This window comes from Jaculus jaculus, chromosome 11 (genome assembly GCF_020740685.1).
Source record: "Jaculus jaculus isolate mJacJac1 chromosome 11, mJacJac1.mat.Y.cur, whole genome shotgun sequence".
Classification (NCBI taxonomy): Eukaryota; Metazoa; Chordata; class Mammalia; order Rodentia; family Dipodidae; genus Jaculus; species Jaculus jaculus.
Window position 1 is genome coordinate 122,849 of NC_059112.1, and position 144,179 is coordinate 267,027.

A 144,179-nucleotide genomic window follows, 5' to 3' on the forward strand; every position below is an offset into this window, starting at 1 on the left:
GCATCTCTGAGTTTTGGCCACTAGATGGTGCTACCTGCTTCCAGGAAAAGAAGCATTTTAACTTCAGGGATAAATAGAAATGTTTGCGCTAGCTGCTGTAATGAGCAAATGAATTGATCTAGCTACTTAGCCTGATACATCTGTATGTTTTTTTTAATTAAAATCTCATACTTCTTTATTTAAAGCTCCCAAATCTCATGTACTTCATACATTTTCCATTAAAGGAATCATAAGCCAGTATGTCACATTCTCCAATTTGCTCTTTCCTCTGAACATTTTTTACTAACATTTTCCATGATCATAAAAAATATCCCATGGTAATACCCTCCCCCCCACATCTGTATGTTTTGTGGTTACTTTTTTTTCCCCTGAGGTAGAGTCTCCTCGAGCCCAGGCTGAGCTGGAGTTTACTGTAGTCAGATTGGTCTTGAACTCACTGTTATCCTCCTACCTCTGCCTCTGGAGTGCTGGCATTAAAGGTGTGGGCCATGGGCTGGAGAGATGGTTTAGCCCTCAAGGAGCTGGCTCATGTTTCATTTTCCAGAGGTGCAGTGATGCAAGTTCGCACATGCCCACAAGGGGGTGCATGAACGCACTTGCTGGAGACCCAGGTATACAATTCTCTTGCGCATTAAAATATTTTTTTTTTTTTAAAGGCAGGCTTTTGGGCTTGCCTCAAAAAAAAAAAAAAAAAAAAGTGTGCGCCATTATGCCTGACAACACTTAGGTGTAGTATGGGCATGTGTCTGAGGAAAACAACCATATCAGTCGTGGAAAAGGGGAGATGATGGCTGAATATGAAGTCTCAAGCAAATGAACAAACAAAAACCTACTCAAACCAGTTTTAAACATTAAGCACCCTAATTAATTAGTGCTGTCAGAAAGAATGAGACAGGAGGATGGCCATGAGTTTGAGGCCAGCCTGGGCTAGAGTGAGACCTTACTTTTTTTTTTGGTTATTTGAGGTAGGGTCTCACTCTAGCCCAGGCTGACCTGGAATTCACTATGGAATTTGCACATTATACAGAATAAAGTATTTGGAAAGGGGGAAGGTGGGTAGATATATAAAAAAAGCCATGAGCGCTATAACCAACTCTTCAAACTTGCAAAAGCTTTGTAGAGAAGAATGCATATATTAAGCTTGGCCTTTTATATAATATTATTCTGTTTTTTTTTTTTTTTTGTTCTTCAAGGTAGGGTTTCACTCTAGTCCAGGCTGACCTGGAATTCACTATGTAGTCTCAGGGTGGCCTTGAACTCAATGGTGATCCTCCTACCTCTGCCTCCCAAGTACTGGGATTAAAGGCGTGCACCACCAAGCCCAGCCTGTTCCTTTTATACACACTCATTTGTTCTTATGTGAACAGCCTTGTTGTGCTTGTTGTGTTGTGTTGGCCTTCTCTCACTAGATACCACAATCTTAAATGTTTTCACAGTGGATTGAAAGGATATTTCTCAGCTCATGACACTACAAGTGATGAGGCAGATGTGGAAATCTCTTGTATCTCACATATTATGCCACATCATAAGAATAACAAGATTGGAGAGGGAATAAATTGGAGAGGCTCATAAGTAGCCTTCTCAAATTAACATTCAGCCCCTTAACTATGGCAATGCCAGTTGCTTGCTGATCTGAAAGCCAGATGGCATCAGACATTATAAGCATTCATGCACAAGGATCTTCATCTGTAAAGCAAAGGTTCTGCATAGGAAAGACATCTAAATACAGTTAAAATTATGTACTTCTTAGACACCCAGAAATATTTATAGTCTGTGCCAATGGTAGACAAAAAGCTTAACTTAAATAAGAAGGAAGTTTAGGGGCTTAGAGGTTAAAGCACTTGCCTGCAAAGCCAAAAGACCCAGGTTCGATTCCTCAGGATCCACATAAGCCAGATGCACAAGGTGGCATGTGTGTCTGGAGTTTGTTTGCAGTGGCTAGAGGCCCTGGCATACCCATTCTCTCTCAAATAAATAAATAAAATATTTAAAAATATCTTTTTAAAACAAAAAGAAGGAAGTTTGGTATGGGATGATGATCCATTTTCATTAGCCCCAGCTCAGCAGACACTAATTCAGGAGGTCAGTGCTACTCAAGAACAGCAGTAAAATTTGTATTTAAAACTCCTTTTTTGCGGGGGGGAGGTTCAAGGTAGGGATTCACTCTAGCCCAGGCTGGCCTGGAATTCACTACAGAGTCTCAGGGTGGCCTTGAACTCACGGCAATACTCCTACCTCTACCTCCCGAGTGCTGGGATTAAAGGCGTGTACCACCACACACGACTACATATCATTTTTTAAGATTAAATAAAAAATAAAAAGGGGGATTGGAGAGACTACTCAGTGGCTAAGGTGTTTACAGCAGCTGGTGGCTCTAGCATGACCATTCTTTCCTGTATCCCTGTGACTGGTCACAGTTCTAGATTTCTGTGCTTACTATGATATGAAGGGATGACACTTGACCCATGTTTGGTTACTTAGCTCAGATAAATCTGACTTTACATATACTTAGTAATGCTTTCTAAGTAAAGAAAAGCAGCTTGCCACATTTTCACCCAATTGCTCTAAGTAACCTTTTTCAGGAATTAAAGCAGTAGCTATCGTGGCTTCATCATTTCACTAGCCAATGGAAGCATTGTTACCTTTCTTATGGAGAGGACCTCTCCAAAGGATCTTGATTCAAACACAACTCATTTCACCAACAGTATATTTATGATATAATTATTATAGGGCTGAAAAATGAAGATGCAAATAGCAAAGCTACAGACAAACAGTAAACTTGGTAACTTAAAATGCATGGCCATGCTCTACAATAGATATGACTTTGAGAGGTGATCACCATTTCTGAGTCTGGCCCTGAATCTGACTCAGGCTCACTCAGCTGGCATAAGTGTATGTTTGGATGGAAGTATTTAAATGATTTTGTCCAAATTCTTTGATTCCTAACAGGTTTTCTGCAGAGACTGTGGAGAAAGCTACATAGGCCACTTGAGACCATGTGAATGATGCTGTTGTTAGTAATGAGCCATTATTAATGATGCAATTATAGGGGCAGGGATATGTACTTGTTTGAGGTTTGTTTCCTATGGTCTGGAACTTGTGGGTTATGATTTAAAACAAGTAGACACAAAAGAGAGCAGTGTATCAACAAATAATAAGACAAGGATGGGCTAGGAAGTTATCTTAAGATATCTTTAAATATAAATTGAGCCCCAGAGGCAGAAAGTCATTGATCCAACACTGGCACATTTTAAACATGAATGAGACTTGTAGATCAAAACCCTAGTAACAAAGAAGGGGATTTTAAGATTGCATCTAAGATAAGGAGAACATATTAAACAGTTTTTAACTTATTTATAAAATTAACTTATATTTCCCCTTGAGGTAAGCTGGCATAATTTTGAAACCAAAAGTAAACTTGGATAACAAATAGAAAAAGCAGAACTCATTAGCTGGACTCCACCTCTCCTTAAAAATAAACCAGAATCCCAATCCCAAAATAACTTATAAAAGGGATGCAGATAACAGAAAAAGAGTCTAACAAAACAATAATGGTTCCCGAATTTAAAAGAAGGATCCCACTTCTTTCTCTCAAGAGGCGGATGATCAGCTGAAAAATAAAAACATTGTATCAATAGGACACATGAATGGGAAAAAATTCAGCCACCTATATTCATGCAATATCAAATGAAAAAATAAAATCCAAACACCAAGCACCCCACACTGCCCACAAAGCTAACCGAAGGAAGGAAAGTGTTGTCCAGCTCTCATGATGGTGGTAGAGGATCCTTGTGGGGCTAAGAGTGTTGCTCATGGGATAGATGTCAGGAGGTACCATGAATCAAGTTTATCCCAGAGATGATGGCCACCTCAGGTGGTACACATGCTCTCTTTATCCACAAGTTCTTGGATCAGAAGCTTCAAGAACATGGCAGCTAAGCAAGAGGATTCCAGCATGAGACCTTAGGTTTAGGCCCAAGTTCTCTGCTTCACTCAATTTCTTTTTAATTAATATTAGTATTAGTATGTTTGATAATGAAGTCACTTCAGCAGCAAGAAGGCAGTGGTTTGTAAACAGACATTGACAAATACAAATAGCAATGCAATATTTGACCCAGACTTATAAAGAACAGGAGGCGATGGTGGAAATGAGGTAACTCTTCCCCAACACGTGTGAACAGACAGCTCCTGCTCTTCTAATGCTCTATGTCCATTAGGAGAGAGTAGGGCTTGTCAACAGGATGGTTACATAAAGAAGAAGCTACAGAAGAGAGAAAAAAAGGTTTCAGATTCAAATTTGGTTCTTAATGCCTTAAACAAAGCAAAACAAATAAAAAAGGGCTATTTTCTAGAACTAGCTGTGAAACAATGGCAGTGTGAGGTTTAAAGGCTGATGTCACCAATCACAGCTAGAGACATTCAGCAACAGTGTGGGTACCAGGACAAGGAGAGAGGAGGATGTTTCTATTGGGCACTGGAGGGGACAGGAATGAGAGGAGGGTGGTGGGAAAAGTGTGTGAGATACAGAACACCACAAGGCAAGTATCTCAGAGAAACTAGAGCCATCCAAACAGCTGGACTGAAGTCCACTACACAAGGCAAGAAAGCAAGAAACAACAGTCACCCCATTTCTTTGATCTGATATAAAAAGCATGTATGTGTATATAGGCATATCAAGCATTGACTATAAAGAACTCACAAAAGGGCACACAGAACAATGTTTGGGTAAAAATATATTTCCCCTGCTTTATGTCTTGGCACTAGTGATATATGCATAGATAACCTGTTACCACTCTACATTAACAGACACCAAATTACTCAGCAAATTTCTGAGTATATATTTTTCATACTTGAATAAATGATATACTTCATATCAATACAATTATTAAAAAACAAGTGTCTAACATGCAACTTACATACATGATGATTTTGCATTAACACTGAAAGATTATACAAGTTTTAGAAAACACTGGTTATTTTCAAACAGCAAAATGACAAAGATCTACAACTACAGTTTAAGGCATATCAGCAAGTTTTAAAATCAAGAAATAGCTAAAGTTCTAATGCTGTTCACAGCTTTCAATTAATTTTTTTTAATTCCCTTCATACCTATTTATAAACTAGGTCATAATCCCCACTGTCCTATGAATGGAATGAGGAATTTTGAAAACTGAATTTGACAGGAGACAATGGCAAAGTCAAGGGATCTAAATGAAGAGTTCTGATAGGACCACACAGAGACAGTCTGATGAGGGTTAGAGATGACTTAACACCCAACTCAATAGTTTATAGAACACTTGTGGAAATGTAAGAAAGTGAGGCAGCCAAAACTATTCATTTGAGGTACACAGATGAAGAGAAAATGTTATTGCTGGTGAGATGCAAAGCAGAGAAGCAAGGTAACAAGATGCCTGTGCCCAGAATTACATGAGACAATTACCCTGGATGATAACAGTCCTTTTGGACAAAACCTTGACCAATTATACAGTCTAAATTGGGAAAACAGTGTTTGAACTGTCAAAATACTCTCATGTAAGTTTTCCCATCATACCCTGTAGCACATATGAATGTTTAAAAAATCTATAGGAGAACCAAAACGAAAAGGATACTCATGTTTGAGCAAAAGATGTAGAAAGAAGTCAGACCATGCTATCTGGCAAAAAGAAAAAAAAAGAAAAAAAAAAAAGACAGAAAGAAAGAACCACTGTGCAATTAGCACCAGGGAGAGACCATTGACCAAGATCCAAATATATGGGATCAGAAAGGCAGTCTGGCCAGGCATGGTGGTGCACACCTTTAATCCCAGCATTTAGGAGATGGAGGTAGGAGGATTACCATTGAGTTTGAGGCCACTTAGTGACTTCCGGCTCAGCCTAGGCTGAAACCCTACCTCAAAAAAGAAAATAAATAAATAAATAAATAAAGGCAGCCTAGCATAAATGTTTTTTCTTGACATTCTCTAGTGAAAGGTGAGTTTCTTACTCCCATGATACTATATATGTAGAACATGACTGACTTTGACAATGGGATCAAGAAGTATAAATTATAGCCAGGCATAGTGGCGCACGCTTTGATCCCAGCACTCGGGAGGCAGAGGTAGGAGGATTGCCATGAGTTCGAGGCCACCCTGAGACACCATAGTGAATTTCAGGTCGGCCTGGACTAGAGTGAGACCCTACCTCGAAAAACCAAGCAAAAAAAAAAAAAAAAAGTATAAATTGTGAGAAAAATATAAATGTGGCCACTTTATAGATATATTTAACTTTTTAAAAAAAGACTACTCAAATCATTGTCTCCATAACCCCTCCAAAAGAAATAAAAATTCAGCCAGGCATGATGACACATGCCTTTAATCCCAGCACTTGGGAGGCTGAGGTAGGAGGATCACTGTGAGTTCAAGGCCACCCTGAGACAACATAGTGAATTCCAGGTCAGCCTGGGCTAGAGCAAGACCCTACCTCAAAAAATTAAAAAAATAAAAAAATCTATCCCATGTGTTTTTTCTAATTTGAAACAGAAAAAAATCTCAAAGACGTTTTACTTCTATACTTACATGCAAAGGTGAAAGTACATCCAATTAGATTTGAGGGTATCATTTATTCCGTGCAGAGCCAAGGACTACTGTGAAAAAAGGCATAGATACAGAAAGAAAAGAGAGCAGCAATAACAAACTAAACAAGGCTGGGGAGCAGTGGGAGAAAAAAATTTCAGAAGCAACACATTTTTTATAAAGCTTCTATAATTCTTTTGGCTTCTTATTCCCTGACTCTCCATACAATTTACTTTGCTGTGAAAAAATTTAATGCAAAAAAAATCAATCAAGTCAGCTGGATGATTTTTGTTGTTAGATTCACTTAAAAAAAAGCTTTTAGGTATGCAAGAAATAGGATTTAAAGAGGTACCTTCTATTATTATAAGACACAAAAATGCACACTTAAGCAGTGGTTGGAACAAGCACACAACACAAATATTTAAGCTCTTGTGTGGTGCCCAGCAAAAGAGCAAATGCCATGGTTAGTCAGCATGCCATTTAGCACCCAGCTGCTCCATAGCCAGCTAGAAAAAGCAAAAGCAAAGCAAAAGTGTCAGTCTCGTAGTTCCTCCTTCAACCTGTGAAGGCAGCTACTGTCGTTCCCAGTTTGCAGCTTCTAAACCAGCTTGGTTTGCACCTCAGTGAAGCTGATTTCTTTACTTTGCCCAATGAAGCCTAAATAAATTAATGAAATTGCTTCCTTTTCGGTATAACTGGGGCCAAAGGGGGATGGGGCAGAACTTTGCTGAGATCTTATTAACTTAAAAAAAAAAAAAAAAAGTATGTGTTGGGGAAGGAGGACTGCAGAGTATTCCACTGTTTGTATATAACTAAGTAGTGGTTAGAGGGGAAATGCAGAGGGAAAGGTCTGAGTGAAGTCAGCAACAGTTACTTACAAGAGTTAGAGAGAAAGCTAGGGCAATCTTGTTAGCAGGCAGAAGCCAGAAGATAAAGGATAAGTGTCAAAAAAAAAAAAAAGGGTGGAAGACAGAAAACATGCCCTTCTCTACAAATCAGGCAGGTGGGATGGGTCATGGCATATGGGTTAATTCTAGTCCTGGATGAGGCAGTGGGACTAGGTAACAAAGAACATGTGTAGCTAGTAATCATGTTGAGAGCACAAGAGAGGAAAATCCTTCAATGCAACTATATTGGAAACACCAGCAAGCAAGATAGAACTGAAGCTGAATTTCTACAGTTTAAATATATTTTTTTTCAATTTCTACTTACTTGAATCATGTTCTTTCCCATTTTACCTTAAATTGATTCTAACTTATGCTGCAGATAATAGAATTTTATAGCAATTTTCTATTTGAACTATCTAGGGCAAGTTCATCCTTGTAATTTATGAAAACTTTTATTAGAAGTACCCATATCCTGGGATCTAGTCATAGGTATTCTTCTTGGCCCACTCAGAACAAATACAAGTGTGTTTGTGTATGATCCCTTACTATAAATGGTATATCATAGCTTGTGTGAATCCTATCATTCTTACTGGAAGATTCTTCTACTTAAGTAGTATTATATAACCTGATCTTTAGATCTAGACCTGTGAGTCAAGAACAAACTGATAGACATAAATGTAATTGTTGTTTTCTTACACCTATCCATCCTAGCTTGGCCAGGCTTTGAAGTGATCATTCAGATATACACTCAACACCTAAGACAGTCTGAACAGACCACAAGCTTGGCCAAATAATACAAGTGATTAAAATGACAAACTGATGCAAGTGTAAAGTCATCTCTGATGGTCACCCACCATTGTGCCTACTTACAAATCTACCTTGGTCTACAGCAGTTGTATATTCATGAGATGAATCATCAAGAAAATGCAAATTGTCATGGCTATTCAGGGTTTTAGTTCAGTTGCTGAGGTGGTGAGAAGTTTTCACATCAGATGTACAGGTAGCATTTTACCCCATTTTCCTTGGTCCAAAGCAATGTACAAGTAACAGGCATGCTTCCTGCTGCCATTTGGGATAAGCATACAAGGCAAATCATTTACTTTCCAAAATCAAAGTCCAGCTGCACAGAGCATTTGCAGTTATCCCCTTGTTCTATCATATTCTACCACCAGACAACATTTAGCAAAATGAATTAAGAGTTACTGGTGTTTGGGGAAGGGTAAAACAATAAAATAAAACAAAAGGACACAGATGGCAGACATATACTATTACTGCAAAAGCAGGTAAATGCGGGAACATCCTTGGCTTGCCAGGCTTTATGTGAAGCTTGCACTGCAAGTTAAAAAACAAAACAAAAAAGTTAGAAATAATAATAAAATAAAAAGAAAGGAAAATTAGGAGTGCCAGCACCAGCATTCAGTGATGGTGAATGCTCATGCAATAATTATGAAACCAAAAGAAATTAAAAACAAAACTCCGAGTATTCTACATGACAAGCAAAGGCAAAAATTTGACACTGAATTAAAGAACACATGGTTAGTTTCCACTTGCATGTAATTTAGAATTTGTGAGTGACTTCTTCAAACCACTGCATGGTCCAGTGGAAGGACTTACTGTTTTGGTTGCTTTCTCAAACAACTCAAACCATGGTCTATTAGGAATGATTATCACATTAGTAAAAATAGAAACTTCATTTTCATTTCTGAGTTGGTGCAGGAGTCAGAGAATAAACATACAATGAATGCCTTTATACAAATGACTTGAAGAAGAGATCTAAATTGCAAAGGAAAATACAGTGAATAGAAGATATGCTGCTAATCTAATTGGGAAGGGTTGAAAAAGAACATGGTTAGAGCAATAGCAATGCCAGGAGCTTTCCCCATCTCTTAGGTCCAAAGCAATGCCAAACTCAAGATCTACTGGCTACTTCTAGGTAAGTTAAAAAACATGCAGTTTTATTCCTTAGCAAAAACAAAGAATTTTATTTTTAAAAAGTGAGTAGATAGTTGCATAAAGTACAGTATTACATACAAGTTTAAAATGATAAAGTCAAAAAACCTTCTTTTAGGAGAGATTTATCTTAATCAGCAAATGATTGCTGGCAACAGTGCTTTTGAGGAGTGATGGACACTGTCCACTGGACAACTTACCCTCAGGCAGTCCCACCACTGTGGTGTAGCCACAAACGAGGAAAGTGATTTGATGGCCAGAGATGGCAGAAGGTGGGGTCCAGCTAATGGCAGTGCCAGGGTTAGTTCTATTTGTAATCTTAGGAAATATATACTCTCTCTCATGCCACTTAGGTCAATAAGTATAAAGCCTTACCTATGTTTTAAAAAAGGAGTGTCATTAGAATAGGAAAAAAAAAAAGAGAGAGAAAGAGAGAGGGAGAATTTAAAACTATTTTAAAAAATTAAGATTGGCAGTAGAAGCATATAGCAGGTAAATAGCATTCCTTTGGAATATTTCTTCTCCAACAAAGCTAGCTCCTAAGAGACATGTGCATCTCACACCTGCTCCACCTATGATGAGGATGAAGGATATCTCAAGCTGTTCAAAGTGCTTCTCTGGTTTCCCTGGGGACTGTCTTTCTGTGGTCCTCTCTAGCCAGACATTCCACTGGCAAAAAGAAGAATTTTACTTTATTTTATTTTTTCTATTTTTAAAAACCTTTTACAGTTCAGGTCTTGAACTAGTTTTTGATTTCAATATACACAAGTGGGTATGGAAATAAGAACCTAGAAGTGGCAAAATACCTGCCACTGTCAGGCATAGAACCTGATGAATACTGTGAGTCAAATGTAATGCCATTAATAATGAATGAGAATATCTAAATAAAGCTAAAGTAGAATTCAACACAGATATCATGTAAACTTTAAAAGCATTGTACAGTGGTAAAGGCATAACCTAACATGTTGAAAAGGATAAGGAAGATCTCTATACTAGGAAAACAGAATTTTTCATGGAGGCACAATAATGAACAGCTCTTGGAAGATTTATTACTAAAAGGCACATCCAGTATACATTATATATTCTTTTAACATTGCTGGACTTTTATAAGCAGCTTTAATTTAAAACTTGTACCTTTTCCTACTTCAGTGCTTCAAGGTAAGAAAACCTAGACTTTGGTTTTCCTAAGCTGTGAGTCAGCAGCTTTTTTCTCTTCTATTCATGCGTATGGGTGTATGTATACACATAAATATGTATGTGTACCCCCCCATGTTTATCCTAAAAGAGTCTGGATCAGGGATCAATGCCAAATGGCTTTCACTTGTTTGCACTGAAGACTCACTGTAGTCTCTGGTTCTCTGTGTGGGAATGCTACTGACAATGTCAGATGCTTTTCCCATATACCAAGCTGCAAAGAGTTTAATTGAACTGGTTGTAATCTTGAGCGTTTCTTTATGAATTTTTCCAGTTTAACCAAAGTTTGGGTCACTGGACCCCTTTGGTCACTTTGGTCTATACTGACTCTAATTAAAATTGCACCTCTGGACTCTTCTGTTTAGAAAAGCTGCCTGCTCCTTTGTTCACTGGACACATTTTCTCCTGTTTCAATTATTTGGAAAATCTAAGTATATGAAGCATGCTATAACATTCTCTTTGCAGCAGGGAATGATGATCTCTGCTATAAGCAATATTATGCAACTGCTTAGGGGCTACACATTAACCAGGACTAAGCAGGCAACAGCACCAGACTGGCTTTTTCCCCCTGTGACAGTCTCAATAAGTATTATGCAGAGAATCAATACTATGTGCTCTATTTTTAAGAAATATAATTCTTTCCCTGCTTGAAGACCAACATTTTTAATGTGTACTTACCTGTTTACTTTTCTCTAGCACCTTGGTTATAATAATCCTGATAAAAGCTCTAGGCTGCTATACAACTGGCCTAAGTGCTGAGCAGGATCGGAGGAGGAAGACATCTGAGGGCTTGCTATGGGGCAACTCTAAGTTTCCTCCAACTGCTTTCTGGGGACCATACTTGTCAAAGTGACAGCTACTATAATAAAACTGGCCCCTTTAGTCTTCAAAGTGATTTGAAGGCAAGCTCTGAACCCCAGGAATTTGAAGAAGCTCAAATCCCCCACTGGCAATCTGACCCTTTGGCACATGTAATCAAGGCTGTTTAAAATGCTCTGTGTGTAGGTATAGTTTTGACTTGAGAGTTGGCAGGGGTGTGCTAACTGGATGGTCATTTTCACCATACTTCACAATAAGATAATTCTCAAGCTTGATGAATTTAGAGGAAAACTAGTGCTCATTCACTAGTTTGGGAACAAAAATGGCTTGTCATACTTCATAACTCAGAGTAGAAAAGCCATCTTAACAATTGTGATTTTGGAATGCTCTTTTACCAAGAGTCATGAGAATTATCTTAACTGAAAAGAAATATATTTATCGTTTCTGAGAGTCCTAGTATTAGTACACAAGATACTATGGGAGATGACAGGCTATTCCATTACTGTTTGTCAGCATGGTCAAGTTTTATAAGTTAAACCTTATGTACCCTTAGAAAATGCTTATAAGACCTCTGTCATCTTCTCTGCACTGTAGAGAAAATACTTGCTTTTATTTTCTGGTAAAAGACTTGCTTTTTGTCTGTAAATAGGAAAAGTAGACATGAAAGGAATAAACTGTTAGAGGTCCCCAGTAGATGGTGTAACACCTGCTTACTTTTTCTTATCCTTGTCTTTCTTAGTTTGCTGGGCCCCAGACTGCTGGGCCTGGGATTGTAGTAGCTGAGCTGCTGCCTTCTTCTTCTGGAAGTTATTCACCTCTTCCTCAAGCTCCTTCTTCTTGTCTTCCACCTTCTTCTTCTCTTCTTGGTGTGTCCTCTTGAGGAGGTCAAACTTCTCATGAAGCTGAAAAAGAAGATGGACTTGATGAAAGTAATAAAAATCTTACTGATGTAGGGCTGTGTGGATCCATGCAAAATAAAAATATAGCTGTACTGGCTCTTACGAAAGGTGTGAAGTACCATTTGAGTGGCTTACTGAGAAGTGGGGGTTACTGAGAAGCATCCTTCAGAGTGCTAAGCAATTCTGTCACCTGAGCACCTTGGGGCTAAACATCCTTTGAACACTCTTTTTGATAATAAGGTACATATTCATTTTTTAAAAGCATAAAGAAGGTAAAATCTTAGGCTGGAGAGATAGCTTAGCAGTTAAGGTGCTTGATTGTGAAGCCTAAGGTTCGGGTTTTCCAGAACCCATATAAGTCAGATGCACAAGATGGCACATGTGTCTGGAGTTCATTTGCACTGGCTGGAGGACCTGGTGCTCTCATTCTCTCTATCTGCCCCTCTCTCCAATAAACAAATTAATTAATTAAAAAAAGAAGGTAAGGGCTGGAGAGATGGCTTAGCAGTTAAGTGCTTGCCTGTGAAGACTAAGGACCCCAGTTCGAGGCTTGATTCCCCAGGACCCACATAAGCCATATGCACAAAATGGCACATGCATCTGGAGTTCATTTGCAGTGGCTGGAGGTCCTGGCGAACCTATTCTTTCTTTCTGCCTCTTTCTCTCTTTGTCTGTTGCTCTCAAAATAAGTAAATAAAAATGAAAGAAGGTAAAAACTAACCATGGTCCTAATAAATTCCTCCTAGTGGTAAAAGTATGTATGTACTTCTGGTCCTTTATCAATATGTAAAATTATGGTAACATAATGCTCTTCACCTCTCCATATGTATGTATGCACACATATATGTATATGGATTATCCATTTAAATAATAAGACTTATTGAGCAATTTTTCGGCTCTTGACAGGTTGAATTCAAAACCAAAAACAGAGCCAGGCGTGGTGGCACACGCCTTTAATCCCAGCACTTGGGAGGCAGAGGTAGGGGGATCACCAAGAGTTCGAGGCCACCCTGAGACTCCATAGTGAATTCCAGGTCAGCCTGGGCTAGAGTGAAACCTTACCTCGAAAAACCAAAAAAACAAAACAAAACAAAAAAAACAAAAAAACCCAAAACAAAACAAAAAACCAGCCAGGCATAGTGACGCATGCCTTTAATCCCAGCACTTGCTAGGCAAAGGCAAGAGGATCACCAGGAGTTCAAGGCCACCCTGACTACACAGTGAATGGTCAGTCTGGACGAGAGTGGAATCCTACCTCCAAAATAAATTAAAAATAAAATAAAAATGGGCTGGGGAAATGGCTCAGTGGTTAAAGACACTTGCTTGCAAGGCTTACCAGCCCAGGTTCAATGGCAGTGCCCATGTAAAGACAAGTGATGCATGCATCTGGAGTTTGTTAGCAGCAGCAAAAGGCCCTGGAATGCTCATAAACTCTATCTGCCTGTTTCCTTCCTCACAAATAATTTTAGAAAAAATCATAATCATGGGCTGGGCAGTATAGTTTAGTGGCAGAAGGCCTGCCTGTTATGTATGAGGCCCTGGGTTGACCTTCATACTGAAACAACAACAATCAGAAACCACAGGAAAAAAAAAAAAGAGGGAGGACACAAAATGCTAATTGCCCCCTCCCCCAGGTAGGACTGACCTAGAATTGACTAGGTAGTCTCAGGCTAGCCTTACACTCAGAGATTAGAGGCATGCACCACCATGCCCGGCTAAATTCTTAACCATCATCCCTTTGGCTAAGACCAAGGATAAATAAGGCTCAATTTTCCTTTCTTTATAACAAAATCATTTTAAGTATTTAGCAATGCAAATAACCTCTATGTTTTAGCAGTCTCTTTTCTTTTTCACTGATGTATGTGGTGTACATGTGCATATAGAGGCCACTGCAAACAAACTCTAGACACGTGCCACCTTGTGCATCTGGCTTATGTGGATACTGGAGAATGGAACCTGGGTCCTTAGGCTTCACAGGCAAGTGCCTTAAGCACTAATCAGTCTTTTTTAAAAAAATTTTTAATTTTTCAAAATTTTTATTAGCATTTTCCATGATTATTAAAAAATCCCGTGTTAATTCCCTCCCTCCCTCCCCCACACTTTCTTCTTTGACTAATCAGTCTTTTAAAGATGAAATAATATAAAAAGTTGTCAAGTACTATTAGCAGACACACATGTCTATGTGTTCCTCTCTCCCTCTTTCTTGCCCCTTCATTTGTCCTTTCCCTCTTTCTCTTCTATCACATTCTGTGGAATATTCTGGTAAAATAAATAAATAAATAAAAACCCATGTAAACTTCTAGGAAGCAGTGATTTTGGCCTTGCAGGGAACCCTGGTGGAGTCAAAGGGTTCAGAAAGTGCCACAGTAGAATGGAACAAATTTAGTCATAGACATGGAACATGTATCTCACTTTCAATATCATCAACAAGACAATGCCAAAGGGCCCACCTTTGTTTAGTATGATACATCAACTAATAAGACTAAAAACCCAAGGCTGGAGGCATGACTCAGTGAGAGCGTTTGCTTAGCCTAAAGGTGGTCCTGAGTTTAATTCCCAGTACTGCAAAAACAGAACAGAACAAAACAACAGTTGCAGAATGCCAGTCTCATAATAAAAGCTTTGTAAATTAAGGGAATACAAAACAGCAAAACCCATATATATGATCAGGCTGAGCATGGTGGCACACGCCTTTACTCCCAGCACTCGGGAAGCAGAGGTGGAAGGATTGCCATGAGTTCGAGGCCACCCTGAGATTACATAGTGAATTCCAGAATTCCAGGTCAGCCTGGGCTAGAGTAAGACCTTACCTAAAAAAAAAAAAAAGATGATATGATCAAGGCTAGAAACCTAAGACCTAGTTTTAAATTATTCATTTATTGTGTATGTGTTACTTAAGTATCCATGTGGAGGTCGGGACAAATATCCAATCGATCCCTGCCTTCCGTCTGCTTTTCTTTGGGAGGTTGGTCCTAACTCCTCCAGGAAACTCTTCTGCCCCACCTTCCTTCTTGCTATAGGTGCACTGAGATTGCAAACGCTAACCCGAAGTCATGTACCCAGTTGTATGGCAAGGCTTTATGGCTTCACTTCCAGTTAGGTATGTAACTACAAAAATCATTTGAACTTTATGCCTCTCACTTTATCATCTGTTAAATGGGACAAAAAAAATCTAGCCCACATTTTTTGCTTGTTAGGATGCCATTCTTGTGATAAGATGGATGTAGAAAGTCACACCTGAATCAGTGTGAAATTCTATGAATGTCAATTATTAATAAAAAAACTCTCTTAGGTTTCTGCCTCTTGGAGGACAGACATCTTACCTCTTTCTCTGCCTCTTTCAATTCAGCCTCTTTCTCCTTCACTCTCATAACAAACATTTGTCTCATTTCTTCTTCTTTCTTCTGCAATTCTCCCAAGAATTCATTCCTTTTTGCTTCATATGTCTCCTGAAGACTATTCAAAATCCACAAACCAAGGATGACATCATGAAATTGCATAATGTTTCTGTTCATATCATTTCTATCCTTCTTGTTCCAAAGATAGATAAAACTGCTGTTTACCACACTAAAGCTCAAATAAAATGACAATTTTGTTTTTATCTATGTAGCACAAAGACAAGTATGTCAAAAGTACAACACAGCACCAAAGACACATTAATAGTCAGCCAAAAATTTCTCATGTATGTCACAGATGGGAAAGCTGGGCAAAAGAAAAGACAAAATTTCAAATTCTACAAGATGGTCCAGATGCAGATAGTTTAAGGATGTGAGCAGTAGTAGGACTAGGATTCTGGACTCTTAGCACAGCACTCTTCAACGCTGTATGAACTTGAATGGATCCAATGGCCAAGTTATTTGCTTATTTGAGGGGGAGAGAATGGGCATGACAGAGCCGTCTGCCTCTATAAATGGAACTCCTAATGCATGTGCCATTTTGTACACAGGCCTTTTCAAGCAAGTGCCTTTAACCATTGAGCCATCCCTTCAGCCCCTAAATTCAGTTTTATAACATTCCTTTTCTCTATTTCTGTGCATGAGAATGAATGCTTTTGGGATAGGATCTTGCCTTAGCCCAGGCTGACCTGGAATTCACTATGTAGTCTCAGAGTGGCCACAAATGCTGGCTATCCTCCTACTTCTGTCTCCTAGGTGCTGGGATTAAAGGCATGATCCACCATGGAGTCCACCTGGAGGCAGAGGTAGGTGGGCTGCCATTAGTTCAAAGCCACCCTGAGATTACATAGTGAATTCCAAGTCAGCCTAGTCTTGAGTGAAACTCTACCTCATAAAACAAACAAACAAAAACAAAAATAACCATAGAGAAGGCTTGATTTTATAGGATTATTTTCTGGGAGATGCACTTCAAGATTCAACTAACTAAACTTGTGTGTGCAAAAATGCTTGTACCCTCAGAGTGACATTATAACCCTTCAGAACCAAATTAAATAACATTCTAATTATGTAATAATAATCTAAATTAATGCAAACAGAATGGTTATCCTAAATAAAAAACAGAGTGACATTACAAGCCTGAAGGACCAGATTAAATGATGCTAATTTGGCTAGAAGTTAAGTTTGTAATTAGAAGCCTTTTCTGCGGTCTGTATTTGGTCTTATCACATATACAAATACATGTGGGACTCCATAGTAGGCAGCAGCTCAGACAGTACTGAACCATCTCCAAAACAATTCCAAGAAAATAAGTCCCTCCTATACAAAGACTCAGGAGGCAAATTTGCAAAAGGTCTCTTGGGTTCTTTGGTTAGCCACCTGTTCTGTGGTTATAAACATCCAAGATAGAAAATGTTTTTTTGAAGGCACTTTAGCACAGCATCCAGACAAACCTCATGTTGTCTCAATTGAAAATCCCAATAAATCACTTGGGCTCAGTCTGGACAACCCTCTCCTCTACAGGAGGAGACAACCAGGCCTCACAACATCACCTTCCATTGACCCAGGGCAGTTGCACAATTCACTAAGTATGATATGGGCACAAGTATCCCAATCCCAACAACTTATTCACCACTAATGGGCTGTGATAGGAACTAGGCAATTGCTGAGGTACTAGTTTTATATTATTTTCTCTTGTTCACATTTTGCATCTCCATCTAACTACCAGTGATGCAGGAAGATTATATATAAAATTTCTAAAAGTCATTCATATTCCCAACCCATGAGTACATCACTGAAAGATAACATTGTCTGAAGTTGGGGAGATGGCTTAGCAGTTACAGGTACTTGCTTAAAAAGTGTTTGTTTGCAAAGCCTGTCAGCTGAGGGTTTGATAACCAAGTACACATATGAAATCAAATGCATGGTGGTCTGGAGATCAACTGTTGCAAGAGGCCCTGGTGTGCCCATATTCATTTATTTTCTCTCTCCCTCTCCCCCACCCTCTCTCTCTCTCTCTCTCTCTCACACACACACACACACACACACACACAAATAAGGGGCTGGCTTAACAGTTAAGGCATTTACCTGCAAAGCCAAAGGACCTCGGTTCAATTCCCCAGGACCCACATAAGTCAAGGGAGCACATGCACATGCATCTGGAGTTTGTTTGCAGTGGCTGGAGGCCCTGGTGTGCCCATTCTCTCTTCCCTCTCTCTGCCTCTTTCTCTCTCTCTCTCAAATAAATAAATAAAGTTTTTTTTCTTAAAAATAAAAAAATAAACACTAGGCATGGTGGCACATGGTTTTAGTCCTAGTACTTGAAAGTCTGAGGTAGGAGAATCACTGTGAGTTTGAGGACAGCTTGGGCTATAGAGAGACTGCCTCAAGAAAACCAAAGAGTGCTTGAAACCTAAGAGCCTCAGGAAGTTAAAATTACTTGGCAAAAATAAATGAGGCAAAATGTAACCAGTAGCTCCACCTTGGTAAAGTCTATGGGCCATATAATGTATTCTGCAAATACACAGTCAGGAGCCTGGGCTCGGGAGACACAAGGCAAGGATTCAAAACGTACCCCTATTACTTATTACTTATAGGACCTTATGCAGATAGCTTTATATTCTTGGTGGCTAAAGTTTCATCTCTTGTAAAATATGGGTGGTAATAATAATAACCACAACATTAATTAGCTATGGTAATGCCAACAAAAATAATCCCTAGAAATCTGTGCATTAATTGTCCCTCCCCAAGCTACTCGATCACCAATGCCTCAATTCAGCAAGCATGTCTTTGGTACAACAATACACCACCCCAGCCACCACCTGAGACCCTGTCTGCTTGTACCCTCATACCTGAAGGGCTTGCTGTCAGGGTCAGTGTCCTTGAATCCCATCTCCTCAAGCTTACAGCGCCGATATAGCTCATAATGGCGAGTATGTGTCTGTTCTCTCAAGTCCTCCATGTTCACACGGATCAGCATCTCCCTAAGCTTCACAAAATCACAGTGGTTTTCATTCTCAACTGCCAAGAAATAAGAAAAGGAAACAACCATCAGCAATGAAGTTACTGAAAATCTGAAGTGATGTTTTCCAAGAGGGTATAACTATCCTTTCTGAAATTTGTGGTCTCAAATCCATCAAAGATGCTTTGCTGGCTACACCTTCCATTCCTAAGGAAGATACACTCTGACAATGGTGACCTTCAAGCTGATGGCAACAATGCTAACTACTGGGAGCCTATCAAGTGAAGTACCAGGAAGAAGCTTCAACATCTTGCTGCACCTTTGTGATGATTCTACCAAGAAGACAGTGAGTTTCTTGCTCTGCAGATGCAGAGGTCTGGCTTTGGTAAGCAAGCCAGCCAAAAACAAATACAGTAGCAGAGCTTAAGTTCAAATGTCTTTTCATTTGGCTCCAATGCCAGTCCAATTTCTACCTTTCCATGCTGTCAAAAACCAGCAGGAGAGGCCAGTAAGTTAAAAAGTAGATATAAAGGGAAGAGAAAGGAAGGGAGGAGGGTACTTAATAGGTTGGTACTGTATATATGTAAGTACAATGATTGAGATGGGGAGGTAATATGATGGAGAATGGAATTTCAAAGGGGAAAGTGCGGGGCGGGGGGGAGGTATTACCATGGGATATTTTTTATAATTATGGAAAATGTTTATAAAAATTGTGAAAATTAAAAAAAAAATAAAAAATAGCAGGGAAGTTTTCAAATACCACCATTATTCTCAATTATCAATATTTATTAAAATAGAATTTCCATGAAAGACAACTTTCCCAGAGATGATTAAGAAACAAGTACATACCCTCTTGTTTGTAAGCATTTTTTTTTTCAACTTTATACTTTGCTGATGCAATTAGTTCAAATTCCTAAGGAAGAAACTTTTCTTCTTTTCTAGGAACTTTTATATATCCCAACATATTGAGGGGCTGTCTCAGGGCTTTCTAGCTACTTCTATAACACATTTACCTGCTTGATGACCACTTCTTTCAACTTCAGCCCCACAATGACTAAAAGTGATACTACCCCACTCATTTCTGCCTGCTCTCTGCTGAACAACCCCCTACGCATGAAGAAGATAAGAAACATGGCCATTTACCATAGGAACTAAATATAAGAGTCCCATGACAGACATACCTTGAACCACACCCCAGGGGTACTGCCGGGCCTTGGCCATCTTGTTGCCGATCTTCACCTCTTCAGTACTGCCAACCACTGCAAATGGAAGATGAACCTGCCAAGCAACAGAAGAGAGCATTATTTTTCACATCTCTAATGAAGTTAATTTCTTCCAAGCCTCGACATTTTTCCCTTTTATAAAAAGACCTCCTTCCTTAAAAAAAAGAGAAAAGGTGGGAACATGCAGAACAGGTAGGAAATGACTCTGTATTTTGGTGGATACATTTCATATAATATACCTCCTGAAGCCAAATAACAGCCAGATTTAAGGGGAAACAAGTTTGAGGTTGGTTGAGCTGTGTGCTGTCATAGCAGCCACTCAATACCTGCGACCATGGAACATACAAAATGTGGCGTGTAGGGACTGGGGAGATGGGTTATTGGGTAAGGTGCTTGCCTGCAAAGCCCAAGGACCCAGGTTCAATTCCCCAGTACCCATGTAAGTCAGATGCACAAGGTGGTGCATGCATCTGGAGTTGGTTTCCAGTGGCTAGACTGGAGTGCCCATTCTCTCTCTCTCTCTCTCTCTCTCTGTCCCTTTCTTTATCTTAAATAAATAAAGGTATTTTTAAAAATACATGGGGCTAGAGAGATGGCATAACGGTTAAGGCACTTTCCTGTGAAGCCAAAGAATCCAAATTTGATTCCCCAGGACTCACGTAAGCCAGATATACAACGTGGCACATGTGTCTGGAGTTCGTCTGCAGTGGCTAGAGGCCCTGGCACACCCCATCTCTCTATCTGTCTCTTTCTCTCTCTCTGGCAGGTGTGGTAGCACATGCCTTTAATCCCAGCACTTGGGAGGCAGAGGTAGGAGGATAACTCGAAAACAAAAAAAAGAAAAAGAAATATACATATATATGTATGTCTTATAGGACCAAGATAGTAGATAGTTTTTTTGTTTTTGAAATAGGGTCTCACTCTAGCCCAGGCTGACCTGGAATTCACTATATAGTCTCAGGGTGGCCTAGAACTCACAGCAATCCTCCTACCTCTGCTTCCCGAGTGCTGAGATTAAATGGGTGCACCACCACATCTGGCTTTTTTTTTTTCTTTTTTATTCATTTATTTATTTATTTGAGAGTGAAAGAAAGAGAGAATGGGCATGCCAGGGCCTTCAGCCACTGCAAACAAACTCCAGACACATGCACCATCTTGTATATCTGGCTTATATGGGTCCTGGGGAATCAAACTGAGGTCTCTTGACTTTGCAGGCAAATGCCTTAACCACTAAGCCATATCTCAAGCCCATGTTTTTTGTTTTTTTCAAGACAGGCTCTGACTCTAGCCCAGGCTGACCTGGAATTCACTAGATGAGTTTGCATCTTACTCCAAATTTCACGTAATATAAATGTAAATCAGGTATTTCTGATAAGCTTGAAATCTGAATTAAGGTGTACTATCAGGGCTGGGGAAATTGCTCAGTGGTTAAGGCATTTACTGGTAAAACCTGATGGTTTTGGTTTGTTTCCCCAGTATCCATATGAAGCCAGATGCACAAAGTGGCACATGCATCTGGAATTTGGTTATAGCGCCAAGTGGTTCTGATGCACCTATTCTCTCTCTCTCTCTCTGCATAAAAATAAATGAGTAAACAGATTTAAAAAAATTTTAAGTCGGGCGTGGTGGCAAATGCCCTTAATCCAAGCACTCAGGAGGCAGAGGTAAAAGCCACTGTGAGACTACATAGTGAATTTCAGGTTAGCCTAGGTGAGAGTAAGACCCTAACTCAAAAAAAACCAAATTAAAAAAAAATTAAAGGGCACTGCAAGATGGCTCAGTGGTTAAGGTGTTGGCTACAAAGCCTAATGATCCAGGGTTAATTCCCCAGTGCCCCCATAATGCCAGATGCATGAAGTAGAACATGCATATGAAGTCTGTTTGTAGTGGCTAGAGGCCCTAGCAAACCCATTCTCTCTGTCTGTCTCTCTACTATCTCTCTCTGCTTGCAAATAACTAAGTAAAAAAATTTTTTAGGGCTGGGCATGGTGCTGCATGCCTTCAATCCCAGCACTTGGAAAACAGAGGTAGGAAGATTGCCGTGAGTTTGAGGCCACCCTGAGACTACATAGTGAATTCCAGGTCAGCCTGGGCAAGAGTGAGACCCTGCCTCAAAAAAGAAAACAAAAGAAAAGAAAAGGAAGGAAGGAAGGGAGGGAGAGAGGGAAGAAGGGAAGGAGAAAGAAATTATGTAATCACCAAAGGAAAAAGATATAGTTACTGTGACTCAGTGTTGACACACAAAGGAGCAGCAGGATCAGCTAGATATCAATAGGCAGGATGCAGATTCAGCAACAGGAATTACACAGAACTGTCATGCTTTGGTCATTTAGCTCCTAACCAATACCGCTGTTCTATGGACATCATGCCCACAGCTCTTGGATTACCTAGTGATTCAGAAAAGCATAGGAAAACAGGAAGGAGAGCAGCATAGGAGGAAAGTACTAAAGCAAAATGGAGACAAGCCACCATGCTTCTGCCAACCGAAGCAAACAAGAAGTCTCTTCTTTTAAGCTATTTTGTGTGAAGTGATGCTGAACAGGCATTTCCTTCCTAAAAGACTTGGCACAGAAATCATAGCAGAGAGGAAGGAAATCTGAGATCATCCTATCTAACTTTCTTACTTGACAGCTGGAGAAAGTGAGGCATGGGCTGGTCATATATTTGACTTGCAATGGTAAAAGAACTGGAGGCCAAATGTAGAACTCACTTCTCAGTTCAGGGCTTTTCAACACCTTGACTGAAAGAAAATGAAGAAAAAAAAATTTTTTTTTCCTTAAACTTACACTCATCGTTGCATTAATTTCTGCCACGGTTTCTTCATCTGTGGGGAACTGATATATCTGGACTCCATTGCTCACTAGTTCACTCATGATCTTACTCTTAAATTTGTGCAATTCATTCTTGGCAATGGTGTCAGCTTTTGCAATTATTGGAATGATGTTCACCTGTATAATAAAATATGCCCATTTTTACATAATTCCAATGTAAGAAAAACAGTTAGACAAGTAAAAAAGCACAGCAAACAAACACTGCAAAATACTAATGACATTGACAATCAGACTTTCTACTATGTGTAAAATTCAGAAGACATGGAAGAATAACCTTAAGTCTCTGAGATCTGGCTTTCCCCATCCTACCCTGAAAACTTACTTGTAATGCTCTTTACAGAGTAAAAGGAATTATTTTATGACAAATAGTGGTATCAAAGAAGCCCATTCTTTGAATAACCAACCATTCCTTTTATGGGCTTGATTTTTTGTAAGTCTGAACACAGCTAGTTAAAGCAGTGAAGTGTCTGCTCTATATAAAATCACATATTTTTCTTTCTTCTTATGACTTGAGAATTACTAGAAGAGATCTAAGTATTAACCAATGCTTTTACCTATATAAAATTTTTTTCAAACTACTTCTTTTTGAAAATTGTCTTTTATTAAAATTTCTTTTTCATGCTATAACAAGACCAAGTATCAAAAGCAAGGCTAAGCAAGTGTTAAGGCTCATACCTATAGTCCCAGTACTCAGGAGGTATAAGCAAGAGGATCTACAGTTCAAAGTTGGAGCTAGAGAGATGGCTCAGTAGTTAAAGGCACTTGCTTGCAAAATTCCCCAGTACCTATGTAAAGGCAGATGCACAAAGTGGCCATCCTCAGCTATATAACAGTTTTAAGTCCAGCTACATGACACTCTGGCTCTAACATCTGATATCCTATAAAAAGCAAGGCTCACTTTCAGAGCCTCAGTTACCAAAAAACAGGAGGAAAACTCAGATTTTGATATTAATGATCGATAGCATTCTTTTCACTTCCCACCAACACTGTCAACAAAATATGTTTTTTTGTTTTTGTTTTATTTTTGTGAGGTTTTTTGGGAGAGAAGATGGCCTTGAACTCACTATGTAGTCAAGACTGGTCTTGAACTCCTTATCCTCCTGCCCCTACCACCCAGGTGCTGTGACTACAGATGTATACCACCATGCACAAAAACCCATGTATTAAGATGATCTTTCATTTTCTCTGTGGTAGGAAGAGACTTTATAATAAGATGCTACAGATAATCTGAGATCAAGGCCCACAGTCACCATCAAGCCCATGAGCACCAAATTTTTAAAGGAGTTTCATCTGCATTCTTTTGTTTCTCCTCTTATCCCAAGGGCAACACCAGAAATCCCTGATAAACCAGAATGGCAGAGCATGACAAAAGCCTTTTTCTTCAGTGTATTCCTTATACAATCCTAAACCACTCAGGGTCCAGTCAGCTGTTAAGAAAAGCATAGTGTCGCCAGATGTGGTGGTGCATGCCTTTAATCCCAGCACTCAGGAGGGAGAGGTAGGAGGATTGTTGTGAGTTCGAGGCCACCCTGAGACTCCATAGTGAATTCCAGGTCAGCCTGGGCTAGAGTGAGACCCTACCTCGGAAAAAAAAAAGAAAGAAAGAAAGAAAGAAAGAAAGAAAGAAAGAAAGAAAGAAAGAAAGAAAGAAAGAAAGAAAGAAAGAGAGAAAGAAAAGCATAGCGGGGATAGAAAAATGACTTAGCAGTTAAGGTGCTTGCCTGTGATGCCTCAGCACCCATGTTTGATTCCCCAGATGCCACATAAACCAGACACACAAAGTGATGCAGGCACGAGGTCGCACATGCACACAAGGTGGCGCATGTGTCTATAGTTCAATTACAGTGGCTGGAGACCATGGCATGCCAAAATTGTTGTTTATAAAGCCTGCCAGCACAAGTTTGATTGGCCAGCACCCAAATAATGCCAGATGCACAAAGTGACACATGCATTTGAAGTTCGTTTACAGTGACAAGAGGCCATGGGGTGCACATATTCATGCTCCTCCTTCTCCTTCTCCTCCTCCTCCATTGATCCCGCCTCTCAAATAATTTTAAAAACTATTTTTAAAAAGAAGCTGGATGTGGTGGTACATGCCTTTAATCCCAGCACTTGGGAGGCTGAGGTAGGAGGGTCCATGTGAGATTGAGGCCAGCCTGAGACTACATAGTGAATTTTAAGTCAGCCTAGGCTAGAGCCACACCCTACCTGGGAAAACAAAAATAAAACAAAAGAAAAACAGAAAATCAAACTAATTGTAAAATTGGACATCAAATTTTATCAAACTTATCAGTCTCTTCTTTCAAATACTGTAAATAGAAAGTCCACAAACATGGCAAGTTCAGGGGACAAACTGAAATGAAAACATCACTTCTTTATGTGTGATATATGTGTGCACATGTGGTGGTGGGGGCCTCATGCACAGGAAGTCAGTGATTGACACTGGGTTCTTCCTCAGGCACTCTCCATTCTTTTTTTTTTTTTGAGATAGGATCTCAAATCTGGAGCTCAACTGCTTCAGCTAGACTAACTAGCTAGTCAGTGAACCCCACAGTTTCTCCTGTTTACACATCCTCAGTGTTGCAATCACAGGCACATGCCACCACATGTAGCTTCATGTGGATGTTGGGATTCAAACTCACATCTTTATGCTTATATGGCAAGCACTTTACCCATTAAGCTGTCTTCACAGCCCAAGATTTTACTTCTTTGTTCTTCTTGTGAAGACATATGTACAGTTTTAAAATCTAAAAAGCTGGCCTATCATCAACCAATGTACATAACCTTATTCCATTCTAAACTTTAAAGCCAAACCTTGAGGGGGAAAAAATACTTTTAAAGAGCAATTCAAGGAGAGCTTTTACAAGAAAATAAATCTTGAATCTCCTATTTAAGAACTAAATATACTTTACGTGCTAGTTTTTTTTTCTAATTTTTGTCTAATATCTAAAAGAGGATTTTCGGTATTCATCTTAGAAAGCCAAATCCTATGGTTCTATAATAGTGAAAAAACAAATTATACTCATAGCAGAAAATAAACTGGGGCCTTAGGGTAGTGGTAATCTAAAAGGATCAGGGATGGTAACTATGGCATTTAGTACCTTGCTGTCCAGCTTTTTCATGGTGACCAGGTCGAGGGACTTCAGAGAATGTCCAGTAGGGGCGATGAAATAGAGGCAGGCATGAATCCTTGTGTCATGATAATTGAAGAGAGACCGTTTAATCTTCAATTCCTCTTGTAAGTAAGCCTCAAATTGGGCATCGATATATTCCACTATTGGCTTATAGCTAGAATGTAGAATGTTTTAAAAAACATTTTCAAATCCACATATTTCTTGTCTCAAAATTCTTCTGGTTGGGTATAAACAAACCCCCACTAAACACTATCACTGGTTCCCTCAGTCCTAAGAGTTGCCCAAAATGTTTACCTTCCTTGTCCCTGAATCCCTTCTTTTGTTAAAGCTATACACAACCACTTCTACTGGCCCCATACTTGGGTCCTCATTTGCCTCTGCCTATGCTTTCAGTTTGAGGCCACCCTGAAACTACATAGTGAATTCTAGGTCAGCCTGGGGTCTAGAGCAAAACTCTACCTCAAGCCTCCCCCCCCAAAAAAGGAAAGAAATATAACTCAAGGTAGTGTGCCTAACACCAAAATGAAAGTTAGAGCCGGGCGTGGTGGCTCACGCCTTTAATCCCAGCACTCGGGAGGCAGAGGTAGGAGGATTGCTGTGAGTTCAAGGCCACTCTGAGACTACAGAGTTAATTCCAGGTCAGCCTGGACCAGAGTGAGACCCTACCTCGAAAAAACCAAACCAAACCAAAACAAACAAACAAACAAAATGAAAGTTAGTCACTAGCTCCATGGACCTGGACAAATCACTGAACTTCTCTGCATCTCACTTTCCCCATAAATAAATCAACAAAAATAATACTTCCTAAGACCTATTGCTGAAGGCTTCACATGCTTGGGCTGCAGGTAACTGAGAAATCAAGGTGGAGCTGAGCTGCAAACTTCCTCCCTGTTAACTAGCTATCAGAATGCTAGAAAGAGATATGCAGCAAGTGGCCTTTTGGAAGAGAGGAATCACCAAAGGTGGTAGCCAGCAGTGGACCCTGCAAGCCTTACAGTTGGACTGCCAGGCCAAATGTGCCAACTGGTGCTATTATGGCATCTAGTATGTCAGAAACTAATTGCTCTTGATTGGACTTGAGGCCCACTCCATAGGGGGAAGATAGGTCCGGTACTGAAACCTCATCAAAAGTCTATGGCTGGGAAGGTCATAAGCCCTAGGGGAGGAATGACTACTGTTGTATGGCTAAATGGATATATTATGCCCACCAAACTGCTCCCTAAACACTAATGCTTATTTTTATATATTAATGCTACTCACACTTTTGGTTAGAGAAACTTCTCTTTTTAGATAGTGGTGACAAATGGGGTGATACAAAACTCATTGTGCTGAGAGGAAGTGACAGGACAGTGTTCACCGCTGAGACATTTCTATCATACCCGCCAAGGCTCAGGGTCCATTGTGGAAGGGTAGGAATACTTACAATGCTGTTTTTCAGACAGGAAATGGCCTTGATACTCATGACCTCACAGAGCCTGACACTACCTACACAAGACCTTAATAATAGGAGGCAAAAAATGATATCAACTGCTGAATGTGGATGTGGTAGTGCATACCTTTAATCCCAGCACTCAGTAGGCAGAGGTAGGAGGACTGCTGTGAGTTCAAGGCCATCCTGGGACTACACAAGACTTCAAGGCCAGCCTCATTTACATAACAAATCTAGGCTAGCCTAGGATACAAGAAATCTGATCTCAAGAAAATTTAAATAAATTAAAAAACTACCAATAAGAGCTGGGGAGATGACTCAACAGGTTCAGAGCACTTGCAACACAAAGCATGGGGGACTGAGACAGTTTAAGCTCAATTCCCCAGCACCCACATAAACAGCTAGGCATGGACATGCATTTCTGCAAACCCAGTTCTGTGTCACACATCTTTAATACCAGCATTTAGAAGGCTGAGGTAGGAGGATCACTGTGAGTGAGGCAGTCTGAGACTACATAGTGAATTCCAGGTCAGCCTGAGACCCTAACTCAAAAGGGGATGGTGGGAGAGGGAGGGGAAATAAACTGAGAGATGCTGGCACTCTAAACATACTAGACTAAAAGTATTATGTTATACAATGTTTTCTATCTATCCAACAGAGCCAGTTATAATTCTAGCAAATGATCAATGTTACCATTCAGAGATTAACTCTCCATTTTTACCTATGAATAAACATACTTTCTTTGGTCTTATTATCTGTTAGCCAAAGACAATTTTTCTTACATCTGGACTACCTCTGAAGGGACTTGATTTCCCCTGCTTTTCAGGCTGCTAATTGTTACAGTTCATTATTTGCCAAGGACAGCCCACCTCCATCTCCCAAAGGTAGAGTAAACCCAGGTTTGATTCCCCAGTTCCCACATAAAGCCAGATGCACAAAGTGACATAGGTGTCTAGAGTTCGTCTGCAGCAACAAGAGGCCCTGGCATGCCCATATTCTTTCCCTTCCTCCATCCCTCCTTCCTTTCTTCCCTCAGTAAATAAATAAATAAACATATTTTGAAAAGACTTTTGAGAATAATAAAAGTTAAACAGTCCACTTCATTACTGTTTCATAATTCTGATAAAAGTTTGAAGATTCTCTCAGAGGACTTAATTACCCCTGCTTTTTAGGCTGATAATTGTTACAGTTCATTGTGAGCCATGGACAGTCCATCTCTATGTACCGAAGTGGAGTAAATTATTCTATTTCTCATTAGGCAGCAAAACTTGGTCCCTTTTTCTCCAGAACCCTTTCCTCTTCTATCCATGACTAAAGATAGCCAAGGAATCCCTTGGTAACAAATAGTTTAACATAACAGGAAATCTCACCAGATCTCTCTTCCTGCCTCCTTCTAGCTACTACCCTGGTCAGAGGCAGATAGCGGTAAAAGAATGCTGACATGTCTGAAGCCTATATAAACAAACTGTGACATTCTTTTGGTCTCACATCTATGGCTTAATCCCTAAAGTAGGCAAAAATAATCATGAGTTAAAGAAAAAGCACATTCTCATAGGGTTACATATCATTGCAAAAATGCATATCCCACTTCCAATTTTTTTTAATGGAAGCAAAAACTATCCCAAAACTATTTTTAAACAACTCATTTGGGTTTATAGTCAACAGTGTCAAAAATGCCTTCTGAGGCACAGAGTAACAGAGTTCCAAATGCCATTCAAAAAGGTTATACAATAGCTGTCAAGAAATTTCAGAGGAAAAAAAAATATTTGGTATCTAGGTTAGGTTAATAATATACTTTCTTGTTCCTAAATCTCCTCGGAAACTATTACTTGACCCTAATGAGTCAGATCATTTCTTTTTTCAAAATTTGTTTACTTATTTGCATGTGTATACATGTGTGTATATAGGTGCCAAGGTCTGCTGCTGCTACAAATGCCAGCATAATACCTGTCACCTTTTTTGTGCAGCTTTCCATGCATGGCTAGGGAAATGGACCTGGGCCAACAGGCTTTGAAGCTGGAGAAGCACATGGAATTTTAGCAGCAAGATCCTAGATAGAAAGCAGTACTCATTCCTGTGGGAAATCCTGACAAGAATCCAATCATAAAGTACATAAACTTGGCATTCCCTAACATAAGGGAGAAAACTGTTCAGCTAAAAGCTGGAAAATAGGCTGTTCTCTGAGTGTGTTCTACAACAGTGCAATCACCAGAAGCCCTTGGCTCAGTCTCCAGCTCCCACAATTTACCTGTGCCCTTTTTGAGTCATTAAGGCTTTTTTCACTTGTTTCACTTGGTGTTACAAGGAGCCTTCAGGTATAACCTATCCACTATTCCCTAGCATTGAGGTCACAGAAAGTAACTACTTGGCCAATGGCCAGAACTTAGCTTTCCTCATCCCAACACAATGTATACAGTTAGTCCATTTTGACCACATGCAAAATAAACCCTTCTTACTAATTTGACAATTGCTCCTGTTATCACAGGACAATGACTATTGCAGAGTAAAGTAATCCTTAGAAAAAACAGAACTTGGTGCTCAGCAACAGAATATATTACATATTTCTGTGATTACTTGGGTGCTCTTATTTATATTGGGAATTGTTATAATATATTCAGACAATACACATTTCTATTTTTTTCACATTTCTGAATAAAAAGTATTTCAAGTGGGCTGGACAGATAGCTCAGCCTTTAAAAATGCTTGTTTGAACAACCTAATGCCCCAGATTCAATTCCCCAGTGCTGAGCTCAAGCCAGGTACACATATTTGGAATTCATGTACAGCAGCAAGAGGCCCTGGAATGTTCATATTCTCTCAAATAAATAAATAAATAAATAAATAAATAAATACATTTCAAGTTACTCTTTATAAAATATACACATCTATTTTAAAAAACAACACATGTATACTATTTTGAGTTTAAAATGCTGGCACTAATGTAATTTGGGGGGCCTTAAACATCCCCTGACTTATTTCTACATATTGATCACTCTAAGGCATGACAATTCCAAAACTGTTACTACTCAAAAATGTCCCTAGAGGGCTAGAGAGAAGGCTTAGTGGTTAAGATGTTTGCCTGTAAAGCCTAATGACAGGGCTTCAATTCCCTAATACCCATGTAAAGCTGGATGCACAAAGTGGCACATGGACCTGGAGTTCATTTACAATGACTAGAGGCCCTGGTGTGCCCATTCTCTCTCTCTCTCAGCATGCAAATAAATAAATTTTTTTAAAGTCTCTAAAGGGATGACATGGTGGCTCATGTCTTTAATTGCAGCACTCTGAAGGCAGAGTAGGAAGATGGTCATGAGTTCAAAGCCAGCCTGAAGCTACATAGTGTCAGCCCAGGCTAGAGTGAAACCTTCGTCTCAAAAAAAAAAAATAAAAAACCAACAACAAAAACGTCTCTAGAGTCATGTTTGAGTCTGGGACAGTTTTGACCATCTTTTTCTGTAAAAGTGTAACTTGTAAAACTATAACTAACACACCCTCCACACTGGAGGAGATGAGGGAAGCAACCTGGGGCTAAGTCACTGCCACCCAGGAAAGTTTAATGGAAAGGACCATTAAACTGTTTCACAGAAAATCTATACATCTGGCCTTTGTCTCTTGGTTTTCTATAAATTCTAAGACTCATTTGGGTACAGTGTGGAGAGAAATCCAATTTGACCTAACTAAATTAATGCATTTTTATTTACCAGTTTGTTCCTAATTTCTTTTAGAATACAGAGAAACACAACAGCAGGTTATGGATCAGAGGCTTAGATAACATTTTGAGAATAAATGTATTGTAATAGTCAAGACATCTGAAGTCAACATTGAAGAGGAAGATTGTGACACTGAGAAATTATGGGAATACAATCCTGGGGATGGGGTTAATATGTGGATTGCATACTACCCAGTTTTAAGAATTAACAGTCCCCTCAAGTAAAAACAAATAGCAACTCACAATTAAGACCCAAACTTACATGACTTTATAAATGGATTATGTGTTTTATAAAAGTAAAAATGATATATTATTTTATAATGATATATTCAAGTTTATGTAATGAAGTATAACCAGTTTTAATGAATTAATACACAAGAATTGGTTGGTAGCTGAAGACCCCTTATATATACAAATTACTGGGATAAAGACCTTTTTTCTTTTTAGATTTTTTTTTTTTGGTTTTTTTTGAGGTAGGGTCTCACTCTGGTCCAGGCTGACCTGGAATTAACTCTGTCATCTCAGGGTGGCCTTGAACTCATGGCAATCCTCCTACCTCTGCCTCCCAAGTGCTGGGATTAAAGGCATGCGCCACCACGCCCGGCTTCTTTTTAGATTTTTTTAAGGTAGGGTCTTGCTCTAGGCTCAGGCTAATGTGGAATTAGTCTTAGGGTGTCCTTGAACTTGTGGCGATCCTCCTACCTCTGCCTCCTAAGTGCTGGGCTTAAAGGTGTGTGACACCATGCCTGGCTTTATTTTTATTTATTTATTTGACAGAGAAAGAGGAAGAGAGAGAATGGGCATACCAGGGCCTCTCCAGATGTATGGGGCCCCTTGTGCACTGACTAATGTGGGTCCTGGACAATTGAACCTGGGTCCTTTAGCTTTACAGGAAAGTGCCATAACTGCTAAGCCATCCCTCCAGCTTCTGTTTTATCTTTTACATGAGAATAGCTCCACAACCAGAGAACACCAGAAACATTCAGCCTTTGAACTTATCTGGGATGGATCCTCCTATCTATTTATAGTCTTACAAAATCCAAAGGTGTACCTGTCATCTTTATTTATCTGGTCTCCAAATCCCACGGTGTCAACAATGGTTAGCTTCAGTCGTACGTTGCTTTCCTGAAGCTCATAACTTCTGGCTTTTAAGCGGACGCCTGGTTCATTGTGAGTAGCTGGATCACTTTCAAATTTGGTATTGAATAAAGTGTCCATTAATGTGGATTTGCCAATACCTGTCTCACCTATATAATCACAAAAGAAAAGTCAAATAATGGGTTAATGTTTTGCAGGCTTCAGTTCATCAGTCAATGTTTATCAATAATGTTTGTAAAGGTTTTTGGGTTTGTTTGTTTTGGTTTTTCGAGATAGGGTCTCACTCTAGCCCAGGCTGACCTGGAATTCACTATGTAGTCTCAGGGTGGCCTTGAACTCATGGTGATCCTGCCACCTCTGCCTCCCAAGTGCTGAGATAAAAGGCTTATAATACCACCATGTCCAGGTTTAAAGTTTTTGTAAAAATATCTATTTGAGAGAGAGAGGCAGATGGAGAGAGAGAGAGAGAATGAGTGCACCAGGGCCTCTAGCCACTGCAAACGAACTCCAGACACATGTGCCACCTTGTGCATCTGGCTTATGTGGGTACTTGGGGAATCAAACCTGGGTCCTTACGCTTCTCAAGCAAGCACCTTCTGCTAAGCCATCTTCTCTAGCCCTGTAAAGACTTTTAAGGCAGTATGGTGTGGTGGTGCATGCCTTTAATTCCAGCACTCAGGAGGCAGAGGTAGGAGGATTACTGTGAGTTCAAGGCCAGCCTGGAACTACAAAGAAAGTTCCAGGTCAGCCTGGGCTCGAGTAAGACCCTACTTACTCTAGGGAAGGAAGAAGGAAGGAAAGGGAAGAGAAGGGGAGGGGAGGGGAGGGGAAGGGAGAGGAAGAGGGAAAAAATGGGGTGGTGGTGGATGGAGAGATAACTCAGCAGTTAAGGAACTTGCCTGCAAAGCCTAACAACCCAGGTTTGACTCTCCAGTACCCACGTAAATCCAGAAGCACAAAGTGGCACATGCATCTGGAGTTTGTTTTCAATGGTAGGAAGCTCTGGTGTACCCATTCTCTCTATATATCTACCTCTTTCTCTCTCAAATGATGCTAATGTGTTATGGTTTAGGGGATATAAAAACTGACTTTAGGGCTGGAGAGGTAGCTTAGTGGTTAAGTGCTTGCCTGTGAAGCCTAAGGACCTCAGTTGGAGGCTCAGTTCCCCAGGACACACATTAGCCAAATGCACAAGGGGGCGCATACATCTGAAGTTCGTTTACAGTGGCTGGAGGCCCTAGTGTGCCCAGTCTTTCTCTCTCTCTCGGCCTCTTTTTATCTCTGTCACTCTCAAATAAGTAAATAAAAATTTAAAAAATTTCAAAAACTGACTTTCAGGCTATCAGTTAACTTAACTTTGTTTCTATGTTCTCCAAGACATTAACTATAAGGGAAACTGAATCTTAAGATAAGGTTCATGTATAAGTCTTTAATTTCCCAAAATAAGGTTCTCATTCCAAAAACATTAAAAACATTGTAACCTTAAAGATAACCCTTGTTTTATTTATGCTAATTCTATCAACTAATCATCACTAGGTTTAATCACTTAGGTTAAAGTGATTTAATTGCAGTAACCTTTATCCTCCCATTAGTTAAAATATGTTGAGACAGCTCGCTTAAGCTTTATCAATTTAAGTCATGGGTAAGACATAAAATTGCTTTATATTAATAAAAACTTCTGTACATCAGATTAATTGCTATCCAAGATTAAGCTAACAGCTGGGCGTGATGGCACATGCCTTTAATCCTAGCACCTGGGAAGCAGAGTTAAGAGGATCACTGTGAGTTCAAGGCTACCCTAAGACTACATAGTGAATTCCAGGTCAGCCTGGGCTAAAGTGAGACCGTACCTCAAAAAAAGAAAAAAAAAAGATTAAAAATATTAGTTATCAAATTATGTTTTTTCTTTCAAAACAGATTTGTCAAGGGTTGTATTAAAGCTCAGTTGTTTTAGCTCACCAATAACCAGCTTCTACTCTATTATTCTACTCTATTATGTGTAATCAAATATTTTAAATCAAGACTTTATTAAAATAACTATTTCATTTTTAATATCCCAAGTCAATTGCATATGGACATTAACTTTTTTTTTCCAAGGTAGGTCTTGCTCTAGTCCAGGCTGACCTAGAATTCACTAGTCTAGGGTAGTCTCAGGGTGGCCTTGAACTCATGGCAATCCTCCTACCTCTGCCTCCTAAGTGTTGGGATTAAAGGTGTGCCATCATACCCTGCAGGAAATTCACTCTTAAGACATATTCCCTACTTCAGGGTACAGCCTCGGGCTCAAACAATGGTCCTCATCTGAGAAAATAATTTCAAACTCTGTGGTTCTGTTTCTAACATCCCCTGCATAATTAATACCCACACAGGTAAACTAATCAAAGATGTTTTCAAACACAGGTGTCAAGACTTTATACTGTCTTGTCTTTTGTTGACAATTTCTAGGTTAAATTAAATGGTTTAGATTTATATTGTTTTCAGGAGTGATAAAATGTCTGCCTGGATTTATAGCTATTAGATATGTATAAGTATTGCAGTCAGGTTTGCATTGCAGGCAGAAAACACCCAACCCAAGAACAGATTGTGGAAGAAAAGTTTTATTTTGGTTTACAGACTTGAAGGGAAGCTCTATGATGGCAAGGGGAAATGATGAGCATGAGCACAGGGTAGACATCACCTCCTGACCAACATCAGATGGACAATAGCAATAGGAGAGTGTGCCAAAAACTGGTAAGAGGAAGCTGGCTATAGCACCCATAAGCCCACCCCCAACGATATGTTGCCCTCCAGGAGGCTTAAATTCCCAAATTGCCATTAGCTGGGAACCTAGCATTAAAAACACCTAAGTTTATGGAGAACACCTGAATCAAGCCACCACAAAAGGGTATGGCATGCCTTCTTTCTATGCTTCAGATATGGTCTGTGCCATCACAAGATAACTAAACTTAGAGATTGGAAAAAATAAATTAAAACATTTGTGTTATTCTTTAACTGGGTATGTTTTACTAATCAAATATGCTACGTATGTACACCCTTCAAGATTGGTATGACTTCCTTTTTCTAAGTGTTCTAATAACCTATGCAAAAGCCAAAGCCAGTTGGATTCACGAGAGCTAAGAAGATCACTATTTTGGCCCCTGCTGCCAGGTCATAAGGCCACTGGAAATAATGGGACACTTCTACACTGGCCCTCTGATAAGTCACCTGTCTTCCTGATCAGGAAGTATACAGAGACCCAGAAACAAACAAAATTGGTGTGCAGTCTATAAAAGTAAAAAGTCACAACTGAGGGAGAAAAAAATTCAGTCTTCCTGGCTTCTCCCCACCGCCCCCCCCACAAAAAAAAGGTGGGGAAGAATTTGGCTGGCATAGCCCTGACTCATCCTAACAGAAAACACCAGCATTGGAGAAGCCAGAGTGAAACTCCCAGGTCTTTACAGTCTCCTTTGGAGAGCCATTAACATAATGACCTTCAAAATTAATCCTTGATTAAATTTTGGCTACCTGCTTGGTCTTAAACAGAGAGAAATGTATAACCAAAGATGAAGGGATACCTCAAATATTATATAAATGGCTTATTAAGTAACACAACAAAAGGTTTCCAAAAGGGGAAACAAACAAGGGACTTAGGAATGCTGGTCTCCTCTGTTAATAATTCTAATTCTATAATAAGGAAAAACAATCAAAGATGTCAAAATGGTTATTTTCAAATCTAATATATACCAACTCTGACCAAGGGTCCTATGTTGGCCAGGGGGTGATGTCTACCTTCTGCTCATGCCATCATTTTCCCTGCCATCATGGAGCTTCCCTCTCAAGCCTGTAAGCATAAATAAACCTCTTTTTCCCACAAGCTCCTCTTGGTTGGGTGATTTCTACCAGCAATGCAAACCTGACTGCAACAGGTCCCTTAGTTCAAAAGACTTCCTTATTCTAGGAACAATGGTGAGCCCCTTCTACCTTGTGCCAGGACATCATTAAATAAGTCCTGAGGCCAAAAATATTGTACAAACCCTAATGGCAATGGCTCTATGGTACCAACCTTTGACCCTGGCTGCCTCCAGGACATATTTAAAAAGGTACACTCTGGAAGGTTATTATACAAAATATGGCATATTCACCATTATCAGGATCAAATGTATGTGTATTCCTGATAACTCTGCTAATCTCAACTGTTTTATTAGCCATACAGGAACAGATTCAGACTATGTCAGACACTACTGTGCCATTCGGTGAACAGTTCTGGGAGAAAATCTCAATCAGTTCATGCTCAGATGATCCTGAAACAACCCACCTCCATCTACCTGGATTCCCTTGAATGCTTCCCAAGGCCTAGAAGTCCACAAGAAGGGAAACCCTGAAGACAATGAGTTTGCTGTGTGCACTCTTATTAACTCTTTGCTTTTATTCTTTCTCCCCAACATTTTCTTCTAAGACTGTTTCTGCACTCTATCAATACCCTTTTGGAGGGTCCTTTAAACTGCGTATGTCAGCCGGGCGTGGTGGCGGGCGCACGCCTTTAATCCCAGCACCAGGGAGGCAGAGGTAGGAGGATCGCCATGAGTTCGAGGCCACCGTGAAACTCCATAGTGAATTCCAGGTCAGCCTGGGCTAGAGTGAGACCCTACCTCGAAAAAACAAAACAAAAGAAAAAAAAATTGTAAACTGCGTATGTCTACACCCCTGTTCAGCTGGAAGCAGTTAAAAACTGACCGGTCATCATCCTCTTTGCTCTAACAGCAGTTAGCAGTGGGTTTTTAAAGATTTTTTTAAAAAATTTTATTTATTTATTTGAGAGCGACAGACACAGAGAGAAAGACAGATAGAGGGAGAGAAAGGGAATGGGCGCGCCAGGGCTTCCAGCCTCTGCAAACGAACTCCAGACGCGTGCGCCCCCTTGTGCATCTGGCTAACGTGGGACCTGGGGAACCGAGCCTCGAACTGGGGTCCTTAGGCTTCACAGGCAAGTGTTTAACTGCTAAGCCATCTCTCCAGCCCAGAGGTGGGTTTTTTTGTTTTGTTTTGGTTTTTGGTTTTTTGAGGTAGGGTATCACTCTAGCCCAGGCTGACCTGAAATTCACTATGTAGTCTCAGGGTGGCCTCAAATTCACAGCGATCCTCCTACCTCCCGAGTGCTGGGATTAAAGGCCTGTGCCACTATATGGCTGGCATTAGAGTATCTTCTTGAGAGTGGAGAATAAGAGGAAGTAGACAGGATAACTGGTCCCCTGAGGAAGCAAAGAAAAAAAAAAAAAGACAGGAAAGTTTGTACTTGCTAGAAATCATGGATGATCTGACTTCTTATCTCTTGTCTTGTTCCCTATACCTATTTTTCCACAAACAACCTGAACCCCTCCTGGGAAGGAGGTATTTCCTAGAAAACATTGTGGTTGGTCAAGTTAAACCCCCAGAAGTTGGTGTCAAGGCTAGCCTTTTCCTGAGACAGAATCTAGCCCTAACAAACCAGCTATCCCTCTCTTTCACCTGAGCCAGAAGGCAGGGCTTACTATCATAAGGTTATAAATATGTTGGGGAAGGGGCAGCACACTCTCTGAGCTGCCTGATCACTTGGGAACTTTCAGCTATTGGTGAGTTTTCCCTTGGCTGGGCTCAAGGCCTTACTTTCTTTTTTAATTTTTAAATATCATAATATAAATACACTTGGGCTTAAGCCCTTACTCTCTTCATGGGCTCTTTATTCCCTCCATCTTCCTTCAGAGGGCAAGAGCTCTTTAACTTTCTTTTCTCTTTTCTTTTCGATGTTTTCCTAGGCCTTCCACGTAGGATCTCTAGCCACATGGGTCTGTACTTTCCCTAAATAAATATAGCAGTTTACTAATTAAAAAGAAAATAGCCAGGTGTGGTGGCACATACTTTTAATCCCAGCTTAGGAGGCTGAGGTAGGAGGATAGCTGTGAGTTAGAGACCACCCTAAGACTATACAGTAAATATAATTCCAGGTGAGCCTGGGCTAGAGTGAAACCCTACCTCGAAAAACCAACAACAACAACAAAACAACAACAACAACAACAATAACAAAAAAGTTACTTTCTTTTTTGGGGGAAGGGAGAGCTTGAGGTAGGGTCTTGCTTTCACCCAGGCTCACCTGGAATTCACTTTGTAGTCTCAGGATAGTCTTGAACTCACTGCAATCCTCCTACTTTGGCCTCTAGAGTGCTGGGATTAAAGGTGTGTGCCAAGTGTGGTGGCCTATACCTTTAATCCCAGTACTTAGGAGGCCAAGAAGGAGGATCATTTGAGTTTGAGGCCAGCCTGAGATGATATAGTGAACGATCAGGAGGAGTAAAAACCAACAAACAGTAAAGTAAAAATAAAAATGCTAGATTTCCAATTCAATTTATGCCAACATATATCATCCCTTTCAATAAACCCTAATCTTGATAGTATTTCTAGGAATGGTGTCTCTTCTAAAAGTATGTTATATAATGGCTTTTAGGGAGGTGATATTCCATGGAAAAAGGAAAAGCTCTACAATTTGTAGCCTTACGGCAACTCTTTCACTACAGGGACAAATTAAGTAATTAGAATTTCTATATTCGTGTACCCATTGTTTCTCAAAAGTGGAATGGAAGCCAGGCGAGGTGGCACAAGCCTTTAATACCACCACTTAGGAGGCAGAGGTAGGAGAATCTCTGTGAGTTTCAGGCCAGCTTCAAACTACACAGTAAGTTCTAGGTCAGCTTGGGCTAGAGTGAAACCCTACTTTGAACAAAACAACAACAAAAAGCAGAATGGAATCTTTTGGAATATGGCCTTTCTCTAATTAGAAGACTTATGGGATTTATTACATACTACACTGACATATATATTGCTAAACACTGTTCAAATGCTTTACCTCTTTTTGTTGTTGTTGTTGTTAGATTTTTCAAGGTAGGATTTTTAGTTTATGGTAACTTCCCACTTTAATTACATGTATGGTTTTTCCACTGGTCTCTGAATCTACCATGTATGTATTTCCCTTATACTCTAGCCCTGCACTTTCTCTAACTCTAGGCCTGTTACCTGTGTAACTTCACTAAGCTCAGGATGACCATGGGTATAGCTCTTTACTACTCATTTAGCATCTGAATTTCTTGGTCTCTTGTGATATTTTCCCTCTGCTATTTTTCCTTAAGTCCCTACCATTTGCCTTCTTAGCTTCTTTTCATGAGGAAGCATAAGGCAGATGCTATGTGTGTTCCTTCTAAATCTCCTGGCACAAGCTCCTAGGTTCTATCTCCCATGTGCTTCTGGTTCTACTCCAGTCTTTCCCTAAAAACCTCAATTTCTCTTAAATGAACTTTATGAACTATTTTCCATGTGCTTGTAGCTCTTACTCTAGTCTTTCCTTAAAACTTTCAATTTCAGCTGGGTGTGGTGGCACATGCCTTTAATCCCAGCACTTGGGAGATAGGTGAGAGGATTGCCATGAGTTCAAGACCACCCTGAGACTACACAGTGAATTCCAGATCAGCCTGGGCTAGAGAGCAAGACCCTATCTTGAACAACCCCCCGAAAAAGCCTCAATTTCTCTTAAATGAGCCTTGTGAACTATGTAGTGTTTTCCATGAGTGTGTATTTCCTACTTCCCACCTGTTTATGACTCTGCTCTAGCCTAGATACCAATTTCCCTTAAATAAACCACACGATTTCTGATTTCTCCCTAAATAAACTTAATAATTCATAATATCCTTCTTGAGTCCATATTTACAAATTATTAAAGAAAAACTTGGGGGAACCCTCCTGAATCCCAAATTCCTACATTATATTGACAAGTATAGGTGTGGGAATGATAAGGTACATTAAAACAAACAATTGACAGTGTTTGAACTCAGTAAGACCCTGAATGTCATTCCTTCTGAGGTCTGGCGGTGTGGCAGTTGAGACTATTTTATCTTCCTTACTTTCATGAATATCCTGATAACAGACCCCATCCATAAAAGTAACCTCTGCTCCCTAGCATTGTGGGGCTTACTAAGTAAGTTAACAGCCATGGTCAAGCTCACAAACATGATTCATGCCCCAACAAATAAACTGGGAACAAAGTTACTGAGTTATGGATAGACATAAAAGAAGGTTAGAATTTGCTATGCAGCTCACTCAGTACTAGAAATATCCAGATCACTGTAAGTACGTGCTACATGGATGATGTAATCTAGTGCAGCCAACTTCTTTCCAGGATTTGTCTATTTTCAGGACTCTGGTAAAGCAACAGAAGTAGAACTAATCTATCCATTATATTTGTGGAAGAATGAACTGCTTCACTTTCATCCATAAATGGAAAGAATTCGAGGTTACCTGGACAAGACTTCAATTGCCATTTCCTTTTACTATGCTGAGAATTATTTAAGCACATGTAAATCAGAAGTACCACACTTTAATGATCATTTACATTAAGATTAAAACTATGAATAATTAGCATTCCTGACCCTACTTATGGCACAGGGTTAATCAATGGCTGGGAAGGGGGAACACTGTTCCTCTAAATCTCAGAGTATTTTGCTTTCCATTTCTATACCATGTACTTTAGAGGTATAATTAGACACTGAAATGCTAGCAGCAGTGTGATTCACCAACAGCTCAATAGGAAATACAGGAGAAAGAAAGGAACTATAAAACTAAGGGGATTTCTTTCCTCTTTCTTTCTTTCTTTCTTTCTTTCTTTCTTTCTTTCTTTCTTTCTTTCTTTCTTTCTTTCTTTCTTTCTTTTTTTTTTCCCCCCGAGGTAAGGTCTCACTCTGGCCTAGGCTGACCTAGAACTCACTAAATAGTCTCAGGGTGGCCTCAAACTCATGATGAGCCTCCTACCTCTGCCTCCCGAGTGCTGGGATTAAAGGCGTGTGCCATGCCCGGCGAATTTCTTTCCTTTTTGAAGTGCTGGAGATTACACCTAAGACCTTGTACATACTATGCTACCACTCTATCATCTTAGCCCTTGGTTTCTAAAACAGGGCTGGTCCAAAATTCACTGTGTAGCCCAAACTAATCTTTTTAATTTTTTGTTCATTTTTATTTATTTGAGAGCGACAGACAGAGAGAGAAAGAGGCAGATAGAGACAGAATAGGCACGCCAGGGCCTCCAGCCACTGTAAATGAACTCCAGACATGTGTGCCCCCTTGTGCATCTGGCTAACATGGGTCCTGGGGAATCGAGCCTCGAACCGGGGTCCTCAAGCTTCACAGGCAAGCACTTAACCGCTAAGCCATCTCTCCAGCCCCCAAACTAATCTTAAACCTGCATTCCTTCTGCCTCTGTCTCCCAAGGGTTAGGATTATAGACATGTGCTACTATGTCTGGCATACGGGTTATTTTTCAATGGACTGATTCTTGAGAATTCTGTCTATAGTTGTTGACACGTTTGAGGTCCCAAAAGAATGAAAAAAAAAAAAAAAGTCTAACTGAGCAGAAAGCCTACTAGGTCTAGGTTCCAGTTCAAATCAAACAACCATAATGATATCAACAACTAATACCAATTTTAAAGTATTTCAGAACTCCTAGTAGAGTGCCAAGCCAGAGGAGGCATTTATTAAAAGCTAACTGAAACTAAAAATGATTATGGTGGGCTGGAGGGATGGCTTAGTGGTTAAGGTGTTTACCTGCAAAGCCAAAGGTTTGATTCCCTAGGACCCAGGTAAGCCATATGCAAAAAAGGGCACATGTGTCTGGAGTTCATTTGCATTGGCTGTAGGCCCTGGCACACCCATTTTTTCTCTCTCTCTCTCTTTCTCCCTCTCACCGTTGTCAAGGCTCTTGATTTCCCACCAGAAATAGATGGTTAGACCCTATTGCTGAAGACTCCACATACTTGGGCTACAAGGTCACTGAGAAACCCTGCTGGAGCTGAGCTGAAAACCTCCTCTATGTAGACCAGCTGACAGAAAGCTGGAAAAAGGCACGCTGCATGAAGTTCAATGGGAGAGAGAGAAATCACCAGTGAAAATACCCAACAGTGGACACTGCAAGCCTTATATTTGGCCAGCCAAGCCAAATGAGCCAACTGGTGCAATAGTGGCATGTCTGTTGTGGGGGAAACCAGCCACCCTATAATTTGACTGGAGGCCCACTTCATGGGAGGGAATATATCCCTAATACTGAAAACCTACAACAGGGGTAGTCATGAGCCCTAGGAATGTAACATCTGCTGCTGGCTGGCTAAAAGTATATACTATGCTCACCAAACTGCCCAGTAAGCACTTCTCTTAATGTTCATACCCATACATTAATGCTACTCTCACTTTTGGTTAAGAAAACCTTTTCTTTTCAGATGGCAGTGACCTTGGGATGACACAGAAGGCACCATGGTGTTGAGAAGATATGACAGAGGAGTGCTCAGCACTGAAATATCTCTATCACACCTTCCAAGGTTCAGGGTCCATTGCGGAAGAGGTGGCAGAAAGAATGTAAGAGCCAAAAGGGAAGGACTCCTTATAACGTGCTCCTCCAGGCACAAAATGGCCTGGATGTCCATGACCTCACATGCCTGATACTACCTACACAAGACCATCATAATAGGAAGCAAAGATCATGACATCAAAATAAAAGAGAGACTGATTGAGATGGGGAGGGGACATAATGGAGAGTGGAGTTTCAAAGGGGAAAGTAGGAGGTGGGAGGGAATTACCATGGGATATTGTTTACAATTATGTAAGTTGTCAATAAATATACATACATACATACATACATTATATATATATATATATATATACATATATATATATATATATGAAAAATGATTATGGCAATCATTTATACTGAGATTGCCACTGTAATGGATTTTTTTGGCATGCTGTTGATTGTATTGTCAATTCAACTGCCTCATACAGTTTTGGGTCATTAGTGAGCCACTTGTGAAATACTATCTGTGGCTTCTGTCTCTGCAGCTCCTGCCAGTGCTAGTGGGCATGAGATCTACATCTCATGGAAGCAGTCCCACACTTCCATATACTCTGATTGATTTCATCCATGAGCTCTAAGGAGGACATGAAAATCATCCAGGATTATGTTATGTAACAGAAGACACTTGCAGATTAATCAAATTGTTGATTTATCTTTGGTCAAGAAGCTTCTTTTCGCAGATAGCAGTAACTACTATGGAAACTCAAAAGTTGTCACAGTACTGACAATAAGTGACTGCTGAGTGCTCAAATGAGAGATCTCTATCAGGAAACACTGAGAAAGGAAGGAGAAAGAATGTAAGAGCCAGGGGATGGGGAGAAGTATTTTGGAATCTATATTTAGGACACTCGCTAAATGGCTGTTGTTTTCATGACTTGACAGCGGCTGTATTTCCTACACAAAATCTTCATGATATTGGGTCCATCAACAACAACTTAAAAGACTTCAAAATACAAGAGGAACCAGTTGGATAGAAGACAAGGTTTAATAGGAGGAGGAGAGTGGAAAAGAAAAGATAGTGGGAGAGGATTGTGATTGAAATATATTATGAAAAATGCTAATAAAAAACATTTTAAATAAATCATTGATCTATTAGGTGACATCTTATTGGTGACCCTCGCTACTTAGGTAAGAGACTATACATTGGGGGGGGGGGGGCCTGCCAGTATATTCGTAGACATAGCCAGGTAATCACATCACTATAATCTATGCTTTTAGCCCTCATACATCTGCCTTTGATGAAATGGGCTTTTACATAATAGGACCAGCATACAGGAGGGACTTAATGGAACTTGAAACCACACTGCTTCTACTGACTGCACTTAGGGGATACCCCAGACCCTGACCACTACCATTTTTCTGAAAATCTAGGAGAAATATTTCTAGCTGAGTTTTGTCTGAAGCATATATGTTTTTATTTTATTTTATTTTACTTATTTTATTTATTTATTTGGTTTTTCAAGGTAGGGTTTTTCACTCTAGTCTAGGCTGACCTGGAATTAACTATGTAGTCTCAGGGTGGCCTCAAACTCACGGTGATCCTCCTACCTCTGCCTCCCAAGTTTCATTGTCTATAAGCTATCAATAAGAAAAATAGTTAAATTTTTAAAAAGAAAGATAAAGAAGGTCACTTAATGCTGATTAAAGGAATAGTGTCACAGGAGGACATTATAATTCTAAACATAAATCTACCTAATATGGATGCTCCCAATTTCATTAAACAAACACTACTAAACCTAAGGTCATAAATAATACCAGACACAATTGTTGTTGGTGACTTCAATAGCCCACTCTCATCAACTGACAGGTCATCCTAGCAAAAAATAAATAAACAGAGAAGCATCTGGCTTAAATGACATCATAGAACAAATGAAATTAACAGATATGTACAGAACATTCTATCCAAATGCTGCAGAATACATTCTTTTCAGCAGCACAAGAAACATTCTGTAAAATAGACCACATAGAGTATACAAACTCGTGGATACTGAATAGTACACTACTGAATGATGAAGCTATTGAATGATGATAGTCATTGAAGAAAATTTAAAAAATTCATAGAATCAAATGATAACATCAAAACCTCTGGGACACAATGAAGGCAGACCTAGGAGGGAAATTTATAGCTTTAAGTGCCTACATTAATAAATTAGAAAGATCACCAGTAAAAACTTAATGTATCATCTTAAGGCCTTGGGAAAAGCAGAACAAGGCAAACCAAAATCAGTAGATGAGAAAAAAATAACAAATACTACTGCATAAATTTATGAAATGAAAAACCAAAAGACACAATACAAAAAAAAAAAAAAAAAAACTCAACGAAACAAAGAGCTGGTTCTTTAAAAGGATAAACAAGATTGATAAACCCGTAACAAATCCAACCAGAAGAAAGAAGAGACACAAACTAAAATTAGACATGAGAAATGCACCATTACAACAGATACCAAAGAAATTCAGAAAATCATAAGTTCACACTTTAAGAACATATACTCCACTACAACTGAAATTGAGAGAAATGGATTATTTCTAAATTTGTATGAGCTACCGATGTTAAAGGTGAGATAAGCCATTTAAAAAGACCTGTAACAAGCACTGCTATCAAAGCAGTTATAAACCCCAAAATATCTCTCAACTAAAAAATGTCCAGGCCCAGATAGATTCACTGGTGAAAATATCAGATCTTCACCTAAGAACTAACAATAATGCTTCTTAAACTTTTCTATAAAACAGGGAAGAAAGGAATACTACCAAAACTCCTTCTGTAAAGCCAGCATTACCCTGATACCAAAACCAAAGACAGAACAGAAAAAGAAAATTACAGACCAATCTACCTCATGAACATAGATGCAAAAATTCAGAAAATAAAAAAAAAAGCAAATAGAATTATGCAGGAGTGCATCAGAAAGATCATTCATGGGTTGGAGAAATGGCTTAGTGGTTAAGGCATTTGCCTGCAAAGCCAAAAGATCCCAGTTTGATTCTCCAGGACCCACATAAACCAGATGAACAAGGGGGAAAAACTTGAAGTTCTTCCACAAAAATCAGAAACAAGACAAGGATGTCTACAGTCCCCACTTTTAATATAGTAGTGGAGTCTTAGTTATAGATATAAGTCAAGAGAAGCACATAAAAGGGATACAAAGTGGAGAGGAAAAGATCAAATTATCATTATTTTCATATGATATGTCTGTATATATAAGGGACCCTAAAGACTCTACCAGCAAACTAGTAGAACTAATAAACACTTATAGCAATGTAACAGGATACAAAATTAACACACAAAAATCAGTAGCCTTCCTGTATACTAACAACAAACATGCTAAGGATGAAATCAGGGAATCATTTTCATTCACAATTGCCTCAAAATGAATGAATGAATGAATGAATGAATAAGTAAAGTACCTTGGAGTAAACCGAACCAAGGAAGTGAAGAATCTCTACAATGAAAACTTTAAAATACTGAAGAAAGAAATTGCAGAAGACACTAGGAAATGAAAAAAAAAAAAAAAACTTATGTTCTTGGATTGAAAAGCAATCTACATATTTAATGCAATTTCCACCAAAATTACAATGGCATGCTTTACTGAAATAGAAAAAAAAATCCTAAAATTAATTTGGAAGCACAAAAAACAAAACAAAACCTTGAATAGACAAAACAGCACTCTGGAGGCAAGGGTAGGAGGATCAATGAGAGTTCGAGGACACCCTGAGACAGAGTGAATTCCAGGTCAGCCTGACCTAGAGTGAGACCCTACCTTGAAAAACCAAAAGGAAAAAGAAAAAGAAAAAAGGACAAAGTTGGGATGGAGAGATGGCCTAACAGGTAAGGTGCTTGCCTGTGAAGCCTAAGAACCTATGTTCGACTCTCCAGGTCCCACGTTAGCCGTCTAGACGCACAGTGATGCAAGCACTCAATGTCGCAAATGCACACAAGGGGCACACACACAGTCTGGAGTTTGACTTCAGTGGCTGAGGCCCTGACATGCAATTGTCTCTCTCTCTCCCACTCACTCTTGCATAAAAAAAGGCCAATCTGTTGGGCAAGCATCAAAAAAAAAAAAAAAAGGAGAAAGTTGCTGGGCATGTTGGCACATGCCTTTAATCCTAGAACATGGAGAGCAGAGGTAGGAGAATTGTTGTGAGTTTGAGGCTAGCCTGAGACTACATACTGAATTCCAGGTCAGCATGTGATAGAGATAGACCCTACCTCAATAACCACCCTCCACAAAAACAAGGAGAAAATGAGTATGAGCATCCATCTCTGTTTCTTGATTTTTTTTTAATTTTTATTTATTTATTTGAGAGAGAGATAGTAAGAGTGAGTACAGGCATGCCAGAGCCTCCTGATGCTTTAAACTCCAGACACATCCACCACTTTGTGCATCTGGCTTTACACAGGTACTAGGGAATCAAACTCAGACTGTCAGGCTTTGTAAAGCAACCACCTTTAACCATTAAGCCATCTCTCCAGCCCCTGTTTCCTGACTTTTAACACAATGTAGCCAGCTGCCTCACAATCCTGCTGACATACCTTCCCCACCATGATGGACTCTATCCTCAAAACAAACCCTTTCTTCCTTAAGTTACTTGTCAAGTATCTTGTCACAACAAGAAGAAAAGTAACTACTACAAGATCCAAGAGCCAAAGGACTGCAGGAATCCTCTGAAATTGATAAAGTAAGGAATGCATTCTCCCTGAAGTTCCTGAAAGGGATGCTGCTTACAGATCCATGCAGAGTCTACCTACAAAAACAGAACGTAATATATTGGTAGTATAAAAAGCCACCAAACATAATGTCTTGTTACAGAAATATGTAGGAAACTTCTAGAAATGCTGGAAAAATTGCTGAGGGTAAAGGCTCTTGTTTGAAAGCTTCTAGAAGCATCCTAGGGTTATCTGTGGATAACCTTAGTCTGAGGGTGGGAGGTTTATAACCTTTAAACGATAAGCATACATTATACTAATCAATTTGAAAAATTAACCTTAACTTCACTTAAAAATGGAAGCATGAGAGCTGGAGAGATGGCTTAGTGGTTAAGCACTTGCCTGTGAAGCCTAAGGACCCCGGTTCGAGGCTCGACTCCGCAGGACCCACGTTAGCCAGATGCATAAGGGTGTGCAAACGTCTGGAGTTTGTTTGCAGTGGCTAGAGGCCCTGGCATGCCCATTCTCTCCCTCTCCCTCTCCCTCTCTCTGCCTCTTTCTCTGTCTGTCACTCTCAAATAAATAAATATATTTAAACAAAAAAATTAAAAAAAAATGGAAGCATGAGCTGGGTGTGGTGGTGCACATTTTTAATCCCAGCATGAGGGAGGCAGAGATAGGAGGATTGTCATTAGTTTGAGGCCACCCTGAGACTACATAGTAAATTCCAGGTTACTCTGAGCTGGAGCAAGATTCTACCTCGAAAAATCAAAAAACAACAACAACCAAAAATAGGGAAGCATGGGGGCTAGAGAGATGGCTTAGTGGTTAAGGCACTTACCTGTGATGCCTAAGGACCCATATATAAGTCCCCAGGTCTAAGTAAGCCAGACACACAGGGTGATGCATGCACATGGTCACAGATGCACAAAACGTGGTGCACGTGTCTGGAGTTCAAGGTCAGTCTGTTGGGCTTGTCTCAAAAAAAATAAAAGTAAAAAAACAACATGGAATGGGAGGTCACTCAGTGGTTAAAAGTGCTTGCTATCAAAGCCCATTCTTTTAGAATCAATTCCCCAGTGCCCACATAAAGCCAGATGCACCAAGTGGTGTATACATCTGGAGTTTGTTTGCAGTGGCAAGAGGCCCTGCCTTTCATACCCATTTTTCCTTCCCTCTCTCTCTCTCCCTCTCTCAAATAAATAAATAAAAATGGGCTGGAGAGAGAGATGGCTTGTTAAGGCACTTATTTGTGAAGCTTAAGGACCCAGGTTCAATGCCCCGGTACCCATGTAAGCCAGATGCACTTGGTAGCGCATGTGTCTGGAATTTGCAATGGCTGGAGACCCTGGTGCACCCATTGTGTGTGTGTTTGTCATAAATAAATAAGTAAAATATCTTAAAAAATAATAATAACCACCTCCCAAAATAAAATAAAGACCACCTACTTAAAAAAAAAAAAGGAAGCATAATACACATCTAAGAATTACAGGTACTACCACTCATCCAGGACAATCAGAATCGAAGCTGAGTTATAAATCTAACAGGCTGAGTTATAAATCTAAAATCCTTTATGAGGAAATCCAGGGCTGGAGAGATGGCTTAGCAATTAAGGTGCTTGCCTGCAAAGACTAACAAACTGAGTTCAATTCCCCCAATACCCATGTAAAGCTAGATGCACAAAGTGGTACATGTATCTGGAGCTCATTTGTAGCAGCTGGAGGCTGCTGCTGTTCCTATTCGGTCTGTAATGTCTCTACCTCTCTCTGCTTGCAAATAATAAATAAATAAATAAATATTTTTAAAGGGGGGAGGAGAGCCGGAGAGATGGCGTAGCAGTTAAGGCACTTGCCTGCAAAGCTAAGGACCCAGGTTTGATTCTCCAGGTCCCACATAAGCCAGATACACAAGGTGGCACATGCATCTGGAATTTGCTTGCAGTGGCTAGAGGCCCTAGCATGCCCATTCTCTCCCTCACTCTGTCTTTAATAAATAAATTAGGGGAAGGAAGGAAGGAAGGAAGGAAGGAAGGAAGGAAGGAAGGAAGGAAGGAAGGAAGGAAGGAAGGAAGGAAGGAAGGAAGGAAGGAAGGAAGGAAAAGAAAATCCAACCAGCATGAAACCTGTGCTACTAGCCAGGCATGGTGGCACACGCCTTTAATCCCAGCACTTGGGCGGCAGAGGTAGAAGGATCACTGTGAGTTCAAGGCCGCCCTGAGTCTACATAGTAAATTCCAGGTCAGCATGAGCTGCAGCAAAACCATACCTCGAAAAACAAAAAATAAACAAACAAAAACTAAATACAGTTGGTCATTAAGCCATGGCCTACCATTTACCCAGTTAAAACCAGCCCTTTCAGCAAGCCCAAACCCAGTGGAAGGTTCTATACTATAGTACAAGTCAGATAGCACTGCACTCAGAAAAATTCATTAATTTTGGAAAGACTTGGAAGAGAAACCAGAATTAATAAGTGGCCTGGGATTGCAAGTCAACATACTTTTCAATAGAAAACCAATAGAATGCCAACAAATTGCTATGCTGATAATGAATTGCCCAGATCTACAAAGAATGTATACCAAACATTTCATTTGTGCCACTCTACAGAACTAGCTGTAGCCCAGAAGGGCCCTGCTGAATTTTAAGAGGCCTTCATACAGAAGAGGAAAGCATGAGAGTTGGCTGCTCTGGATGTTTCTTTCAGTCATTTTCTTATCCATGGCTTACACCATGGTGCCAGAAGGCAAATGGCCAAATGCCAGCCAATTGTCACTTTATACATTATAGGCTTTCATATACCCAGAACATAGGCTACAGTGCATTAGATTATAGGAAAAGGTTTTGAAGAAGGTAAATTATCTGTTCTCCTGCTACCATTTCTACCAGGTAAGCCAACATGCTTCTCATATCACAGATGCACCCTTCTAATTTCACTCTAACTTGAACAAGAGTAAGTAAATGTAGCACCTTCTATCAAGTGTAGAAATAAAGATGGCCCATTTGGCCACAGAGAGGATTGCTTCTGTCTGTCTAAAGTAATATCTGGAAGAATATGCAACAAAAAGAACTGCAGCAGCAAAATAATGCAGCCCAAACTATCTGTTGTAGTTAACTTCGCATTGATGGGACAAACCACCCAATCAAAAGCAGCTGATGGGAAGAATGCTTTTATCTTGGCTTATAGTCTCGAGGGAAGCTCCATGACAGTAGGGTAGAGGTGGCACGAGCAGAGGCTGGACATCGCCTCCTTGCTACTATCAGGTGGACAAGAAGTGGCAAGAGTGTGAGGTAAACTAACATTGGCAAGCTAGGGTTAATAAACCATCAAGGTCCACCCCCAACAACATACCTCTTCCAGCAAACTTTCATCAGCTGGGGATCAAGCATTCAGAACACATGAGTTTATGGGGGGTACTTAACTCACACCACCACACTATCTCACTTTGGTTTGCCTGCTCACTGTGTAGTGTGACAGAAAGAGTGAAGGAATAGTTTTTATCTGTTTCAGGGACATTCCTTGAAACTAACATGAGATTTATGATTTTCTTTCTTTTTTTTTTTTTCCTTTTTTACTTTCCTCTTTTTTTTTTTTTTTTTTTTTTTTTTTTTTGTTTAAAAAGGTTATATAGCCAGAGAGACAAAGAGAAATATCCAAGCCACAGGCTGCCTAGACTAGATACAACATTTAAGTTATAGAAATAAGATATGTTGGGGACACAAACCAGATCTCTCTGGACTTCTCTATTTGTCTACCAAGAATAAACTAAAATCAATTTTAGATCTCAATTTAAGGATAGAATGTTAATTTATGTCAGATGTAAAATAGTGTTTTAGGCTGTCTTCTTCTCTGAGTGCACAAGTTTTTAAACACTAAGTTTATTAAAGTAGAGTTTGCCTATAGGTACTATACATTTAAAAGACTTCAGTGGAGATTATGCTTGTAATACAGTCAGAGACCTGAGAAACATATTATTAAAAGGTTTTGGAATGCTTTTACTGTAAGTATTGCAGCTCCTTTTGTCAACTTCCTATAGTTCAGTTAAGGTCCAAATCCTTCTCCCTACCAAAAATTAAAATAAATGTTCGGACCACAATAAAAAAAAAATATGTTCAGTTGTATGACCATGTAACAGAAATACAAAATAATGATCTGAGTAACACCACAAAACTTACCAAGCACTCACCCACCTGCAATTCTGAATCTTTACAATGAGATGATATATGTAGAGCAATTACATGGGAGAGGAAAAGATAGTAAAACTATGACAGCCCCTCCTTCTTAGAAACATGCCTCCATGTACAGGTTGGATGCCTTGTTATGCAGCAGGTACGCATCACTTACCCACACACAGGATGTTGAAACAGAATCCTTGAGAAGTGGACTTGTTGACAAGCTGATCAGGGAGACTGTCAAATCCAACATGGCCAGAAAGGGACAAGTTTCGAAGCTCTTCATTCTGCAATTTTAGAGGAGGAAATAAATATTTGAGAAACCACCTACTATGTCTGCCACCAGAAATAGCCTTCTCCCTTACTCTCTTTGTGACATGCATGGAGAAAAGAACCATGGTCTCCACACCTTCCTCCATTTCTTCATAACAGAAAGCCCACTTTTTCCACAGCCTACTACCCATAACATTACCTCCCAGGGTGTTTCATTCTTATTTTAAGTGTACTGCTTTCAGAAAATGAGTTGTTTATTTTCAAATTGTTTTATTTATTTATTTATTTATTTATTTATTTATTTATTTGATACAGAGGGACAGAGGGAGAGATAATGGGCATGCCGGGGCCTCGAGCCACTGCAAATAACTCAAAGCATGTGCCACCATGTGCATCTGGCTAATGTGGGACGTGGAGAATCGAACCTGTGTCCCTAGGCTCCCGCCCCAAAATGAGCCTTTTAAAAGTGGCTAGCTAGTTCAGATATGCATTAAGTAACATTAAAAAAAAAATACTTGGGGGGGATGGAGAGATGGCTTAGGGATTAAGGCACTTGTCTGCAAAGCCAAAGGACTAAGGTTCAATTCCCTAGGACCCATGTAAGCCAGATGCACAAGGTAGTGCATGAGTGTGGAGTTCATTTCAGCAGCTGGAGGCCCTGGAGTACCCATTCTCATTTTACCTCAGTAGGTAAAATGTTTCCTTTGCAAACATTAGGAACTGAGTTTGAGCTCCTTTACCCAAGTAAAAAGATTCCAGGTAATCCCAGCACTACAAAAGTAGACAGGAGGCTCTCTGGAGCTCATTGGCTAACCATTCTTTAAGTGATACGTTCCAGGTCAATGAAAGAACCTGTTTCAAAAAAGGTGGACAGCATTCCTGAGGATGACGCTTGAAATTATCCTCTGGCCTCAACATGCATGCATATAGGTATGTACATGCAACCATCAGACACACGCATGCATGCGTGCATAAAAAACTAGCTTAGAGGTTAAGGTACTTGCCTGCAAAGCTTAAGGACCCAGGTCCACTTCCCCAGGACACCCACATAAGCAAGATGTACACATAGTAGTGCATTTGTCTGGAATTCACTTGCAGTGGCTAGAGGCCCTGGCATGCCCATTCTTATTCTTTTGGAATATTTTTTATATTTTTAAATATTTTTTTAAAATATTAGAATTTTAGCCGGGCGTGGTGGTGCACACCTTTAATCCCAGCACTTGGGAGGCAGAGGTAGGAGGTTTGCCATGAGTTCAAGGCCACCCTGAGACTACAGAGTTAATTCCAGGTCAGCCTGGACCAGAGTGAGACCCTACCTTGAAAAACCAAAAAAAAAAAAAAAATTAGAATTTTGGTTAAAGAAGGAAAACCTCACAGTTTTTTGTTTCTATATTTTCTCAGAGCAAGGTCTCATTTTGACATGGAATTCACTATGTAGTTTCCAGCTGTTGTCAAACTCATATCAATCCTCCTACCTCAGCCTCCTGAGAGCTAGAATTAAAGGTGTGCACTAGCACATTGGCTTACAGTTCTATTTTTTTAAGTGAAAAAGAAAAGGCTTCATACAGGACCACTTAATAATTTTTTGTTTTTTGTTTTGTTTTCTGAGGTAGGGTCTCACTCTATCTCAGGCTGACCTGGAATTTACTATGTAGTCTCAGGGTGGCCTTGAACTCACAATGATCCTCCTACCTCTGCCTCACAAGTGCTGGGATTAAAGGTGTGCGCCACCACACCAGGCTCACTTAATAATTTTAAAAGATGAGTTTTCACTTCAGTACATACTTGTCAGTCAACCCTATTGATTGTACTAAATGGCTGTCTTGTTTTCCATCATCTGGATATGCCATAATAAATTAGCCCAGATCTTTGTTATTGGTAGGAACCGGACTTTCTCATGGTTTTACAATACCAACTACTCTGCACTGACCTTATATACAGTATATGTTGCTAAACATGTATACCTGTTGAGTAAATTTCTACTAGTTAGATTGCTGGACTTTTGTACATTTAATTTTGATAAATACAACTAAATTGGTTCAATAAAGTTGAAATTACTTTTGAAAAAAAAGAGATGAGTTTTCAGGTTAGAGAAACAGCTCAGCAGTTGAAGCTCTTGTGTCTAACAAACCAGGTTCAATTCCCAGTACACATATAAAGCCAGATGCACAAAATGGCACATGTTTCTAGAGTTCATTTGCAGTGGCTAGAAGCCCTGGGGCAACCATTCTCATTTTCTCTCTCTCTCTCCTTGCAAATAGATTTTTAAATTTTTTTTTAAAAGCCGGGCGTGGTGGCGCACACCTTTAATCCCAGCACTCGGGAGGCAGAGGTAGGAGGATTGCCATGAGTTCGAGGCCACCCTGAGACTCCATAGTGAATTCCAGGTCAGCCTGGGCTAGAGTGAGACCCTACTTCAAAAAACCCCCCAAAAAATTTTTAAATATATAAAATATTTTTTTTATTATTGACAACATATTTTATATGGATACATCATGTGTTGGTACCCTATTCTCCCTCACCCTTTCCACAGGGGGCCCTCCTCAGTGGGGTTGCAGGTATTCCCTATGGGGTTGTGGGTTATGTGTTGCAGGAGCAGCAGACAGTTATTTTTGGGGGAACGGAACGCCTCTGGCATGATGTCTCAACCTGTGCCCTTACAATCTTTTCATCTCCTCTTCCGCAAAATTCTCTGAGCCGTGATAGGTAAATTTTAAGTCTAATTCAGTGATGAGCCCTTCGGCGCCTCTGGATCTCCACTTTGGGGGGTGCTGAGTACCCTCACGGTCTGTCTCCTTCACCCTGGCACTGATCAGGTTCAGCATGGAAACAGCACTCTTGCTCGTCTCTCCATTCCTCTGTGGAGAACATAATCTTTGTCTCCATAGGATTCTGATCTGGTTCCCAATTCCAGATATGGGTTCCTTGACACTGAGTGGATCTCTAAGGCAATCAGAAAGCTATTGGTTACCCACTGAGGCTGTGTGCCACTATTGTACTGGCAAGTACATGATTTTTTAAAAAATTTAAAAGATGCTTTTTTGTTACCCTCCTATTTTTATATCATGAAGTTATGGATGACTTAGTCACCAAAGGCTAATGATCCATTTTCAAATCTCTATGGTAGCTACAGAATTACAGGAATGTGCCAGGCATGGTGGCACACACCTTTAATCCCAGCACTTGGGAGGCAAAGAAAGAACTGCTGAGAGTTCAAGGCCACCCCAGGCTACAGCAACACCCTACCTCAAGACCAAATAGGAAAAAAAAGTATAGAAATGTGACTCCACAAATATGATCATTTTAATGACTGTTAATTGGTTTAGGAATCCTAGATTATCTGATGTCCATAACAACTCTAAAATTCTAATTCCATAAAATACAACTAAAGCCCAACCTAGTACTTGAAGACTATGAAGGCAGCTGTAGGTTTGAGGTCAATGGGATAGACAACAGATGCCTATTCCATGAACAATTTCCTTGAAATCTGCCAACAGTAAATCTGAGAGGGGAGAGCAAGCATTTTGTGCTTAAGCAGAAAGTTATGTTTGACAGCTCACTGCACAGCTGGCTCAGTGGGCAGCAGTCCTGGAGCATAAAGAAGCCTTCCAACAACCTTGTACTTCTAGCCCCAAGTGTTAATGCCTGCCCTTTCCACTCAGCTACCTCGAGCCATAGGTATTTTTAGGGTGTTTACCACATCCGTCAAGATTTGCGGAGGAGTTAAGATTTGAAGCGAGTACTGGATTATATTTAGAAATGTTTCTACTGCAGCTTCTCTGAGGCTGATGAGCACTAGGCAAGAAGCCATTATATCATCCTTCATCAGCCTTCTGCTACATTTCAGATGTGAATGGTCAGAGAGCATACTAAAAGGAAAAAGGGTGGGTAAGACTAGGTCCTGTGTTCCTGCTACTGTCCATCATTATCACTCTTTTAAGTTCCCAGGGGAGAGAAAATGTTACTGCAGTGCATTATGGCTTGTTGGGTTTCTAGATACCAGATACCCATTTATGAACCAATCTTAAGAAAGGAATCATTTAGTAATTATAGCTCTCATTCTAGAAACCAAAGCTGAGCATCTCATATTCTCAACATTTTCTAAAACATCAGAAACCACCACATACCTACCAAGTATTTTTATACCCATTGAAAACCATATACAAAATGGACTATAAAACATGTGGGTCTTGAACTTTTTGAAAAAAAAATCTAAATTTTAAAATGTATCTTTTTAAAAAATAATTTTATTTATTTATTTTGCAAGCAGCAAGAGAGAGAAAGAACAGGCACACCTGGGCCTCCAGAGACTGCAAACAAACTCCAGATGCATGTGCCACTTTGAGAATCTGGCTTTACATAGGCATTGGGGAATAGAACTCAGGTCCTTAAGCCTTGACAAACAAGTACCTTAACCATGTCTTAACTATTAAGCCATCTCTTCAGCCCCATTTAAATTTTGTAATTTGAACCCAATTCTGACAGTATTAAAGGAAAGTCACTACTCATTATGTTTAATAATAAGTTCTTCCTCTGGTGCATAAACAACTAAAGTACTGGATAGCAGCTGCACATGGTGATACACACCTTTAATTCCAGCACTTGGGAGGCAGAGGTAAGAGGATCACAATTGAGTTCAAGGCCACCCTGAGACCAAATAGTGAATTCCAGGTCAGTCTGGGCTAGAGTGAGACCCTACCTCAAAATACCAATAATAATAATAATAATAATAATAATAATAATAATAAGAAGGAAGGAAGGAAGGAAGGAAGGAAGGAAGGAAGGAAGGAAGGAAGAAGGAACTGGATACTAGGCTGGAGAGAAGGCTCAGGCAGTAAAATGCTTGCAGCAAGAGCATGAGGATCTGAGTTTGGATCCCCAGCAGCAATCAAAAAGTTGAGTGCATGCCAGGTATGGTGGCACACATCTTTAATCCCAGCACTCAGGAGGCAGAGGTAGGAGGATCACCATGAGCTTGAGGCCAGCTTAAAACTACATAGTGAATTCCAGGTCAACCTATGCTAGAGCTAAACCCTACCTGAAAAAAATAAGAGGTAGGAGGATTGCCAAGAGTTCGAGGCCACCCTGAGACTACAGAGTAAATTCCAGGACAGCCTAAGCTAGAGTGAGAGAGACACTACTTTGAAAAACAAAAACAAAACAAACAAACAAAAAAAAAAAGCCAGGTGTGGTGGTGCATGCCTTTAATCCCATCACTGGAGAGGCAGAGGTAGGAGAATGGCCACTGTGAGTTTGAGACCATCCTGAGACTACATAGTGAATTCAAAGCCAGTCTGGGCTAGAGCAAGACCCGACCTCGAAAAAACAAAAATAAGTTGAGTGCAGTAGTATGCAGCTACAATCCCAGTGCTGGGGAGATAAGAGACAGGATGATCCCTGAGGCTTTCAGGCTACTGAGACACTGTCTCAAAAAATAAGGTAGAAGCAACTGAGGAAGAGACTGATGTAGACCTCTGGTTTCCACACACATGGACACATACATGTACACATACCTACATGTGAACATGTTCTTACACATACATAACACATATACACAGTTTTTTAAGGAAATGGAAAGTGCCAGGCATGGTGGCACATGCCTTTAATCCCAGCACTTGGGAGGCAGAGGTAGGAGGATTGCTGTGAGTTCAAGGGTACCCTGAGACACCATAGTGAATTGCAGGTCAGCCTGGAGTACAGTGAGACCCTACCTTGAAAAACCAAAAACAAAAATAAAAATAAAAAAACAGATTGGAAAGCATTAGAGGAAATGAAGGAACAGCTCTGAGTAACTTACAGCAACTGAAATGATTTCTTACATCTATCGTTTTATGACCCTTGCCTTAGAAGTCTAAAGAATGTGGTGATTTTTACATGCACTTGTCCTGTGGTTTGGGGCTCTAGTTTAGCAGCACACAGGAATACTACTGGGCCAGGTACAGATGTGTTGAAGTTAACACGATAGAAAAATTTGAAAACTATGAAAAGATGCAGTGCTGTTCTATCAATGCACAGTTGGTGGTTAACTGCCAGGGTAGATGGATTTGGTCAGTGAGCATTAGTGGGTGTCTAAGCAGCTGCCCATCCATACATAGATGCAGTATTCTTAAATAAACTTGGGTTAGTGGTGTCAGCCTCGTGTTGGCTGGTAGATTTTAAAGGACCAACAGTTTATCAGTAGTTGATAATGTAGCAGTGCTAGTTGCCTGTCTATAATAGAGAAATGGGATCAACCACAGAGGTTAAATGACCTGCTTATCCCACCTATCAACCCAAGCTGGGTCTTGGATGCAATTAGTTGTATTTAATGTTTTATGGTCTAGCCTTTCCAATCCAGGCACTTTGGGGGGGGGGGGGGACTTTGAGCTCATTTAAGGGGTTCTGTGGACAGATTTTTGTGTTTGTTTTTGTGGATATCTGCCTCATTCCACCCCTGAGCTTTGTAGGTAGACAGACAGACAAATTCAAATCTATGTTCTAAGGTGTTTCTTGTAGTGGCATAATTGGTTTACAGTTATAACCCTTTCCACTAAAGGGGGAGATGTAGAGGTAACCCACAAGATAAGCTGAAGTTGTTAGAATTCTCTGATGGGAAATTTCACTGTTGCATTTTATTGCTGTGTCCTAAAAATAACTTGGGAAATGCTCCCAATTGTCCATCTGCCTCGAGTCCTCAGAAACCACCCATTCTTCCACGTTGAGAAAACAAGGAATTGTTGCAGAGGTCTCTGTATTTTACAGCTGCCCTTTTGTAAGAAGCACTTTTCCCAAATAAAACTATAAAGAAAAATAATGAGATGATTCTTTTTTTTATGGGCAATGGGGAGGGGGCTCAAGGTGGAGCCTCACTCTAGCCCAGGCTGACCTGGAATTCAATACATAGCCTCAGGGTGGCTGCAAACTCATGGTGATTCTTCTACCTCAACCTTCTGAGTGCTGGTTTTCCTTTCTGCATTGCAAGCTGATGCTAACAAAACTTGAATCCTACCCTTTCCATCACAAACTCACCCTTCTACAAATTTCTTATTTCTATTAGTGGTGTTTACTTATGTGTGAGACCTCCTTCACCCCAACCCTCAATTCTAAAGTCTTATCAGTACTATCCCCCTTTTTTAAAAAAATATTTATTTATTTATTTGCAAACACAGAGAGAGGGTCTTTAGTCACTGCAAATGAACCCCACATACATGCACCGCAACTGACTTTACTTGGATACTGGGGAATCAAACCCAGGTCATTAGGTTTTGCAGGCAAGCACCTAAACTACTGAGCCACCTCTCCAATTGGTCTCCCTGCCTTGATCCCACCCCTCTCTAACATTTCCTTCTTCTACTTGCTGCCAAAGAGGCAGGTTCTCTCTCCAAATACCTTAGCCTCCTATCTTAAGGTCCCCAGAATCTCCATTCCTACCACTTCTTCCCATGGAGCACCTAATACAGCAGTGAGTCACTTCCTGTGCCTGGGACAAATCCAGGTATCTTGCCACCAGAGAAAGGTGACTCATACTATTTCCTCTTTCCTGGAATGGAAGGGTCTCATATCCAATATTGACATAGCCATACTAGATCCCACTGAAATTTTACCCTCAAAATTATTTATTTTCCTGAGGTAGGTTCTTGCTCTAGCTCAGGCTGACCTGGAATTCACTATGGAGTCTCAGTGGCCTCAAGCTCATGGTGATCCTCCTACCTTCAAAATTATTACCTCTATCTTCCTTTCTTTCTCTCTCAAATAAATAAATTAAATTAACTGTCTTTTAAAAAATCAATAAAAGCCGGGCGTGGTGGCACACGCCTTTAATCCCAGCACTCGGGAGGCAGAGGTAGGTGGATTACCGTGAGTTCGAGGCCACCCTGAGACTCCATAGTGAATTCCAGGTCAGCCTGGGCTAGAGTGAGACCCTACCTTGAGAAACAAAAAAAAACAAACAAAAATAAATAAAATAAAAAAATCAATAAACATTATTCCCCTTGCCAATAAAAGGAAATCCCTGGGCTGGAGGGATGGCTTCGCAGTTAAGGCATTTGCCTGCAAAGCCAAAGGACCTAGGTTCAATTCCCCCGTTCCACGTTAGCCAAATGCACAAGGAAGCACACATGTCTGGAGTTCATTTGCAATGGCTGGAGGCCCTGGCACGCCCAATTTCTTTCTCTCTCTCCCTCTCTCTTCCTCTTTGTCAGATAAGGAAAGAAAGAGAGGGGCTGGAGAGATGGCTTAACGTTTAAGCGCTTGCCTGTGAAGCCTAAGGACCCCGGTTCGAGGCTCGGTTCCCCAGGTCCCACGTTAGCCAGATGCACAAGGGGGCGCATGCATCTGGAGTTCGTTTGCAGAGGCTGGAAGCCCTGGCACGCCTATTCCCTCTCTCTCCCTCTACCTGTCTTTCTCTCTGTGTCTGTCGCTCTCAAATAAATAAAAAAAAAAATTAAAAACTAAAAAATATATTAAAAAAAAGAAAGAGAGAGAGAAAGGGAGGGAGGGAGGAAGAATATTTTTTTAAAAAAGGAAATCACTGATTGAAGCTAACCCTATTTGATATTCTTGGATCATTTTAACAACTAATAACATACTGACCATTTCTAATGTTCCACAAATACCCTAATTAATGTATTAATTTATTATCTAACAACTGCAAGAGACAGTTACTAACACTCAAACTCAACTTACAAATGAGAAAACAGAGGCACAGAAGTTTGGTACAGCTAATGAAACTGAGGATCTGAAATCTGGATGCAAGAAGTCACAAGGACTCCACTGAGCCTCAGCTAGCACAGGAGGATCATTGCAGGCAGTCTTGTAGAAGACAAAATGTTTTCTAAAGTCAATGATTTGGCAATCAAATGGTAGAAATCAAGATTAGAATTGGCAAAGTAGACCCTTGTATATTTTCACGGGTCTTGTAAGAGCCAACACTAAACTTTGATACATGAATACATGACACACTAGACCATGGTACAATAAGGCTGAGCTTTAACCATATTTGAAACAAAAAGACCAATATAAAGCCATGAACTAAGTACCGATAAGACCTAATTGAGTAAATGTTTCACTCTATTCGGTGAGGATTTGTCATTAGATTATTTTTACAGCCAATTCCATTTTGAAAGGAGTGAGGACTAAAGTCAATAGCTGATCTTTAACTTGACTATTTTATGTGTCTCTTTATCAAACATTTCTTCTTGCATATAATTTGTTCACCTAAAAAATGTTACCACAGGCTGGAGAGATGGCTTAGCGGGTTAAGGCGCTTGCCTGCAAAACCAAGGTGGCACATGCATCTGGAGTTCATTTGCAGTGGCTGAAGGACCTGGTGCACCCATTTTCTCTCTCTAAATAAATAAATTAATTTAATTTAATTTTTTAAAAAAGAACTACAGTTCTAAAATCAGAACTTGGGCTGGAGAGATGGCTTAGTGGTTAAGGCATTTGCCTGCAAAGCCAAAGGACCTTGGTTTAGTTCTCCAGAACCCACGTAAGCCAGAAGCACAAGGGGGCACATGTACCTGGAGTTCATTTGCAGTGGCTGGAGGCCCTGGCCGCACCCGTTCTCTCTCTACCCCTCTCTACCTCTTTCTTTCTCTCTCAAATAAATAAATATATAAAAAGTTTTAAAATCAGAACTTGTTTTTAAAAAATGTGCATTTCCAAACAAAAGCTACCTATTTCCAACTTACTATGAATGCATACCCTAAAGTTTATAATCACACCAACAAGTTTTCACTCTCAAATAAATAAATATTAAAAATGAATTTTAAAAATTGAAGAATATTAATGATAAAAATACTTAAAATCTAGCCAGGCATGGTGGCGCACACCTTAAATCCCAGCACTCAGCAGGCAAAGTAGGGGGATCACCGTGAGTTTGAGGCCACCATGAGACTACATAGTGAATTCCAGGTCAGCCTTGACTAGTGTAAGACTCTACCTCAAAAAAACAAAACGAAAGAAAAAAGAGCTGGGTTTGGTTGGTGGCAAAGCCTTATAAAAAGGGCCTGAAAACACCACACCAATTTAACCTCCAGCTTCTTTCTGTCTTTTGCATGCCCTAACTTCAGATAAAACAAGGACTGCTCACATTTCCTAAGATATAGCTGGTTTGTCTGGGCCAGGATCTTACCTTCGTTTCATCAAAAATTAAACTTGTCAGGGCTGGAGAGATGGCTTAACCATTAAGGCACTTGCCTGCAGAGCCTAAGGACCCAGGTTTGATTCTCCAGGTCCCATGTAAACCAGTTGCACATGGTGGCACATGCATGTGGAGTTCATTTGCAGTGGCTGGAGGTCCTGGAATGTCCATTCTCTCTCTGTTCCTCTATCTCTCTGTCTCAAAAAAACATATTTTTAAAAATGAGACTTCTCAAATACCAATTAGGAAAAACATTATTGAAAAGTAGACCCAAGTGATGATGAATATCTGAAGTGTACTAATCCCCAATTGCTACTTGTAACTCTAGATCCAGGCAAATAACTGCCAAGTGTGACGACACAAAAGTAGAACAAAGTGGAAATATATTTTTCCTTACAGACAAAATGTGTTTCAAAAAATCTATTTAAACTCAAGACGTCCACTCTAAATGTAAATCAAGAATTAACAACAAAAAGGGACATTTTCTTGAGTTTCCAAAGACCACAGTCTTTCTATAGGAGACTGAGTCATTCATGCCTGTTAACAGCCTCAAAAATCTGTAAAGTGCTGACCAGCAGAAGTCCCATGCTTGGAAACAGCAGGGTCCATGTGTGCATTCCAGGGATGCTTGCACATTTTAAAGTACTTGAAGAAAGTCTGAGTGGGAGGAAAGCAATATGACAAATCAGCAAGAAGAATTTACAAGATGTAATCTATTAGAGGCAGATGCTGAAGCTATTCCCACCCCCCTCCATGCTGAGATGATGAGAAGCACTGCACACACAGTCACTAGGAAAGCTGATCAGCAAAACATAGGGTACAAATCATTTCAAAATCCTCAGGCTTTCCAATAAGATCCCAAATCACCCATCTCAATTAATGATATATTAGGTCTTGCTTCACAATTCTTCATGACTTTTGTCCTTCCTTCCCTACCTTGCCATAGGCTATGTCTTTTAGACAAGCTTTCCCAAAACATGGGTGAATATGAAGACAAAAAGAATTAAAAGGCCTAAGTCAAATGTAAGTTTTTCTCTCAACTTCTTATGTATCATTCTTCTCCTCACATTTACATATCCATTTCCTCAGTTCTTCCTATTTCAGAAATATCATGGCTTAGTTCCTATTTCTATTTACCAAGTGTATTAATTAGCAAATAATGAAATACAGAGGAGACACTTCCTTCCCTGTGCCATCATTTCTATCACCGGACATAAATTAGCCACTTCCTTGTTAAAAGGTGCCATTTATGGGCTGGAGGGATGGCTTAGTGGTTAATCCTGCAAAGCCAAAGGACCCAGGTTCTATTCCCCAGGACTCACATTAGCTAGATGCACAAGGGGGTACACACGGCTAGAGTTCGTTTGCAGTGGTTGGAAGCTCTGGCATGTCCATAACACACACACACAACACTCTCTCTCTCTCAAATAAATAAATAAATATAAAAATACCATTTATTCCTATCACTTTCTGAAAAGGCAGGGGATTTTCAGTTACAGTAACGATCATGTAAGAATGTTCATATAAAGAAAAACAAGCTTAAGACAGCTCTAAAGCAGTCTTAAGCAAAAGCACCAGTGCTGTATCCTCAGTAACAACTTAGCCACTTTCTTCTCCCAATGCATGTTCAATTCCTAAGCCAGATTGATCTACTCTTCTCTCTGATGCACTGCTACACTTCTAACCCCTGAAATCGAGAAGGTATACCCAAAATGTCTAAAGGTATAATAAATATATACTCAGAAAATAAAACTCACTAATGAACATCTGACCTTGTTCTACATATAGCACTACTGATTGTGGCCCAAATTCTCAAGCCTTTCTAAGAACTTCACAATATTTTAATCTCAGCTCTGAATGAAACATAAAATAGGCTATTCACATAAATTTGGGGTGTGTCTTAATTTCCTAATGCCACATAACATATTACCAGAAATTCTGTGGCTTGAAATATACTCACTATTAACTCTTAGGTAGCTAGGTGGTGAGTGCAGGGTTGCTGAGCTGGGTTCTCTGATCAAAAGGCTACAAGGCTGAGACAGGGGCTAGCCGGGGTGAGCTCTCACCCACAGGCTCTACACACAAACTCATCAGGTTCTTGGTGGATTCAAGGCGTTGAAGCTATGGAATTAAGGGCCTCCTATCCTTGCTGGCTATCAGAGTCTATGCTCAGGTCCAAAATATCATGAAGTCTCCCAGTCATGTATGTGGTCATCTTCCACTTCAAAACCAGCAATGGAAAGCTTCCTTAAGAGGTTCTCACACTTGGAATCTCCTTCATCAGGAAGAGTATAGTCACTTTTGAGGTACCCTCTGATCAACTCAAGTCTCCCCACGATAATCTCCAATTCTAACAATGAGCTGTGCTAGAAGTGATGCAACTCACTCTTAGAAGTGGCTGTTCCATAATATTTGTAAGTCCTAGAGGAAATATGGAACCTACAGAAATCAGACAGCTGACACTGTGGGGCTATCTCAGGATTTGTCAAACTAAGTATGCATAATTATATCCTGCCAATTTCTTATCTGTAACTTCATGATAATATATAATTGTGAATATTATCATTTTCTCAACTCAGAACAAAACACAATGATGTTTCAAGGGATGGGGGATAGAAATGAGTAAAGAACAGTAAGGTAGATTTTTTTTTCCAGGTTACCACTATGTTTCCTAAGTTTGGTAAGGGCCCACAACCAATGCCTGGCTGGAGTCCCTCTGAGTTTGAAGGAAATCTTCTAGTATAGAAAGAACTTTGTAAATAGCTAAGTGTTGTGTAAGTGACAAAAATGCTAGGAATGTATGTCTTACTGGGAAGACAAGTCAGATAAAACAAAGGATAACTTCAAACTGTTTCATGATGGGATGATGGAATAGAGTATAAAGGTCATGGGACTACATGTAGAAGTTCACATGGACCAGGGTAAAAAACAAGAATTCCTTTAAAGGAGGTCAGATGTGACCTAAGTCATAGGGAAATGAAATACATCTGTTGCAGAAATGGAATGGAGACTGGAAGACCAAAAGAAGTTGAATCTATCAAAGAAGTTACCAAGAAAAAGCTGAGAAGGTAGCTCAGTGTTTAAAAGGCCCTTGATTACAAAGCTTGAGTTGGCCTGGTTCAGTTCCCTAGTACCCACGTAAAGCCAGAAGCACAAAGTAGCACATGTCTGGAGTTTGTTTGCAGTACCAAGAGGCCCTGGCATACCGATTCTCTGTCTCTGACCGCCTCTCTCTCTCTTTCTCTCCCTCCCTCCCCTCTCCTTTCCCACACACATAAATAAATTTTTAAAAATTATTTTGATGTTTTGAGGTAGGGTCTCACTCTAGGCCAGGCTGACATGGAATTCACCATGTAGTCTCAGGGTGGCCTTGAACTCACCCTACCTCCTCTTCTGCTGGGCCACCACACCCAGTTAAAAATATTGAAAGGAAGACAAAGAAAGAGAGAAAGAAAAGAAAGTTAAAGAAAGGAAAAGAAAAGAGCTAAGTACACACCTTAAATCCCAGCACTTGGGAGGCAGAGGTAGGGGGATCATCGTGACTACGAGGCCACCCTGAGACTACAGAGTGAATTCCAGGTCAGCATGATAGTGAGACCCTACCTTGAGAGAAAAAGAAAAAAAGAAAAGAAAGAACCAAGAAAACAAAGAGGACTTCTGGTTAACATGGTGGCGTAGGTACCACGCCAAAGCAGCCTAGGGGGTAAAAAGCCAAAAAAAAATTTCAGCAAAATACACGCTTTTACTAAAAAGTGAGGTGTATAGGAAATTGAAATGGCAGCGGAGAAGTAGGAGAGATCCAGAGCATCCAGGACCCACATAGGCTGGCAGAAGCAGCCCGGCAGGTCTGCCTACCATGGCGGCAGAAGAAAGCAGCCAGGCTCATCTTGAGCCGCAGGAAAAGCCAGGTAAGGGGAGCTTCCACTCACATTGGAGCTCTCTGCAAACTCAAGAAATGTAAAGGGAGAGTGGCAGTAAACAACAAAGGAGGAGATTCCAAGGAAGAAGAACATGTGGAACAGTGAGAGAACTAAAGCAGCTTCGGCAGCCTCCCCTCCCCCACTACCAGTGCCCACCTCCAGCGAACAGAGCAGCGGTCCAGGGACCCGGCCACGCCAACTTGAACCAACAGCAGGACCCAAGCAGGAGAAGAGGATTACACAAGGGAAGGGTCTCACCTGGTCACAAGCTGATTTGGAACCCTCAACAGATCAGAAATCTTAACTTCCTTGTTGTTAAGATTAAGGGTGTGGGTGGGTGGCTCACCACACACCCTAAGGGACAGTTAGAGGATCTGCTTGTCATAATACCTACTCTTGGATAAATACTCTGAGGTGTTTTTCATTGAAAGTGTACATTGTTTTAGTTAAACTTTAGAATCTGCCTGTATTTTGTTCCACTCAGCCTACTTGAATGCTCTCATAGCAGGCAAACCCAACATCTAGGGTCACTTTTGTAGATATTCTGAGAGTCTTGAGAGCCACACCTAACACCTTAAGCTCCTACCCTGATGTTATATAACATCAAATTGTCTGATACATCTAATAATACCCAGCTGACTAGAAAATCAGATCATCAAATAATATAGGATGCAAAATATATATACATTATAACACAAACACCAAAAATCAAGACAATATAAATCCATCAAAAAATATCAATACATCAGAAATGACCTCCAGTGAGAATAAGTTAGAGGAAATGCCTGAGAAAGATTTCAAAAGAATGATTATAAATATGTTCAAAAAAGTCAAAGAAGAAGTCAAAGGAATGAAAGAGGAAATCAAAGGAATCAAAGAAAACATAGGACACCAATTTAATGAAATAGAGGTCAATACTAGACATAAATAAGGAAATTGAAATAATAAAGAAAAATCAGTCAGAATTACTAGCAATGAAGAACACAGTTGATGAAATAAAAAACTCCGTAGAAAATCTCACCAGTAGAATGGATGAAGGAGAGGATAGAATATCGAAGCTGGAAGACCAGGTGGCAGATCTAATACAGGCCAACAAAGAGAAGACAAACTAATAAAAAAATATGAGTGGGAATTTCAAGATATTCGGGACACTATGAAAAGATCAAACAAGTCAGGGCATAGTAGGAGGAGAAGAATTTCACTCCAAAGGCATCGTAGGTGTGTTCAACAAAATCACAGAAGAAAACTTCCATCAAATTGGGAAAGATATGCCAATGCAGATACAGGAATCCTTTAAAACACCAGCCAGACAAAACCTGGAAAGAACCTCTCCTCACCATATTATAGTCAAACTACCAAACACACAAACCAAAGAAAAAAATTGAAAGCAGTCAGAGAGAAAAATCAAGTTATCTACAAAGGCAGGCCTATCAGGATTACAGCAGATTACTCAACACAAACTTTAAAAACCAGAAGGGCGTGGAGTGATGTATTCCAAGTCCTGTAAGATAACAACTGTCAACCAAGGTTACTTTATCCTGCAAAACTACCCATTCAAATAGACCAAGAAATAAGGACATTCCACGACAAAAGCAAGCTAAAGGAGTATTTGAAGACAAAATAAACAAACATACAGAGGGATGAAATCAGAGAATCACTCCCATTCACTATTGCATCAAAGAAAATAAAGTACCTTGGAATAAACCTAACCAAGCAAGTAAAGGATCTCTACAATGAAAACTATAAAACACTCAAGCAAGAAATTGCAGAAGACACTAGGAAATGGAAAAAATCCCTTGTTCCTGGATTGGAAGAATCAATATTGTAAAAATGACAATCTTACTAAAAGCAATCTACACATTTAATGCAATCTTCATCAAAATTTCAAAGGCATTCTTCATGGAAATAGAAAAAACACTCCAAAATTTCATTTGGAATCACAAAAAAACCTCAAATGTCTAAAATAATACTGAGCAACAAAAATAAAGCGGGAGGTAGCACATACTTGATTTTAACCTATACTACAGAGCCATAGTAACAAAAACAGCATGGTACTAGCACAAAAGCACATATGTAGATTAATAGAACAGAATAGAGGACCCAGATGCAAGTCCAGGTAGCTTGAGCCAACCGATATTCGATAAAAATGCCTAAACTACTCATTGGAGAAAAGAGAGCCTCTTCAGCAAATGGTGTTGGGAAAACTGGATATGCACCTGTAGAAGGATGAAAATAGATTCTTCTCTCTCTCTCCATGCACAACAATTAAGTCCAAAAACGGGGTGTGGTGGCGCACGCCTTTAACCCCAGCACTCTGGAGGCAGAGGTAGGAGGATCACTGTGAGTTCAAGGCCACCCTGAGACTCCATAGTGAATTACAGGTCAGCCTGAGCTAGAGTGAGACCCTACCTCAAAAAAACAAAAACTAATAATAATAATAATTAAGTCCAAATGGACTAAAGACCTTAACATCAGACCTGAAACTCTGAAACTGCTAGAGGAAAAAGTAGGGGAAACCCTTCAAAATATTGGTCTTGGCAAAGACTTTCTGAATATAACCCCAATTGCTCAGGCAATAAAACCACAGATTAACCACTGGGACCTCATGAAATTACAAAGATTTTTTACTGCAAAGGACACTGTGAATAAAGCAAAGAGGCAACCTACAGAATGGGAAAAAAATCTTTGCTAGCTATATATCTGATAGAGGATTAATATCTAGGATATACAAAGAACTCAAAAAGTTAAATAATAAGAAGTCAAACAAGCCAATTAAAAACTGGGCTATGGAGCTAAATAGAGAGTTCTCAAAAGAAATATGGATGGCATATAAGCATCTAAAAAAATGTTCTACATACCTAGTCATCAGGGAAATGCAGATTAAAACTATATTGAGATTCCATCTCACTCCTGTCATGGCTATCATCATGAAAACAAATGATCATAAATGCTGGTGGGGATGTGGAAAAAGAAGAAACCTTCTACACTGTTGGTGGGAATACAATCTGGTCCAGCCATTGAGGAAATCAGTGTGGAGGTTCCAGAGACAGCTAAAAATAGATCTACCATATGACCTAGCTATAGCACTCCTAGGCATAAATCCTAAGGACTCATCTCATTACCTTAGAGATACTTGCCCAACCATGTTTTTTGCTGCTCTATTCACAATAGCTAGTAAATGGAACCAGCTTAGATGTCCCTCAACTGATGACTGGATAATGAAGATGTGTCACATTTATACAATGGAGTTCTACTCAGCAGTAAAGAAAAATTAACTTATGAAATATGCAGGAAAATGGATGGATCTGGAAAGGATTATACTAAATGAGATAACCCAGGCCCAGGAAACCAAACATCGCATGTTCTTTCCCATATGTGGATCCTAGCTACAAATGACAGGACTTCTGTGTGAGTAGGAAGAAAACTCAGTAGCAGAGGCCAGTAAGTTAAAAAGGAGATATAAAGGGAAGATAAAGGAAGGGAGGAGGGTACTTAATAGGTTGGTATTGTATATATGTAAGTAGAAGAATAGATTAACAGGGGTGAAAAGGCCCAAAGTGAGATCAGGGGAAGAGATTGAATAAAGGAAAGGTGGAGGGAGGACTAATCAAAATCTAAGAGGATGCAAATAAATCATATGGAATCCTCTAGTTTCGGACAATGGAACATTCAGGAGCCATAGATCGTTGTTAGAAAATTTTCAGTGCCAGGGATGGGATACCTCCAGAGAGTTGTTGGCTAGAGAGGTCCCTGATGCCCCTAAAACATTATAGGCCATTGCCGAGGCCCTTGGTTTCCCACCAGGAATAGATGGTAAGCTCCTATTGCTGAAGATTCCACATACTTGGGCTGCAAGGCCACTGAGAAATCCTGCTGGAACTGAGATGATAATCTCCTCCATGTAGACCAGTTGACAGAAAGCTAGAAGAAGCCATTCTACATGTAGTTCAATGGGAGAAAGAGATACCACCAGGGAAGATACTCAACAGTGGACACTGCAAGCCTTATAATTGGCCAGCCAAGCCAAATGAGCCAATGGGAGCAATAGTGGCACTTCTGTCATTGTGGAAACCAACTGCCCTCCAATTGGACTGGAGGCCCACTCCATGGGGGGAACACATCCCTGATATTGAAAACTTAAAACAGGGGTAGCCATGAGCCCTAGGGGTGTAACATCTGCTGATGTCTGGATAAATGTATATATTATGCTTATCAAACTGCCCAGTAAGCACTTCTCTTAATATTTATACCCTTATATTAACGCTACTCTCACTTTGGGTAAAGAATCTTCTCTTTTCAGATGGCAGTGACCTTGGGATGACTCAGAAGGTATCATAGTGCTGGAAAGAAGTGAATGGAGTACTGAGTAACATCTCAATCACACCTTCCAAGGCTCAGGGTGTAATGCAGAAGAGGTGGCAGAAAGAAGGTAAGAGCCAAAGGAAGAGTAGGACTCCTTACAACGTGCTCCCTCCAGACATAAAATGGCCTGGATTATTCAAATGCTGAGTGGAAAAGATCTAGAAACAATCACTAACAGCCACAACAGGAAAGAGTCTTCTGTTTCCTATCATCCAGTGCTATGGACACATCTTGCCACAGGTCAAGAACAAGGGCTCCTGAGTATAAAGGGATGGGGTGATTAAGGGAGCAATTTGGGCTGGAGATATAGCTCAGTAGTAGAATGTCTGTCTATCATATATGAGGACCTGGGTTCAACCCCAGTACTACCAACAAAATAATATAAATAAGCACCATGTCAAAAAATATATAGGGGGGGGGAGGCAGGCTAAAGAGATGTCTCAGCAACTAAAGATGGTGTTTGATTGCACAGACTGCCTGGTTTCTAGTCCCTAGTACCCATGTAAATCAAAATGCACAAAGTGGCACATGCATCTGGACTTTGCTTGCAACAGCCAGATTACCTAGGACATCTCCTCTTGCTCTCATAAATAAATAAATAAATAAATAAATAAATAAATAAATAAATAAATAAATAAATATTTAGAAAATAGACACTGGCTGGGTGTGGTGGTGCATACCTTTGATCCCAGCACTCAGGAGGCAGAGATGGGAGGATTGCCTTGAGTTTAAGGCCAGCCTAAGACTACAGAATGAGTTCCAGATTGACCTGGGCTAGAATGAGAGCATACCTGGGTGGGGGAGGGGACCATATTTAATCTCTATAGAATTAATGTTCCTAGTAGCAGAAAGGACAACTTTCTACCTTACTAAAAAGTTAACTACATCCCAGAAACATCCATCTAGCCAGAAAAGAAAGCTGATTGAGGAGTTTTCATATGTATACCTATCTGTGTGCTTAGGAAGACAGATCGAAGAGATTATATTACAACTCTCCTTTTTTCTCAAACTGTCCTATTGATGGATGATTTTAAATGCTGGCTTTTTTGTCTTGATCAGCTAATGCAAAACAAATCATCTTTTCACACACTGCTGGCTCATAAGAATGTTCCCACAGTCTCCCCCACCCAACCCTTCTATTGTCAACTAAAATGTCTCTGAAAGAGGCCTTTTCAGGGCTGGAGAGATAGCTGGAAGTTAAAGGTGCTTGCTTTAAAAGGCTGTCAGTCTGGATATGAATCTCCAGTACACACAAAAAAGCCAGATGTACAAAGTGGCACATACATCTGGAGTTCATTTGCAGTGGCAAAAGACCTAGTGTGTCCTTATTTTTCTCTCTCTCTCATTCAAGTTAATTAAAATTTTTTTTTTAAAAAAGAAGAGGCATTTTCATTATCATTGTTATAAGGCTATTATGTCTGAATAATCACATAGGACCCAAGCAGAAGGCTGGGAAAACTCTAAGATGACAATCTGTTATAAAAATTCCATTAGTGGGCTGGAGAGATGGCTTAATGTTAAAGGCACTTGTCTGCAAAGCCAAAGGACCCAGGATGTACTCCCAAGACCCATGTAGGCCAGATACACAAGGTGGTACATGTGGCTGGAGTTCGTTTGCAGTGGCTGGATGCCCTGCCATATCCCTACTTTCTCTCCCCACCCCCTGGTCTCTTTCTTCTCAAATAAATAAATAAAAATATTTTTTAAAGTCCATTCTCCCTCAAAAATAGATGCTTAAGTTTTAACCACAGCAGGGGTTGTTTTCACATAGTTTAGTTGTCGCCACTAAGCACAAAGGGCTGGGTCAGCAGCCCAGACTCTCCACAAGGTAGGGACCAGTTTCATCTCAATGCTCTAGATTAACTGGATTTAGAGTTATGGGAATATATAAATGGGAGTATTTCTGGCAGTCCTTGATAATATGATTGCAGGGGCGCATTCCACTGAAATCAAAACCTCAACGAGGTCTAGAGAGATGGCTTAGCAGTCAAAGCCAAAGGATCCCAGTTCGATTCTCCAGGACCCACATAAACCAGATGCACAAGGGGACGCATGCATCTGGAATTCATTTGCAGTGGCTGGAGTGCCCATTCTCTCTCACTTATAAATAAGTAAATAACATTTTCAAAAACCTCAAAGACTATAGCTTGGCAGGAGACTGTTGTACTCTGTACATTCTGGAGGAAGGAGAAAGTTAAATGAAACCCAGGGTGAGAAAAAGACCAGAAATAATTTAAATCTTGGGCACTAATCCAAGCTGCTGCCATTAAACTCTTCCAAACACAAATGACACATTATAATAATAATTATTATTCAAGTAGTAAAAATGAAAGGCAGGCAAAGGGAAATAACTGTTAACACTGGCAAAATAAAAACTACTCTAACATCTGAACTTGAGAAAAATCCAAGTCTCAAACCCTTGTTCACATAGAGAGGGTCAAACCATGTATCTTCCTATAATCATGGCTACACAGAGTTAAACCCCTTTTGCCACAAATGCACCAAATATACACACTTAAGTCAGTTGTTATAGAACTAGGGTTAGTACAATGTGGCAGCTGCAACCATGAGGGTAAAGAAATAAGGCTTGACAGCTAGCTTTCAGGATCTCTTCATAATCCAACTGCCTATCCACTCTTGGGCCACATATTAGTAACTTGAGAAATGTTGACAGCCGCAGTCATGTGCACAGATACCTAAGACTCTGTAAAACCAAGATGTATTTGGACAGAGAAACCAGAGAAGCTTCAGTCTATGGAGAGTAAAATACTAAAGGGGCCTCATATTTCACCTCATGTTCTGGTACCAAGGTAGAAAAATAGATGAAAATATTTTTAAAGTATCAGTTCAAAGTTGCCTAATGGAGCAGGGCATACACTCGACAGCACTCAGAAGGGAGGCACAGGTAGGAGGATTGCCATGAGTTTAAGGTCATCCTGAGACTATATAGTGAATTCTAGGTCAGCCTGGGCTAGAGTGAGGCCCTACCTCAAAAAAAAAAAAAAAAAAAATGCCTAAAAGGACCTGTATAATGAAGGCTGAAATACTCAGAAAAGAAAGAGTGAGCTCTACTACTTTTTTACCCGGGGGGGGGGGGGGGGGAGAGGTTCTCCCATTTCCCTTTGTCAACCAAGATCAATCACTGAATATTTATGTAAAAAGCACAGTACTAATATGTGTTAGCAACAATGAACAAAATCCTCCAAGGCTGACACACTCAGTCTGCCCCTTCAAGTTTCTCAATACATTCCCCTTCTACCACAACCATCAAGAAATCAGTAACAGTTTACTGGATGCTTCTTTGCTAAGCTCCACACCTGGTTAAAAAGAAAAAAAGGGAAGGGCTGGAGAGATGGCTTCGAGGTTAAGGCACTTGCCTGCAAAGCCAAAGGACCTAGGTTTGATTCTCCAGGATCCACATAAGCCAGATGCACAAGGTGGCACATGTGTTTGTAGTTGGTTTGCAGCAGCTGAAGGCACTGGTGAGCACATTCTTTCTCTCTCTCTCTTACCATACATACATACATACATACATACATACATACATACATACATATATATATATATATACACACACACACACACATATATATCTGCTCCACCCCCAAATAAATAAATAAAACTAAAAAATATTACTAGAAAAAAAAGCTAGACATGAGCCAGGCGTGGTAGCGCACACCTTTAATCCCAGCACTCGGGAGAGAGAGGTAAGAGGATTACCGTGAGTTCAAGGCCACCCTGAGACTCCATAGTGAATTCCAGGTCAGCCTGGGCTAGAGTGAGACCCTACCTCAGAAAAAAAAATAAATAAAAGAAAGAAAAGAAGAAAGAAAAAGAAAAAGCTGGACATGATGGCTCCCAGCACTCGGGAGGTAGGAGGACTGCTATGAGGTCAAAGACATCCTGAAACCATATGGTGAATTCCAGGTCAGCCTAGACTCAAACAACCAAAAAAAAAAGAGACAGGAGAGAGAGAGAGAGGTTCTTCCCACTTGGAACTCATGAACTTGTGAAATACATATTATTGACTTCATTTTTACAGATGAAGAAACCAATTAAAAACTACATAGAGGCACAGAAAGTGGAAAGGTGAGGATTCAGATGCAAGCAGGCTACACCAAAGTCTTCACTAGTGCATTAGCAAGGCCTAAAAGGCTAGAAAAGGTATTTCTTCTCCACCATAGTACATAGGCCCTATACTACCATGTGAGAGCCTATAAGGAAGGTAAAGTGGAAGCTAAGGGGAGAGGTTATAGCAGGAAGGAAGAGGTGGGAAAATCTGAGAAGAGACTCTACAACTTGTAGAATGCATTTCTTATATTTCTCACATAAAAGAAGCAGAAAGCCTGGATGGTGTGGTGGCATATATCTGTAATACCAGGACTCCAGAGGTTGAAGTAAGAAGAGGCAATGCTGGGCATGGTGGCACATGCCTTTAATCCCAGCACTCAGGAGGCAGAGGTAGGGCCTGCCTGGACTAGAGTAAAACCCTACCTTGAAAAAAGCAAAGGAAAAAAAAAAAAGAAGAAAAGAAAGAAAGTAAAACTGAAAAGAGGAGAAAGTCTACTGAAAGATGATAGTTAAGGTTGAGCAGCCTAGAGCAATCATTCTTATTCAACTAGGTTCTTTTCTTACATTTCTCTAGCAAAGCAGGAAGAACCAGTGGTAGGAAAAAGTAAAAGGCAGGCAGGATGCAACTAGCCGTCCTTACTGATTAAAACCACATGCTTAACACATAAAAATTCTTATTCCTTCCTCCTCAGCTTCTTACAGACCACCGAGGAACAAATACACACATATGGTTGTATAACCCAAAAAAACTTTTGGTAGTAAGAGAGAAGAATAATGATCTTCTATACTTCTACTTATATTTGCAAAGGATTAGCAGGTTATTTTATCAACTTAATTGTTTTGAGGTAGGGTCTCCCTCTAGCCCAGGCTAATCTGGAATTCACTATGCAGTTTCAGGGTGGCCTTGAACTCACAGCAATCCACTTACTTTGGCCTCCCAAGTACTGGAGGTAAAGGCACGTGCCACCATGCCTGACAACTTTATTATTTTTTAACATACATTTTAGGAGACAAGTGCATCTCTAGATTAATTTCCCCATCTTATTTAGAGAAGGTGAAGGATGCTCACTACTCAGGTATTTAAGAATGGACTAACTATTTATGACAAGCCTACAGCCAACATATTACTAAATGGGGAAAAACTGGAAGCTTTTCCACTAAAATCAGGAACAAGACAAGGGTGTCCACTGTCCCCACTTTTATTTAATATAGTTTTGGAAGTCTTAGCCATAGCAATAAGGCAAGAGACACACATAAAAGGGATACAAATTGGAAAGGAAGAAATCAAGTTATCATTATTTGCAGATGACATGATTCTATACATAAAGGACCCTAAAGACTCTACTAGCAAGCTGTTAGAGCTGATCAAAACCTACAGCAATGTAGCAGGATACAAAATAAATACACAGAAATCAGTAGCCTTCATATATGCTAACAACAAACACACAGAGGATGAAATCAGAGAATCACTCCCATTCACAATTGCATCAAAAAAAAATAAAATACCTTGGAATAAACCTAACCAAGGAAGTAAAGAATCTATACAATGAGAACTTTAAAACACTCAAGCGAGAAATTGCAGAAGACACTAGAAAGTGGAGAAAAATCCCTTGTTCCTGGATTGGAAGAATCAATATCGTGAAAATGGCAATCTTACCTAAAGCAATCTACACATTTAATGCAATCCCTATCAAAATTCCAAAGGCTTTCTTCAAGGAAATAGAAAAAACAATCCAAAAATTCATTTGGAATCACAAAAAACCTCGAATATCTAAAGTAATACTGAGCAACAAAAAAGAGGCTGGTGGTATCACCATACCTGATTTTAACCTACACTACAGAGCCATAGTAACAAAAACAGCATGGTACTGGCACAAAAACAGACATGTAGATCAGTGGAACAGAATAGAGGACCCAGATGTAAGCCCAAGTAGCTATAGCCACCTGATATTCGATAAAAATGCCTAAACTACTCATTGGAGAAGAGACAGCCTCTTCAGCAAATGGTGTTTTGAAAACTGGATAAATATCTGCAGAAGGATGAAAATAGAATCTTCTCTCTCGCCATGCACAAGAATTAAGTCCAAATGGATTAAAGACCTTAACATCAGACCGGAAACTTTGAAACTGCTAGAGGAAAAAGTAGGGGAAACCCTTCAACATATTGGTCTTGGCAAAGACTTTCTGAATACAACCCCAATTGCTCAGGCAATAAAACCACAGATTAACCACTGGGACCTAATGAAATTACAAAGATTTTGCATCGCAAAGGACACAGTGAAAAAAGCAAAGAGGCAACCTACAGAATGGGAAAAAATCTTCGCCAGCTATATATCTGATAGAGGATTAATATCTAGGATATACAAAGAACTCAAAAAGTTAAATAATAAGGAATCAAACAAGCCAATCAAAAAATGGGATATGGAGCTAAATAGAGAGTTCTCAAAGGAAGAAATACGAATGGCATATAAGCATCTAAAAAAATGTTCTACGTCACTAGTCATCAGGGAAATGCAGATTAAAACTACATTGAGATTCCATCTCACTCCTGTCAGATTGGCCACCATCATGAAAACAAATGATCAAAAATGTTGGCGGGGATGTGGAAAAAAAGGAACCCTTCTGCACTGCTGGTGGGAATGCAATCTGGTCCAGCCATTGTGGAAAACAGTGTGGAGGTTCCTAAAGCAGCTAGAGATTGATCTACCATATGACCCAGCTATAGCGCTCCTAGGCATATATCCAAAGGACTCATCTCATTTCCTTAGAAGTACATGCTCAACCATGTTTATTGCTGCTCAATTTATAATAGTTGGGAAATGGAACCAGCCTAGATGTCCCTCAACAGATGAGTCGATAATGAAGATGTGGTACATTTATACAATGGAGTTCTACTCAGCGGTAAGGAAAAATGAAGTTATGAAATTTGCAGAAAAATGGATGGACCTGGAAAGTATTATACTAAGTCAGGTAACCCAGGCCCAGAAAGCCAAGCGCCACATGTTCTCTCTCATATGTGGATCCTAGCTACAGATGACTGGGCTTCTGCGTGAGAATGAAAATACTTAGTAGCAGAGGCCAGTAAGTTGAAAAGGAGACATAAGGGTGGAGAAAGGAAGGGAGGAGGATACTTAATAGGTTGATATTGTATATATGTAATTACAATGATTGTAATGGGGAGGTAATATGATGGAGAATGGAATTTCAAACGGGAAAGTGTGGGGGTGGGGAGGGAGGGAATTACCATGGGATATATTTTATAATCATGGAAAATGTTAATAAAAATTAAAAAAGAATGGACTAAGAGCCAGGTGTGGTGGCACATGCCTTTAATCCCAGCACTCAGGAGGCAGTGATAGCAGGATCGCCATGAGTTTGAGGCAGCCCTGAGACTACACAGTGAATTTCAGGTCAGCCTGGGCTAGAGGGAGACCCTACCTTGAAAAAAAAGAATGGACTAAAATTATTTATTTATATTTTATATATATATATATAAATATATATATTTATATTTTATATCTCTGTGTGTGTGTGTGTGTATATATATATATATATATATATATATATATATATATATATATATGAGTTTATTGTTGGAACACCATCATATACTCCTGAGCTTATGTTTAAAAAAAAATAAACCTTCAAAAATTAGTAATATTTTTTACCTTTGAAAACTAACCCTATGATCCTAAGGTTTCTCTTGAGCTGAGTGTCAGTGCAGCCTCACTCAGGTTGTTTCACTTAATAGACAGAGTATTTACTTAAGCCAGAAGTGCTGGCACATATCGTCAATCCTAACTCTCAGGGAGGCAGAGGTGGGAGTACTGCTGTGAGTTTGAGGCCAGCCTAAAACTACATGGTGAACTCCAGGTCAATCTGGACTAGAATAAGACTCTACATCAAAGAAAGAGAGAGTGTGTATGTTTACCTAACCCCCCACTTGTAAAGGCATTTTAATGATACCCACATTCCTTTAAATGTACTTTTTTGCAGCTTACTATTGGGAACAAATATTCAAATCATCAGCCACTGTGGCACAAAGACAAAATGCCTGCTGTACTGTGTTATCTAGAAAGTAATTACAAATAGCTTGCTCAGAACCTTGAAAATCATATTCAGTAGTCAACTACTTAGCAATAATAGTTCCAACCCTAACCCTAACTGTAAGTGCAATGAACCATAAAGCATTTTTTAAAATGTTATTTATTTATTTGAGATAGAGACAGAAAAAGAGGCACACAGAGGGAAAGAGAGTGAGTAAGGGTGTGCCAGGGCCTTCTGCCACTGTAAACGAACTACAGAGGCATGTGCCACTTTATGCCATCTGGCTTGTAAAACATTTTAAAATCAAGCTTTAATAAATTTAAAGTCACATGTGGTTTAATATCATATTCCCTCAATGATAAAAATCCATACTAATTTTTGTTTTGCTTTATTTTTTTTTCAGTAGTCACATTTTCTTAAACCTTTCCTTATGGTCTAAATTTCTCTCCCACTAAAGATAACTTTCTGTAGAATACAGTACTCTTCTCTCTCCACCTCATTCCACATTAATATTGTTCAGCTGGACTTAAGACAGACAGACAGACATGCAAAGCTATTTTCACCATGATACTCCTCCAAGTCTTCCTATTTCAACTAGGGTCAGTTTAGTATCATCATCAAGCAAGAAAAGCATAAAAGCTGGGTGTGGTGGTAGATTCTTTTACTTTTAATCCCAATACTCAGGACACAGAGGTAGGAGGATCACTGTGAGTTTAAGACCAGGTCAGCTTGTGCTAAAGCAAGACCTTACCTCAAAAAATAAATAAATAAATAAATAAGAGTAGACAAGACTAAATGAAATATTATTTCCTCAAGCACTGAAAACCACAAGTTTCTTTAAATGTAAGTAAATAAGTTATATGCTCATAATCTTTTAAGTTATCATTATCATGTAAAGATATTTTTTAATTTTTTTATGGTATGTGGACTTAAAGTCCACATACCAAAAACTCAACCCAAGAAACAATTCTTACCCAAAGCTTTAAAGCTCCAGGGTACTTCACATAATATCCACCTCTATCCATAGTCCCTACCACAGGAGAACATTATGGTGCAGGCCTTTAATCCCAGCACTCAGGAGGCCAAGGTAGGAAGATCACAGTGAGTTTGAGGCCACCCTGAGACTACAGAGAGAATTCCAGGTCAGCCTGGGCTAGAGTGAGAACCTACCTCAAAAAAAGACAAAAATGGGGGGAGGCAAAATTGTTTTAAAAAAATCATGCTTTCTTTTTTTTAATTATTGATTTATTTATTTATTTGAGAGCGACAGACAGAGAGAGAAAGACAGATAGAGGGAGAGAGAGAGAATGGGTGCGCCAGGGCTTCCAGCCTCTGCAAACAAACTCCAGACGTGTGTGCCCCCTTGTGCATCTGGCTAACGTGGGACCTGGGGAACCGAGCCTCGAACCGGGGTCCTTAGGCTTCACAGGCAAGCGCTTAACCGCTAAGCCATCTCTCCAGCCCAAAAAAATCATGCTTTTTAAAAGCATTTTATTTATTTATTAGAGAGAGAGAAGCAGATATATAGACAGAGAATGGGAACACCAGAGCCTCTAAAGCACTGAAAAAGAACTCCAGATGCATGTGCCACCTTGTGCATCTGGCTTTCATGGGTACTGAGGAACTGAACCTGGGTCCTTATCCCCATTTTTCCTTATAATGTTACCTCACAGGTCACTAACAATAGTCACTATAAGTTGTAACTTCAAAAACATACAACAGCCCACTTTCTTCTCCAAGTTGGGAGATGCAGAGCTTCTTCCCTACAGGTGATTAAATAGAAATGGAGGCTATAAAAATTAGGTAATAGGAGTGGTTCTCAAAATGTGGTCAGAAGATCCCCCAGGAAACCTTTCAGGAGTATATAAGTTCCTTCTTTTCCAGTCTCATGGGCTGAGAGTACAGCTGAGTGATAGAGTTCTTGCCTGGTATTTGTGTAGCCCTGATTCAGTCCCCTGCACCACCAAAACCAAAAACAACTGACATCCATGTGGAGCTGTATCTTCTTCATGCACTTCAGCCAAAACAATACACTGCCATTAGAGTGAATAGAAAGCAGGCCTGAAGACTAGGCTGTCATCCATCAAGTAGAACAGTAGAGAGATTTACAAAACTCTAATATTGTGCATTTCATCTAAGTTTTTGGCTTGAAAAATAGTTACTTTTTCATAAAACAATGTCATTTAACATGTAATAAGTTTACTGCTGTTACTTTAAATGATTTAAGCAAATACTTTTAAATTTAATACAGAAGTGAATTGAAATTGCCACAAAACATCATGGGAGCCAGGTGTGGTGGTACACACCTTTAACTCCAGCACACAGGAGGCTCACTGTTAAGTTTGAGGCCATCCTACGAATACAGAATGAATTACAGGTCAGTCTTGGCTAGAGTGAGACCCTGCCTCCAGAATTAAAAGGAAGAAAGAAAGAAAGAGTTTGTCTCAATTGGCCATTTAAGTTTAATAGTAAAAGACTAGTTAATGATAACAATGCATCGTAAAACCTTCAGAAGGAAAAGAAAATGTTTGGGGAGCTCTCTGTGTGTGTGGCAGTTTTAAGTTAATAGTTTTTAAAATCAGTACTTTTTAATGGAAACGACTTGCTCAAAAACTTGTCACAGAGTTTTGAGACCCATTAAAACAAAATTAATGACAAAAAAAAAAAAGTCATGGGAGTACCTAGGGGAAACCTTTATTTTAGTATAATGTATACTAACCAAAAATGTGTTCCAAGCCAACGTTATCATAGTAAATACTTGGGATGGTAGAGTTCAGAAACCATGTCCTTCCACCAGTGTTGTCTTTAAGGCATGAGTTGTTAGTCTCTGTGCAAGACTGGCAGCAGCACTGATTGATGCCCTGAGCTACCTAGACTACCTATCTGGAACACCTTACTTCTACTGTCCTTGGATTTGTAATGTACACAAGTCAGGGGATTTGGCTCATTTCTGGGTCTGTGGGCCTTAGTTAAGCAGGTCATTTACTCTCCTGAGTCTTGGCTTCCTTCTCCATTAAAGAAGTGGAGGAGTGATATCTTTAAAAGTCCTTTTAGCACTAGCACACTATGAAACCCAGAGCAAAAACCTACAGGGCATTCACTTGGATTCAAAGCAGCTGACACAAGAACTGGCACAGTGCCAATGCTTGACCTTGAAGCACTTGACAAGTGCCACAGTAGAGGGGAATTTTAAGAAGGAAGAGTACAACAGTAAGTGGCAGTATAGTTCACCAGGTGTGGTGGCACAGGCCTTTAATCCCAGCACTCGGAGGACAGAGGTAGGAGGATTGCTGTGAGTTCAAGCCACCCTGGAATAACATAGTGAATTCCAGGTTAGCCTAGGCTAGCGTGAGACCCTATCTCAAAGAGAGAGAGAGAGAGGAAGAGACAGACAGTATAGAAAGTCAACAAAAAATACCATGGATATCTTAATACAGACAATCAGCTACAGCAAGACCACATATCTTTAGTCAAAGCACTCAGGAGGCAGAGGTAGGGGGACTGCTGAGTTCAAGGCCAGCCTGAGCTAGAATGAGACCCTACCTTGAAAGAAAAGGAAAAATATAAATAAGTAAAAAACAGAAGTGGGAAGCCAGGCATGAAGGCACACACTTTTAATCCCAACACTCAAGAGACTGAGGTAGGAGGAGGAGTGCAGTGAGTCCAAGACCAGCCTGGGACTACAGAGTAAATTCCATGTCAGCTTGGGCTACAGTGAAAACCTGCCTTAAGGGAAAAAAAAAAAAAAAAAAACATGGTTAGTTAGGAGTTTGCTGAAGGACTGGGAAATGGTCACCCCAACCACCAGCCACATTGGCATGTGTATGTTGTGTGGCTGCTCCATGAGACATATGCTGACAACCTACATTCAATCCTCTTACACCACTGTGACCCATGCGAATGGCAATGCTGGAGAGGAAGGCCTAAATTCAAAAGGGGAGATTGGTCCCTTTGTCACCCTGGCAACAAGGAGCAAAGCCAGGGTAGAAAAGCATGGGTCCCATTAAGGATGGGGTTTCGGCTTTTTTTCAGGCTCAGGGAGCCTATCACCATTTTCAAAAATATTTTGTGTGTAAGAAAGAGTATGAATGGGTAAGTCAGGGTCTCTTGCACTGCAAATTAACTCTAGATGCATATGATACTTGTGCATCTGGCTTTATGTGGGTACTGGGGAACTGAACCCCTGCTGGCAAGCTTTGCAAGCAAGTGCCTTTAACCACTGAGCAATTTCCCTAGCCCCTAGCTCCCTACCACCATTTTTAAAAATATTTTTTAATTTATTCACTTTCAAGCGAGAGAAAGGATGGGTGCTCCAGGGCCTCTAGCTACTGCAAATGAACTCCATGTGCATGTACTACTTTGTGCATCTGGCTTTATGTGAGTACTGGGGAATTGAACCCAGGTCATTATGCTTTGTAGGCAAGAACCTTAACTGTTGAGCCATCTCTCCAATCCCCTGCTACCACTTTTTCTTTTTCTTTTCTTTCTTTTTTTTTTTGGGGGGGGGTTTCGAAGTAAGGTCTCACTCTAGCCCAGGATGACCTGGAATTCACTATGTAGTCTCCGGGTGGCCTTGAACTCATGGTGATCCTCCTACCTCTGCCTCCCAAGTGCTGTGATTAACGGTGTATGTCACCATATCCAGTCTCATTAAGTTTGGAGTGCTGGGATTAAAGGTGTGCACCACTATGCCCGCCCTACCACTATTTTTAAGGGTTCAAAAACTTCTCAAAACATAAAGAAAGATCCTCTGAGAGAAGCCACATGGCAGCAGAGCCCTGACTAATTCCAGCAGATGGCACAAATGCTAAGAGAGCCATAAAGCTCATCCTAGGTCCTTAAAAGTCTCTCCAAAACTGACTTTAAAATACAATTAAGTGATAAAGCTGGGTTTGTTGGTGCACATCTATAATTCCAGTACTTGGGAGGGCAAGGTAGGAGGATTGTTGTGAGTTTGAAGCCAGCCAGAGACTACATAGTGAATTCCAGGTCAGCCTGGGCTAGAGTAAAACCCTACATTAAAAAAAAAAATAGTGAATTTCAAGTCACTTTGGACTAGAGAGAAACCCTGGAAATCTCCCCCACCCACCACAAAAAGTTAAATTTTGACGACTTAATTGGTATTAAACATTCAGCAAGAAAAGTATAGCCAGAAAGGAAAGTATTTACTCAGCATAATATCTATGCCATTATCAAGATCTTGTCTCTAATAAGCAACAACAAAGTATATGAGGATACACATGGCTAAGGAGAAGGAACAGTGCATAAAGTATTTTCTAAACAAATGTGAGGACCTAAGTTTTGAACCCCAGCAACCACATAAAATGCTGGCAAGCATGGAGCCCACCTATAATCCTAGTGACTGGGAGGCAGAGACAAGGATCCCTGGGGCAGGCTGCCTAACTAAACTAGCTCAGTCAGCAAGCCCTGCCTGGGTAAATAAAATGGACAGCAATCAAGAACACCCCAGGTCAACCTTTGGACTCCACATGCACACACACATACATACACATGTACCTACATGTGAACATGTATATGCATAAGCACACATACTACAAACACACATAAAAAAGATGTGCATAGGTTATATGCCATTGCTAAACCATTTTAAAAAGAGATCCAAGCATCTGCATATTTTAGTATTTCCCCCTTGGAAACAAAAAGGGTACTATAATTTTTATTTTGATTTTTATTTATTTATTTATTTAGTCACTTTTTGGTTTTTTGAGGTATGGTCTTGCTCTAACCCAGGCTGACCTAGATTTCACTATGTAGTCAGGTTGGCTTCAAACTCAGTGATCCTCCTACTGTAGCTGCTGGGGTCCTGGGATTAAAGGTGTGCACCCTGTTACAGTAAGGTTCACATTGCTGGTAGAAATCACCCAACCAAGAGCAGCTCGTGGGAAAAAAGAGGCTTATTTTGGCTTACAGGCTCAAGGGGGAAGTTCCATGATGGCAGGGGAAATGATGGCATGCGCATAAGGTGGACAACAGGAATAGGAGCATGTGCCAAACACTGGCAAGGGGGCACTGGTTATAATACCCATAAGCCTGCCCCCAACAATACACTGCCTCCAGGAGGCATTAATTCCCAAATCTCTATCAGCTGGGAACCTAGCATTCAGAACACCTAAGCTTATGGGGGACACCTGAATCAAAATACCACATACCCCGTGATTTTTATTTTTTAAAATACCTAACAATCAGAGCTGGAAAGATGGCTTAGCGGTTAAGCACTTGCCTGTGAAGCTTAAGGACCCCAGTTCAAGGCTCGATTCCCCAGGACCCATGTTAGCCAGATGCACAAGGTGATGCATGCATCTGGAGTTCGTTTGCAGTGGCTGGAAGCCCTGGAGCATCCATTCTCTCTCTCCCCTCTTTATCTATCGCTCTCATATAATTAAATTTAAAAAATAAACAAAATATTTTTTAAAAAATACCTAACAATCAGAACTGGAGAGATGGCTTAGCAGTTAAGGCACTTACCTGCGAAACCTAAGGACCCAGGTTCAATTCCCCAGAACACATGTAAGCCAGATACACACAGTGGCACATGCATCTGGAGTCATTTGCAGTGAATAGAGACCCTGGCATTCCCATTCTCTCGCTCTCTCCCTTCCCCAACCCCCTCTCTGTCATATAAACAAATAAAAAGTTTTTTTAAAAATACCTAACAAGGATGGAGAGATGGCTTAACAATTAATTAAGGCTACTGTCTGTAAAGCCAAAGGACCCAGGTTAATTTCCGCAGGACTCACATGAGCCAGATGCACAAAGGGGCACATGTATCTGGAGTTCATTTGCAGCAGCCAAGGACCTGGAGCACCCATTCTCCATCTCCCTCCCTCCCTTCCTCCCAATCTCTCTCTCCCTGCCTATTTCTCTCTCTCAAATAAATAAATAAATAAGATAATGGCTCAGACATTGTGCCTAGCAGAGTTAGTGCTATTATTATTACCTTTACTGTTAAGAACACTCACTTTGATCTATAAACCAACTGAAAACAGCTAACTTCAAGAATCCAGATCTTTTTTTGCTTTTGTTTTTTCTTCCCTGTAGCTCAGAGCTGACCTGGAATTCACATTGTAGTCTCAGGGTGGCCTCAAACTCATGGCGATCCTCCAACCTCTGCCTCCCAAGTGCTGGGATAAAAGGCGTGTGCCACCACGCTGGCTTGAGCCTCTTCCTTTTTGCATTGTTAGTGATCTAGGCTCTTCCCTCTCTGTGGCCTCTTTGAGTTGTTTCTAATTTATTAGTTTAGGACATAATGAATGAAGTTTTAGTTAATAGTTGCTACATTCTTATCCCTTTTAGATCATTGAGCAAAAGCTGAAACAATAAATTTAATTAAATGAACTTCAGTGAAAAGTGAACTAGATTTCAAAAAGAATACTCCGGAGGCTAGGAAGATGGCTCAGCAGTTAAATGCACTTGTTTGCAAAGCCTGCCAGCCTGAGTTCATTTGCCTAGTACACATGTAAAACGAGTACAATGTGGAACATGCATCTGGAGTTAGTTTGCAGTAGCAAGTGGCCCTGTCATGCCCATTCATTCTTTTCTCTCTCTCGCTGATAAATAAATAAATAAATGAAATTATATTTAAAACAACACCAAGCTGGGGCTGGAGAGATAGCTCAGTGATTAAGGCACTTGCCTATGAAGCCTAAGGACCCAGGTTCGATTCCCAGGACTCATGTAAGCCAGATGCACAAGGTAGTGCCATATATCTGGAGTTCATTTGCAATGGCTAGAGGCCATGGCATGCCCATTCTCTCTATCTGCTTCTGTTTCTCTCTCTCTAATAAATAAATAAGATATTTAAAAATAAATAAAATACACCAAGCTGGGCTTGGTGGTGCTCACCTTTAATCCTAGCACTTGGGAGGCAGAGGTAGGAGGATCATTGTGAGTTCAAGGCCATCCTGAGACTACATAGTGAATTCCAGGTTAGCCTGAGCTACAGTGAGACCCTACCTTGAAAAAAAAATACAGACCAAAGAGACAAGATGGCACACTTAAGGCTTCTAACAAGACACTACAATAGAAACTAAAACCTAAAATGTCTGACTCAGGCTGGAGAGATGGCTTAGCAGTTAAGGCATTTGCCTGCAAAGCCAAAGGACCTAGGTTTGATTCCCCAGGACCCATGTAATCCAGCTGCACAAGGGGCACATGTGTTTGGGGTTCATTTGCAGTGTCTGGAGACCCTGGCGTACCCATTCTCTCTGTCTCTCTTCTCTCTGTCTCTCTCTCTCTGCTTGCAAATAAATAAATAAAAATTTTAAAAATATATAAGTAAATAAAAATAAAATAAAATGGCTGACTCAAAGATATTTTTCATGTATGCATGCACATGTGTGTACAGTTATATGTGCCCTGTGCAGAGGCCAGAGTAGAACACTGAATGTCCTTCTCTATCAGTCTTCTACAGTGTTACCTTGAGGCAAATCTCTCACTTAACTTGAAGCTACTATTTTCCAGTCCATCTGGTATACTCATAAGCCCCAAAGATTCCCCTGTCTCTGCCTTCCTCAGCACTGGGGTACCAAGTGTGCATGGCCATACCTGGTAACAGTGCTCTCACCCACTGACCCATCTCTCCAAGCCCTTTCCAAGAGAAACAGCCCAATGGAAAGGGCTTGGAGAGAATTAAGGATGTCAATAGTTTACTCACAAAGAAATAAATATAAATGCCCAATAACTTATGAAAAGATGTCCAACTACACTAACACATAGGAAGTGAAAATATTAGCCACTTACAGTTTGTTGCATCTTGTAGAGCCACTGGTCCTCTTTACTTCACAATTACTTTATAGAAATAATTCATATTTCTGTATTTTAAAAGGTCTTTTTGTTGTTGTTGTTTGAGGTAGGGTTTCACTCTAACCCAGGCTAACTTACCACTCTGTAGTCCTAGGCTGGCTTTGAACTCGAACTCACAGTGGTCCTTCGACCTCAGCCTCCCAAGTGCTGGGTATGTGCCACCATGCCTGGCCAACCTAAAGTTCACTATGTAGTCTCAGGGTGGCTTCAAACTCACAGCAGTCTTCTTACCTCTGCTGCCAGAGTGCTGAGATTTAAAGGCATGTGCCACTACACTTGGCTTAAAGGGTCTACTTTTAAATTCATTTTTATTTGGGCTGGAGAGATAGCTCAGCAGTTAAGGCATTTGCCTGCAGAGTCTAACAACCCAGATTTGATTTCCTCAGTATCATGTAAAGCCAGATGCACAAAGTGATGTATGTGTCTGGTGTTTGTTTGCAAGGGCTAGAGGTCCTGGTAGGCCCATATAATCTCATTCTCAATCTCCCTCTCCCCCCCCTCCCTCCCTCCCTCCCTCCCTCCCTCCCTCCCCCCCTCCCTCCCTGCCCCCCCCTCTCTCTCTCTCTCTCTCTCCCCTTGCAAATAAATTTAAAAAAATTTTAAATTATTTTTTATTTTATTGTGGTGCTGAGCACTGAACCTAGGGCATTGCATACTAGGCAAGTTCTCTATCCCTGAGCTACATTCCTGGCCTTTGGTTTTTTGTTTGTTTGTTTGAGACAAGGCTTTATATGTAGCCCAAGCTGGCCCAGAACTGGTAATCTTCCTGTATCTATGGAGCACTAGTTACAGGCAGGGACTACATCCTGTGAAAGGCCTTTTTTTTTTCAAGGTAGGGTCTCACTCTAGCCCAGGCTGACCTGGAATTCACTATGTAGTCTATGGGTGAACTTGAATTCATGGCAATTCTCCTACCTCTGCCTCCCAAGCACTGGGATTAAAGGCATACACCACCATGCCTGACTAAAAGGCCTATTTTTTTTTTAAGACTTCAGAGTGTGGGTGGGACAAAATCATTATGACAACTACACATAGTCTTGGACTTACTTGAGATGGTTGCATTTATGATTTTTCAAACTGAAAATCTGTGCCTCGAATGCTGAGTTTTTTCCTTTCCCCAGGCTAGCAATATGCAATATACTTTCCTGGGATGCTGGGCCGTGGCAGCAAGCCAAGTTCTCAGTCAACCACATGATAGTGAAGGGAAACCTCCATTCCTTTGCAGACTCTACAGCAAACTGTGTTGCTAAACTGTGATATTCAGTAGGTGAGGTGCTTCAAACTCACTTTCAACTTCTGATAGTTCCAACTTCAACAATGGAACTCTGCTAAACATTTGTTTACATAAGATATAGATACCACACATAAACTCTTATTTATTTTTAATATCTTTATTTTTTATTTTAAACATTTGATGCATTTATTTGAGAGGGAGAAAGAGGCAAATAGAGAATAGGCACACCAGGGCCTCCAGCCACTGCAAACTAACTCCAGACACATGTGCCACCTTGTGCATGTAGCTTACGTAAGTCCTAGGGAATCGAATGAGGGTCCTTTAGCTTTACAGGCAAATGCCTTAAATCACTAAGCCATCTCCCCAGCCAACAATACATAAACTTTTAAAACATACTTATTTTCCCTGCCTCTTACCCTATTATTTCTACAATTTTTACTATATATGTTGGCAGTCTTCTAGAAGGGAATTAAGCAATAAAAATGAAAATATTAAAAGCAACCATGGGGCTGAAGAGATGGCTAGGAGGTTAAGGTGCTTGCCTGGAAAGCCAAAGGACCCAGGTTCAACTCCCCAAGACCCACATAAGCCAGATGCACATGGTAGCACATGAGTTTGGACCTCATTTGTGTACCCATTCTTTCTATTATCTATCTGCCTCTTCTCTCAGTCTCTCACATAAATAGATACAAATATTTTTTAAAAAGGAGGATCACTGTGAGTTCAAGTCCAGCCTGAGACTACACAGTGAATTCCAGGTCAGCCTGGGTTAGAGTGAGACCCTGCCTTGGGGGAAAAAAAAAAAAATACAGGGCTGTTGGGATGGCTTAATGGTTAAGGCACTTACAGGCAAAGACTAAGAACCATGGTTCAATTCCCTAATAGCTATATAAAGCCAGATTACAAAGTGGCACATGTGTCTGGAGTTTGTTTATAATGGCTAAAGGCTCTGGCAAGCTTTCTCATTCTCTCGCTTTCTATGTATCTCTCTCTCTCTTTCTGCCTCCCCCACCCCACCTCAAATAAATAGATAAATAAATAGCTGGGAGGTAGGATGATCACTGTGAGTTCAAAGCCAGCCCATAAGTGAATCCAGGTCAGCCTGAGCTAGAGTAGGTCCCTACCTTGAAAAAAAAAACCAAATACACATATATATGGCAAAGGGCAGGAGAAAGGTATTTAGGTGTTTAAGTTAAAAAAAGAAAAGAAAAGTGTGAGAAATGGGACACAGACAGGGCCTTGCAAAACAGCTACATGGGGATTATACAAAGGAAGCTCTCCCCAGGCATGGTGGTGCATGCCTTTAATCCCAGCATTCAGGAGGCAAAGATAGGCAGACTATAAAATCAAGGCCGCCCTGAGACTACACAGTGAATTCCAGGTCAGCCTGGGCTAGAGTGAAAACCTCAAAAAAACAAAAAAGAAAGGAAGATCTCAAGTTTCATGTCTTCCTTGGGAGATGAGATTTTATATATCCTGAAGGAAGAAGAAGAGTATGGAAGGACATTTTTGCAGAAATAATTTAAAAGGCGGAAAAGCCTAGCATACACTTTTAATCCCAGCACGAGAAGCTGAGGTAGTAGTATCATTGTGAGTTCTAGGTCAGCTTGGGCTGCAGAGTGAGTTCTAGGCCAGCCTAGGCTAGGCTACCTCAAAAAAACAAACAAACAAAAATAATAACAATAGAAAGGAGGGAAAAGTACATTCTATATCTTTACTAATCTTTCCTCTGGGAACCCTTTTATCCTAACAAAGTTTTACAGCTTGTGTGAAGGTATTGTATGAAATACTTTCTTAAAGTATGAGATATTTTCTTTAAAAATAGAATAAAAGCTAGGTGTAGTGACACATGACTATAATCTAAGCACCTGGGAGGCTGATGTAGGATACTGAGTTCAAGGGAAGCTTGAGTTATAACCATAAATTCCAGACCTGTCTCAAAGTAGTCACAAAAAAAAAAAAAAAAATCCCAGTATTTGCATTTTTTAACTAATAGTCACAAAGGGCTTAGAAATGTCAAGAATTTTTAATGAACCTTCTGGCCAAAAGCAGTAAAACAAAATCCCATTTCCACATTGCTATTGGTACTGTGTTGTGTTTATTCAGTTGTGATATACTCTGATCTTTATAAACCAACAGATTTCTGCTTACTTCTATTGATTAAATTTGGGTGGGTTTTCCTGTTTTAATTTCTTGAGAAAAATGAACATGGAAATATTTACTTCACTTGGTAAGAAGCCTGAAATATGATTCAGAGGTCACAACAGCTCATATTTTTCTGTAACTTTTGATGTTAAGCATGCAGGTGTCCCCCATACTCATTTTTTATAGTTTGCAAAATGCTAGAATGATAATTCTTTCATTAAAGTTGTTTTGATAAAGCAAACATTCAACAGATTCACTCTAGAAAACTAGCAAAAGAAAAAGGTTAAAGTTTTGGCACTGGTTTCTGTAAGCCAATTCATCTTTCAACTCCAAATCAGAAGGATATGGTTACAATAACAAGACAATGTAGTCAGGAGTCCCAGATTCAGTACAAGTTGTAGTGTCAGTAACTGAACACCAAACTATTATGCTATTGACCAAGACTGAACACTTCTGTGTCTAACTTGCTTCTGTTGGCCTGAAAAATGAGAAACAGATCCAGTATCTGATTTTAACTACAGTCTTTTCTTCGAGGCAAGGGAGGAGCTTCAAGCCAAATATAATAGGTGAAAGACACCTCCACATGTGCGCCAAGAGCCACCGATCCTCACTGCCATAATTTATAGTACAAATGCTCCAGCATGCTACAGAAGATACAGTGAAGAAAAGCTGAGGGCCAATGACAAATGAAACACTAAGGGTATCTAAAAATTGAAAAAAGGCTAGAGAGATGGCTCAGCAGTTAAGGCACTTGCTTGCAATGACTAACAACCTAATTCCCCAGTACTCCCATAAAGCCAGATGCACAAAGTGGTGCATATAGCTGGAGTTCATTTGCAATGGCTAGGGCCTTGGCACTCCCATTCTCTTCTCTTTTCTCTCTCTGTCCTTGCAAGTAAGTTAAAAAGAAGAAGAAGAAGAAGAAGAATACGGAGCCAGGCGTGGAGGCACACACCTTTAATCCCTGCACTTGGGAGGCAGAGGTATGAGGATTGCCATGAGTTCGAGGCCACCCTGAAACTACAGAGTTCCAGGTCAGCCTGAGCTAGAGAAAAAAAAAAAAAAAAAAATTGAAAGAAGGGCTGGAGAGATGGCTTAGTGGTTAGGGTGCTTGCCTTCAAAGTCTAATGACCCAGGTTCATTCCCCAGTACTCACATAAAGCCAGATGCCCAAAATGGTGTATGCATTTGGAATACATTTGCAGTGGCCAGAGGTCCTGGTGCTCCCAGTCTCTATCTCTCTGCTTGCAAATAATAAATAAATTAATTAATTTAAAAAAAAGAATAGGAAGAAGCTGGGCATGGTGGTGCATGCCTTCAGTCCCAGCATTCAGATGGCAGAGGCAGGAGGATCACTGTGAGTTTGAGGCCAGTCTAGGACTACAGAGTGAGTTCCAGGTCAACATGAGCTAGAGTGAGACCCTATCTTAATTTAAAAACAAAAAACAAAAAACAGGGAAGGGAGGAAGGGAGGGAGAGAGGGAGGGAGGGAGGAAATACACACAAGACTCCCCATTGTCCTTTTATTCTGCTACTGCCTAGAATCATGAAACTACCATTTCAATAGGTGAGAAAGAGCTGAATATCAACTATTTCATGTGGCTCAACCTACCAGTAGGAAATGTTGCCAGTTTTTTTTAGACAAGATCTCACTACATAAGCCCAAGCTGGCCTCAAACTTGCAATTCTCCTGCCTCAGTTCCATTGCTGTGATTACAGGTATTAAGCACCATTCCCGACTATTGCCACATTTTTACTATTGATGATCTATTCATTTGTTTTGTTTTTTTCAAGGTAGAGTCTCACTCTAGCCCAGGCTAACCTGGCACTCATTCTATAGTCCCAGGCGAGCTTTGAGTTCACAGCGATCTGCCTACCTCTGCCTCCCAAGTGCCAGGATTAAAGGCATGTGCCACCATGCCTGATCTATTTTTTTGTTTTGGGTTGTTCTGTTTTTGTTTCAAAGAAACATGGAGGGAAAGGTAGGTCTTTTAGGAAGAAAGTATCTAAACTCACATAAGAGATGAAGAGATGGTTTAGTAGTTAAGGCACTTGCATGCAAAACCTAATGACACTAGTTCAATTCCCCAGTGCCCATGTAAAGGCAGGTACACAAACTGGCACATGCATCTGGAGTTCATTTACAGGGGCTGGAGACCCTGGTTGTGTTCATTCTATCTGCCGTCTCTCAAGATCTCTCTGCTTGCAAATAAATATTTTTAGAACCCACATAAAAGCAACAGAAACTTAAAAGGACAAATTAGCCTCTTAAGAAATTTTCTAAATAAACAACTCCATTTCTTTTTTTCCAAAAACTCTGTACTGTCACCAATAGTTCATGGAAGATATATTTTTCTTTTTAAAAAATATATTTTATTTATTTATTTGAGAGAGAGAAAAAGGCAGAGAGAGAGAAAAAAAAATGGGCCTCCAAGGCCTCTAACCACTGCAAACCAACTCCAGATGCATGCGCCCTCTTGTGCATCTGGCTTATGTGGGTCCTGGAGAGTAGTAGAACTGGGATCCTTTGGCTTTGTGGGCAAACACCTTAACTGCTAAGCAATCGCTCCCACCAGGAAGATATATTTTTCTATAGGAAGAAAAAAGAAGCAAGCCAGGTGTGGTGGTGCACACCTTTAATCCCTGCACTGGAGGCAGATGTAGGAGGATTGCTATGAGTTGAAGGCCACCCTGACATGACATAATGAATTCCAGGTCAGCCTGCCTAAAGTGAAACCCTACCTTGGAAAAAAGAGAGAGCAAGAGAGAAAGGGGCGGGGGGTGGAGGGATTCCTGCAGCCAGGGAAGGGATAATGAGGACTTAGATGCCAGGCTTCAGCTTCTCTAAAATCCCCACTGGTTCCAGTACTAACAATTTATTAGCATCTGTAACAGATCTTATTCTACCTATATCCACTTGCATTTTATATCATCCTGCTGCCAAATTCATAAATAATTTGTAGTCTGTAGGAACAGTCATTAACTGTCATTGGACCTACACTGAAAATAAAAAGCCCAACCCCTTCACTATATATAGCACATGTTTTGCAGAAGCACATTTGCTTGCCTCCCACATGCCCCAGAATTGCTCTCTGCTGCAGTGTTACTCAACCACACCTCAATTTGGTTCCTCTTTTCCAATATGATATCCTAGGGAAAGAATGTTAAGAAAACAATTTAAAGGTTTTTAATTCGGCCCCACAAAGGACCCATATAATTTTAAATTACATAGCTCAAGCACTTGCTCTGCTATTTTATATTTTTTGTTTTTTCGAGGTACAGTCTTGCTCTAGCCCAGGCTGGCCTTGAATTCACAGCGATCCTCCTACATCTGCCTCACAAGTGCTGGGATTAAAGGTGTGTACTTTTTTTTTGGTTTTTCAAGGTAGGGTCTCACTCTAGCCCAGGCTGACCTGGAATTCACTCTGTAGTCTCAGGGTGGCCTCAAACTCACGGCAATCCTCCTACCTCTGCCTCCCGAGTGCTGGGATTAAAGGCGTGTGCCACCACGCCCGGCTGGAGCTTTTAACTGTTTTTAGAACATTCCAAATGGTATACCAAAACTTTTAATGGTTTTATTTTCACTCAAATACAAGAAATATTGATGTTTTCCAACAGAAATTAGACTGTGAATTAGCAGACCTATCTTATAAGTGTGTTTATATGTCTAATATAATACTTTCCAGATATGTGATTTAATGTTGGCAAAATTTGCAGATGGGGATATTTCACTTCAAACTTAAGTGCACATTTTTTCCTGAGAAACTGAAATCATATACTAATAATCTTTACTCTAGTCACAGCCAATGTGGTTTATCCAGTTACAGCAGCTTTAGAACCTACTATCTACTTTTGGCACCTTTTTCTGCCTCCAATAATGATGTTCCTTAATCAAATATGGGTTATATATCCAGCTCCTTTACTGATTTCATCATACATGTCATCAATAATGTAATTCAGAACCAAATAAATCTACCAAAACCACACAATAAATCATTGATCATCAGCAATTTTAAAGAACACACATAAGTAAATACCTATTTATTAATGCTTTAATAATATCTATTTAAGCATTATTTTCTTTTTCAAGAGCTGTTATTGCTAAATTTTGGACTATATAAAAAGTATTTCAAGGAAGGGCTAGAGAGGTGGCTTAGCAGTTAAGGCACTTGCTTGCAAAGCCTAAGGACCCAGGTTTGATTCACCAATACCCATGTAAGCCAGATGTACAACAGGGTGGCGCGTGCATCTAGAGTTCATTTTAAAAACTTGAACAGGGCTGGAGAGATGGCTTAGCGGTTAAGCGCTTGCCTGTGAAGCCTAAGGACCCCAGTTCGAGGCTCGGTTCCCCAGGTCCCACGTTAGCCAGATGCACAAGGGGGCGCACGCGTCTGGAGTTCGTTTGCAGAGGCTGGAAGCCCTGGCGCGCCCATTCTCTCTCTCCCTCTACCTGTCTTTCTCTCTGTATCTGTCACTCTCAAATAAATAAAAAAATAAAAATAAAAATTTAAAAAAAAAAAAAACTTGAACAGTTTCTTATCTCTTCCTTTCATGGAAAGGACAATAGGACTGATTTGATGATACCTCTTCCTCAGTCTTGCTCTTAGCTTTACCATAGATTCAAATGTCTCCTGTCAAGTAGAGATAAAAAACCTCAACCAGGGGTGGCACATGCACACCTTTAATCCCAGCACTTGGGAGGCTGAAGTAAGAAGATGAATTTATATTCAAGGCCATCCTGGGCTAGAATGATAATCTGCCTCAAAAGACTCCTTTCTTTCCCCCCCCCAAAAAGCCTAACTTTATTTGTAAAAGTAGTATATATATATATATATATATCTTCTTTTAAATGTTTTTACTGTACCAGGGCCTCCAGCTGAACTCCAGACACATGTGCCACCTTGTCCATGTAGCTTACATGGGTCCTGGAGAATTGAACTTGGGTTCTTTGGCTTTGCAGACAAGTTCCTTAACTGATAAGCCTTCTCTCCAGCTTGGTAGTAGATATCTTAATTTGTGTGTTAGCACTAAAATGCAGGGTATGCTATAGCATATTGACTGTCTCTCCAAAGATTACGTGTTAAAGGCTTGGGCCAGGTTGGTGTTAGTGGGTGATGGTGGAAACTCTTAAAGAGGAAGAACCTGGGGAGCCTTATGTTATCAGGGGCATGCTCATGAAGGAGATAGAGAGACTCAACCCTCTTTCTCTTCATTTCTTTTACATCCTGGACATGAGGTAACAGCTTTGCCCCACTGTATACTCCATACTGCAGACCCAAAAGCAGCAGGGCCAATACATCAGACACTAAAACCTCCAAAACTATGAGCAAAGGAGAGCTAACACAGGGTGCTATCCAATCTCTCATTATTCCCACTAGTTACTTTTCAAATGACTGCAATCAAATGCCTGAAAAAGCAACTTAAGAGAGGAATGGTTTGTTTTAGCTTACAGTTCCAGGGTATAGTCAGTCCATCATAATATCAGCAGCATGAAGCAGCTGGTTACCTTGTATCCTCTGTTAAGAAGCAGAACCAATGAATACTGATGTTTAGCTTGCTTTCTCCTCTTTATTTAGTCCAGAACCCCAGCCCATAGGATACTACCACCCATAGTTAGGGTGGGTCAATTAACCTAATCCAGAAACTCCCTCACATACATATGCCCAGAAGATTTATTTCCCAAGTGATTTTATATTTGACAAGTTGACTACTGAGATTAACCATCATATCCACTAACCATGAAGTTAAAAAAAAAAATGGACTGAACACCATAAATGATGAAATTAGATCCAGATCTTCCCTATCTTCTAGAAACAGCTCACAAAGGCTAAAAGAATCCAAATGATGGACTCTGCTGGAGACATGGCCATGGAAAAGAAATGGTACCCTGTTGCAGCTGAAGCCTTGTAGTGGGCCATGATGTGCTCATATTTTCAACATAATTCTTCTTCTAAATCATCCTATTTTCCCATCAATAATAGGACAGCTTATGCAAGGCCTAGGAACATTTCTTTTTTCTTTTCTTTTTCTTTTTTTAATGGGCATGTCAGGACCTTCAGCCTCTGCAAATGAACTCCAGATACATGTGCCACTTTGTGTATCTGGCTTACATGAGCCCTGGGGAATTGAACCCAGGGCCTTTGGCTCTGCGGAAAGCTCCTTAACCACTAAGATACCTCTCCAGCCCCCTAGAAGAAGTAAGTAAAAGAAATAAATAAAATTTAAAAATAAAAATAGGCTGGTCATGGTGGTGCATGCCTTTAATCCCAGCACTTGGGAGGCAGAGAGGTAGAGGGCTCACTGTCAGTTCAAGGCTAGCCTGGGACTACAGAGTTCCAAGTCAGCCTAGACATGAGTGAGACCTTACATCAAAACTAATAATAATAGCCGGGTGTGGTGGCGCACGCCTTTAATCCCAGCACTCAGGAGGCAGAGGTAGGACTGCCGTGAGTTTTCGAGGCAACCCTGAGACTCTATAGTGAATTCCAGGCCAGCCTGGGCTAGATTGAGGCCTTCCCTTGGAAAAACAATAATAATAAGAAGGAGGAGGAGGAGGTAGGTGTGGTGATGCATGCCTTTAATCCCAGCACTTAAAAGGAAGAAGTAGGAGGATCACTAAGAGTTCAAGGCCAGTCTGAGACTACATAGTGAATTCCAGATCATTCTGGGCTAAACTAAGACCTTACCTTGAAAAACAAAAAGAAAACGGGCATTTATGTGCAGCATCAGTAGACTCTGGTGCACCATAATCCCCCACACACATATACACATAGATAGATAGATGACAGACAGATAGATGATAGATAACATAAGCAAATTAACCTCAGGTAGGAATGACTTAGAACTGTAACTTTTCAATTTTTCTTTTCTTTTTATTTATTTATTTATTTGACAGAGAAAGAGAGAGAAAGGGTGTGCCAGGGCCTCCACTGCAAACAAACTCCAGACGTGTGCACCCACTTGTGCATCTGGCTAATGTGGGTCCTGGGGAATTGAACGTGGGTCCTTTAGCTTTGCAGGTAAATGCCTTAACTGCTAAGCCATCCCTCCAGCCCCTAGAACTGTAACTTTTAACTCAGCCAATCATTCATCTTGGCAAATGTGGTATGTCAGAGCACTGGATCACTTATGTAAGCCTAGATCAAGTGGTTTCTCTCAGGAGCTAACCTTTCTGAAAAGACTGAACAAAAAAATGACACTCAGCCTTTTTTCACCTTCAAAGTTTCCATGATGCTTCAGCACTGATGTCATTTGATAAAGCTCAATGATAAATATTACATATGAATAATGTTTAAGTGTTTTAAATTATGCATAAGCCCAACACTGTTCAATATAAGCAAAAGTAAGAGGGGTCTGACTCAGTAACTGTTCCATCACAGTTCAAACTTTTTAAAAATATATCTTATTTATTTATTTGAGAGAGAAAAGAGGCAGACAGGAAGACAGAGAGAGAGAGAATGGACATGCCAGAGCCTACAGCCACTGCAAACCAACTCCAGATGTATGTGCCCCCTTATACATCTGGCTAAGGTGGGTCCTGTAGAGTCGAACTGGGATCCTTTGGATTTGCAGGCAAGCACCTTAACCACTGAGCCATCTCTCCAGCCCTGTTTTTTAAAATATAAATAAATAAAGTTTTACTTATTTGAGAGAAAGAGGGGGAGAAAGGCAGATAGAGAAATAGAATAGGGGGTGCACTAGGGCCTCCAGCCACTGCAAACAAACTCCAGATGCAAGTGCCATCTTGTGTTTCTCTGGCTTATGTGGGTACTGATGAACTGAACTTGGGTCCTTACACTTCCCAGCAAGCATCTTAACCACAGAGCAATCTCTCCAGCCCTCAGACTTGGTTTTTGATGGTGGTGATGGTAAAGAAACAATTCAAGCATCACACACCTTCATACCTTTGTCATATCAAAATGTTCATCACGGAGCCAGACATGGTGGCACACATCTTTAATCCCAGCACTTGGGAGGCACAGGTAGGCGGATCACTGTGAGTTCAAGGCCATATATACTGAATTCCAGGCCAGCCTGGACTAGAGTGAAATCCTATCTCGGGGAAAAAAAAAAGTTTGTCATCCATGTACTTTGTTTTGATTGTTTTAAGTCACAGAACCATCTGAAGGTCCTTGAGTACTTCTCCCATGTATCATTTATTCCCCTCTTTCTTTCAGATCACCACCAGCTTAGGCTCTGAAAAAGAGAATGGGACAGGTGCTAGAGAAATGGCTCAGCAGTTGTAGCAGGCAGGTTCACCCAACCAACAGCAGCTTTTGAGGAAAAAAAAAAAAAAAGCGGGGGGGGGGACGGTATTTTGGCTTATAGACTTGAGAGGAAGCTCCATAATGGCAGGGGAAAACAATGGCATGAGCAGAGGGTGGACATCACCCACTGGCCAACATAAGGTGGACATTAGCAACAGGAGAGTGTTGCAAACACTGGCAAGGGGAAACTGGCTATAATACCCATAAGCCCACCCCCAACAACACACTGCCTCCAAGAGGCATTAATTCCCAAATCTCTATCAGCTGGGGACCTAGCATTCAGAACACTGAAGTTTATGGGAGACACCTGAATCAAACCACATTTCGCCTCTGGCCCCAATAAGTAGATAACCATTCATGATGTAAAATGTAATGCATTCAGTCCCTTTAAAAGTCCCCATATTTTTATAAATCCTAATGATGTTCAAACATTCCCATAGTCCAAGATCTTTTAAATGAAGTATAATACCAAAAAAATCCCCCCAAAAAATCCATAATGACACAGAATAAACATTCACACTGCAAAAGATGGCATTGGGGATAGCAAAGAAATATTCAACCAATACAAGATTTAAAACAACCAGGGCAAACATCCAATTCTGTAGCTCCAAGTCCAACAACTCAGTGACAAATCTCCAAGTCTTATAATTCTAACCAGCAATGTCTCTGGAGTTCCAATTCTGTCCCTCCAGCTTGGCTACTCACAGTCCTGGAAAACTTCATCTGGGGCCGGCAGCTCTCCTTAGCAACCATCTCATGGTCCCAGCATCTCCATTGGGTCTCCATGCAGGCATCCAGCAAACCTGCTTCACACTGTCCATGGCCATTTCCAAAACACAAAACCACGTTGCAAATTCAACGATCCTCTCTTTCCTGCATTTCTTATACCCCACAATACCAGCTAGGGTGCCAATTTGTTAATCCAAGGGGGAATAAAGAAGACATTGAATGAAGAACAGGATACTCCATGAGCACTCAGGTACCTTCAAGAGATTCTACATTCTTCCTGTTGTCCCAGTGCAGGTCAGCTGGCCCAATCTCAAAGGTTATAATCTCTCATTTGCAGCTAAATGGGCAGCAGTTTGGGCCCAAAGCTTTCACTTCTGTGCCATATCCCTCTGCTCACATCAGTCCATTTTTATGCAAAGCAATCCTGCACAAATTCTCAGGACAGGGGCATAACAGCAAGCCTCTCACACAAATTGCTTCTAGTCCAGTCCAAGCAAAGCTCTTTCTCACCCTCATAAGCTAAACCTCACAGTCCATAGTTCTTATACATTCATGTCTTTTAACTCTGACCAGAATAGTCCATCAAGTTGTACTTACAGCACTGCAAAGAATCTCGTAGGCCAAGATTTCAACTCCTCCCACATTCCTATTGAAAATCAGCTCCAAAAGGCCAAAGCCACACAGTCAGGTGTCTAGCAGCAACACCACTCTTGGTACCAACATTACTGAAGCAATCAGGTTCACATTGCTGACAGAAATCACTCGACCAAGAGCAGCTTTGGGGGGAAATAAAAAGGTTTATTTTGGCTTAAAGACTTGAGGGGAAGCTCCATGATGGCAGGGGAAAACGATGGCATGAGCAGAGAGTGGACATCACCCCCTGGCCAACTTAAAGTGGACAATAGCAAAAGGAGAGTGTGTGAAACACTGGCAAGGAGAATCTGGCTATAATACCCATAAGCCCACCCCCAACAATGTACTACCTCCAAGAGGCGTTAATTTCCAAGTCTTCATCATCTGGGAACCATCAGAATACCAAACTTTATAGGGGACACCTGAATCAAACCACCACAGCAGTTAAAGGCACTCGCTTGCAAAGCCTGATGGCCCAGATTCAATTTCCTAGTACCCATGTAAAGCTAGATGCATAACATGGCACAGCTTTTGGAGTCCATTTGTCATGGCAGGAGGCCTTGATCATTCATATTCACTATCTTTCTGTCTACCATTCTCTCTTTCTCTCTCACTCTCTCTCTCTCAAATAAAAATATTAAAGAAAAAAAGAAAACAGGACAGCTGCCACAGCCTATAAAAAAAGCTTGTGGCAAAGGTTGGGGGGGGGGCAAAAAAAAAAAAGAAACAGGCTTGGGCTGGAAAGATGGTTCAGTGGTAAAAGGCACTTGCTTACAAAGCCTAACAGACCAGGTTCAATTCCCCAAAACCCACATAAAGCCAGATGCAAAGAGTGGAACAGGTGTCTGGCAATTTTTACAGTGACAGAAGGCCTGGTGTGCCCATACTCACTCTCTGTGCTGGTGCTTCTCTCTCAAATTAATTAACTAGTTATTTAAAATAAATGAGTGAATAGGGTTATATATTAACATATAACTTATGAACTTTGAAGATGACTCATTGGTTAAATGTGCTTGTTTGTAAAGCCTGCCAGCCAGGGTTCAATTCCTCAATGCCCATGAAGAGCCAGATGCACAATGTAGAGCATGCATTTGGAGTTTCTTTGTAGTAGCAAGAGGCCCTGATATGCCCATATTGTCTTTCACATCCTCCCACCCTCTCTAATAAATAAATAAAAGAATTTTAAGGTGGTTGGGTGACACATACTTTTAATCCCAGTGCTTGGGAGGCTGCAGTAGGACTGCTCTGAGTTGAGACTAGCCTGAATCTACAGTGAGTTCCAGGTCAGCCTAGACTAGAGTGAGACCATACCTCGAAAAACCAAAAGAAAAAAGATTTTTATTGATTGATTGATTTGAGAGCGACAGACAGAGAAAGAGGCAGGAAGAGAGAGAGAAAGAGGAGAGTGGGTACGCCAGGGCTTCCAGCCACTGCAAACAACCTCCAGACACGTGCGACCCCTTGTGCATCTGGCTAACATAGGTCCTGGGGAATCGAGCCTTGAACCGGGGTCCTTAGGCTTCACAGGCAAGCGCTTAACCACTAAGCCGTCTTTGCATCCCCTTTTTTTTTTTAAGGAAGCCACTCAAGACTGCATCCTCTCCCTCCAACTCCCCAGAAGGAGAAAAGGAATGACCATCAATGGCAAGAGGCAGCTGCAGCAAAGCAAAACCAAGAGCCAGCTTCACACTCAGGAGAGAACACTACAACTCTTCCTCGTGATTTCCAGAGTTCTACACAGAGAAACTTCTCTAGTAACGAACTATAGAAATGATCCCTGAGCCCTCTAATTGGCCTGGAGGCCCGCTCCATTGAAGGGAATACATCCCTGATACTGAAAACTTAAAAAACAGGGGTAGTCATGAGCCCTAGGGGTGTAATGTCTACTGCTGTCTGGCTAAATGTATATTCTATGCTTATCAAACTGCCCAGTAAGCACTTCTCTTAATGTTCATACCCTTATATTAATGCTACTCTTACTTTTGGTAGAGAATCTTCTCTTTTCAGATGGCAGTGACCTTGGGACGACTCGGAAGGTGTCATGGGCTGGAAAGAAGTGACCAGAGTGCTCAGTGCTATAATATCTCTATCACACCTTCCAAGGCTCAGGATCTAATGTGGAAGAGGTGGCAGAAAGAATGTAAGAGCCAAAGGAAGGGTAGGACTCCTTACAACATGCTCCCTGCAGACACAAAATGGCCTGGATATTTATGACCTCACAGTGCCAGATACTACCTACACAAGACCATCATAAGAGGAGGAAAAGATCATGACATCAAAATAAAAGAAAGAGTGAGACTTATTGAGATGGGGAGGGGATATGATGAAGAATGGAGTTTCAAAGGGGAAAGTGGGGGAAGGGAGGGTATTACCGTGGGATATGTTTTATAATCATGGAAGTAGTTAAATGATCCCTGAAAGTATAGTCTTGGAAAAAAAAAAAAAGAGAGAGAATTTTTTTTGGGGGGGGGCGGGGGGGTTGAGGTAGGGTCTCACTCTATCCCAGGCTGACTTCGAACTCACTATGGAGTCTCAGGGTGGCCTTTGAACTCATGGCGATCATCCTACTTCTGCCTTAAAATTCTCTTTTCCAGCCAGACATGGTGGCTCACACCTTTAATCCCAGCACTCGGGAGGCAGAGGTAGAAGGATCACAGTGAGTTCAAGGCCACCCTGAGACTCCATAGTGAATTCTACATCAGCCTGGGCTAAAGTGAAACCCTACCTTGAAAAACAAACAAACAAACAAAAAAGTAAAAAATATAACTTAAAGAAAGCAGGAGGGAAGGTCACAGACAAGCACTGTACAGGAGCTTCAGGGCAGCAACATTTAGAGCATACTAAAGGTGTGTTAACTACAAACTGGAAGGCTGTGACCTGAGTATACAGAAGAAGGAGAAAGACTTCCTGCTGGGTGGAAGGTTGGCAGTGTGGGTCTGAACCCAATCTTCAGTACAAGGCTGTTACTACCTTCAACATTCATGTCCCCTGGATAGCTAGCTTTCATAGTAGACCTCCAGGTAGCAGTTTAAACAGGCTGTGAAAGTTAAATTATTTAATTTGTTACTCTTTTGAGTGAGGTACTGATATTATTTTACAAAGGTTATGGAGCTTTTAAAATAGTAAAACTGATACCTTGGAACTGTAGCAGCCTAGTTCCAGAACCTATATTCTTAATCAAAATGCTATACAGGGGGCTGGAGAGATTGCTCAGTGATTAAAGGCATTTGCTTGTAAAGCCTGGTCCAGGTTTGAGTTCCCAGTAACCATGTAAAGCCAGACGCACAAAGTGCCACATGGGTCTGGAGTTCATTTGCAGCAGCAGGAAGCCCTAGCATACCCATATTCATTCATTTATTCATTCTCTCTCTCAAATAAATAAATTTTTTTTCAATGCTACACACAGCTATTTCTCAGAAGAAAGGAAACATCAAGGGAAGGAAGAAAGCGATCTGAGGCATCTACATTCTGGTAAAGAATGGCTGGGAAAGATCTGATTTAGAAGCATTCTAAAGGAAATAATAAAGCAGCTGGAAGTCCTAATGGCCTCAAATCCTAAAGTACAGACCCAAATTGGAGCCACCAGGGAGAAGCACAGGTCTTTAAGTGATTAACTTATTCAAACTATTAGCTGCTTCTCTGTAGAGAAAGATTTACTCTTAAGCTTGCCAAATGACTTACAAAGCTACTCTTTGCAGGAACATTACTCATCTCTAACCTTCTGAATCTAGGGATAATCATTTATTTCCACCAATGAAATTTATGGAGAAATAAACCATTAGAGTCAGTTCAGGTCTACTGTCTTCTTCCCTCTGCCACCAGCCTGGCAATGTCCAGATAGAGGACCCTGGGTTGTGTCCTGGGGTCAATTCAACATGGCCCAGACCTCAAGGATCTTGAATGAGAAATAAACTTATGCTGTGCTGCTTCACCACTCTTTAGTCTAACTGATACAAATGGTAGATTTAAATTCATGTTGGTCTGAAAGCTTGGTTCCTCTTTTGACTTGAATGCAAAATACCTCTAGCCCTACAGGTTGACTTATTTGAGCACTCGGTCTCTAGACCCTACCTTGAAAAACCAAAAGAAAGGAAAGAGAAGAAGGAAGGAGGGGGGGGGGCGAGGGAGAAAGGTGGGTGGAAAGGAAAGAAGAGAGAGGGAATTCACAAAATGCATATGGCATGAAAACTCCCCAAATAGATGAGATGAATGAAGAAGGCCAGGAAAACTTTAAGAAAACCCTGACTTTTAAACACATTTGCTCCTATTCTCTCAAAGGATCCAATAAGTTTTTAATTTCCTTTTCAGACAACTCTGATTGCCAGCTGAAGTCCAAGGGACATTCTACCATCTCCCCTTATAGACAAGAGAGAGAAAGAGCAGAGAGAGAGAGAAAGAGGGGGGGGGGGGGGGAGAATGGGCACGCCAGGGCTTCCAGCCACTGCAAAAGAACTCCAGACACGTGTGCCCCCTTGTGCATCTGACTAATGTGGGTCCTGGAGAATCGAGACTCGAACCGGGTCCTTAGGCTTCACAGGCAAGTGTTTAACTGCTAAGCCATCTCTCTAGCCCCACATCTATTTTTTTAATAGCCTGTATAATATGAACCTCTTCAGTTTGTATCTACTCTCTCCACCCAACCCTAAAGGCAAATGTTCTAGCCATACTTGATTTCTTCAAGATGTTGTCTCTCTCACTTTTAGAGCTTTATAGCACATGTTGTTCCCTTGACTTGGAATACTTTTCCACAGCCCCTTCTACATTGTTTTCCTTGCTTAGTCCTATTGTTATTCACATTTAAAAAGATGACATGAATCCAGGCATGGTGGGAGGCAGAGGTAGGAGGATTGCTGTGAGTTGAGGCCATCCTGAGACTACATAGTGAATTCCAGGTCAGCTTGAGCCAGAGTGAAACCCTACCTCAAAAAACCAAAACAAACAAACAAAAAAAAAAAAAGATGCCATGGAAGTAATGTAACCAGAGGTTTAAGGCAAGAGCCAAACTCCAGCAGCCCTAACAAGGTAGGCATGGCCATCAGTACCAATAAGCCAATTAAACAGACAAGTAATGGTGAAAAGGGACTACATGTGAAGAACTCACCATCACAGCTTTAGTACTCACACGTAGAAAAAAGAGCAAGAAACATCTGATAAAATAGATATTAAAAGCAGGTAACAGCTGGGTGTGGTGGCACACGCCTTTAATCCCAGCAGAGGTAGGATTGCTGTGAGTTCATGGCCACCCTAAAATTACATAGTGAATTGTGAATTCCAGGTCAGCCTGGGCTAGAATGAGACCCTCCCTCGAAAAACCTAAAAAGAAAAACAAGAAAAAAAGCAGATAAGAAAGCCAAGCAGGAAATAATGATTTCTTTGAATTTCTAAGAACACTGGTGCTGAGGAGATAGGTCAGTGTATAAACTGCTTCCCCTGAAAGTGTGAAGATCTGGTTTAGACCCCCAGTAGTACATGCTAGATGGTTATGGAGGCCTGCTTATAATCAGGGTACCTGGAAGTTGTAATGGAAATTAGGAGCAAGGCAGCATACATTTTATAGACAACTAGTCAGTCACAGGCACAAATAAATAAAAACATCTATATGCCCAGGTTAAAAACTGTAGTCAACACGGAGAACACAGAATTGTGTAGTAAACGCTGCACAAGTAGTGATAAGTCCAAAGAATGAACAAAGTTTAGATCAAATCCAGAAGATCCTCACTCATCAAGCTGTCAGCTGGGGCATGGTGGTGCACACCTTTAATCCTAGCACTTGGGAGGCACAAGTAGGAGGATCACCATGAGTTCAAGGCCACCCTGAGACTACATAGTGAATTCAGATCAGCCTGAGCTAGAGTGAGACCCTACCTCAAAAAAACTAAAAAAAAGAAAAAAAAAGATGTCAGTTAACCACCAGCCTTTGTTATTTTCTTACTTTCTGATTCTTCCTTCTCCCTAGATTTGGTAGGATTTTTCTGAGTCTACCCTCTACCAATCAGGATCCTCCTATACAATTAAATTAACCAATCAGGCTTATCCCAACTTGATGCCTAATTTACAAAAAGGCAAAACCAATCAAGTCTCTTCTCAATGTACAAAAACCTCTGTTCCTGCCAGGCGTGGTGGCGCACGCCTTTAATCCCAGCACTCGGGAGGCAGAGGTAGGAGGATTGCCATGAGTTCGAGGCCACCCTAAGACTCCATAGTGAATTCCAGGTCAGCCTGGGCCAGAGTGAGACCCTACCTCGAAAAACCAAAAAAAAAAAAAACCTCTGTTCCAGTATATTACTTGGCAACCCCTTTCAGGTCCCTACCAGTTGCAGGGAGCTGTAATTTTACTTTGAGTTCTTCATGGCTTGCTTGGCTTCCCCTTCTGCTATCTATTCTCATCATTCATCATGATTATAAGACAACTCAGATAGAAAACTCGGTAACAGGAGACAACTAGCCAAAGACTGAGCTCAGGGTTCAAGTGAGAGACCCTGTGTCAGTAAATAACTTGGAGTGATGCATGCATAGTCATGCAAATGTAAAAACGTATACACACACATATACAAGCAAAAATGAAAGCTGTGAGCTCTTCCTAAATTAATGCTACTTACCAAAAATTAGAAGCTGGGCTAGAGAGGTCTGAAGAGATGGCTTGGCACTTAAAGTGCTTGCCTGTGATGCCTAAAGACCCATATTCTACTCTCCAGATCCCCCATTAGCCAGGCGAACAAAGGTGAGGCCAGCACAAGGTCGCATATGCCCACTAAGTGGCACAATCATGTGGAGTTTGAGGCCACCCCGAGACTAGCAGGGCGTGGTGATGCATGCTTTTAATCCCAGCAATCAGGAGGCAGAGGCAGGAGGATACCTGTGAGTTCCAGGCCACCCTGAGAATACATAGTAAATTCCAGGTCAGCCTGGACTACAGTGAAACCCTACCTCAAAAAAAAAAAAAAAATAATAATAATATATGTGTGTGTATGTGTATTTTTATATTTTTTGCATAATTAAAAACTTTAAAAAAGAAAACAAGGGGGCTGGAGAGATGGCTCAGTGGTTAAGGCATTTGCCTGCAAAGTCAAAAGACCTTGGTTCAATTCCCCAGGACCCACGTAAACCAGATGCACAAGATGGTGCATGTGTCTGGAGTCTGTTTGTAGTGGCTGAAGGCCTGGTGTGCCCATTCTCTCTCTCTCTCTCTCCTATGTCTTTCTCTGTCAAATAAATAAATGATGAAATTTTTTTTTAAAAAAAAAGAAAGAAAAGAAAACAAATCAGGCATGATGGCACACACATTTAATCCCAGCATTCAGGAGGCAGAGGTAAGAGGACCACCGTGAGTTCAAGGCCACCATAAGACTACATAGTGAATTCCAGGTCAGCCAAGTCTCTGCCTGTCTGTATCACCTTAGCCCAAGTATTATTTTTATGTTCAACAGCAGCTGCACTTACAGGATGCCAGCAGTGCCAGTATGGATCAATGGAGGTATTGTTTAATTGTAAAGGAGTTTTCAGGCACTCTAGATTCAAAGGGGGAGGGGAAGATATCAGTTATACTGTAAAATAGGTCTCCTTGGGAAAAAGGATAGGACTTAGATTTGCTGAGTGAGTCTTTATTTAAATAATGGTTCAACTTGCTGATTCCACTTGACAGGTCTAGCCAAGGCCATGAATGATAAATCCCAATAAAAGAATAAATTCTGGGAAGTGGTGGGAAGGGACTATGATCATGATATATTGTCTGTATGCATGGAAGTTGTCAATAAAAGTTGAAGGAGGAGGAAGAAGAGAAAGACGAAGAGGAGAAATTCTAAAAGCAGACTTTATCCCCAACCAATTTAAGGTCATACAAAGAGGAAAAAAAAAAACATAGGCTGTTCCAGAGCCAACCAGATGATCATTATTAGGTGGCATCCTCAGTGGGTATAAATGCTTAGTGTTTTAGCAATCAGTCAAAGTAGGCCTTCCAGCCCAGCATGGTGATGCATACCTTTAATCCCAGCATTCAGTTGGTAGAAACAGAAGGATTGCCATGAGTTTGAGGCTACCCTGAGACAACATGGTAAATTTTGGGTCAGTCTGGGCTACAATGAAACTCTACCTCAAAAAAAGAAAAAGAAATCTATAGCTTTCAAAATATTTCAAAAGGATACTGCAGTATAAACACTGCTTAGATTTCTTAATTATTACTTATTAGTCTTCAATGTATATAATTTATGTCACTAGCAAAAGAGTTCTAATCATTTAGAAACCACCCTCTCTATAACAGCCTATTTATTGTTTAGATGGCTCATGCCTAAACTTTTTTTCAGCTCCATAAATATTCTCTAGACACATCAGCTAGGTCCCTCCATCTGTGGTCACAAATACAGAAATATAAGTTTTATAACAAAAGGAAACAGCAGCCAGACATGAGGGCTCATGCCTTTATTCCCAGCACTGGGGGATGAGGTAGAGAGGATCCCTATGAGTTTGAGGCCAGCCTGGGCTACAGAACAGCCTGAACTAGGGTGAGATTCTGCCAAGAAAAAGAAAAGTAACATGCCAGTGTCATATCTCATCACCCCTTGTGTCAGCTCTCATACCCCTTGTGGACAGACCACATCTTTAGGAAAGATTTGCAATGATTCTGAGACAGATAAGCAGACTCAGGAACAGGCACATACTTTACTTTCATACTAGTTCGCAAAACTACTATATAGGGACACCAAATCTAAAAACAAAGACAAACAGAAAATCTTCAAGTAAGAAAGGAAATTCTCACTGGTACTTGGGAGGCAGAAGTAGGAGGATCACAATGCCACCCTAAGACTACATAGTGAATTCCAGGTCAGCCTAGGCTAGAGTAAGACCCTATCTCAAAAACCAAAAGAAGGAAAAAAAAGGAAATTCCTGTTCATTGCTATAACTAACCCCTAGGACAATATCTAGCACCAATTATCTAACCAGTAATGGTATTAAATGGGCAAATCATTAACTTGGCTTTCTGTTTCTTTTGGTTCAACAAACAAAACAGTAAATAAATTTCTTGAAGGATATAATAGCCAAATTTAAAATGCTAAAAAAAAAAATTAAAAGATACCTTTTGCTAGGGAAAAAAAAAGTAAGAAATACTTCTGTGCTGGGGTGGTGACTGAACGAAATGACTTCTGAAGTTTAACTCCTAGAATCTATAACTTGATGAACATCACACTTTAAGAGGGAGTGTGTCAAGACCATCATAAGAGGAGGAAAAGATCATGACATCAAAATAAAAGAGAGACTGATTGAGAAGGGGAGGGGATATGACGGAGAATGGAGTTTCAAAGGGGAAAGTGGGGGGAGGGAGGGTGTTACCATGGGATATTTTTTATAAACACGGAAGTTGTTAATAAAAATTTGGGGAAAAAAAAGAGGTAGTGTGTCAGCTAAATAAGGTCTGATCCCCTAGTAGATTAATTATCATGTACTGTTTAAAATAAACAGCTGTTTTGAGATGTGGGCACAAAAATAGTAATTCATCTAAAATGTAGACATGTTCCTAGGAGGGGAAGACTTCTTGCTAATCATCATCAGTCACACTATAGAAACAGCACATGTGCTTTAGGGTTTTATCACTGAAGAATCTTAAGAGTCAGTGGAAAATTAAGCTAGAAATGGGAAATTAAAACTGGAAAATGGCTCAGTTGATAAAATTATTGCCATAAAAGTATAAGAATGTGAGTTGGGATCCCCAGCACCCACACAAAAGCCAGGCAGTGCATGCCTATAATCCTAGTATAGTGAAGCAGAAACAGAAGAATCTGTAGAGCTTGCTAGTATAGCTGAATCACTGAATTAATTCCAGGTTCAGTGAGAGACCCTATCTTGAAAAATAAGGTGGAGGGCTGGAGAGATGGCTTAGCACTTGCTTGTGAAGCCTAAGGAACCCGGCTCAAGGCTTGATTCCCCAGTACCCACGTAAGCCAGATACACAAGGTGGTGCATGTGTCTGGAGTTCATCTGCAGCGGCTGGAGGCCCTAGTGCACCCATTGCCTCTCTCTCTCTCTCTGTCACTCTCAAATAAATAAATAAATAATAAAATACTTTTCTAAAAAAGGTGGAGGGCTGGAGAGACGGCTTAGTGGTTAAGGCACTTGCCTGCAAAGCCAAAGGACACAGGTTCAATTCCCCAGGACCCACAAAAGCCAGATGCACAAGGGGAAACATACATCTGGAGTTCGTTTACAGTGGCTGGAGGCCCTGGCGTGCCCATTTGCTCTCTCTCTCCCTGCCTATTTCTGTATCTCTTTCAAATAAATAAATAAATAAATAAATAAATAAATAAATAAATAAATAAAATATTACCAAAAAACCCAGAATGTATCTCTTTAAAAAAATGTGGAAAGGTAAATAAATAATACAAAAAGTTGAAGTAACTAAAAAGCACTCAATCTCAGCCTCCCACATGCACACACATGTATGTGCACACCACAAAAAAAATGGAATAAACTGAAGCTTTTATTTTGCAATCAACATAGTTACCTAGGAAACGTAAGAGGTAGTTTATAGGAACAGGAAAAATAAAACATTTTTACAAAGAAAGACTTAGGGCTGGAGGGATGGCTTAGTGGTTAAGGTGTTTGCCTGCAAAGCCAAAGGATCTAGGTTTGATTCCCCAGGACCCAGGTTAGCCAGATGCACAGGTGGAACATGTGTCTGGAATTCGTTTGCAGTGGCTGGAGGCCCTGGAGTGTCCATTCTCACTCTCTCTCCCTCTTTCTCTCTGTCAAACAAATAAATAAAAATAAAACAAAGACTTAAATTAGGGCATGGTGGCTCACATCTAGTATCTAGTATATGAGAAGGACGAAGTTGAAGGATGGCTGTGAGTTCATGGTCAATATGAGCTATAGAATGAGTTCCAGGTCATTCTGGGCTAGAGTAAGACCCTGTGTCCAAAAAAAAAAAAAATTGGAGATATGTTTGTTTTCCTAAACAACTTTTTAGGAAAAATTTCATTTTAAAGAAGTAACTGAAAAGATGGCTTAGTGGTTAAGGTGTTTGCCTATAAAGTCAAATGACCCAGGTTCAATTCCCCAGGACCCATGTAAGCCAGATGCACAAAGTGGCACATGCGTCTGGAGTTCGTTTGCAGTGGCTGAGGGCCCTAGCATGCCCATTCTCTCTATCTGCCCCCCTCTCTCTCTCAAATTGAATAATTTCTTTTTAAGTAACGGGCTGGAGGGATGGCTTAGCAGTTAAGGCATTTGCCTGCAAAGCCAAAGGACCCAGGTTCCATTCCCCAGGATCCACGTTAGACATACCACTTTAGCACAAGGCAGGGGCACACATCTGGAGTTCATCTGCAGGCCCTGGCGCACCCATTTTCTTTCCCTCTTTCTCTGTCAAATATACAAAAAATAAAAATTTTAAAGTAGGCCGGGTATAGTGGCACATGCCTTTAATCCCAGCACTTGGGAGGCAGAGGTAGGATTGGCATTAAGATTGAGGCCACTCTGAGAGTACATAGTTAATTCCAGGTCAGCCTGGGCTAGAGGGAGATCCTCTCTCAAAAAAAAAAAAAAAAAAAAAAAAAAAAACCAAAAACGAGCTGGGGTTTGGAAAATATTTTGCATTAACTGGAGTAGTTGTGAGTTTTGAAAACATTAACTACAGAACTCAATCAACAAACTGAAGCAGTTCAACAATTTCTTGGAAATGTGACCACACATTTTCTACAGTGTATTTCAACTTTGTAGTCAATGCCTGATCACTCATACAAACAAGAAAAGGGTTTGTTTTTAAGGTTTGTTTGTTTGGTTTTTTTTTTTTTGAGGTAGGGTCTAATCTTTTAAAGTTTTTTTTTTTAGATTTATTTTTATTTATTTATTTGTTAGAGAGAGGGGGAGAGAGAGATAGAGAGAATGGGTGCGCCAGGGCCTCTAGCCACTGTAAACGAACTCCAGATACATCTGCCACCATGGGAATCTGGCTTACAACGGGACCTTAGGCTTTCCAGGCAAGCGCCTTAACCACTAAACCATCTCTCTAGCCCTCACCTTTTTAAGTTTTAAGTAATTTAATCTTAATTCCAGTGACAATAAAGAATTGCAGAGCCAGGTATGGTGATGCATGCCTTTAAATCCCAGCACTCAGAAGGCAACTGTAGGAGGATTTCTTCAAGTTTGAGGCCACCCTGAGGCTACATAATGAATTCCAGGTCAGTCTTGGCTACCTACCCTACCACAAAAAATAATAATTGCAGAAAGCAGTAACCCCTTTGTACACTTAAAAAAAAAAAAAAACACCTCCTCTTTTGTAATCATGGAAAATGTTAATAATAATTTTAAAAAAAACACCTCCTCCTCTATTATGTGAATGAGAGGTCTTACACAGGAATTCTATGGGATTAAGCTCACATATGGTTGGCAGACGTGGTGTTGGATATGATTATGTACACACAACTAAATCTTAAATCCACATATTGTTCCTATTTAACTGACATATATGAACTTACTAATTTATTTTAAATGTGCAGCAAATTATTTCTTCCACCTCCCCCAGCCCTCAAGAATGCATCAGCAATAGGTGTTATTGAAAAAGTCATCCCCTACATAGACGTTCCCAGACGTTGTTACTTTAGTTCTCTAAATCTATGCCCTGAAAACGTGTGTCTCTGTGTGTGTTGGGAGAGAATTTAACCTCAGTTTCCTCACCAGAAAAATCAGGTCAGCCCAGAGTCTATACAAATTCCTTCGCCAATTAACAAGAACATAATTTGTGTGCAAGTAGAAACCATAATTCTATAAAAGAGGAGTTTAAAAGTTCTCAAATAACCAATTCCACTGAGCTATGACTGCTGCACATATTCTGACCATAGGAAAAGATCTTTCCAAACATCCTGGGGAGTAGATCCAGCAGCCTAATCACCAAACCAAGACCGACCCTGCAAGGAGGACCCCTCGAACTTTCTTCTAGGCTGGAGTTCAAGGATACAAAAGGTGTATCTAGAGAGGTGGGGAAGGCAACCAATAGTTTGAGAATACAGCCTTACATATATAGAGTTTTGGAGCTTCCAGCATCTGCCTAAGATTTTGAACATCGACAAAGAAAGGGGGAAACAGAAAGAGGACTCCGCCTTTCCCGCCCAGCTCAGCTCATTTCAATAAAATGGAACGGCAGCCACCGCCCCTTCCCCTCGACTTTCACCCGGGGATGTGGAATAGACACTGAACCGCATCCTCAAAGTCCCACTCCCTCCCCAGACTCCGTCCAGAGTTGCAAACCCCGTCTCCAACTCCAACAGGCGCGGCCCGAGTGGAGTCTTCAGGCCCACAAAGTCCCAGCAGGCGCATCCTCTCCCACCCGCCTCGCCTCCAGGCGCAGGATCACTCCTCCAGGCAACCCACCCTCCCTTCTTCCTCGCGTTCCCCCCACCTTCCTCCGTCACCGCCCCCAGCCTTCCAGCCACAGAGTATTACAGTATTTCCACCCACCAGAAGGGAGCCCTTTGAAAACTTTGTGTATCTGGGCTTTGTCCACATCCTGGGCAGGGCCGGGTCACCGGGGTGGGTGCCTGAGGGTGTCCGGAATTTCAGAACGCACCGGGGAGGGAACCACCACGGAAATACCATCCTCTGGACCCTCTTCTACAGCCGTGAGACACAGCTTCGACTCCCAATTCCCATACCTCGATCACCACCGGGAGCGATGGAGCCTCAAGGAAACCCCCCCCGTAGCGCGCGCCTTTCTCGGCGGTCGCGAGCGAAACGCGGTGGCCAAAGGATCCCTTTTAAAGGGAGCATTAGAGAGGAGACCTTATTCTTCCACGTGCCTCAATCAGGGGCTCGACGAGGCAATCCACTATTGCATCAGGTAGGATCCAAGCCCACAACCTAAGCCCCAGACGTACGCCCAAATCCAGGCACACACCCACCACCACCGCAGAGCCTCCCAAGTCCCCCAAAGCGGAGACCACCGGCGCAGGAGGGAGCAGGGCGCGAGGCCCCGGCACTCACAGACGGTCTGCCCACAGCCACGGCCATCACGACGGCAGTTCCGGCGGCGCCCGGGTACTCTCCACCGACTCCGGCTGCTGCTGGCACTCGGGCTCACGCTCGCCTCCCCCGCGCCTCGCTCGCAGCTGCGCTAGGCGAAAGCCCGACTCCAGCTCGCAGCCAGCCGCATCTGCTCCCCCACACGGTCGCCCCTCCCGTTTTATCCGAGCAACATGGCCACCCGCCTGGAAGCGACCATTTACTTCTCCAGGAAGGGGTGTAAGCCTTGGCGGAGGCGGAGGGAGGGAACACTGTCGGTGGGCCCTGAGCCCGGGTCGGCTGGCCCTGGCATCCGGAGCCACCTCCTAGAATCGAATCCCCTCCACTGTGCGACCCTGGCTCTTGCCATTCCCGTACCCCCAGTCGGTGAGCTAGTTGCCACCCCCTCTCCTCCACGTGCTGCAGTCCGAGTAAAGGCATAGGTTCCGCCCCACGCCCAGCCAAGCCAGCTTCGGCCGCCGCTACACCGAGGGCGGCCGGCGGAAGACTCATCTTGCTGAAAGTTCGCTCTGGACGATGTGCCCCACCCTGAGCCGAGGACCGGGAAGGGGCCTCGACCGCCCACGCAGGCCTTGGGCGACCCACAGGAGGCAGGGCGGGCCCCTGCTAGTGAAGAGTTGCGGCTCCCAAGTGTTCGCGTTAAGAGACTAGAACCAGCTGCAGGAAGCTGCCACTGTCTCCTGGGCCGAGCGAGGGACCACATTGGAGAGGAAGAGGCCGTAGAAGTTCCAGCCGCGGACGACGCAACTCACCGCGCGTTTGAGAAAAGAGAAAACGCCCCCGCGGGAGACTGAAGACAGCTGTTGCCTGCTCCTCTCCAGAGCGTGGACTGAGGTCGCCACAGTGACTGCAGAGGTCACACGCGTGGGCTCGGCCGGCTTTATTGGATCGCGGGAGACAGAATTGTGACCCTGATAGCGCCAGAGTGCGCGGCGACGGTGCCAAGCGCGCCACTGGAGTGCAGGCAACTCGCGCGTCGTGGGACTGACAAACCCGCTACCACGGGGAAGGATATTTCCAGCAGACGCTGAAATGTTACTGTGCGGCGGGTGGAATGGTGGGGTCCTGGAGCATGCGGAGTTGCGCAGCCCTGGGTACTGGATGTGCGGTGAGGCGTGTCATATGCTGTACATTCCCGAGGTTAGCTACCTGACGGAGTTGGGAGAACCAGCTGCACTGAAGCACAGGGAAAGTGTAGTGAGGCATTCAAAGGCTTTGTTCAGTCCATGGGATTTCACCCTCGGGGAAAACCCAGGGTTATTGGATTAGGTAAAAGAAAAACTTCCTGTTTGGTTCGGGATTACCTAGAGTCTGACCTGAGGCTTCAAACATCCAGGTTTCTGGGGGCCTGAGTTTTCCCTCCCTGCCCCGCCTCCTGTGGACTACCGAATTCAAAAGCACCCTCGTCTTTGGCCAAAGGGCGGGTGGCCCTGGTGCTCCGGTTCTTCTGCTGTGGCGCTGATGCTGGGATGCTGTAGTAGGTGGGCAAAGGGCTAGAGATCTTCTGGAGTGAATTTCACCTCCAGAGGTGGAACTTCTGGAGAAGAAAGTACGGTGAAGAAAGGTGAGATGCTGACATGGATCCTGAAGGCTTGCTGATGTCAAGTTTGAACACCACTAACGTCTTAAAGTTTTGATCACATTCCATAGACCTCATAGACATCAAATACTTTGAGAATAAGGACCACTTAGGCGGGCGTTCAGTAAGTGAAAATTTTCACATGGATGGATGCTGTGCAAAGAGAGCAGAGACAGAAATACTTTCATCTGCAGCTGTCATACATGGACATCTTGTTCTTTCATTGCTGATTGGAAGAATCACTAACCATGTGAGGGCAACAGATCTTAAGGAAGGAAGCCCTAGGAAAAAAACGGTCTCCACACAGTTGTCAAGTGTGGGGGCACTCTCCCCTTAGTGCTATATCAACCAGACTGAAATTTTTTATTTGTTTATAGTTTGGAATTTTTGAATGTTTATGTTGAAAACTCAGCTAGTTGGTCTATAAGAACACAAACGCCCAACTTTGGTGAATAGGTGAATTCATCCTGTACAAAACCTTACAGTTACATACCACATCATCTCATTTGTTTAAAGAACCCATTTAAGACAAAAATCACCGCTGAGCCAGGCATGGGTGGTGTATACCTTTAAACCCAGTACTTGGGAGACAGAGGTAGGAAGATCGCTGTGAGTTTGAGGCTAGCCTAAGACTACATAATGAATTCCATGTCAGCCTGGGCTAGAGCAAAATGCTACCTAAAAAAAAAAAAAAAAAAAAAAAAAATCACGCATGGTTCACCTAGCCTCAAATCTTATCACCAAGTAAGAATGATGCCTTAATTTCTTCTCCTTTCTCACTCCTGAAGAGGTGGACATAAATATATTAATACAGTCCTTCAGCTCTCACTATGAAGTTATTTAAATATCATCCCCAGGCTACCTAAGACCCATTATTCTGGCTTTACTGCTTCAGAGCTGTGTCACCCTAGGCAAGTTAACTTTTCAATACTTCAATGTTCTCATCTCTAAAACCTGTTTAAAAATTCTCCCTGGAGAGATGGCTTAGCCGTTAAGCGCTTGCCTGTGAAGCCTAAGGACCCCGGTTCGAGGCTCGGTTCCCCAGGTCCCACGTTAGCCAGATGCACAAGGGGGCGCACGTGTCTGGAGTTCGTTTGCAGTGGCTGGAAGCCCTGGCGCGCCCATTCTCTCTCTCTCCCTCTATCTGTCTTTCTCTCTATGTCTGTCACTCTCAAATAAATAAAATAAAATAAATGAACAACAACAAAAAAATAAATTAATTAAAAATTCTCCCTGGGGGCTGGAGAGATGACTTAGTGGTTAAGACATTTGCCTGCAAAGAAAGGACCCAGGTTCGATTCCCCAGAACCCATGTTAGCCAGATGCACAAGGTGGCACATGTGTCTGGAGTTCATTTGCAGTGGCTGGAGGCCCTTGCACACCCATTTTCTCTTTCTCTCTCTCTTCCTCTTTCTCTCTGTCAAATAAATAAAAATAAAATATTGCTGGCCAAGGAGGCAGAGGTAGGAGGATCGCTGTGAGTTCAAGGCTACTCTGAGACTAATTCCAGGTCAGCCTGAGCTAGAGTGAGACTCTACTTTGAAAAACCAAAAAAATTCTCCCTGTGCTGGGACCATAACACAACAAAGAAGCACTTGCCTAGCCTTCCTAAGGTCCTGGGTTCAACTCCTAACACCAGAAAAAGAAAAAAAAAGTGTTTTTAAAAATAGTTTCTTGGACTGGAGAGATGGCTTAGTGGTTAAGGCACTTGCCTGCAAAGCCTAAAGACCCAGGTTTGATTTTCTCCAGGTCCCGCATAAGCCAGACGCACAAGGTAATGCATGCATCTGGAGTTCATTTGCAGTGGCTGGAGGCCCTGGTGGTCCCATTCTCTCTCTCTCTCTCTCTCTCTCTTTCTTTCTCTCTCTCTCTCCTCACTCTAATAAATAAATTTAATTAAAAAAACTAGATTCTTAATTTTTTTGTTTATTTTTACTTATTTGAGAGTGACAGAGAGAGAAAGAGGCAGATAGAGAGAGAGAATGGGCACACCAGGGCCTCCAGCCACTGCAAACCAAACTCCAGACGTGTGCGCCCCCTTGTGCATCTGGCTAACGTGGGTCCTGGAGAATCCAGCCTCAAACTGGGGTCCTTAGGCTTCACAGGCAAGCACTTAACCACTAAGCCATCTCTCCAGCCCTAGATTCTTAAAAGAAAAACGTTTCTCTCTAGCTGGGCACTTAGGAGCCAGAGATAGGAGGATCGTCATGAGTTCAAGGCCACCATGAGACTACATAGTTAATTCCAGGTCAGCCTGGGTCAGAGTGAGACCCTACCTCAAAAAGCAAAAATAATAATAATAGTTTCTCGGGCCGGGCATGGTGGTGCACACCTATAATCCCAGCACTTGGGAGGCAGAGGTAGGAGGATTGTGAATTTGAGGCCAGCATGAATCTACATAGTGAATTCTAGGTTAGCCTGGGTTAGAGCAAGACCCTTCCTCAAAAAACAAAACAAAAAGAAAATATTTTCTAGGACTTGAGAGATGCCTCAGTGGTCAAGGCACTTGCCTACAAAGTCTAACAACCCTGGTTCAATTCTCTGGTACCCACATATAGCCAGATTCACAAAGTAGCACATACATCTGGAGTTCATTGGTAGCAGCTGGAGGATCTGGTGAGCCTGTTTTCTCTGTCTTTCCTCTCTCTCAGCTTGCAAAAAAATTTTAAAATATTTACCTTTTTTTTTTTTTTTTTTTTTTGGTTTTCCAAATAGGGTCTTGCTCTAGCCCAAACTTTCTTGGAATTCACTATTTAGTCTCAGGCTAGCCTCAAATTCATGGCAATCCTATGACTTCTGAAGTGCTGGGATTAAAGGCATGTGCCACCAAGCCCAACTAAAATAATTTTTTTGTTCATTTTTATTTATTTATTTGAGTGTGACAGAGAGAGAAAGAGACACACACACACAGAGAGAGAGAATGGGCACACCAGGGCTTCCAGCCACTGCTGTTTTGTTTTTCTTTTCTTTTTTCTTTCTTTCTTTCTTTCTTTCTTTCTTTCTTTTTTTTTTTTTTTTTGAGGTAGGGTCTCCCTCTAACAAGGCTGACCTAGAATTTACTCTGTAGTCTCAGGCTGGCCTCAAACTCACCACAATCTTCCTACCTCTGTGTGGTGGATTGATTCAGGTGTCCCTCATAAATTTAGGTATTCTGAATTCTATGGCCCCAGTTGATGGGAATTTGGAAATTAACACCTCCTAAAGGCAGTGTATTGTTGGGGTCAGGCTTATGAGTGTTATAGCTAGCTTCCACTTGGCAGTGTTTGTCATAATCCTCTGTTGCTGTCGTCCATCTGATGTTACCCAGGAGGTCATGTCTACCCTCTGCTCATGTCATCATTTTCCAGTGCCATCATGGACCTTCCTCTCAAGTCTGTAAGCCAAAATAATTTTTTTTTTTCCCCACAAGCTGCTCTTGGTTGGTTGTTTTCAGCAATGTGAATCTGACTGCAGTAGAAAGTTGGTAACAAAAAGTGGTGTCATTGCTGCTAGAAATGTGACACTCCATCAGCATTCAGGCCTCTTCTGAAGAGTCTGCATTCTTCTTGTCCCAATGCAGGTCAGCTGGCCTAATCTCAATGGTTGTAATCTCTCATGTAATTGCACCTGAATGGGCAGAAGCTTCAGCCCAAAGATTTTTTTTTTTTCCATATCCCTCTGCTCACACCACTCCAGTTCTATATAATGCAACCCTGCACAAGTTCTCCATACATAGGCATAACAACAAGCCTCTCACAAAATTGCTTCTAGCTCAGTCCAAACACAGCTCTTCCTCACTCTCATAAGCCAAACCTCACAGTTCATAGTTCTTACTGCATTCAGGTCTTTCAGCTCTGACCAGAATGGTCCATCAAGCTGTACTTATGGCACCACAAGGCACTTCTTAGGCTTACGTGGGATCTGGAGAGTCGAACATGAGTCCTTAGACTTCGCAGGCAAGTGCTTTAACCAGTTAGCCATCTCTCCACCCCAAATAAGTTATCTGTATGGATACAAATATTTCATCGTATGAGTGCATTGAAAATTACTTAAATCATTCCATGGTTATTGGTCCCATGGTTCCAATTAGTTTTCTTTTTTCTCTTTTTTTATCCTCCCCCATTCCTTTCTTCTTTCCTCCCTTCCTTTTGTTCTTCACCCCATCCCACTTTTATATATAGCATAGTAAACATCTTTATATAGCCATGCCTAAATTTCCTATTTATTTATTTATTTATTATTTATTTTTGGTTTTTCAAAGTAGGATCTTACTCTAGCCCAGGCTGATATGGAAAACACTATGTAATCTCAGGGTGGCCTTGAACTCACAGTGATCCTCCTACCTCTGCCTCCCTAGTGCTGGGATTAAAGGCATGCGCCACCACAACCAGCATTTTTTTCTTTTTGTTTTTCTTTCTTTCTTTCTTTCTTTTTTTTTTTTTTGGTTTTTCAAGGTAGGGTCTCACTCTAGTCCAGGCTGACCTGGAATTCACTATGTAGTCTCAGGGTGGCCTCAAGCTCACAGCAATCCTTCTACCTCTGCCTCCTGAGTGCTGGGATTAAAGGCGTGTACCACCATGCCCAGCTTCTTTTCTTTTCTTTTTTTTTAAATTTTATTTTTTCTCAATTTTTATTAACATTTTCCATGATTATAAAAAATATCCTATGGTAATACCTTCCCCCCCACTTTCCCCTTTGAAATCCCATTCTCCATCATATTCCCTCCCCATCTCAATCATTGTACTTACATATATACAATACCAACCATACTTTATTTATTTATTTGCAAGCAGAGAGAAGAGAGAGACAAATACAATACCAGACTCCAGATGCATGTGCTACTTAGTGCATCTGGCTTTACATGGATACTGGGGACTCAAACGTGAGTCCTTTCGCTTTGCCAGCAAGCACCTTAACCACTAAGCTAAGCTATCTCTCCAGGCCTCCAATTGTTTTCTTTCTTTCTCTTCTTATTTATTTATTTATTTATTTATTTATTTATTGAGATATTGCCGTACTAATCCAGGCTGACCTGGAATTCACTATGTAGTCCCAGGGTAGCCTTGAATGCATGGCAATCTTCCTACCTCTGCCTTCTGAGTGCTGGGAATAAAGGTGTGGGCCACCATGCCCAGCTCCCAATTATCTTCTTTAAAAATATTCCTGAAAGTAAAAATAAGCAGATCAAAAGGCATATATGTTTTAATTTATTACCTAGAACGATGATACTTTTAAAATTTTTTGTTGTTGTTTTAGGAGGTAGGGTCTCACTCTAGCTCAGGCTGATCTGGAATTCACTATGTAGTCTCAGGCTAGCCTCAAACTCATGGTGATCCTCCTACCTCTGCCTCCTGAATGCTGGGATTAAAAGCATGTGCCACCATGCCCAGCCTTCTTTTTAAATTTTTAAAAATTTATTTGCATGTGTGTTTGAGAGAGATGGGGGCATCAGTGTCTCTTGTCACTACATGGGGATGTCATCTGTCATTACATGAGTGGCTGGGGAACTGAACCTGGATCAGCTGGCTTGGTAAGCAAGCATCTTAACCACTGACTCATCTTCCCAGCCCCAGATATTCTGTTTCAATTGGTAAATAATAATTACTACTTGTTGGAGTCATACCATACGATCTTTACACACTTGGTCCCAATTAATCATTTCCAAAGCTAATACTTTGGTTTCCCCAAAGCAAATCCTGAGATGAGAAATTTTGTGCATGCAAGTAGTTTATTTGGGTGGTGATTCTAAGAAGTCCAAATGAAGCTATAATTAAGTAAGTCAGAAACTGATTAATGATCAAACAGCCCCTTATGAGAGACTGGTGTTCAATTCAGCTGGGCACCCTTTTCCCTCATGGGAACTGTGAGTCATGCCTATGAATCAGCCTACTGAAAATCAGCAAGATTTCTGTGCCTCACTCACTAATACAGGATTTCAGCTGGCCTTCCTGAGCTATACATGTTCCTATGTCACAGAGCAAAGAAGTCAAATATAGAAATGACAGATGACAGGCTTGGGAGCTATCCTCTGTAGCTGCAATGAGATAAGAGGCTATGAAGCAGAGCATCAGCCTTTTCTTCTATCCCATCATTAGACCTGCTTTAGTTGACTAAATTGTAATGCAACTACTTCAGGTTATATGGCAAGTAAGCAGTATAATGAGGCATCTCCTTTGTGTGGCCACCATTGGTGCTCATTATTATCAGTAAACCATGTTATTTAGTTTGGTTGGTTAGTTAGTTCTCCAAGGTAGGGCTTCACTCTAACCCAAGCTGACCTGGAATTCACTCTATACTCTCAGGGTAGCCTCTAACTCACAGTGTTCCTCCTACCTCCTGCTCTCAAGTGTTGGGAATAAAAGTGTGTGCCACCATGCCAAGCTAAGACATATTAACTTTATGGGCACTATGGAGAGTACAGAATTCATCACAGACATTTGGAGCTGAGAAGTACACTAAAGATCCTTGAGACTATTACTGGCTCAGGTTCACTCCTGTTGTATAGGATCTTTGTCTTCTTTCCTTCTCTTAGTCTTTGAATAATTTTTTGCTCTGCTTGCCTTCAAAAAAAAAAAGGATTCCGAAGTTTATTTCCAAGGACAGCAAACTGCAGTTTAGAAATGCTACACTGACTTGTAAATCTGAGATCACAGAGATAGATGGTTTCAGAGCAGAAACAACACTCCAGACTTCTAAATAGTCAACCCTCCTTAAGTACAATGAAGACTTCCATGTAAAAACGGGCACCCCATTAAGAAAACCAGACATTTATTCTTTTTTTAAATATTTTTATTTATTTATTTGAGAGTGACAGACACAGAGAGAAAGACAGATAGAGGGAGAGAGAGAGAATGGGCGCGCCAGGGCTTCCAGCCTCTGCAAACGAACTCCAGACGCGTGCGCCCCCTTGTGCATCTGGCTAACGTGGGACCTGGGGAACCGAGCCTCGAACCGGGGTCCTTAGGCTTCACAGGCAAGCACTTAACCACTAAGCCATCTCTCCAGCCCCAGACATTTATTCTTATTACCAGTTTAACACACATTATATTGGAAAGTTAAAGTTAAAAGAGGGCATCATTTCTTATAAATACTATCATAAGCCCTGTACCTAAGAGAATCTTAAAGATAAATCATATATAATTGTTTATTTCTTTTCTTGCTGCCTAGTACTTTCTCCTGTGAAGTAATTTCCTAAAGAAAAGTGTTAATGCTGAATTTAAATTAGCAATTAAAAATAAACTATTTGTTATAATCTCTAGGAACCATTTTGGATGACTAATGTGTTATTCAATTAGCAAACTAAAATTTGTCTGCATAATTGTATTTATCTTCACAATTTCCTGAAGAGGTTTCAGTTGTGTAGTTTAAAAAATATTAGAAAGGGCTGGAGAGATGGCTTAGTGGTTAAGCGCTTGCCTGTAAAGCCTAAGGACCCCGGTTCAAGGCTCGGTTCCCCAGGTCCCACGTTAGCCAGATGCACAAGGGGGCGCATGCATCTGGAGTTCATTTGCAGTGGCTGGAAGCCCTGGCGCGCCCATTCTCTCTCTCCCCCTCTATCTGTCTCTCTCTCTGTGTCTGTCACTCTCAAATAAATAAATAAAAAATGAACAACAAAAAAATATTAAAAAAAACTACAACTTAATTTAAAAAAAAATATTAGAAAGATGACATAACATGATTTCTCTAGTGCAATAGTATATAAAGACTCATCATAATAAAACTATAATTGCAATATTTTAGAATGAGAAAACTGTCATTATATCCTTCCAGTTATGATTTGATGAAATAATTCAATAAGTAGTTAAATATTCCCATGTGAAATAATCCTAAATCTATAGCTTGTTTATAGGAGCTCAGAAATTAGAGACATTTGCTTGCAGAGCCAGGCTACAGAGTTGTGTCATGGGACGGATCTTGGAATCTAGCCCTAAGGTGTGTTTGGGGTCAGATCTGAATACAACCCTACTAGGTTGGGAGACAGCAGTCTGAGCTCTGGCAGTTTTTCTTGCTGGTGTTAGTATTTGTTTGCTATAGTTGGAGATCTATGAAAAGGAGTCAGCTTCTTTACCCATTGATGGTATTCCCCTAGACTCTGTAAACCAGAAATAAACCCCTTCCCTCCCATAAGCTGTGTTTGGTTGGATTTTGTCCCAGCAACATGGAAGAGCTGATTACAACAGTAACACACTCGCTTTGCATGCACAAGGCCCTGAGTTCAATCCTCAGCATAAAAGGGTAGAAAAAAAAAATCTTATGAGGATTCTTATTTTCTCTTTCTTCCTCTTTTTTCTTCCTTCGTTCCTTCCCTCTTCCTCCTCTTCTTTCTCCTCCTCCTTCTTTCTTTCTTTTTTCGAGGTAGGGTTTCACTCTAGCTCAGGCTGACCTGGAATTCACTATGGAGTCTCAGGGTGGCCTCAAACTCACAGCGCTCCTCCTACTTCTGCCTCCCAAGTGCTGTGATTAAAGGCGTGCGCCACCACACCCAGCTCTTCTTCCTCTCTCTCTCTCTCTCTCTCTCCCTCTCTCTCTTTCTCTTTGGTTTTTTGAGGTAGGGTCTCACTCTAGCCCAGGCTGACTTAGAATTCACTACGTAGTCCCAGACTGGCCTTGAACTCACAGTGATCCTCCAACATTTGCCTCCCAAGTGCTGAGATTAAAGGTATGTGCCACCACACCCAGCCTCTTTTTAAAAAAAAAATATTTATTTATTTATTTAATTATTTATTTATGTGTGAGAGGGATAAAGAAGCAGATAGAGTGAGAGAATGGGGGCAGGAGAGATGGCTTAGTGATTAAGGCATTTGCCTGCAGAACTTAACAACCAGTGTTCAATTCCCAGAACCCACGTAAAGCCAAACTTATGAGAAGAGAGAGGATGAGTATACCAGGGACTCCAGCCATGGAAAGTGAACTCTAGGTGTATGCACCACCTTGTGCATCTGGCTTATGTGGGGCCTGAGGTATCAAACCTAGGTCCTTTGGCTCTGCAGATAAGTGCCTTAACTGCTAAGCCATCTCTCCAACCTTCTTTTTTTTAAAATTTTTGTTTGTTTGTTTGTTTTAGGTAGGGTCTCGCTCTATACCAGGCTGACTTGGAATTCACTATATAGTCTTAGGGTGTCTTCCTACATCTGCCTCCCATGTCCTGGGATTAAAGGCATACACTACCACATCTGACTAAATATTTTATTTTATTTTTTATTTATTTGAGAGAAAGAGAGGCTGATAGAGAGAATCGGTGTACCAGGGTCTCTAGCTGCTGCAAATGAACTCCAATCTGGTTTTACAGGGTTATTGTGAAATTGAACCTGAGTCCTTTGGCTTTGCAGGCAAGTGCCTTAACCACTAAGCCATCTCTCTAGCCTGGGATTCCTATTTAATAAAATCCTCACAATACAATAATGATACTGTTCCTCAGACAGAAGGCCCTATATCCACATGCCTTAACTATAACTTTTCTTGAAAGTTTTTTCAAATGTTCTTTTTGAAAATATGCCTCAGAAATTGCTTTAAAGTTTTGTCCTGGTCCAAATCTAAAAAGCGTGGTCCTAAAACATTCATCTAGACTCTGAAATGGAAAACCCACTTTGAGGGTGGGGAAGGAATCTGGATAAATGATGACTACAGTGAGACCAACTCTGGACTACCCATAGATACGTGGGAAAGAAAGAAACTTCTGGGTTTTTTTTTTTTTGTTGTTGTTGTTATTTTTTTTTTACTTTGATATTTCGAGGTAGAATCTCTCTGGAATTCACTATGTAGTTTCAGGCTGGCCTTGAACTCACAGCAATCTTCCTACCTCTGTCCTCCTGAGTGCTGGGCTTCTGTTTTAATGTTACTGCTATTTTGGTTTTTTTCACTCTTTGCTGAGCTAGGTCCTAACAAGTGAATCTACTGTGTGCAGGGAAGCTTCTCAAGAGTCTTGCTTATATTCTTATTTGCTTCTCATACTTTTCCTGTGGCTTTCTTATAAGTCACAATGTCTATGGCCTTCCAGGGACCATTTTGTGAAAACATTTCATAGGTCTTAACTCAGTGATTCTCCAGATCAAACCTGTAAGTATTCTTATTACCTTTTCATGATTTTGATTTTTTTGAAGTGGGGTCTCACTAAGCACAGGCTGACCTGGAACTCGCTCTGTAGTCCCAGGCTAGCCTTGAACTCACAGTAATACTCCTACCTCTGCCTCCTGACTGTTGGGATTAAAGATGTGCATCACCATGCCTGGCTTTTTTTTTTTTTTTTTTAATCTCTTTGTTTCTTTCTTTTTCTCTGGAGACAGAGTGATCTCCATCTCCATTCCTATGTAGTTCTGTCTGGCCTGTAACTAGCTCAGTTTGATTTGGAATTTATGGGAATCTTTCTGTCTTAGCCTCAGAATACTGGGATTACAGGCATGTGTCACTATGCTTAGCTTTTTCTTCTTTTTTTTTTTTTCCTTTGCTTTTCTCTTCTGAGAATTGAACCTATGGTTTTATGCATGCTAGGCATGCCCTCTATCACTGAGCTATATCACTAGCTCTCATAACACATTTTGATATGGAAAAACTGAGGCTCATAAAAATTAAGTAACTTGGGCTGGAGGGAGGGCTTAGCAGTTAAGGTGTTTGCCTGCAAAGCCAAAGGACCCAGGTTTGATTCTCCAGGACCCACGTTAGCCAGATGCACAAGGGGGTGCACCATCTGGAGTTCATTTGCAGTGGCTGGAGGCTCTGGCGTACCCATTCTCTCTCTCTCTCCCTCTTTCTCTCTGCCAAATAAATAAAATAAAAACAAAATATTTTTAAAAGTTAAGTAACTTAACCAGATGTGGTGGTGCACACCTTTAGTCCCAGTACTGGGGAGGCTGATGTAGGAGGACTGCAGTGAGTTCAAGGCTAGCCAGGGCTTACATAGTAAGTTCCAGGTCAGACTGGACTAGAGAGAGACGCTACCTTGAAAAAAAAGTTAAGCAACTTGTGCAAGTTCATTCAAGTTGTTCACAAGAGGCACTAACTCCAGAGCCTCCATGTATAAGCATCTTGCCACCATACCAACACATAGATGAAATTCAGAACAAATTAATAATGATAAAACTAAACTAAGCTGGATGTGGTGGCACATGCCTTTAATCCCAGCACTTGGGAAGCAGAGGTAAAAGGATTGCCACAAGTTTGAGGCCACCCCAAGACCACACAGTGAATTCCAGGTCAGCCTGAGCTAGAGTGAGACCCTACCTCGGAAAAAAACTAAACTAGTTAGGTAGGTATAATGCTATATACTTGTAATAGCCTTTAGGAGGGGTAAGACAATAGAATAAGATTTGAGGCCAGGCCGGGCTACTTAGCTAGACCATGTCTCCAAAGAAGCGGGGAGGGGTTGGAGAGATAGCTTAGTGGTTAAGTGCTTGCCTGTGAAGCCTAAGAACCCGGTTCGAGACTCAATTCCCCAGGACCCACATAAGCACAAGGTAGCGCATGCATCTGGAGTTCATTTGCAGTGGCTGGAGTCTCTAGCATGCCCATTCTCTCTCTCTGTATCTGCCTCTTTCTCTGTCTGTTGCTCTTAAATAACTAAATAAAAATAAACAAAAAGAGAGAGAGAGAGATCTCATGAAACCAAAAGGCATTTGCATAGACAAACATACGATAATCAGAGATTACCCACAGAATGGGAGAAAAATCTTTGCCAGCTGTACCACTGACTGACAGAGGGCTAATATCTAAAATCTATAAAGAATTCAAAAAATAAATGCAAACAACCCACTCAAAAACTGGGGCAGAGAACTGAATAGGAGTTCTCAGAGGAAGAAATAAAAATGGTTAACACACACTTAAGGAAATGTTCAACATCCCTAACCATCAGGGAAATACAAATTAAAACAACTATGAGATTCCACCTTACTCCAGTAAGGGTGGCACTCATTAAAAAATCAAATGACATGGCTGGAGAGCTGGCTTAGTGGTTAAGTGCTTGCCTGTGAGCCTAAGGACCCTGGTTCAAGGCTCAGTTCTCCAGGACCCATGTTAGTCAGATGCACAAGGGAGTGCATGTGTCTGGAGTTCATTTACAGTGCCTGGAGGCCCTGGTGCACCCATTCTCTCTCTCTCTGCCTCTTTCTGTCTGTGTCTGTTGCACTCAAATAACTAAATAAATAAATGAACAAAAAAAATTTTAAAAATCAAATGAGCCAGGTGTGGTGATGCACACCTTTAATCTCAGCACTTGGGTGGCAGAAGTAGGAGGATTGCCATGAGTTTGAGGCCACCCTGAGACTCCATAGTGAATTCCAGGTCAGCCTGGACTAGAGTGAGACTCTATCTTGAAAAACCAAAAAAAAAAAAAAAAAAGGGGGGGGGTTGGAGAGATGGCTTAGCAGTTAACCGCTTGCCTGTGAAGCCTAAGGGCCCTGGTTTGAGTCTCGATTCTCCAGGACCCACGTTAGCCAGATGCACAAGGGGGTGCATACGTCTGGAGTTCATTTGCAGTGGCTGGAAGCCCTGGCACACACATTCTCTCTATCTGCCTCTTTCTGTCTCTGTCACTCTCAAATAAATAAATAAAAATGAACAAAAAAAAATTTTAAAAAGCAAATGACAATAAATCAATAAATAAAATAAAATGACAACAAATGTTGACAATGATGTGGGGAAAATGGAATCCTCATTCAGTGTTGGTGGGAATGCAAACTTGTACAGCTCCTATGGAAATCAATATGGAGATTCCTGAAAAAGACAAACATAGAACTACCCACAGACCCAGTTATTCCCTTACTAGGCATTTACCCTAAGTGCCCCATACTGTGCTACAGAGATATTTGCTCAATCATGTTCATAGCCAGGTGCCCATCACTGGACAAATGGATAATGAAGTTGTGATACATGTACACAATGGAATTCTACTCAGCAGTAAGAAAAAACAATACAGTGAAATTTGTAGGAAAATGGATGGACTTAAAACAGATTGTACTCAGAGAACACTATACAATCACAGAAAGACAAATGCTGGTTCTCATTCACCTGTGGTTTCTGACCTGGATCACCTTGAGTTGCTGGAGTATTGGATAGGGAACTTCAGGGCCGGACAAAAGGAATGGAAGGGTTTGGGGGAAGGGGAAATGGAGGGAGGGGTGAAATAAACACAAAACTAAACCCAAAATGAACTAATACCATAGAAACCTTTCTTCTTGAAGGCAGACTAAAAGATATAACCCTCAATGAGACTATGGGGGAGCATCTGAAAAGATGGGCCTTGGAGAGGGTGGGATTAAGCCTAACCTTAAAAAACTTTGGCTCTGACATGTAACTTGCAGTACCAGAAATAGATGCTACCCACATTGAGCTGTTGATGAGAGAGACTTACAAGGTCCTCAAAAAAAGGCAGGCTTAGCCGGGCATGGTGGCACATGCCTTTAATCCCAGCACTTAGAAGGCAGAGGTATGAGTATCATTATGAGTTCAAGGCCACCCTGAGACTACATAGTGAATTCCAGGTCAGCCTGGGCTAGAGTGAGACCCTACCTTGAAAAACCAAAAAAAAAAAAAAAAAGACATTATTCCTCTAGAGCTCATGACTTCCTCCATCATAGGTACCAGTAAGACCCTATTGCTGAAGACACCATATGCTGCCAACACAGAACACAAGGAGACCTGGCTGGAATCTGGAAGAGAGCCGGTCCTCAGACAACCCATCTAGTGCTAAAAAGCGCTATGTGAACTACTGGGGGAAAGTGGCCAACAATGTTGCCAGCAAGCAGGGGTCAAATCTACTCAGAAGCAACCAGCCTGACAAGAAGTACATACCAGTGCAATAGTGGCACACAGCCTTGGTGGGTAACCAATGGCTTTCTGATTGGCTAAAAGATCTGCTCAGTGGAAAAGAACCCATATCTGGAACTGGGAACCAGGACAGAATCCTATGGAAATAAAGATTACGCTCTCTGATGTCAAGACCCCAATAGTCTTTGGCCAAAAGAGGGCCTACATCCACCAAAATCTCCCTAAATTAATCATGCCTATCGTATTTAACCTATGCTGACTTCACTCTCTGTTGGAGAATCTGTTTTTTTTTTTTTTTTAATTTTCTTTTCCTTTTATTTATTTGAGAGGAAGAGAGAGAGAATGAGCACACCAGGGCCTCCAGCCTCTGCAAACAAACTCCAGAAGCATGTACCACCTTGTGCATCTGGCTTATATGGGTTCTGGGGACTCTTACCTGGGTCCTTAAGTTTTATGGGCAAGTGCCTTAACTGCTAAGCCATTTCTCCAAGCACTGTTTTCCTTTTTCAGAATGTAGACGATCCGAGGAGATAAACCACCTCTAGCATTTCACCCAAGGCCCAGGTGAAACCGCAGAAGAATTGGGGAGATAAGCAAGAGTGCTGCTTCCATGGTGAGCCTGAAAATCAACACCAGGGTGAAGGAGACAGACACTGAGGACACTCAACACATACCAAAGCAGAAATCCAAAGCAAAAATCCAGAGGCTCCTAAGAGCCCATCACTGCAGTAGACTTAAAACACACACACCTCAGCTCAGGGAATTTTGTGGCAGAGGGGGGCAAAAAGATTGTAAGAGCCACAGGTTGGGATGTCATGCCCAAAGGCATTGACTCCCCCCAATAACTGTCTGCTGCTCCCACAATGCACAACCTGCAACTCAATGGAGAATGCCAGAAACCCCACTGAGGAGGGCACCCTGCAGAATGAGGGCAGGGAGGACGGAAAAGATGGTTAGCAACACATGTTGTATCCATACAAAATATGTTCCTTATTTATTTTATTTATTATTGACAACTTCCAAATTATAGACAATAAACCATGATAAATCCCTCCTCCTCTTTGCCCTTCACAACTCCATTCTTCATCATATCCCCTCCCCCTCTCAATCAGACTCTCTTTTATTTTGAGGTCATCATCTTTTCCTTCTATTATAATGGTCTTGTGTAGGTAGTGCCATGCACTGTGAGGTCATGGATATCCAGGCCATTTTGTGTCTGGAAGAGTCTATTATAAAACCCCTATCCTTCCTTTGGCTCTTATATTCTGTCACCTCTTCTGCAATGGACCCTGAGTCTTGGAAGGTTTGATAGAGATGTTTCAGGCTGAGCACCCCTCTGTCACTTCTCAGCCATATGGTGCCTTTTGAGTCATCACAGAGGTCACTGCCATCTGAAAACCAAACATCTCTAACCAAAAGTGAGAGTAGCATTAATATATGGGCACTAACATTAAGAAAAGTGCTTACTGCGCAGTTTGGTGAGCATAATACATACATTTAGCCAGATACCAGCAGACATTATGCCTCTAGAGCTCATGACTTCCTCCATCATAGGTACCAGGCATGTACTCCCTCCAATGGAGTGGGCCTCCTGTCCAGTTAGAGAGTGGTTGGTTTTACCCATAGCAGACATGACACTATTGCACCCATTGGCTCATTTGGCCTGTCACATCCAACTTAAGGCTTGCAATATCCACTGTTGATGGCATCCCTCTCCCATGGAGCTGCATAGCTTTCTCCAGCTTTCTGTCAGCTGGTCTACATGGGGGAGGTTTTCAGCTCAGCTCCAGCAAGATTTCTCAGTGACCTTGCAGCTCAAGCATGTGGAGTCTTCAGCAATAGGGACTTACCATCTATTCCTGGTGGGAAACTAAGAGCCGTGGCAATGGCCTGTAATGTTTTGGGGACATCAGGGAACTTCCTGGCCAAAAACTCACTGGCACAGAAAAATTTCTACTAACAATCTATGGTTTCTGGATGTGCCATTGTCCAAAAAAGTAGGTATCAATATGATTTATTCATACCCACTTAGATTTTGATTAACCCCCCCCAAACACCCTTCCTTTACTCAATCTCTTCATCTGACCTCACTTAGGCCTTTCCAGCCCTCAGTAATCTATTCTTCTACTTCCATATATACAATACCATCCCTTAAGTCTTCCCCTCTCCTCCCTCCCTTACAGCCCCTTTCTAGCTTACTGGCCTCTGCTACCGAGTTTCATTCCAACTCACATAGAAGTCCAAGCATTTGTAGCTAGAATCCACATATGAGAGAGAACATGTGGTACTTGGCTTTCTGGGCCTGGGTTATCTCACTATGCTTCTGAGTTTCATTCCAACTCACGTACAAGTCCAAACATTTGTAGCTAAGATCCACATATAAGAGAGAACATGTGGTGTTCAGTATTCTGGGCCTGGGTTACCTCACTAAGTATAATCCTTTCCAGGTCCATCCATTTCCCTGAAAATTTCATTTTTCTTTAATGCTGAATAGAACTACATTGTGTAAATGTGACACATCTTCATTATCCATTTATCGGGTGAGGGACATCTAGGCTTGTTCCATTTCCTAGCTATTGTGAATAGAGCAGCAATAAACATGGATGTGCAAGTATCTTTAAGGTAGTGTGATGAGTCCTTAGGATATATGCCTAGGAAGGGTATAGCTGGGTCATATGGTAAACCTATTTTCATTTGTCTCAGAAACCTCCACCCTGATTCTACAATGGCTGTTCCAGATTCCCACCAACAGTGTAGAAAGGTTCCTTTTTCTTTCTTTTTTTTTTTTTTTTGACATCCTTGACAACATTTATTGTCATTTGTTTTCTTGATGATAGACATTCTGACAAGTGTGAGATGGAATCTCAAAGTAGTTTTAATTTGCATTTCCCTGATGGTTAAGGATGTAGAACACACTTTTATATGTTTATATGTCATCTGTATTTCTTCTCTTGATAACTCTTTACTTGGGTCTATATCCTTTTTTCTATATCTTTTTTTTTTTTTTTTTTTGAGGTAGGGTCTCACTCTAGCCCAGGCCGACCTGGAATTCACTATGTAGTCTCAGAATGGCTTTGAACTCACAGCAATCTTCCAAGTGCTAGGATTAAAGGAATGAGCCACACCTGGCTCATAGCCTTTTTGTTTTTTTCCTCTGATTTTTCGAGGTAAGATTTCACTCTAATCCAGGCTGACCTAGAATTCACTATGTAGTCTCAGGGCGGTCTCGAACTCACAATGATCCTCTTACATCTGCCTCCCAAGTGCTGGGATTAAAGGTGTGTGCCACCATGTCCAGTTCCCATAGCCCATTTTTAATTGGGTTGTTTGGCTTCTTATTATTTAGTTTTTTGAGTTCCTGGCCATTAATCCTTTGTTTGATGTGTAGCTGGCAAAGATTTTCTCCCATTCTGCAGGTTGCTTCTTTACTCTATTCACAGTGTCCTTTGCTGTACAAAAGCTTTGTAATTTCATCAGGTCCCAGTGGTTGATCAGTGGTTTTCTTTCCTGAGCAACTGGGGTTATATTTAGCAAGTCATTGCCTATGCCAATATGAAGGGTTTCCTCTACTTTGTCCTCTAGCAGTTTGAGTTTCAGGTCTGATATTAATGTCTTTGATCCATTTGGACTTAATTTTTGTACATAGAGAGAAATAAGGATCTATTTTCATCCTTCTACATATAGATATCCAGATTTCCCAGAACCATTTGTTGAAGAGGCTATCTATTCTCCAATGAGGATTTGGGGCATTTTTGTCAAAGATCAGGTGGCTGGTAGCTGCCCAGACTTACATGTTGTTCCTCTATTCTGTTCCATTGATAACACATCTGTTTTTGTGCCAGTGCCATGCTGTTTTTGTTACTATGGTTCTGTAATATAGGTTAAAATCAGGTATGATGATACCAACTACCTTATTTTTGTTGCTGAAAATTATTTTGGATATTCAATTTTTTTGTGCTTCCAAATGAATTTTAGGATTGATTTTTCTATTTCCATGAAGAATGCCATTGGAATTTTGATGGGAATTGCATTAAATGTGTAGATTGTTTTTGGTAAGATTGGCATTTTCACAATATTGATTCTTCCAATCTAAGAACATAGGATGTCTTTCAATTTCCTAAGGACTTCTGCAATTTCTCTCTTGAGTGTTTTAAAGCTTTCATTGTAGAGGGCCTTCACTTCCTTGGTTAGGTTTATTCCAAGATACATTTTTTTTTTGAGGCAATTGTGAATGGGAATGATTCCTTGATTTCATCCTCAGCATGTTTGTTGTTGGTATATAGGAAAGCTACTGATTTCTGTGTGTTTATTTTGTATCCTGCTACAGTGGTAAGTGTTTATCAGCTCTAACAGTTTGCTGGTAGAGTGTTTAGGGTCCTTTATGTATAGAATCATATCATGACTTCTCCTGACAGTTGGAGGATGGGAAGCTGTGCAGGTTCCTAGAATGGTACCAGAGCTGCTCAGCTGACTCCATCTGTGGGCTCCTTCAGCAGCTGCTCAGTTGCTCCCTACTATCTTCTTCTTCAGGTCTCTTGACACACATGAACACACATACTGAAGTTTTAAAAAAATTTTATTTATTTATTTATTTGATAGCAAAAGCAGGACAGAGAATGGGCATGCCAGGGCCTCCAGCTCCCTTGTGCATCTGGCTAACATAGGTTCTGGGAAATTGAACCTGGGTCCTATGGCTTTACAGGCAAACACCTTAACCTCTAAGCCATTCCTCCAAGCCATGAATTTTTTTTTTGTTTTTTTTTTGTGTGTGTGAGGTAAGGAATTCACCTGGAATTCACTACATAGTCTCAGGGTGGCCTCAAACTCACAATGATCCTCTACCTCTGCCTTATAAGCACTGGGATTAAAGGTGTGCACTACTACACCTGGCTCCCTGAAAAATTTTTAATTAAAAAAATTCAGGCATGGTGGTGCACGCCTTTAATTCCAGCACACAGGAAGCATAGGTAGGAGGATTACTATGAATTCGAGGCCACCCTGAGACTACATAATGAATTCCAGACTAGAGCGAGACCCTATTTTGAAAACAAACAAAAAATACAGAAAAAAAGATATTGTTAAGTCAGGAGGGCATGGTGGCTCATACTTTTAATGGTTGACTATAAACTCAGTGCCAGTCTGGGTTACAGAGTGAGTTCAACGTTAGCCTGGGTTAGAGTGAGACCCAGCTTCAAAAAGAAAAATTAAAAAGATATTGCTAATCATGACTTCTTACACTACCATCACAAATATGAGTCCAGTATATACCTGAGAAGCTGATTATTAAAGATGATAATGTATAATTCTATTTCAAATATTCTCTACAATTTCAATTTTAGTAGCCAGTATTTGTCAGCTATGGTTAGATGCTATTATCTTATGTGTAAGGCTGTTGAAGGCACCTACTATATATCCCTCAGGATCACAGTATGGATCCTAGGATTTAAAGTTCAGCCTTATCTTTGCAAGCAGGCACCTTTAACCATTGAACCATCTTACCATCTCTGGTTTAGAATTATCTTTAATCCATGCTTCATAATAACTAGTCTATTTCAAATCTTCTTGCTAAAGATTAATTTACATAAAACTAGATAATTCATAAATTTGTTCAACTTGTATATAAGATGCAACAGAACTTATAGTATATGCTGAAAGTATCTATCATCCCCTCTCAATAGAGTATCTTGTTTCTTCCTCTGGATAAACACTTACCCACAGATGACACCAGAGCAGTTGAGAGGGCCCAGGCCTGGGAGGCTGCAGTGGCTTTGGTGGAGGCTTTTGGCAGCAGTCTCTAGCCATGTCAGTGGCCGTGATACAGGCCAAGGCAGCTGGGCTTATGGAGGCAAAGCTGAAGAAAAGGAGTGGATCCCTGTCACCAAGCTGGGCTGCCTAGTCAAGGAGTTGGAGAGCAAGCCCTTGGAGGAGATCCATTTGTTCTCTCTGCTCATCAAGGAGTCTGAGAGAATATTGACTTCTGGAGGGTGAGGGGCTTTTTTTTTCTTTTGGTTTTGCGAGGTAGGATCTTACTCTAGCCCAGGCTAACCTGGAATTCACTATGTAGTTTCAAAGTGGCCTGGAGCTCACGGTGATCCTCCTACCTCTGAGTACTGGGATTAAAGGCATGTGCCATCATGCCCAGCTGCTTTATTTATTTATTTATTTTATTTTTTGAGGTAGGATCTCACTGTAGCCAAGGCTGACCTGGCACTCACTCTGTAGCCCCAGGCTAGATTCAATGATTGTCCTACCTCTGCCTCCTGAGTGCTGGGATTGAAGGTGTGTGCCACCATGCCCTACTAAAGCAGACTTGTGCTGGCCAGCAGACAAGGTTCAAGGCTTTTGTCACCACTGGGGACTACAACTGTCATGTTGGTCTGGATGTTCAGTGTTCCAAGGAGGTAGCCACTGCTATACCAGGGGCCATCATCTTGTCCAAACTCTCCATTGATCCTGTGCAGAGAGGCTACTGGGGGAACAAGATTGGCAAATCCCACACAGTCCCCTGCAAGATGATAGAGGTATTGCTAGGCACTGCAAAGTCATGGATATTGAGGCTAATTTCTGTCTAGGCAGTTGCATTGTAAGGAGTAGTGCCCTTCCTTTGGCTCTTACATTCTTTCTGCCACCTCTTCTGCAATGTACCCTGAGCCTGGGAGGATGTGATAGAGATGTTTCAGTGCTGAGCACTCCACTGACACTTCTCAGCACTATGATGCCTTTTGGGTCATCCCAGTGGTCACTGACACCTGTAAAGAGAAGCTTTGCTAACCAAAAGTGAGAATAGCATTAAATGTGAGTATGAGGGCTGGAGAGATGGTTTAGCGGTTAAGTGCTTGCCTGTGAAGCCTAAGGACCCCGGTTCGAGGCTCGATTCCCCAGGACTCACATTAACCAGATGCACAAGGGGGCGCACGCGTCTGGAATTTGTCTGCAGTGGCTGGAGGCCCTGGCGCGCCCATTCTCTCTCTCTCTCTCTGCCTCTTTCTCTGTCGCTCTCAAATAAATAAATAAAAATAACCCAAAAAATTTTTTTAAAAAATGTGAATATAGCTGGGCGTGGTGGCACACGCCTTTAATCCCAGCACTCAGGAGGCAGAGGTAGGAGGATTGCCATGAGTTCAAGGCCACCCTGAGATGACAGAGTTAATTCCAGGTCAGCCTGGATCAGAGTGAGACCCTACCTCGAAAAAAAAAATGTGAATATGAACATTAAGTGTAATGCCTTTAGGGAAGTTTGGTGAGAATAATATATGCATTTAGCCAGACAAGAGCAGGCTTTATACCCCTAAGGCACATGACCTAGGGTTACCTTTGATGATGTCATATTCAAGACTTACTTGACCCCTAACCTCTGGGAAGAGACTATGTTCACCAAGTCTCCCTAACCAGGAATTCCTGACTATTGTGTGAAAACCTACTCCATAGTCTCAGTGCAGAGGACCTAGGTTCCAGCTGTGGTTTCATACAGAAAAATAAAATGAATTAAACCTGGGGGCTTTTGTTTGTTTGTTTGCTTGCTTGCTTGTGTTTGCTTTTTTGAGGTAGGGTCTTGCTGTAGCCCAGGCTGAGCTGGAATTTACTATGTGGTCTCAGGCTGGCCTCAAACTCACAGCAATCTTCCTACCTCAGTCTCCCAACTGCTGGGATTAAAGGTGTGTGCCACCACAACTGGCTTTTTAAAAAAATGTATTTTATTTATTTATTTGAGAGAGAGAAAGGGGCAAAAAGAGAGAGGGTGGGGGAGGGAGGGAATAGGTGTACCAGGGCCTCCAGCCACTGCCAACGAACTCCAGATGCATGTGCCCCCTTGTGCATCTGGCTTATGTGGGTTCTGGAGAATTGAACTGGGATCCTTTGGCTTTGCAGGCAAATACCTTAACCACTAAACCATCTCTCCAGCCCTTAAAAAAAATTTTTTTTTTACTTATTTGACAGAGAGAGAGAGAGAGAGAGAGAGAATGTTCAACTGTCCGGACAGAAATTGGTCTCAATATCCATGATCTTGCAATGCCTAGTAATACCTTCATAAGTCCATCATAATAGGAGAAAAAGATGATGACATCAAAATAAAAGAGAGAGTAACAGAGAGAGGGAGGGGATATGATGGAAAATGGAGTTGTGAAGGGGAAAGTGGGGGAGGGGAGGGAATTTTCATGGTTTATTGTCTGTAAGTACAGAAGTTGTCAATTAAAAAAAAATAAATGTTATTCTCAAAACTGCTGTCATCTCCCATTCATACAGCTTTTTTTTTTTTTCTTACAGCTGTCTTTTTGTCTCATTGTGGTCTCTGCTTATTTCTATGTTTTGAGAGGCCTTCCCTGTCTATCTTTGGCTTTTGTATTTGAACACTTAGCAATTGTGATATTTTCCTATTTATCTTTATGTATATTTTCAGTCTCTTTCCCACTGGAGTATAAGTTTCCTGAGAATATAAATTTTGTCTTACCACTGTGCTCCTAGCCTCAAAATAGTATATACATATGATAGGCGTCCAACAAATGTTTAAATAAATAAAGGCTCAAGATAGGAGACAGAACATAAATGCAGCAAGAAGTATTTTATTGTCAGGCTTTTGGGGGTCATGGGCGGGTGGGTGGGGGACAGAGACTCATGAAGCCTGGGCTGGCATCAAACTTGATATAGCTGGGGATGGCCTTGAGAGAGTGAGTGTAAGCATGTCAGGGCCTCCTGCCTCTACAAATGAGCTCCAGACACATGCACCACTTTGTGTATCTGGCTTTATGTGGGTACTGGAGAATCAAACCCAGCAAGGCTTTGCAAGCAAATTCCTTTAACTACTGAACCTTCTCTCCAGCCCTTATTCTATTTTATTTTATTTTTTTATTTTCATTTTATTTTGGCAGTGCTAGGGATCAAACTCATGCTCTATGTAATGCAAGACAAGTGCTCATTCACTGAGATACATCTCCTGCCCTCTTCTCTGTGTTCTTTTCTTTCTTTCTTTCTTTTTTTTTTTTTTTTTTTTTGGTTTTTTGAGGTAGGGTCTCACTGTAGCCCACGCTGACCTGGAATTCATTATGTAATCTCAGGGGCCTCGAACTCATGGTGATCCTCCTACTTCTGCCTCCCAAATGCTGGGATTAAAGGCATGAGCCACCATGCCTGGCTTTTCTCTCTGTTCTTAATGGGGGAAAAGTAGTTCTCTCCTATCCTATACCAGAGAATCTCTCTACCTAAACTCTGGACTCTACTTCCACCCATACTTCCTACTGTATCAGTTATTCACTCTCTCCCTGAGATCATCAACTTACCCTTTCTTGACTCATTTCCCTCAGCACATAGTCACTATCATATCTATTCTTAAAAAAAAAAAGAAAAGAAAATCTATGTACCTGACTGGATATTGTCCTTATCTTTACCTGCTTTCTCTCCTTTGTTTCATGGTTGAGTCTTTCTTACCTAACTCTTTACTTCTCACTCCTCAAACTCTGCAAACTGCCATATCTCTACCATTATTCTGAAACCACTCCAGATCAGCCCCACTGACCTGACAAGCTCTGGTTCTATTTCACTTATGTACCTTGGCAACCTCTTTAGAAAGCCATTCCTTCTTATGCTCCTGCATTTCTGGGATGCAGGTGCTCCTATTCCCTTCTAGCAATCCTTTCTAAATCTCCTTTATGAGGTTCTTCTCCTCTTTCTCTTTGGTAACTATGGATATGTCCTCCCACTACCTATATATTTCTTTCTAAGCAACTTTATTCTCACCTGTGCATGCTAGGCAAGCACAGTCTACCAGCTGAGCTAATCCCCAACGGTACTATGAATGACCATATATAGATGTGAATATCATACATTCTTTTTTTTTTTTTTTATTTGAGAGCGACAGACACAGAGAGAAAGACAGATAGAGGGAGAGAGAGAGAATGGGCGCGCCAGGGCTCCCAGCCTCTGCAAACGAACTCCAGACGCGTGCGCCCCCTTGTGCATCTGGCTAACGTGGGACCTGGGGAACTGAGCCTCGAACCGGGGTCCTTAGGCTTCACAGGCAAGCGCTTAACCACTAAGCCATCTCTCCAGCCCTATCATGCATTCTTGGTGATTTAAATTCACATTGGCAACCTCTAGCAGTTCTATTTTTTGTTGCTATTGCTTTTTTGGTTTTGTTTTTCAAGGTAGGGTCTTGCTGTAGCCCAGGCTGACCTGGAATTCACTATGTAGTCTCAGGGTGGCCTCGAACTCATGGTAATCCTCCTACCTCTGCTTCCTGAGTGCTGGAGTTAAAGATGTGTGCCACCACACCCAGCTGATATTTCTATTTAAAATATTATTTATTTATTTGCAAGAAGACAGAGAAAGAGAAAAAACAGAGAGAGAGAGAGGGAGAATGGACATGCCAGGGTCTATAGCCACTGCTAACAAATTCCAGATGCATGTGCCACTTTGTGCATCTGGCTTTATATGGGTATAGGACATCAAACCCAGGTAATTAGGCTTTACAGGCAAGTACCTTAACCACTGAGCAATCTCTCCAGCCTGCTATTTCTATTTTTTTTAAATGTTTTTTATATTGTATTTATTTATTGGAGAGAGAGAGAGATAAAGAGAGAAAGAATGGGTTGCCAGGGCCTCTAGCCATTGCAAAAGAACTCCAGATGAATGTACCACCTTGTGCATCTGGCTTACATGGGTACTAGGGAATAAAACCTGGGTCCTTTGGCTTTGCAGGCAAGAGCCTTAACCACTAAAGAATCTCTCCAGCTCCAGATATTTCCATGTTTATGGCCCATAGACACTTCAAACTTAATGTTTCCTTATTGTACTTACCATCCTATTTTATTTATCATAAGATATTTTATTTATTGATTCATTCATTTATTTAATTAATTTATTTATGAGAGAGAGAGAGAGAAGGGGCATGCCAGGGCCTCCAGCCACTGCAAATAATTCCAAATGGATGTGTTGTTACCTTGTGCATCTGGCTTTATGTGGGTACTAGGGGATCAAACCTGGGTCCTTTGGCTTTGCTGGCAAGTGCCTTAACCACTTACCCATCTCTCTAGCCCCCCTTTTTATTATTTATTTATTTATTTATTTATTTATATTTTCAAGGTAACATCTTACTCTAGCCCAGGCTGACCTGGGATTTACTATGTCGCCTCAGGGTGGCCTGGAACTACCTCCCACCTCTGCTTCCCAAGTGCTGGGCTTAAAGATGTGTGCCACCATGCCTGGCTATTTTTTAAAGTTATTATTCTTTTTTCTTTCTTTCTTTCTTTCTTTCTTTCTTTCTTTTTTTTTTTTTTGAGGAAGAGTCTCACTGTAGTGCAGGCTGGCCTTAAATTCAGCAATTTACCCATTTTAAAAAACTATATCATCTCTATTTTCTGCTCAAGTAGACCAGTGAAGATAATCATAATCATCAGTGACACAGGCTATATATGCATAGAAGCATGCCAAGCTTGTTTTGCATCCCCAAGATTACACTGGGGCCAAGTCCTGTTGAATTTACCCTCTAAATATCTCTCAAATCCATCTGTCCATCTCTCTTTCTCAGCCACTGCTGAACTCAAACTTTTCAACCCCTTCCTGGGTCAGACAGTTTGAAGCAGGGTCAGATTCCCTCCAAGAAGGCTGTGAGAGGTTACTACATGAAGCTGTGAAGATGAACTCAAGTTGCAATGTAGACTCCAGGATGGTGGAGGTGCCAAGACCATGGGAACCTCCACCAAGGAAAGCTATAGGCTCAGAATGGAAACAGTCCACAAGAGAGGTTATGTGTTTTACAGGTAGCCGAGCTCTAGAGATGGAGCTACCCAAGCCTTCTGGAACCCAGAGGATTTCATAACAAGTCCTAGATACTAGACATGGAACTACAAAATTTGGTGTTTTCCCTGCTGAGTTTTGGTCTTGCTTTGGTTCAATATTTCCTCGCTATAATCCCCATTCTTCCATTTCAGAATGGGAATGTTTATTTGGTGCCATTATATGTTAGAAGTATGTAACTTGTTATGGTACTTTGAATTTATGTTCCCCAATAGACTGGTTCCATTTCCCAGCTAGGGACATAATTTCTATTGATTTTGGTTTCCAGCACAATAAACTCTCTGATAATGATTTTTCCCCCTGCACTTTATTTACTTATGTTTTGGTTTTTCGAGGTAGGGTCTCACTCTAGTCCAGGCTGACCTGGAATTCACTATGTAGTCTCAGGTTGACCTCGAACTCTCAGCAATCCTCCTACCTTTGCCTCCCAAATGCTGGGATTAAAGGTGTGCACCACCACGCCTGGCTCCCCCCTGCACTTTAATGTGAGACAATTTATGGAGGAAAAAGAGACAGAACCAACCTTGGTCTGCAGCTTTCAAAGTGATTTCTTCAGAATAGTATTGGGTGGGTGTAGCCCAAGGAGCGTCAGTATCTCCCAACAAGAAAGATTGGTTGGAATGCACACTGAGTTTTCCTGGTCTTGTTACTGCCGCTGAAATAACTTCCTGACAGCGTTAATAAAGAAAGGCGCCTTTTGGAGAGACCATGGAGCATCTGCCAATTTTACCCCCAGTACACCCCGACGACTTCGGCGGGAACTTGTGCTGCGCGTAGAGGGCAGGAGCCGACCTTTCTTTTGTTTTCTACCTGGCTAGGACTCAAAAAGTACGACAGGAGCCAACCTGCCTTACACTTCCCGCCTCCCGGAGGCTGAGCGTCCTGCAGAGTTGCGAGTGGCCTGCTCGACTTCGCCCCAGAACTCACCTGCCGGCGCACTCCCGGGCTGTGACCAGCCTGACTCATTCAGGTTAGGGGGCGGGGGTTGGGGGACACCTCAGAGGGAGGAGGGACAGGCGGAGGCGGGCCGGGCCCTTCCCCCAGAGTCCCAGAGGAGGCGTCGCCAGGACGCAGGTGAAACCGATTCCGACCTATCCCGGGAACTTTCGCTGCGGGGACTTGCTGCTAGAGGCCAGCGTCGCACAGGGGCGCCCTGGGAGCCGCCTTTTCCCACCTACGCTGCACGGGCGCTCAGCCCCCGGCCTGACCTCTGGGGACCCTCGGTCCTCCAGGCGCGTTCCAGGGAAGCGGCGGCTCCGGTCTCCTCGGCTGATGGAGGCGTGTGGTGCCGCCCTGCATACAGGTGACACTCTAGGCCAAGGTTTCTTTTGGAGGGAGAGTGCGCTGGGTAGCTCAGACGCAGACACCCCGGGGACCAGGGACAAGGCAGCGATGGCAAGAGAGCTGAGCCAGGAGGCTCTACTGGACTTTCTGTGCCAGGCCGGAGGCCGAGTGACCAACGCCGCGTTGCTGAGCCACTTTAAGAGCTTCCTGCGAGACCCAGACGCGCCCCCCAGCCAGCACCAGCAGCGTCGCGAGCTCTTCAAGGGCTTCGTGAACTCGGTAGCCGCAGTGCGCCAGGACCCCGACGGCACCAAGTACGTGGTGCTCAAGAGGAGGTACCGGGACCTTCTGGGGGAGGAGAGGTTGCAGCGACCCCGAGAGCCGTACTCAGCCGCTGCCGCTGCAGAGCGAGCTACGACCCGCCCCGGGCCAGCTGCGCGCCGGGGCCGGGGCCGGGGCCGGGGCCGGGGCCGGGGCGGGGGCGACAGCGAGCTGCCACCGCTGCAGACCGGGCTGCGGGAGGAGGAGCCGGAGGAGGAGGAGCCAGCAGGTGCCCCGGCTCGAGCCACCAACTCTGGTTGCAACGGAGTGCCGGCCAGCTGCGCCCAGGAGGCGGCCAGGGAAGACCGCGGCGGTAGGTGCAACCCTAGCCAGAGGGCGCCGGGGCCCACGGCTGCCGTGGTACCTGCTCAGGCCCGAGGCAGGTGCGCGGCTGCGGAGACGCTAGGCAGCTGCTGCTGGGAATGCCAACAGAACAGCTTGGGGAACCTAGCGGGACAGCCACGACCCAGCGCTACCCCGATCCCTGCCACCACATGGGAGGAGCCTGCGCGCCTTCCAACAGGCCTGGATGACCCCAGCTCTTCTGCCACCGTCGAGGCTGCTGGGAGCCCGGCGACCCCGCCCGCCCTTCGGCCCCGCCCTGCTCCCTCTGGAGACCCACCGGGGCTGTTTACCCCGGGCTCCCTGTCCCAGTCGAGCCTGCAGCAGCAGCAGCAGCAGCAGCAGCAGCAGCAGCAGCAGCAGCAGCGTACTCGAGAGTGGGTGGCCAGACACCCTCAAATGCCCGAGGCCCGCCCCCAGGGGCCCATTCGGGCCTGGTCTGTGCTGCCAGACAACTTCCTCCAGCTATCCCCCGACCCTGTCATTTGGGTCTCAGAGACTAACTTGGCGCTGTCAGAGACCCCTCGTTCTTCTCATATTGTCTTTCCCGAGGTCCCAGATGAGTCCTCTGGATCCTGTCCCGGGAACCCTTCCCAGACTGTCTTTCGGAGCATTCGTTGCCAGCTGTCCCTGCAGGATCTGGATGATTTTGTGGACCAAGAGAGCCACGGCAGTGAGGAGAGCAGCAGTGGTCCCAAAGAGTCCCCCGGGGGTTCTGAAGAGGGCCTGCAAGCTGTCCTGGGAAGCCCAGATTGGGGAAAGCTCACAAATCCATCCGGGGGGCTATCCCTATCTCCAAGGAAAGATAGTTCCCGCAGAAGTCCTCAGGGCCTCGGGAACAGAGGGGATAGCCATAGCCCTCAGCACGTCCCAACAGGACTTAAGGGCCTTGTAGGCTACCTCCAGGATCCTTTGCCTTGGCCAGCTCCCAAGTTTCGGAGGTCCCTCAGGAGGAGCTCTAGGGCTGAGAGAGCCAAATCATTCTCATCTGATGAGGAATATCTTGATGAGGACATGCTGAAAAGAAATCGGCGCCCACCTCGATCCAGGAAACCTTCCAAGGCAGTAGTTGTACCCAGCCCAAGGATGGATGTAGCCTTGGTCCAGAAACTGACAGATGTTAAAGAAGTTATGGCGGAGCAACACAGTTTATGGGTCCCCAGCACGGATGGGCCTGCAGCCTTGGTACCCCACAGACTTTCTGAGCA

General features: G+C 41.4%; 2 protein-coding genes and 1 non-coding gene across 6 annotated transcripts in view; 1 reads left to right on the forward strand and 2 right to left on the reverse strand.

The window, feature by feature from the left end:
- Window positions 1-3,178: 3,178 nt before the first annotated feature.
- On the reverse strand, window positions 3,179-114,050 carry Septin11 (septin 11). 4 transcript variants are annotated; one of them, XM_045161700.1, is made up of 11 exons: window positions 113,880-114,050; window positions 51,457-51,571; window positions 32,031-32,226; window positions 25,809-25,995; window positions 22,663-22,824; window positions 19,835-19,931; window positions 18,544-18,712; window positions 15,623-15,755; window positions 12,115-12,302; window positions 6,554-6,621; window positions 3,179-4,261 (listed from the first exon to the last, which is right to left on the reverse strand). In XM_045161700.1, the coding sequence occupies exons 1-10, from the start codon at window positions 113,904-113,906 to the stop codon at window positions 6,597-6,599; spliced, it is 1,299 nt and encodes a 432-aa protein (XP_045017635.1). In that variant the 5' UTR covers window positions 113,907-114,050; the 3' UTR covers window positions 3,179-4,261; window positions 6,554-6,596. The 4 variants fall into 4 exon arrangements, 3 of the variants coding, with proteins under 3 accessions (XP_045017635.1, XP_012805674.2, XP_004664947.2); XR_006639596.1 differs by having other exon boundaries at window positions 6,554-8,769; XM_012950220.2 differs by lacking the exon at window positions 6,554-6,621.
- LOC123453350 lies at window positions 101,492-101,700 on the reverse strand. The gene has a single exon (XR_006632748.1). It is a non-coding gene; the product is annotated as a small nucleolar RNA U3 (small nucleolar RNA).
- Window positions 114,051-141,868: 27,818 nt separating the features above from the next.
- The window catches only part of Sowahb (sosondowah ankyrin repeat domain family member B), a 3,935-nt gene continuing 1,624 nt past the window's right edge, over window positions 141,869-144,179 (forward strand). Inside the window, exons 1-2 of the mRNA XM_004664816.2 lie at window positions 141,869-141,994; window positions 142,328-144,179. The exon at window positions 142,328-144,179 is cut by the window's right edge and continues 1,624 nt beyond it. Of these exons, the coding sequence (XP_004664873.2) occupies window positions 142,417-144,179 (1,763 nt within the window). The 5' untranslated portion in view covers window positions 141,869-141,994; window positions 142,328-142,416. The remainder of the gene's footprint in view (window positions 141,995-142,327) is intronic.

Coding starts and splice junctions, on each gene's coding strand:
- Septin11 (XM_045161700.1), bottom strand. CDS start 113,906: ATGGCCGTGGCTGTGGGCAGACCGTCT. Junction 51,572..113,879: donor TGGCTGTGGGCAGACCGTCT/GTGAGTGCCGGG, acceptor CTAAAATTGCAG/AATGAAGAGCTTCGAAACTT. Junction 18,713..19,834: donor CCCCTGGGGTGTGGTTCAAG/GTATGTCTGTCA, acceptor ATTTCTTGGCAG/TTGAGAATGAAAACCACTGT.